At 45.8% G+C, this 132,806-nt stretch overlaps 1 protein-coding gene across 4 annotated transcripts; it reads right to left on the minus strand.

Annotated features, from left to right (window-relative positions):
• Nucleotides 1-44,736: 44,736 nt before the first annotated feature.
• On the minus strand, nt 44,737-105,386 carry APLP2 (amyloid beta precursor like protein 2). 4 transcript variants are annotated; one of them, XM_014600878.3, is made up of 17 exons: nt 105,271-105,385; nt 71,456-71,629; nt 70,019-70,148; nt 66,190-66,302; nt 64,551-64,732; nt 63,776-63,993; nt 61,853-62,020; nt 59,393-59,523; nt 58,969-59,043; nt 57,689-57,847; nt 57,144-57,272; nt 53,603-53,702; nt 52,800-52,973; nt 49,102-49,184; nt 47,802-47,876; nt 47,181-47,345; nt 44,737-46,242 (listed from the first exon to the last, which is right to left on the minus strand). In XM_014600878.3, exons 1-17 carry the CDS (start codon nt 105,358-105,360, stop codon nt 46,141-46,143), a joined length of 2,268 nt encoding a protein of 755 aa, XP_014456364.1. In that variant the 5' UTR covers nt 105,361-105,385; the 3' UTR covers nt 44,737-46,140. The 4 variants fall into 4 exon arrangements, with proteins under 4 accessions (XP_014456364.1, XP_019345675.1, XP_014456365.1 ...); XM_019490131.2 differs by having other exon boundaries at nt 46,171-46,259; nt 105,271-105,386; XM_019490130.2 differs by lacking the exon at nt 47,802-47,876.
• Between the last annotated feature and the right edge of the window lie 27,420 nt (nt 105,387-132,806).

A 132,806-nucleotide genomic window follows, 5' to 3' on the forward strand; every position in this document is an offset into this window, starting at 1 on the left:
GGCCTATTAAGGACCTCCTCATGGCTGAATTTCTAGGTTAATATTACCACACTCCTTCCTCTCTGTGGCTTTTAACATGCTAGCCCAGAGTACGGCTGATCTTTCTACAGGATATAACAGCTCAAACTCTTCGTTAGCAAGACTTACCCCTAGAGCTGAGAAAAGAGAGACTCTCTAATAGCAGGTGGGTGCATACTCTACCCCTTCCAAAGAAGGTTTCTTCCACCCACAGCAACTGGGTGGTGAAGTGTTGGTCCAGATGCTTGAAGTGATTGATGAATTAGGTGCAACCTACCTAAGAGCACAAATCTCAATCCACAACCCATGAGGTAGCTAAACCTCTCTGAGGCAATGCAGTTTGCAAAGCCCAAAATGAAGTGCAATGGATCAGACCAGATAGAGGGAAGAAGAGGAAAAGGAAAAAAAAATCAGATAGTTACTTGGGAAAGAATCATACCTACTGGGCCATGGTATGTTATCTTTCGATAAATCTTTTTTCCTAGAACAATACCTAAAACAACTATCCTTGCCCCACTGGCATTAAATGTGAGCCTTAATGATCTAAGGGCTTTGTTACACAATAATTTTAGGCAACTCCTGGACCTCTAAACCCCTGGACTGTCCACACATTAACACCTGATGCTAGTTTTAAGCACACTTTAGATCACTTAAATTTATGTCACTCCCGGGTAGGTTTATCTCTGATCCATGTTATCCAGCTCATGTTCCATTAATATGCAGCCACTCCCCACAGATGAATTTCCCAAGCTGCAGTCCTCTAGCATCCCAAAATGCAGTGTCTCCTCCCCCATCTTCCTGTTCAGTGTGGACAAACTTTCCACCCCCAGAACTCTACTGTCCTGGGAGCAGGCCTTGCACCAAGACAGCTCCCCCACCCCTGCCCCTGGGGGTGTGACTTTTCTACCCCAGGAGTATAACCCCATGCTAACACCCTGCAAGGCACATGCCAGCTAGCCAGGTCACAGAGCATGGATGGGTCCAGGATTGGGGTCTCGGGAGTTGGGGGAGGGAAGTGGGCTGGATTGGGTCCCCACGAGCTGGGGCTTCCTTCCTGGGGCAGAGGCAGTAAGTGCCCCAAAAGTGCCTTCCCTCACTGCTCCCACCTCTCAGCCACCTCAGGAAGCACAACCAGCACCCCCCACACCCCAATCCCAATTTATTAAAATATGAGACCTTCTTTAATTTACTTCCCCAAGTCTTTTTTTTTTTTTTACTTTTTATTTTATCCTTCAGTGGCTGACTTTCTTCATTTCACCACTCTTCCCCCACCACCGTTTCCTTTTCCCCTCCCATTTCATTACTCATTCCCATCCCACGCTCCACCTCCCAGCTTCATGTTCCTGCCCCCCAACCCATCTCTCGCAGCCACCCCTATAAAGGAGACAGAAGCCTGTCCTGGCTTGCCAGCCCTCTAGTGGCAACTCACAGCTGTACAGGTGGGAGACAGTCAAAGAAGGTTTTTAATTTTAAAGTGTGACTGCTCCAAACTCAAGCTTGCAATAGCATTGATCAACATCTGAGCAGCTCAACATGCAATAGGGAACAAGGCCTGAAGAGTGGGGTGCTAATCCCATTAACATCTAGTGGACAGCTGTTGACTTCAGTGCTCTCTGGAGTCAGGTCTGACTCTTAAGTACTTTGGTTCTTGACAGACCCACTTGAAGTGTCAGACCATTTCTGGTATGACATCCTCATTTTTTTGGCTTTTCACTGAAATTGCTTGTTTCTTAGTACGTTTCAATTTGTCTGTACACTCTTAGCACTTTGGACCCCTTCTCTTCTCCTTCATGCCCACGTACATGCTGTTCAGTTCTTTCTATTCAGTTTTAGGCCTTCAGTATGGCTCGGAGAGTTCATTTGCTTTCAGCCTACGGTGGTTCTGCCACTGGGGTCAGCGGGCAAAAGGTAGGCAGCTGTACCTTCATGAGGCAGGTGAAAAACATTATCTGCTTGTTCTATTAAGCAAGCCCACGTTCCTTGAAAGTATTTTGTATGCAGTATCCTATTAAGACTTAACAATCATCTATTGTGATTTGATTTTTTTTCCTGGCAGGTTGCCTATTCTGTTTCCATGACTACAGCAAAGCTCCTCTGAATCAGCATCTCCATTCCCTGCTGTTCATTGCTATATTTGGTAGAGCCTTCTGTACCTTGCTAGAAGTGTTCATATCATTCCAGAGGTCTTCAGGATCAGTTTTTCCATCCTCCAGTAGATCTTGGTTCTGGCGGATCAGCAGGTCTTTTTCAGCTGAACTATAGGTGCAGCAAGGTGCAAAGATTGAGAGTAGACTGCTGCTCTGGCATTGACTGGGATCCCCAGTCATGAGTTAGGAACCCCTAGTGCCAGCTGCTGCACAGGGTTTGCCTTACTCCCCGATACTTATACTTCAATGCAAAGTACTGTTTATGGGAAATATTATTGGGAGGTGGTTAGCTCTGTTTGTTTGAAGTCAGGCAAAAGGTAGGGCTAGTTAGACTAACTAGTTCAATGAGGCATGAGCTTATGGAGGCAGCAACCTACTTAGTCAAATGCTGTGAAAGTACTGGTAGAAAGAGAGGGTTTTTATATAGACGGGAACAGGACAGTGAGAATCCTGCTGGGAATCTTTCAACAAATGTAGCATAGCTTTGTAGTGATTTATTTGGCCTTTGCACATGTGGACTAAATTAATCTCAAGTGTGACACTTAACTTCTGTGGGTTTTCAAGAGAGATGAACTTAATCCATGAGGTCCTTAAATTACTTAGTTTCTCTTTAGTCAGACAGGGATTTCTGACTACTGCTGAACAGCTGTTATTGTGTAATGGCAGGTTCTCTCTCTGAGAAGGATGGGGGCAGCAAGGAAAGAAGAATGATATCATTTGACTTTCAAGACACTGCTAACACAAATTTAATTGGTGGATTCAGTTGACTGGACTGAATATTTCAAAACATAGGATGCATGTCACCCCCTGCTCCCATATGGAGACATGAGTACGTGCACAGCATTGACAACACCAAGTATGAAGAAGGCTTGAGTCAGACCCCCAACATCATGTGTTTTCTTTATTAACGTGTGGTTTCTTGAATCATGAGGAAGGATGTTTTTAATGTCCCCACAAATGCAATAACGAGAAGCCTGCTAGTTTTGAGGGGGTCTCAGATTTCTCTTAAAATCACTTGACTCCAGGATCTGGGGCTTTAAGGCAAACGCCAAATACTGTGAGAATCACGGTCTAATAATGAAAGCTGGCATTGCTGTATTTGTACTGCAGGCTGTGTAGAAAGCTCATGATTGGGTTGGGCAGGGGGAAATGTAATGAGGGCTGTCTTCATGTGAACATCCTTGCTGTTTCCTAGTTATATATGTTATATACCTTGGAGGGAGGCTCCAATCCACCCGCTCCACCCTCCAGCGCTGGCTGGGCAACCCTCAGAATAAGTTCCCTCCATTCCCGTCCCCCTCTCCCATTGTGAAAATAGCACCAGGAGTAGAGCCGAGCAGCATCAGCCAACCCTGCTCTTGGCCTGTGCAGACACGAATTAACAAACGCTGTTCACTTTGGAGAATCTTCATCTGAATTCTCATATAATAAGGGTTCAGATTGTCACAGGATCAGGCACTTTTGAAGCGCTGTACCCATGCACTTGTGTTGGATCATGGCTATAGAACACTTTCAGGGGCCAGATTGGGCAAATATTGTCACTTCTGTCTTTGCCTTGGGTATCTGTACTGCTATCTGTTCCTGAGACAGCTAGTTTAAGGCTAACTTTGGCATGTCTGCACTAGACACTTTACTGCGCAGTAGACTGATTGACTATGTGGTAAAGCATCACTGGCTACACAAGCAGATGCTTATTATGCAGTCAATTAGTCTACCGAGTGGTTAATTTGCTACTTGCAAATGAAGGTAGCAAATTAACCACGCTGTAGTTATTATGCAGTAGAGTGCATGTAGATGCCAACCCCACCACCAGGGAGTCACACTTGGCCTAGCCCCTGGGCCATGGGGCTTGGAGCTTCACCAGCCCTGGGGCTAGGGCAGCTCTTTGCCTGCCCCAACCTGCCCTTTAAAATCCTGCAATGACCCTGGGAGCCTGCTGCCAGCCTCCGGCCACTTGGTCCTATAGCAGTGGCCCTGGGCCAGCCCCAGCAGCCTGCTTGAACCCCAGTGCTGACTCCCAGTCCAGCCCCACCACCTGCCTGCCTGTCCCACACTGTGCCTCTCCACTGCAGGTACCTGCCCAGGCCTGGCAGACCTGGATGCTCACCTGCAGCCCCTGAGGGCCATCAAGGGAGCCACTCTGGAGTCATTCCCGAAGCTACACACCACCTCCTGGGGAAGGAAGTACTCCCAGGAGGAGACGGTGGAGGGGATGGTGGACCTCATGGTACTGTGGTGCAAGGCCAAGGTCCTGAGACAGTTCACTTGGAGCAGGTGCTTCAATGCTCACATCTATGAGGGCCTGTTGGGCCAAATGCAGGAGTGTGGGCATGACTGGTCGGCACATCAGTGCCACATAAAGGTCAAGGGCCTGAGGGCACAGAGAGTCAGCATCATGGACCACAACTGCTGGTCGGGGCAGCCCACAGGTCCATGCCCTTTATGCAGCAGATACACCACATCCTTGTGCCCTGAGACCCTGGTCAAAGCCACACTGTGTGTCCCAGCATGGGCGGCCTGCCAGAGCCTCTGCCATTGCCTGGCAGTGGTGATGACTTGTTAGTCGGGGAGGGACCTCAGGGTGCCAGGAGCCCATCCTGCTGTGGTCCCCACCCCCAGCAGCTCTGGCAGCCTGGGAGGCAGTGCAAAACTTAATTGAGCAGCCTGTGCCCCCTCAGCTAGGCAGGCATGGGCCTCTCATATGTGGAGAAATGCATCGATGCTGGCAGTGATGTTTTCCTCAGCTGCAAGGGGCAGGGACCCTTCCAGGCAGTGGTGACTGTTGTGGGGAAGCATGGGCTTGCCCGCCACATTGTCAAAGCTCAGGGTCCCCTGCCAGGTTCTCAGATCTGCCTGGGGCACCATGGCCAGAGCCTTCAGCTCCCCTGGCTGCTGCAGGAGGGCAGTGCAGGGCTGGAGGAGGCTGGGAGTGCCATGAGGACCAAATGGCTGCACGTGTAGATGCCTGCCCAGGACAGGTTTACGCCACAATAAATTACTGCGCAGTAAATCCATATAGTATTAATTGCACATATAGATGCGCCTCTTGTGTCTAGCCATGTGGATGCAATTACATCTCAACTGCAGTGTGGATGTTTTTAGACTCTGACACAAGCTAACATAATTTTTGATAGTACTTGAATGTATGAGTTCATTTTTGCTTTCCACGCACACTGCCTCTGCCATATAGGAAATCATCCTTTTTATTTAGCCATGTTGTATTCAGCTTCACTGAAGGGAAAAATCTGCTCCCATTTAGACCCAGCCACTGCTTTTTTTACAGTTTTTTTTCCTTCTCCCATTCTTTTTCACTTTCTCCCTTTCTCACAGTCTTTTTTGCTATTACTTTCAATTGCCATCATCCTTGAAACTTTCAATATCCCATTCCACGACTTAAAACAATCTGCAACCAAACAGTTAACACTTGCATGAAAGTGTCATCATTGGACTAAAGTTAAATTCCCAATTAAGTGATTTGAGTGTTGGAAAAGTTCCATTGCCTCAAGTGGTTATGAAATGGGGAATATCCAAGCTGCCTAGTTTAATGCTTGCCAAAGTATGTCTACGTGAGCTATAACCATGCCTTAACTTCAGTAAAAGTATTTTGGTCTGTCTGCTGTCTCAAGGCAACAATATTATATTAGTTACACACTTGTCACATGAGAAGCTTTGTTAGAGTTTATGTTCTGCAGAGTCTGTATACAAACTAGGGCTGTGCAAAGCCTCAGGTGCTGATTCAATTCAGAGGACATGTGGCCCAATTCGGTGGCCGAATCTCCAAATCTGAACTGAAACAGGAGACCAAGTAAAAGGGCCAAATCAATTCGAAGCTCTCTGAATCGATTTGAAAAAGATTAGGAGAGCTTCGGCAATTTGGGCAGTCCATGCTGGTAAGTAGCGGGCGGGAGAGCGGGGGCTGGAAGAGGGGAAGGGGACCATAAGGGACCCTGCCAGGCCCCATCTCCTGCCTGCTCCCACAGCCCCCCTGAGCACCCCCTGATCTTCGCCCACTCTCCCAGCCCCGCCGCCCAATGACTGTCCCACCTGCCCCAGCTCCCAGCTCTTTAAAGAAAAGGAAAAAATAAAGGCCCCAACTCACCGGCTGCTGTAGCAGACTCAGGGCTTCTGGGGGCTCATGGCAGAGCCCCCCACGCAGCATGGGGCAGTGGGGGTCAGCAGGGATCACCCCCTACCTGGCAGGAGCTGGTGAGTGCGGGCTTTTTTTTTTTAAAGGGCTGGGAGCTGGAGCGGGCAGGGCAGCCATGGTGGGGGAGAGTGGGGAGGGTCGGGGGGCTTGTGACAGAGCCCCCCATGTGGCATGGGGCACTGGGGGGCAGCAGGGATTGCCCCCCCCACCTGGCAGCAGCCAGTAAGTACGGGCTTTTTTTTAAGAAGCTGGGAGAGCGGGCAGGGAAGCCATTGAGAGCAGGTGGGGGATGGGGCCAATTCGGCTGCAGCTGAATCTCCAAATCAGATTTTGCTGAATTGATTCAGGACACTGATTCAAATCACTGAATTCAATCACTGTCCCCCGAATCGGCCGAATCCAAAGCGAATATTAGCCGCTTCGCACAGGCCTAAGTTTAGCAGATATGTGTTTGACTTCTCTAGATATCAGGGATGGCTTTCATAGGTAAAATAGGCAGCAGGCAGGGCAGGATGGCACCTTAGAAAATAACTGGCTCACAGAGGCATTAACTTTCATAGACAACGACCTACTTTGCCAGATGCTAAATAAAATAGAAACTGCCACCCTTCTCTCCTCTGCAAAAAAAGTGATGCTGATACAAGTGGCTTGCTTTTATTCTGTGTATGCAGGTGGATGGATTATAGCTATTTCCTCTTCATTTCATTTTTCCACAGCCTTTTCCACAGTGTATTTTCATTTTGTCTAGTGCCTTCCCCAAAAAGTAGTTTTGGCCATTGTATTTTATTTTCTCCTTCACACCATACCCTTTTTTTGCTCTAGAACTCCTCAAGATGGATCAAAATTGGCACAGAACTTTTTCAGATCCATAGCATTGAAATGGGGTTGGAACTAGGCTAAACACATTTCCCACAATTTTTTTACATCAAAATGCTACCTGACACTCTCAACTTCTCCCTATCAGGCTTCCTGCCATAGACATTTGGTTGGAGACACTGGTTTCTCTTGCCTTATGCATCAGTTTTTAAACACACGGTGAACATTTGCCTTGGGAACAATGTGGTTTTTCAGACTCAGCAGTTCTCACATAACTGCTAAAGAGCCAGTATGCTGAAGGATTTTTAATACAGCACTTCATAGCACAAGGTGAATTTTTTATGTGAGGCAACTATACTATGTCTGAGATGTGACTAAAACCCATCAACTCAGTAGAGCAGAAAGAGCTATAGAGGTGTTGTCAATGTTATAACAAGGTGCTCTCAGAGAAATGTCTCCATTAGCCTACAAATAAAATCCATGTCCTAGATGACAGTAACCAAAGGTCCTTCTCATAGTTGCAAAGGAGAGAGGAAATAAAACTAGTCAAACATCTAGGAAGTATTCAATGACCCCAATCCAAATGGATCTACCCTAATGCTCAGAGGAGGAGAAAGTTGAGGCATTGGGAGTTCGGATACATGAAGGTCGAAGGGAAAGGGACTTGGTGGTGGGGGTCTGCTACAGACCACAACACCAAGAGGAAAAGCTAGACTTGGAGTTCTTGAGGCAGATCTCAGAGGCTGTATGGTCTAGGGATGTGGTTGTCATGGGGGACCTAAACTACCCGGACATCTGCTGGGAGGAGCAGTCAGCCAAATCCAACTGTTCACATAGGTTCTTAACCTGCGTGCAGGACCTTTGCCTAATGCAGGAGGGATATGGTCCCACGAGGGGGAATGCCTTACTGGACCTGGTGTTGGCTACAGGGGAGGAGCTGGTAGGGGAGCTGCAGATTCGTGGTCACCTCGTGGACAGCAACCACCAATCAATCAAATTCACCATACGGCATAGGATGGGTAAGATAACTAGTAGGGTGGAAGTGCTTGATTTTAGGAAGGATAACTTCAATGTGCTTAGGAGTCTAGTTAATGATGCACTGCAGAAGAAGAGCATTGGAGAGATGGGAATCCAGGAAGGGTGGCCGTTCCTAAAGAAAGAGATCCTTTGGACACAGAGGGACAGTATCCCAGTATGAGGAAAAAGGGGGAAGGGAGCCAAAAAACTTCCTTGGCTAAACAGGGAAATCCAGGGGAGCCTAAAGGCAAAAAAGAAGGCATATAGGCGGTGAAAGCAGGGGGAAGCTACCAAGGAGGAGTATACCTACTAGGCCCGCACTTGCAAGGGGGCAGTTAGAAAGACCAAAGCAACTACAGAGCTGAGGGTGGCAACAAAAATTAAAGACAACAAAAAGTCTTTTTTTAGGTATGCAGGGAGTAAAAGGAAGGCGCAGGGCAGCATAGGACCCCTACTGAACAAGAAGGAGCAATTAGTGACAAAGAGAGGGGACAAGGCTAAACTAATCAATGAATTTTTTGCCTCGGTGTTCCTGAATGGGGGTCAAGGTAAGTCTCCTAATGGGTTCTTAGATGGGCATTGGAGGGACACCAGCCCACCAACTGTTGATGCTGACTTAGTGCAGAGTCACTTGGATGGACTGGATGTGTTCAAGTTGGCAGGCCTGGATAAGCTGCATCTGAGAGTACTGAAGGAATTGGCTGGTGTCATAGCAGAACCACTGGCACTCATGTTTAAGCGCTCGTGGTGCTCGAGTCAGGTCCCGGAGGACTGAAAAAGGGCCAGCATGGTCCCTATTTTCAAGAAGGGAGGAAGGAAGATCTGAGTAATTATAAGCCAGTCAGTCTCACCTGCATGGGCAACCAGCATGGATTTGTAGCAGATAGATCATGCCTGACCGATCTGGTTTTGTTTAATGACAGGGTCACTAAATGCTTAGACACAGGAGTAGAGGTGAACGTCACTTTCTTGGACTTTAGCAAGACCTCCGATACGGTATCTCATCTTATTATCATAAATAAATTAAGAGGCTGTGACATAGATGTTTACATGGTCCGGTGGGTGGCAAATTGGCTTAGCGGTGGCACCCAGAGAGTGGTAGCAGATGGGTCAGTATCGACCTGGAAGGATGTGGGTAGTGGGGTCCCACAGGGTTCAGTCCTTGGACCTGTACTCTTCAATATCTTCATCAGTGACTTGGATGTGGGTGTGAAGTGTACTCTGTCCAAGTTTGCAGATGATACTAAATTGTGGGGTGAAATGCACACTCCGGAGGGTAGGGAACGCTTGCAGGCAGACCGGGACAGGTCAGAGAAGTACACAATAGGATGCAGTTCAACAAGGACAAGTGCAGAGTGCTGCACCTACAGCGTAAAAATATCCAGCATGCCTACTGGCTGGGGAGCGACCCTCTCAGCAGCACAGAAGCAGAAAGGGAGTCATCGTGGACTCCAAGATGAACATAAGTCATCAGCGTGACAAAATCATGAGCAAAGCTAACCGCACTTTATCAGGCATCAGCAGATGCATGACAAATAGATCCAAGGAGGTGATACTTCCCCTCTATGCGGCATTGGTCAGACCACATTTGGGGTGCTGTGTCCAGTTTTGGGTGCCGTACTTCAAGAAGGATGTGGATAGACTCAAGAGGGTCCAGAGGAGGCCACTCGTATGGTTAGGGGCTTACAGGACAAGCCCTATGAGGAGAGACTGAGGGACCTGGACCTCTTCAGCCTCTGCAAGAGAAGGCCGAGAGGTGATCTTGTGGCTGTCTACAAATTCATTAGCGGGGTGCAGCAAGGGATCGGAGATGCTCTGTTCACCAGGGCACCTCTTGGGGTAACAAGGAACGATAGTCACAAACTGACAGAAAGCAGATTTAGGCTAGATATCAGGAAAAACTTCTTTACGGCAAGGGTGGGCAAAATTTGGAATGGGCTCCCAAGGGAGGTGGTGCTCTCCCCAAGAGAAGGCTGGATAGGCACCTGGCTGGGGTCATCTGACCCCAGCACTCTTTCCTGCCTAGGCAGGGGGTCGGACGTGATGATCTGTTGAGGTCCCTTCCAACCCTAGCATCTATGAATCTATGAATGACTGGGAGTATATTAATACCCAATCCTAAAAACAATCTTGTGTGTTACAGTGATTACCACTGTGATTAATTTTGAAACATGAGGTAGGAAGGACTGGGGGTGTTAATGACTAAATAGCTGGAACTGGTGAGCAAATATCATTTGAGGTCCCTCTTGCACAAGTTATTTGACAACTGCAACCTTTAATTTTATTTTGAATTATTCATTTGATGTTTATTTGCATTAGGGCCTTTCTGTACCTCTAATGCATTATAAAATTAACATGGGGATCATTCAAATGGCTACTTGATCATGTGTATGCATTGCTTATCAGCTGTAATAAAATAAACTGCCTGTTGTACAAATAACATTGTAGTCTAACACCTTCTAACCACATCTACACATGCCTTAACTGCTGAGTAGACTAATTAGCTGCAGAGTAAAGTGTCACTGTCATACACATGTGACACTATTAGGCTGCAGTAAACTAATTAATGCTGCAGTAAAATAGTACTGTTAGGAATAGTAGTATCTTATACCAGAGTAGTTTATTGACATTAAATGCATGTGTAGACACACTGCAGACATAAATTGTACCTAGTCAGTCCAGGCAGCAGAGGGCCAGACTCCTGCCTGCTGCCTAGTCATATGGCTCTGCACTTTCAGCAAGCTTGTCTCCCAGCCTGCACTGATGCCACCACCTGGAGCCCAGGACTGAGTGGCCCTGATGCAAACTGCTCTGTCCTAGCTCAAATTGCTGCCTCAGGTGCGCATGTAGATGCTACACCCAGCAGTAGTTTACTCCAGCTCAAACTGCTCCAAAGCTTATTGCTTCAAATTCATTGCAAGTATAGACGCACCCTGTGGGCATGTCAACACATGCATTTACATCACCCACCCTGGATTTACTGTGCAATAAGCTACTGCACAGAGGGTACATCTACACGTGCATTCATGTCACATTAAATTTACTGCACAGTAAATTACTGTGCAGTAACCAGGTTTAGGCCATCATCTACACTTGCAGACATTAAAACGCAGTAATGCTGTGTGTGGACCAACTTGGGACTCAAATTTATGCCCAAATTGACATAAGTCACCATATTTACTGCGAAGTATGGGTGTGCACATGTAGATACTGCCCATACTGAGCAGCAATTTTTGGTTACTGCCCAGTAATTTTGGTTAATGCGCAGTATATACGCATGTGTAGATGCACCCAGTAAGGGTTTTTGGGTAGGTGTCTACACACGCAGAGATTAGAGAGATTTGCTCCTAGGTCCCTGCAGTATGCCCTTCCTGCCACCAGAGGGACCTCAAGGTTCCCCCGGTTGCTAGCCCAGAGACTGGCAGGGAGCACCAGGCCAGGAGCCAGCTGTCCCTTGGCCCCAGGGGGGCTGCCTGCTGCTAGGGCAGGGACAATGTCCCCCTTCTCCAGCAGCAGGGCGTTCCTGGCCCTGGCTCCCCAGTCAGAGGCACAGGTCTTGGAAAGAGCTGCAGGGGAAGGGCAGGTCCCAGCTCTTGCTAAGCCCTGTACCTCAGTCACCCAATTGGAGCATGGGACTGGGACCTGTCCTGACTGTCACAGTTCCTGGCCAGCCCAGGGCTGCATGGGGAAGTTTGCACGGGCAGCCTGGAGCTGGCTGGGGACTGCCGAAAACAGGACAGTCCCCAGCCACCTCCAGGCTGCACGTACTTCCCCGTGCAGCCTGGGGACGGCTGGGAACTGTCCTGGTCAGGGACAATTGTGGAGCTGCTGTGTGGGGCTCAAGCTGGAAGATGAGACTCTCCCAGCCCCCACTGTGCAATCAGGATCTGGGAGCAGGGGGCTTGGAGCTCTCTGCTGCCAGGGCAGGGGGATATAGTCCCTACCCGGACTCCTGTGGGAGAGCCCGTCCTGGCAGCAGGCAGCTATCTCCCACTCCCTGATGATGGCTGACCAGGAGCAGATTTGGGTCTCAGCCAGGTGTCTACACAAGTGCTGCGGTGCTGTTACTAAGGCTGAGTAAATTTGCTGCTTGCCTTTGCACGTAGCAAATTTACTCAAGGTTAGAGAGATTTATTGTGAAGTAAGTATGTGCACATGTAGACCCGTGTGCTTGCTTCACAGTAAACTATGCCAATTTGCTGTTAAGCATTTCGTAGATGTCCCCTCTGTCTCTAGAATTAGTTTGATGAGAAGGAGGAGGAGGCCGTTTCTTTTGGGTATGGATTATTAGGTGTGCCCCTAGGGGCTTACCTGATCTGGTCACTCGTGGCCGGCTGTGTGAATTGTATTAGTTCACAACAAAACTTTCAGGCTGGCACACAGCTGCTTGCAGATATTAAAAACCAAAACAAAACCGCACTTTACAGGAAGAAGCAGCACATTACTTCAACCCAGCTCTGCAGCTTCTATATAGATCAGGTACTTCAATGGAGCTTTTTGGCACTTTTAGCTAAAGCTGATTCAATCAGCTATTAGATAAAGGCATAACCCCCCCCCCCCAACTAAAGTGCCCGATCTTTGCAGACATCTGGCAAGCTGGGTCCAACTAATGCACTACTTCTTCTGGGCATGCATTGGGCTTAGTGCAGGAATGTGTGGAGTTTAAAGCTAAACACCACTTTTCTTTTCTTTTTTTAATGTCTGCAAGCAGTCAGCTTGCTTTGTCTCTGAGCATTGGAGAGTCTCCAGCCTAAAAACCCACAGACGACGTGTGCTTTCAAGATACCCCAGGATGATGAGGCTGGCGGTCAGTAGTGACACCTGGCCACATCAAGTCAACTCTTCTCTGACTCTGTCTCCATTGCTCAGGGCACTTTCTCCTTATGCTGATTAATACCCCACAATGTCATCTGAGAGATCATTTGATTCATCATGAGCCTCTTAATGTTTTGTTTTTTCACTCCAGGCATCCAGTGAGTTGATGTCATGTTGGGCTCTTCACCAGGCCAGAACTGACACAGTGTTCCCTATAACGCCTATCCAGCTCAGGAGAGAGTGGCACTACACCTCCCATGTCTTGCATGCAAAGCTCTTTGTTAATTCAGCAAATTGGATTTGCTTTTCTTGTGTCACCATCACGGTGCTTACTCTTGTTGAGTTTGTGATTCATTGGGACCCCCAGATCCATCTCAGCAGTGCTTCTACCAAGTGAGTGCCCTCCTGCTCTTTAGTTGTATGTTCAGTGTTGATTCCCTAGAGGCAGCACCTTACGTGGGTCCCTGCTCAATTCCACTTTACTGTCTGTTTCCCAGTTCTTGAATCCCCTTGAATTTTAATCCTGCCTTGAAAAGTATATGCAGCCCCTGCCACTTGTGTGACATCTGGATCCAAGTCATTAATAAAAATGCCCAGCACTGGACACACAAGAAGCCCCTGTGGACCCCCTCCTGCCTGTCTAGTAGACCCATGCGAAGCGGCCAGTATTCTCTTCGGATTTGGATTCGGACTATTCGAGGGACAGTGATTCACTTAGGTGATTCGAATCTCTGTCCCGAATCTGATTCAGAGATTTGGTTGCTACCGAATCAGCCATGCCCATTCCCCCCAGCCCGGCAATGGCTGCCCTGCCTGCCCTAGCTCCCGGCTCTTTAGAAAAAAAAAGCCCCAGCTCCTGGGTGCTGCTGGGGGGGGGTGATCCCTGATGCCTCCCACTGCCCCATGCTGCATGGGACTTTTCTCTGTTTTTTTTTTCCTTAAAGGGCCGGAGCTGGCCCAGGCGGGGCATCCATGGGGGGGAGGGGGTTGTGGGGGTTTTGCAGAGCCCCCCCATGCAGCGTGGGGCAGTGGGGAGCAGTGGGGATTGCCCCCCCTGCCTGACAGCACCTGGTGAGCACCAGGGCTTTTCTTTAAAGCACTGGGAGCTGGGGTGGGCAGGGCACCCATGGGGGGGCTGGGGCAGGGTGGGGGTCGGGGGGGCTGGTAGGGGTCCCCCCATGGTCCCCTCCTCCGCCCCTAGTACTTACCAGCTCAGAGTAGCTGTAGCTCCCTGCTGCACTGCCCGAATCATCAAAGCTCTCCGAATCTTTTCCAATGATTTGGAGAGCTTCAAATTGATTCGGACCTTTGAATTGGTCCCCTGATTTGATTCAGATTCGGAGATTCGGCCACCGAATCGGGCCAAATCTCCTCCAAATCAAATCACCACCCAGAGCTTCGAACAGCCCTACTGTCTAGCATTGATCCATTTATAGTTACTCTCTACTTGTTTACTACAACCAATTCTGTATCTACCTAGGATAATTGTAGCTAGACCACATTTCTTCACCTTCTAAAATAGGCCACACAGCACTGCCTCAAATGTTTTTGTGAAGTTAAGGTGTATTAGATCAACTACATTCCCTTTATCAACCAAGCTATTTACCCCATCAAAAAAGGAAATGAAGTTGGTTTGACACTATTTATTCTTGATCAATCCATGTCGGCAGCTGGTGATCACCCTCTCATCCTCCAGATTTTTACAAATTGACTGATTTATAATTTGCTCTAGTAATTTCTCGGGTAAGCGAGTCAGACTGATCCATCCATAATTCCAGGAATCCTGGTTTCCCCCCATTTTAAAGAGGAGCATTGTGTTAAGCCTTCTCCAGTCCTTTGGGAACTTATGTGCAATCCAAGAATGTTTGAATATTATTGCTGGTGGCTCCTAGATTTGTTGAGAAGCCAGCAAATATCATTGTGCCTGCTATACATATTGGAGGAAAAATGAACTCCAGGAGGTAAAAGGACTTGTTTTGAAGCCATGTAGCAAGTTCAGGCCAGAACCGGGATAAAAGCCCACAGCTGTTATCCTGTACAATTTCAGACATTGGATCTCAACCATTTTATCATCAAGACCCACATTTATCAAAGTAAATGAACTCTTGGCTCCACTTGTTCTTTATGCTGGAGGCCATGAGTAAAATCTTGGCTCCACTAACATTAATGGCAAACCTCCTAGTTCTTTCTGGAAGTGGAAAGGAGTTCTACAGCAGTGTGGTGCTGCTAGGTAGGAGAGCAGCCATAACTGAGCACGAGTTTTCCTTATCTTTTAGGTCACATAATGTGTTATTACAGGTTTGGTAACTCTAAATGGAACTAGCTTCTATGATGCCTTGCCAACTGAGCAAAGGATCTCTTTTTGTAACATTATATATTCTCTCTGTCTGAGGCACTTCAGGGATATTATTGCAATATGTTTTAATAATATTACATTATAATATTATTGCAATTATAATATATAAGGCAGACCATGCCAGGAATATAATTGTTCCTACTGAAAGGTGTGGATTTCATTGCCTATAGGTGAATAGTATGCATATGTAGTTAACCATGTCGTCATACCATGGATGAGCACTTGGTGATATGTCAAAAATCCTACCACTGAGTGATACGTGGAGCTTTCTGCCTCTCAGGCTTCTCTGAGCTTGGAGATGGCATAATTTCTTAAATTTATCCCGAGCTGTTTTCCCATCTTAGTGTGGATGTACCTGTTTCTTGTCTCAAAGGCAGATGGCACTGGCATGCCATGGCCACTGTTTTTTTTAGTCTTACATCACTGTGACTTTACCTTTTCTCTTGAACATCAGGATTGCATATGATTCATCACAGAAGGGCTTATTGTTCAGAAATCCAGCTAATGAAACAATTCAGATTCCCAGCTCCTTAATGCTCTCAGATCAGAACTGCATTATCTTTACCCTAAAGGGGTATGTCTGACATGTCATTCTTGATGGAAATACTTTGATACCCATATGCAGTAGGTCAGTCAGGATCTACAGGACAAGTTCACCATAGCCAGCAAAATGTTCCTAAGAAGCAACAAAAAGCTATGAGTTCTGTGCTGCCATGGCTGGACTGTAAGCAGTGGCCAAACTAGCTTGCTTAAAGCTAGCTCAAGCTCAGAGGTATGTCCAAACTTCACCGCTGTTATGGATGTGCTGGTACAAAGTAGACATGCCTTCACTTTCATTTAGGGTGCAAGACTGAACCTTTTCACCATGTTATCTTCTCCAAGACTACAGACATTTGGGGCTTATCATTCACTGGTGGCATTAGTGGGATGGTTCCAATTGCTAATCAACTTTGGCCACTCTGGTAGCGGGTTTCTTAATGTATGCAATTATTTTTGGTTTTCTTCTGTTCATTTCATGTCCCTAACTGTCCTGATCCAGATCAGCACATCCACTTTCTGCTGCTGATTCCAGCCTACCCTGCAGCTCTTCTAAACCAACATTTGTCTTGGTGCGCAGGGGCCAACCTCCAGCTTGCACGCCACAAGTGGCACTGACAGTCTCTCTATGCGGCACAGTGGATCAGGGTGGGAGCACGCAGCACACTGGCAGATCAGGCAGGGGGCAGAAAGCAGAGCAGCAGAACAGGTAGGGAACACAGGGCAGAGCACAGAAAGCAGAGCAGCAGATGGGGCATGCAGGAGCAGTGCAAGGATTCTTGCTACCCTAGGCAAACACAATTTTGCCACACTCCCACCTGGAACCTGGCAAAGGCAGGCACCAGACAGAGCCCTGGAGCAGCAGCTCAGCAGTGCCAGAGCTGCCCTACTCACTTCTACACGTTGCCAAACTCCCAAGAAGCTCCCAAAGACCGTATGAGAGATGTGTGCACAACTTTATGGTCCCCCCACACCTTCAATTTGCTGCCCTAGGCAGTTGCCTGCATTGCCTGGCTGGTTATGCTGGCACTGGGGACAGAGAGCAGGAAGCAGAGCAGCAGATGGGGCAGGGAGCACAGGGCAAGAAGCCGACAGAGGTTCGAAGTTGAAAGGAAGGACAGGGAAGGGAGCAGAAAGCAGGGATGCAGATCGGGCAGGGGAAGGGGATCACAGTGGCACTCTCAGGGGTCAGGGCTTAGCTTGTGGCATGACTGCCAAAACATTTGGTCCCCAGTGTCTTAGCATATCTCAGTTTATCCACAATGACAGTGGTTGAGTATAAATGTGCTGAGGCCCAGTGGAAACACTCAAGCCTTTTTGCTTGGAATATTTTGGGAACGGTGTTTAATACTTGGGACTCTTACATAGAACTTAACAAATAATAACAATAATGGAATTGTTAATTAAGGACGTGTTGAAATTTGCACTTAAAGCACCATTACAATCTCCTTCGTTTCAGTTCAGTAAACCTGGTTTCCAAATTTGGACCAGTCGCTGTGCAGAGGACAATTAGATTTTCTAGGTCACTTTCTTCCTTTTCCAGAATAAGCATTTTAATCTCTCTCTTTCAAAGTACTTTAGGTCATTTATCACATTTATTTGGCTCAAATGATCTAGGTAATGGAATAACAGAGGCTCTTACACCTTTTCACAGTTAGCTCTCATTGAAAATTCAGGCGTAGGACACATTAAGGGAAGCTAGATAGTAATTAATTTAAGTGATTAATGACTATTATCTAATTCTTACGGTTACAGTCAGGACCAGGTCAATTGTTCGAGTCCTCTTCACTGGTGGCATTGTGACAGAACTACACCAACCAATAGCCATTTCTTGCCAGCATTTCTACATGTTGCAATTCTATTGGTTGAACTGAGTTAGCAAAGTGAAATGTGTATATGTAGGTGTCTGGACGTCTCATCGTACCGTGTTGTGTTATAGCTGAAATGGTAATAGGTGTATCCTCTGCATTGGGCATGGATTGAATAGGGACCTGTAACAGACCCATACCTATGGGTTAAACAGGGACAGATTGAGGAGAATCGTTTAAAAGCTAAGGGTACTTGTACACGTGACGGGGTTTAGTTCCCCTGAATTGAAACGGTGAGTTTTTAATTGTGACCCACTGTTTCAATTTAGGGGCTTCCATCACTGTGACAGAATGGTGATGGCTTACCATCAGCTCACCCCCATGGGCAGGCTCCACCCGGGGGGAAAAAAAAGCGACAAGGGGCCTGATCCTTTTCCCACCCCCCAGAGTCTGCCTTCTTCTTGCTTGGCTGGGGAGCCAGCTGCCAGTGGCCTCTGAGCTGTGGGAAGCCCCAGTCTTTCCCTCCATGGCAGTGGCAATGGTGCTTCCCACTGTAGCGGCGGCACCCCCCAGGACTGCCCAGGTGGGGTGCTAGCTGGGAAGATGCGGCCCCAGCTTGCAGGCAGCACCTGGCCCAGTCCAACAGTGCACAGGGCGCTGGAAGCCCAGATGTGTTCGGGGAAGCTCAGGCTTGGCAGGCTGCCAGTGCCCTGTACACTGTCCCAGGTGCCTTCCCACCTCCTGGAACCACCCAGGAACAGGCTGGCCGGCCCCTGGGGCAGTGCAGGAAGGTGGCAGAAGGGCAGCTGGGTGTGCTGGTGGCCAGAGCTGGTGGGGACGGTGCATGGGGTGCTGCAAGCCCGCCAAGCCTGAGCATCTGTGAGCCCGCTCGGGCTTCTAGCACCCCATGCACTGTCCCCACCACCTTCTCTGGCCGCAAGACATGTACGTGTGCATGACTTTTTTATCCACAATGGGACAATTTGACCCAATCAAACTAAAATACATCCAAGGAGGACTAAGTTGCCATGCTCAAATAAATTTTTAACACAGATGTCAGGTGTTGGGTTGGGAGGGTGGGAGAAAACTGAGCCCCAGTTTGGAGGCAATCCAGTGAGAGAAGTTAGGTGTCTGCATCCTCTTCCTCTAGCCCCTCTCCCGTTCTCCCAGCTCTGGTGCTGTCCCGGGATAGTGGGGCGGGAAGAGAAAAGGGAAGGGAAGGAGTTTGGACTGGTGTTTGCCCAGTCTATGCTGGAGTGGGGACAGGTAGATTGGAGCACTCTGCAGCCATGCTCTTTTGTTAGGGCATGGCTGTAGAGCGTTTTTGAGGAGAAAATTGTGCAACAAATATAAATTTCTGTCTGTGCCTATAATGTTAGCTTTGGTCCCTGTTGAGATGAATCCCCAAGCACCAGCGTTTGGATGTTTATATTTTGATCTGTATTTCGACAAACGTGCTTTGGGCACTTGCTTCTTTGCAATTGCTCAAGCCAACCAAACTGTTGAAGCAGTAATGTAGTTTGTGCAAGCACCATTGAAGAGAATTCATTTGAAAAAAAAAAATGTCCAAGTGATTATGGCAACTTTGCAGTGCAATACTTGAGCAGTTAAAATTGCAAGAAAAAGAGATTTAGGAGAAGGGGTATTTGCTGGCAGTGCAATTAAGGCATCTTGCTACAAAGCTAGAGGTATGCGTTCAAACCATACTTCGGGCTAAAAAAAAAAATCTACTCTCCGCTTATCTATGTGTACATCGGTATCTTGTCATTTTAGGCTGGGTAGTCAGAGGCAGATGGGGATGGACCGTGGTGCTATAAGAACCACTTCCCTGAATGCGTTTCTTGATGTTACTGACCCGCAGTAAATAGAAAGCTCTTTAAATCCCATGCTCCCGGCACACCGGAGTCTTGTAACTTTGATATATTGATAAAACTTGTATTCGTGCCAACGGATTGAATATGCCTAGAACAAAAGACCCCTGAAATAGCATATTTTTTATTCTCTTCCTGTAAGGAAATAAAATCTGTAGTCTTAGACAAAATTTGATTTTTTGATTATGACTGAAAATCAGAGGCCAATCTAACAAAGAGGCCAGAGATAGAAGTCTGGTAACAAGAACACAGAATAGCACTGGCATACTTAGCCATTTTAGTGCTGCCAAAAGCTAACTGCATCATAGCTGTTGTCTCTGCTAAAAGAGCCAATCAAATCAATGAAACGTTGATAAGAACCAGGTTGGCCACAGCTGCAGACAATGAGCACAGCTGTTTGGCAAACTAGTCTACACGGAGATAGTCGAGTGAAAAGTCTCAGCTTTAGTAGTGTGATTATTTGGGGACAAGGAGGAGAAATGGAGGCAAAGGTTGTTGTATTTCTAAACAAATGCCAATTATGCTGGACTTCCAAAAACTACTTAACCATGTAGGAAGTAGAACCTACCAGTACTACCTGTGTGTTAGTGAGGGGAAGGGGAGAAGAGGGAGAAATGTTGACTGGTTTTTTAATCCCACTAGTGCCCACATTTGTTTTGTTACATCCGTCTTAAGAAATGGAATAGAAATGGGGAACGGGAGACTGAGATTTGAGAACGTGAGGGTCAGACACATGCAGCTCCTCTGATGCTCATCTCTATCAAAGTTGTGGAACTTTGGGGATTGGTGAACATTTTCCATAAATACTCAGCAAATTCCTGAATACCTGTGAATAATTAATATGATGATCCCCATGAATTACAGTCTTTTGATTCACCGTGGCAGACTGCTATGTACAGTCATCCTCCTTTAGACACAAGTTATATTGCCCTCATACCTGTCCTGGACGATGGACAGGTACAAAAACTTCTGAGACAATTCTCCTCCCTACAGTTGGAGCTCCTTATAGGTCTCGCACGTCTCTTTGCTCAGCTATAAATTCCCCAGCTGGTTCAGGTGTTTAAAGCCTCTAACCCTACAATGAATCTGGGTTCTACCCTACTCCAATCAAGTAGCTGAGTAATTACCTTGGAGAACCTGGGCCTACATTCCTGGATAGAGTGTGAATAACTAAAGATGGATTAATGAATGAAAGAGATAACAATCCATTCTGGTTGATGACCTCAGTAGTCCAAGTAGTCCAGCTCAAAACCAAGCAGCCTCAGATGGGGAGACCTGGGATTATTTCAAAGCTGTGCCATTTCAGAAGAGTGCTCTTATAATAAATCTCATCTGGCTGACAGAGCAAACGAACAACAAAAAACTTCTATTTAAGCTAATGAGTTTGGGGTAAAATGTTCTTAGCTGAAAAACAGAATAGACTAACATGAAGAGAAGAAGAAGAATCTGGAAAATAAATCTAGATGTTGTACAAGGCACTGCTGAAGGGAAAATATTATTTGTGGGTTTTTTCCCAGAAGTTTGCCACTGGCATGCTTAAAAATGAGCCATCAGCCTCCCACGCTTGATTATATAGAATGATCTGACAGATTATCAGGCTGAAAAAGGCGGGGAAATTCTAAATTGCTAACACTGACTGATCAGATAATGAATGTTGCCAGGAAAGAAGAGGAAATGTGACACAAGAGCCTATCCATTTTTCTGTGTGATGTGACGGGGGTTTTGCCCCCCTCTCCCTTTAATGAAACAAAGCAGAATTTGAAGCAGATTAACATAAGAGAGGACATCAAATATTTCCTGAGAGTCTGGCAGAGTTTTCAAGACATGATCTGGGGTGTGGCAGTTTGAGACAAGATCCGATGACAATAATAATATGGTTGTTGGCTCTAACAGCTCCGCAACACTGACATTCAATTCTCAGCAACCACACTGTTTCTGGAGCTGAACCCAAGGTTTTTGAAATTCAGTATTAAAGTATCCACAAACTGTTACCACTACATATCTGTTATTATAAAATGAGTAATAGTTGGGTATCAAGGCAGTATTAAGTTCAATATTTTATCAATCATACAGCTATTTTACTCATTTATTTTTGTTAATAATGGATATAAAAAAAAAGTCTGTTTAATGATCAAGATGAAACAATTATTCTGCGGGTGTATTTAAGCAAAATTTGGTCGTCTCATAATTAATGTTATTAGGCATTGAAATTAGAAGCTTCAGTTATGCCATTATGTATCACAAGACAGGTTTTTTCATTATTATTATTACTGCAAAACATTGAAGAAAAGTCCGTCATCGTTATGGGTTGGGTGTGGCTGTTGCCCTTCATTTTGGAGAGCTACAAGACATAGTTTAGTTGCTTTATGTAACAGATAGCTGAAGCTATACTGGTCTCCACCTCAAGCACATGCATATGTCCCAGCCCAAAGTTAAGGCACATGTTGGTAAAAGTTCCCCTTGCTCCTATTCCTATGAAGGTGAGGGCACCTGTCCAGGATGGACAGAGAAGCAGCACATGCACTGATCAAGCTCTGCAAGCTTGGCTCCAAAATAAACCGAGATTGAGAGCTTTGTAGACTTAGCATTGGCTGGAAAAGGAACTTGGAAGTGTGAGGAAAGACATTATCGCTTGTTATTTAAATCATTCTCTGCCCAGGAAATGCCCAGTTCTCCTTGTGTTTACCATCAGTACTTTCCATTTCACGTGCATGTGCGCCCAGGACGCTCACAAGGAGTCTTTTGATCAGCGGTACCTCTCATGGCAAGTGACTGTAATTGAGGTGGGGAGGGACAACCAGGGCAGCAAACCCAGGAGCTGCTTTTGGGGGCTGAAAAAAATTAAAATAAATAATAATAGAAAAAGACAGCTGCTGCAGCTGGCTGCACCACTGCTGCCAGTAGCATGGTAATCAGTGCTGCCCCATGTGCCACTGCTGCCCAAGGCACAGACCTACCACATGAGGCCTCTGCCTGCGACCACAGCATCCTCCTGCCTCATTGAGGGTGCAGAGCATGAGGCCACCTCAATCTCCTCGCACTCCCTCTTCCTGCAGTTGCTGATGCCTTGCAGCTGTTCCCTGGTGTTATCAGCACTACTTATTTATAGCTACCACAGTCTATGTGATAATTAGTCAGTAGCTAGTATTCAGGTAGCAATGGGCTTTTCTGACCTTTTCCTGCTTCAACAATAAGCCTTTGCTTTCCCTGGGGCCATACTTCAGTTCTACATTGTCTTTTATAGATGACATTTTAAAGGAGAGCACTCCTCAGGATTTACACCCTCCATCCAGCCATTCCTCTAAATAACGGGCACACAAGGTGTCTGAGAGAAGGACACAGTCAGGGGGGAACACCACGTGCAGGTCCTTGTCAATGTGGGCAAATTAACATAGAGAAAGCAGCTTGAGTACATACCTCACGGAGTAATGTGTGCACCAAGCCTTGGGTCCAGGTCCTCCGTTACTGAATACCCCGATGACACCTCCTCAAGGAGCGCGACTCCAGCAGACTCGTCGTCTTGCCTTCATCTCCTCCTTTCCCAAAGGCCTCACCTAAGAAACAGAAATCCCAAGCAGTCAGTTAATGAGGTGAGGCATTGGTCACTCTCTCCAAGACTGTTCTCTAAAGCTTGTAGGACTGATGACTGCTCTGCGACAGGGGCAAGGCTCACTGGCCCGATCTTGCTACTGGGCCGCCCCCTGTCCATGGGCACCTCACCTGCCATGCCTTGTTGTGATTCAATTATGACCTTAACTAGGCGGGAGACTGCCCATTTAAGACTCCGATGCCTAGGGGTGATATCTGCTACAACTGTGTTAAGCTCCGAGTGCTGATTTGATTTGGAGGAAATTCAGCCCGATTTGGTGGCCGAATCTCTGAAGCCAAATCGAATCAGGGGACCAATGAAAAGGTCCAAATCGATTCGGAAAAGATTCGGAGAGCTTCAGCAATTCGGGTAGTCCCCGCAGGGAGCTAGACCCGGACTCCATGCTGGTAAGTAGGGGGCAGGGGAGGGGGAGTGGGAAGAGGGGGGAGGGGGACCCCTGCCAGGTCCTATCCCCTAGCCCCCCCACCCCCGAGCACTCCCAACCCCCACATCACCGAATCGAAGCACTGTCCCTCAAATCGGCCGAATCTGAATCCAAAGCGAATACTAGCTGCTTTGCACAGGCCTAATACCTGCAGCTCCAAACCTTCCCCTACACCGCAGCCCATGCCTCGCAGATGCCATCCTAAGTTGTAACTGGCTCGGGATCAAGGCCCGACCAAACTTGGCCACAGTTAGGCCTCTTCCATACTGCCCAATTATGGGCCACATGCAGATAGCCCCCTTCTCACAGAGGCCTCATTCCCTCCCCCTGTTCTCACCAGGGTCCCATTCATAGTGCCCCTCTTGGGCCACACACCCCACCCTCAGTCCCCGAGCGACCCCTTTAGGCCATCAGGCTTAATTTCCTTCACTCTTTGGCCAGCAGGCACACAGCCTTTTGGGCCTCTCTCATGTCCTTATCTGAGTGACTGTCAGGCAATTTGCCAAATTGAGGCTGACTTTGTCCCATGCCCATCTCCGGACCCCCACTCTGTCCCCTTACTGGGGCCAGGGATCTCTAGGATCCTCCATCCCCACCACCCCCATAGGCTCAGGCGCCTGCCTAGACGTGTCTGGCCCACCAGTTCTAACTAAAAATCTCACCAGATGGTGGAGGCCAGGATTTAGATGCCCCTACCTGCCTTTCACTAGGTGATTCCTCAGCCCTGGCATTTCAGTAGTACTGCCCCACCACCAGCAGTCCCACCAGGCCATCCTTCCCCAGCAGGGGAATTCTTGATAACAGTAACCCCAGTACCAGTGACTTTGGTATCAACAAGATAAACCCCAGTAACTCAGCACCACCAGCCCTGATGGGTCCAGCACCAACAATTCCATCTCTCATTCAGTGCTGTCAGTCTTGGCGCTGACTGTCCTGGTACCACTTACACCACACTGCTTATATTAGAGCTAGAAACCTCTCTCCATGTTTTTCCTCTCGCTTAAAGACATCAGTTGAATATATTGGTATCCACCCAAGTACCAAAGTCTGTTCTTGGTGCCAAGGAAGGCTGTCTTGGTTTGGGCTACCAGAGACAGCTACTGGTGCAAAGGATCTGAGGAAAGGCACTTTGTGCCCAGGAGCTTGTATACCGTTTCTCCTAACTATACAGTCAGTCTGATAGAAGACATCACCCAAAAGAACCGTGCCCCTAGCTGTATCAATGTACCATCTACTAAAATTTCCTAAATGTTTTTCTGTGCCTCCATCACCCAGGAGCTATACTTTGGTGTGAAATCATTTCATAAGTGTTCTGGGTATTTAGTCTGTTTTGGACCATGATGGAAAAGAAGTGGGAGACCTACCATTTTCAACCTGAGATGAAGCAAGTATGTTTGATAACTGAGGGTTGAAAAATAGCAAAATCAGTAGAAAGTGTGCCAGGTTCTGTACGAGGTAGTTAATATGGGTAGAGCTGGGTGCGGACGTGAGTGCTGGGTCCCTTATACAAGCATCTTTCTTTCTGACTTCTGCCCACATTCGTTGAGGTAAACCTTTTACCAGCACATCTCTCTGCTTCTGCTGTGCACATCTGGATTGGGGCCAACCTAAAGGAACCTGTGAGACACCTTGAACTCTGCATCAGGTAGGCGAGGAAGTAAAAAAGTGGAACAGAAATCATAGGAAAAATGCTTTTCCTTTCCCCCAATTATTTTTTTAAGTATAAAGGAAGATATATGCCTATTGAAAGAGCTAAGGCACTCATAAGAATAAGAATACCTCTATTTACAAGGGAAATGGTGACATTTCAGGAGAACCAGGCCTGCGTGTATGTATGCATACATGTCCAGGGTATGTTTTTTCATGAAGACATAACTTTTTTCACATTCTGTGACTTTTTAAAATAAAGTTAGGGTTGTGTTTTATGTGTGTTTTCTTGTCTGATGCTTTTTTCTTGTTTTCTTTGATGCTTTTGTGCAATGTTTAATGCTCAGTAGACTAAAACTACCGCACATTAACATATTATCAGAGTTTTGCTGTGCATGCTAATACACAGTAGCATTAATCTATTGCATATTAAGCAGCTAGTGTTGACACGGCCAGGGTCTAGCAGAGCTATTCTTCATGGTCAGAAACATCACCCAACTGATAAAGCATGAACTGAGTGATGACATGATGACACTAGACAGGTTTCCCATGAGTTTTGAAGTCAGACTAACACATAAAACACTCACCACCGTGGCCATGCTTGGAGGAAGACAGAACTCGTATCTCTACAGTGAGGAATTCCACAAGTGGGCGATACTAACACAACCATGTATTTGCTCTTCAGCATCCCTGGCCTTGTGGCTGTGCTCACTTACTTCCAGATCCAGGCTTCGGGGCAGCTTGAACATCTCATGATGTCCCTGGCTTTGTATTAAAGGTTAGTAGTAATACTAAGAAAAGACTGAGCAGTTTGCATGATAGCTAAGCTATCATATACTGATCCTGTGGTAAGGAAACGATACTTGGTGACTGTCTGAGTCCTACTATTATCTCCGACTTCGAAGATAGCTGATTTGCAGTCAGTGTAATAGTATATCCATCCTGACACGCTGTGATTGCTCATGCATTGTCAAGTCTCTTGGGTTCCTCCCCTAAGAACATCTTTTAACTAATTATTAAGTAAATAGTAATTGTGCTATAATGACGTGGGACAATATCACGTGTCCTTAGGTGTTCTCCTGTATTTTGTCTGTGGAAAACTGGGAATAAAGCAGTTGCCCAAGTATCGTTTAGTGCCAGCCCTCTGCACAGCCAGGTCATGTAACTATGCAGTATCTGCTTCATGGTTGGTAAAGTGGGACTGATACTAATACTCATCTGCCTGCCTGCCTGCCAGAAACTGGATACCTGAAATCCTGTGTTTATATAATGTGTAATAAGATTCAGGATATTTTTAGATTAAGTCTATTATTGTTGGGGGGGGGGTTGTTTTTTTTGTTTTGTTTTGTTTTTTACAGATAAGGAAAGAAGGATGGAGAGGGTTAAAAAATTCTTGCCTAGGGAACATGACCTCAGCCTGGTGGAGATTAATAATTATGGCACATGATGGTCAGTAAATCTTTGTATAATCAGATTATTCTTTCAGTTCTCTGCCATGAGCAAATTAGAGAAGCTGTAAAATGGAGCGTTAGGGAAAAATTTTTGCTTCTGTAAGCTGGGTTGAAATTTTAAGCAATCATGGTATCACACTGCGTGCCGCTATGAGACAGTCAGGGCTTTCAGGTTTAGTAATAGTACGTGAAACCACAATTTTCCAACAGTACTGTAAAGGTTCTCCTTCCATAATATTGGACAGCGTTTCTCAACCTGTGGGTTGTGACCTGAAAATGGGTTGCAAGAATATGCGAATGGGAACAATCACAGAAAAATGTGAAAAAAAAAATCACAGATTTTCTTCTTTAAAGGAGAAAAATGTGGGAAACCGTAGGTTTTTCCTTGCAGGCTGTCAGAGCTCCAGTCCCCTCTGGGCTACAGCCATGGCCTGAGGGGAACGGTGGTGGCAGGAGGTGGCGAGGGCAGCGCAGTCCCTCCTCCCCATTATTCCTCATGCTGCTGGTGGCATGGCTGGCACAGCTGGTACAGGGGCTCCTATGGCAGCAGCGGCAGCAGCAACAAGTCTCAACACTGTGCTCCGGGTCCTGTCCGTTGGGCCACAGGGGTGGCTCCTGCCCGTGCTGATCTGGCCAGGCTGCGGCCCTATGCCTGTTGTGGGTGCACAAATCTGGGGGGTGCACATGCCCCCCAATATATCACCTAGGCCCCCCCAAAACAGGTCTATGCCTTCCCCACCCATAGATTTGCATGTGGGGAGCCGCAGGAGCTGCTCTCAATGCTGCCTGGATGCCACATGCATGTGGCAGACCCTGCCTGAGCACCCGTCTCCCGCTTCCCTCAGCCCCAAGCAGCCCTTCGGAGGCTGGACCTCTGCCCACCTGCAAAGGGAAACCAGCCATTTCCCATATTTTTCTCTTTTAAAGGAGAACAATCTGTGATTTTTACACAGTTTTGCATGATTGTTCATGACCCTTTCATATAGTCTTGCAACCCACTTTTGGGTCACAACCCACCGGTTGAGAAACACCCTGTGCATCTCTCCGCCTCTCGGTGAAGTTCAATGCCAATTCAGATCTAACTGGCAGAGATGGGTCTTGAACAGTCACAACGTTGTCCTTGACTGCAGGTGCCTGTCATAGTTCACAGACTTCAGAGCTAAGAAGTTTGGTACGGGTTAATGGATTTAGCCAGAGCATTTTAATTACTTCCCCACTCTGTGAGGGAGGGATGGGCGAAGCGTCAGGAATATCACTTGTTGCCTTCCTGGCATCATAAAATGATAGAGCTCCTTGGTGTTTCTTGGGCTCCTTGGTGCTCCAGGTTTAAACTATTGAATCTAATCCAACCTAATCTCCCCATGCCAGTCCGACTTCCTGCATGTCTCTCTTTGTGTCACAGGTTGGGGATGCTGGTAACATGGTTATCACGTCTGCTTCCTTCTTTATGAGGAAGAGAGTCCCAGGGCATGCCACCATTTACCCCAAAGATTTATTTCCCCTATCAGAGGAGTTGACTCCTTCCCCTCAAACAAATCACTGTTGGATGCTGCTCTCTGCTGCGCTGCTTACAGCCTTTTCACTCCCGCTCCGAAGGGTTTGGCTGCAGGCTAGAGGTTTCTCGGGTAGCCTCTAGCCTCAGGGCCCGCCCCATTGCAAGGGGCAGCTCTCTGAATACTGGGCTGCAGAGGGACAAAGCAACCAAAGAAAGCCACCCAGTCCAGGCTGAAGCTTATATGGCTAGAAGGGCCTCTCAGGGCACTGAACCAGTCTCCTATATTTGCAGGCCCCTATTATCCAAAGGGTCTGAAAAAAAAAAAATCATCTGCTCCAATCGCTCTCATACACGACAGCCACAAAGCACATTACAAAAATAACCTAAAATGCCCTACAGCATGTCACAGGAAAGCAGCGGGGAAGACGAGAGCACTGCCAAGGCTTGCAGCGATGAGCTAATCCTACTAAGGAAGTACATGAAATAATGGGATGAATAAATAACAAATTGGAAAAGATTACATTTATAAAACTACCAGAGGGTGGGGGGAGGAAGCATCCCGTCTTGAGTTAGTGTCAAGCTTTTGGTCTCATCAAGAGTGTTCAGGGGAACAAACCAACTGAGGAAGAGTTTGAAGATGGTTTTCCAGGAATAAGGAAGCTCTCAATACAGTAGAGAATTGAGGGGAAAGAGCCCAACTGTCTCACAATCCATGCCCCTAGGACACTTCCTCCCACATTTAGGGAGAGGGTAGAATAGGGACTGGAGAGTTATTGTTCCAGGAATCAAAGAAAGAATGGAAGAACTAGCCAAGTGGGTACAAGTGCTGCCCAAGGCAGGGGGGAAATGATGGAAACCTTGGCTGCTGTCTAGACCCAAAGGAACTAAATAAATGTCTTTTCAAGAGAGTAGAACATGCCCGGAGGCTCCAAGCAGCTTGGGGAGGAGACAGAGCTGCTGGATTAAAGTTAAACAAATGTAAACGCTGTGCAAGTAAAAGACCATACCTGCGAGACCAAGGTGTACGAGCAAGTAGCAGTAGGTAGAGGCCTGTACCAAGCTGTCTGCCCTAACAAGCAAGGGAGGTGCACAACGATTCTTTGGAATGGTGAAAGGATTAAACTGAAGGAGGCCGAGGCCCCGGTCCCAAGGCATTATGACAGTAAACACAAAATAAGTTGTTCAGAGACCTACAAACCCAACGTGGGCTGGCAGTAGGAAGTCATTGAGCTCTGATGACATCAACAGTGGTGCTGGTGTCATGGGGGGATGGGAATCCATGCAATGTTGTAGTGCACCTTTAATTAGCAATGTTCAAGTGGTTTCTAATTCAGCTAATAATAATATTAGTAACCATAGTGGTCATTACATTTGACTGGGAAAGGATGATGCAGGTAATAATTGTTCCTTTAAGAGACTTTGACCTGAACCAGTGAGGAGAGAGAGAGAGAGTGTGTGTGTGTGTTGGAGCATTTCAAGTGAAGCAATGCAGATCTCTTAGCTCTCTCTATAGCACTGATTTCTGTCATGCTCCGAGACACCAATGAATAACACACATATAGAGTAGCCCTGCTGTGAGCAGTTGCATGTGCACAGATTAAGAATCGTGTCAATTATGTTTCAATAAATTGCCAGGAGCTAGCAGAAGATGTTCCTAGGTGGGAAGCTACTTATTTAATGCCCTGATGCCAAGGGCACAATACACGGCTCTGAACCTCTCCTTATCCATGTCCCATGCCTCGCAGATGGCATCCAAAGTACTCCTAACTCCCCCAGCCCCATTGCTGAGCTGCACTAGGCCACTGGCCCAAACTTTCTATTGTTACTCCCTCCCTGGCTCCATTGCCAAGCTGCACTCGGCCTCATGCCTCCCCACTGGGGCCTCAACTCCCACTCTGGGCTCTAGCCCCTCATACTTTCCCCCTCCTGCGGTCACTACTCTGCCCCCTCACTGGGGCTATGGGCTGTACACCCCTTAGGCTTCAGGTGCCTGCTGATGTGCTTGGACCTCACTCTCAGCCTACGGCCCACTCGGGTCTCAGATGTCTGTCAACGTGCTTGGACCTCACTCTGCTTCAGGCCTCGGGCCTCAGGTCCTCCTAGCCTTCATGATCTTGCCCAAGCCTGGTGCTTTTCTGTTGGGGTGTGCTCCCTTAGCCTTTCCCCTCCGCAGGGTACCTGCAAGGCAGCAGGGGCTAAGGCTGTCTGGCACCCCATACTCACCCTTCACTAGGGAGGCACAGGTGTGGCATTTCCTGGAAGCTGCCCTGCCACAAGCAGGTCCACCACACCATCCTCCCCAGCAGGGTGTAGTTTTAGGTCACTCCCCAGGAGCAATGCAAGCCGACCTGCCCTGGTCTTTCTTCTCCCCTCCGGGCCCCTCATTCCAGCACCCTAGTGCAGCCTCCGTCTCAGACTGCGCTCCTCCTATGGCCCATCTCTCTCAGACTCATGGAGAACTGGTGCCTCCCGAGTCTGGGAGGTGTGCCAGATCACAGATGCGAGGGAGGGAGTCCCCCACAGGGCGATTGCCGAATCAGAGGCAAAACCGGAAGTGCACTTCTGGTTTTGCGGCGGACACTTCCAGGGGGTGCATGGCACATCTCAGGGGGTGCATGTGCACCCGCATGCACCCTCTACCAATGCTCAGACCCCTCATCAGATGCCTCCCATCCAGAGGCTGTGCTTCAGCCTTCTTCATCACAGCCCGCTGCCCAGCTGAACTGGTCCTCCCTTTGGCAGCGATGTCCCCCCACTGAAGGGACCTTCATCCTCTCTAGGCTCTGGCCCCACCTCCAGGCCAGTCAGGGAGCCAGTAGCTCTCCACAGCCCTGGCCTGCCCCTCGTGGTAGGCATGCTTGCCCTTTGGCCACTCAGGCTCTGGTCCCAGCCTGGACCAGTCAGGATACCCCGGCCTCGGTGCAGCAACAGCTGACCCTTGCATTCCCCAGGGGTCTCTCTCTGGGCCCCACCATGGACAGCCATCTCCTACTGGGCTTGCCTCCAGCCCCAGACATTTTGTACAAGCCAGCCCTTCACTCAGCTGGGCTCCCCCTGGCCTCACCCCTGCCAGCTCCACTCAGGGGCTTGTCTAGCCTTGTGCAGGCCCACAAGCTATAAGGCCCTTCCTAGGCTGACCCTGCTCTCCCTAGGCCCAAAGCCTTCTCCTGGGGCTCAGGACCCCACTGGGCCTCTAGGAACCTGCACCTACCCCAACCTCCAGGGGATCCTGGGAGCAACAGCGCTCAGGCAGGCAATGTAACCTCAGCAGCATCCCTCCAGCAACTGCTGACTCTGCTCTGCTGGACCTGTTCTTATACTGAGGCTTTGCAGCCCACCTCCAATCAGGTGGCTTGCTGGCTGTCATGTGACCGCCTGATTGGCTCTGCAGTCACCTGCAGGATGCCTCACAGCCTGCTCAGCCCCTTAAAGTGGCAGGCACCACAGGTGCGCTGCCACACTGTCAAGCCAAAGATTTAGTTTGCATTCAAGGTGTATTTTTCATAGGCCAGAGATACTAAAGCACAGTGTGGATTTGGGTCTGAATGTCGAGATGTAGTGGCTGAGGTCTAGTGACTTGATTTCTGGCTAATGCCCTCAGAATAAATACTAGCACCAATCTGAAATTGTTTCTTTTGTTAAACACTTGAGCCCATGGTGCGGGTCGCTCATGTCTGCAAACCCTGGGTTGTTAGAAAGACAAAGAGCACAAGAGAAGGAAAAGAATATAAAACCTTGACTGCATGTCTGTGGAAATGCCTCCTTCAGTATTCAGAACACTCTTGTTTTAATGAGGTGGCAAATGGAGGAAGAATGATGGGGGAACAGGAGTGTTTCTGACTATAAAAGAAAACTTATCATTTTATTTTCTTCAGATTGGATTTGTGCTGTATCCCTACTGGGGAGGGACGTGCTGGGACCAAACCGACCAGGGCAACATTATGTTCATCACAACGTGCTTCTTCTGGCGTTATTATCTAGCTGCTCCCTCAATTACAGGTACATCGTACCTGTTAGGCCAATGTTAGGCAGGGGTGGGTGGGAGGATGGTTTATATGCCTTAGACAGAGGGTAGTCGGCTTGTGTTGTTGACAATACTTTTTGGTGGCAGTAAAATAGATACAGAGCTGTCTACATGACCCCAGCTAGATGCATCTCTAACCTCCTCTTGAAGACCCCCAGGGTAGGGGAGAGCACCACCTCCCTTGGGAGCCCGTTCCAGACCTTGAGCACTCTAACTGTGAAGAAGTTCTTCCTAATGTCCAATCTACTTCTTAATCTTAATTTTGGGAATCTTAATTTTTTGTGTTTGTTTTGTTTTGTGTTTGCTCTATTGGTTGATTTTTTTTCTATCGATTCCAAAATTGTGGAACTTCATGCCATATGAGAAGTCTGGTTCCCACCCAGCTCTACTTATAATTAGAAAAAGAGAATACAATCGAATTATTGAACTGGTTCACTGCTACCAGATGCTAAATGTATCCCAGCTGCCTTTTATATGGGTCAGTCAGTCAAACCAATACAGCATTAGGAAGATTAGGCCCGTGTGCATTGAAAAAACATTTTCTCTGTGCATTGCACATTGATTATCAGTTTAGTCACATCATCGCTTTGGAGCTATGGCCATTTTGGGATACAATGAAAACTACCAGCAAGGAACCTCATGCTTAGTATTATTGTTTCATTTCCCTAGGCAAATGTGGTGAGATTCCAGAAATGTCTTAGCATACAGGAGGGAATATTTTCCCACTGGGTAAATTATAGGCAAATCTCACCTACGTTGAATGAAATTCATTCCTTTGCAGGGAATTGATGAAAAATGCATGCCTCACTCCAATAGGGTGACAGTGGGATTTACGGGCAAATGTATGCTTTGTGCCAGCACCATGCAGAGGTGTGTCTCACTCATCCTGCGGTGCTTCAGCGTTTTGTGTTTAACTGCACTTTTGTCAACATCTATTAGTTGGCAGCTGCCTTTAGAGGAGGAAGACAAACTTTGAGGAGACAGAGCCTGAGCCCGAGAAAGTCAAGTTAGACACGTGCTCCTATTTTATCCTAATGGATCAGATGAACAGTAAGGACTGCAAGGAATTTTAAGTGGAGGATTCTTTCTTAGAGTGAAAAGACCTCCCACACGTGCTCGGCAAATATCCTGTTTGTAAGAACAAGTGAGCAGCCTTCCTCCTTCCAAATCTTTTATGCATGGATCCAGATTTTGATACATGTACTTGGTTTGTGGGGCTGCATCTACACAAGACGCTGACTGCCAGGTAGCCTGATACTGCTGTGCATAGCATTACATGGCAACAACTGTGACATGACTACTGCATGGTAGTATTAGGCTACTGCACAGTAGTGTCATGAGAAGGACAATCATTGATGCTGCTGCGCAGTAACTCCAGTTACTGCACAGTCAGTGTCTAGTGTAGACACGGCCTAGAAGTCATTTTCTGCTACTGTGCAATAGGCCTGTGCGAAGTGGCTAGCATTCGCTTCGGATTCAGCTGATTTGGGGGACAGTGATTCGAATCACTGTCCTGAATCAATTCGGCCGAATCTGATTCGGAGATTTGGCTGCTGCCGAATCTCCGAATCAGCCAGGCCCATCCCCCGCAGTCCGGCAATAGCTGCCCCACCCACCCCAGCTCCCGGCACTTGTTAACAAAAGAGCCCCGGTGCTCAGCGGGGGCTGCTGGGTGGGAGGCAATCCACGCTGGCCCCCACTGCCCCATGCTTCGTGGCGGGCTCTGCACAAGCCCCCCAATCCCTCCCACCCTGCCTACCTCGATTGCTGCAGCTCCGGCCCTCCTTGAAGAAACAAAAAAAGAGAAAAACCCCACACTCCCCGTTCCTGCCAGTTGAGGGCGATCCCCACTGCCCCCCGCTGCTCCATGCAATGGGGGAGCTCTTCCATGAGCCTGCCAAAGCCCCAAGACTGCTGCAGGAGCGGTGAGTCCCGGGACTTATCTCTGTTTATTTTTTCTTAAAGGGCCAGAGCCGCTGTGGGCAGGGCAGCCATGGGTGGACTCGGGTGGGGGGGCGTCAGGGGGCTTGTATAGAGCCCCCCATGCAGGGTGGGGCAGTGGGGATCAGCCCCTGCCTGGCAGCACCCAGTGAGCACCGGGGCTTTTCTTTAAAGGGCCAGGAGCTGGGGCGGGTGAGGCAGCCATGGGGGGGCTGGGGGAGCGGACAGGGGTCAGGAGGACTGGGGGAGCAGGGAGGGGATGGGGGCTGGCAAGGGTCTCCCCATGGTTTCATCCCCCCTTCCCCAGCCCTGCTTCCCCTACCCTCTTACTTACCAGCTCACAGTCCAGCTGCAGCTCCCTGCTGCAGCCACCGGGGACTGCCCGAATCATCAAAGCTCTCCAAATCTTTTCCAATGATTTGGAGAGCTTCGTATTGTTTCGGACCTTTTAGTTGGTCCCCTGATTCAATTCGGATTCAGAGATTCGGGCACCTAATCAGGCCAAATCTCCTCCAAATCGAATCATCACTCAAAGCTTCGCACAGCCCTACTGTGCAATGTGGTATCTAAAGTTGCAGGTTATTGTTCCTGCTCCCTGAGTTTGTGACTGTGACTTTCAGTAAGGAGAACAAGGGAATGGCAAGCAAGACACTCTCTGGAGAGAATTTTGCATTCAGGCAAAACAATGCCGCTTCAAATACCTTTGAACAAAAACAGAATATCTTCTTGCCAATACAAGCAAACAGGCACACCATCAGGAAAAGCTAACATTCCCAAAGTAGCTCCACAAAGGACTTGAAATAAAAACACAGTGGGTAAGGAAGCCTGCATCTGAGCTAACTTCCAATATCCTACTGGATATAAGCCTCTGGCAGAAGACAAGCACAGTGTAATTAGGATGCTCTGGAATACCAGATGGGATCAAGGCAAACTGATTAAAGGTACAATTCTGTCTCTTCAACAAGGTAGATGCGGCATAAAATAAGAGTGCAAAACATAAAACCTTCAACCTGAGGCAAGTAATAAAACGCTATGCAAGGCATCAGCTTCATAAACCCAACATCCGTTGGTCAGAAGTCAATAGCAGAAATTCAATTCGCCGCCACTCAGAGTTTTCTTGAAAGAGAACTGAAACTGAGTACAGCCGTCTTGTCCATGACCTATTGAAACCCTACAGCGTAGAGGCAGCGATGCTCCAGATGCGGAAGTTGAAAAGAATAGTGAGAACATTAAGTCGAAAGGCTAAACCAGATGACAAGTCAAGAGCAAACGTGGCGATTTCTAAGAGAATACAACAAAAAAGATATGGGAAGGCAACATGAGCTTCTCCAATTTATTATCTGATCCTGAGCATAAACAGAATGATGAAAAGATGTCAAAGAAATGATCTGGACAAACAGAGATTGATTAGAGGAGGTGTCTTGAAATGGCTGACTGCACAAGGGAATGGTAAATGCGTGGGCACCAGTGAAACTGAGCTCTACCTAGACACCTACTTCAATATCTAGAGAGTCTAGATCCTGTCTGTAGAGACTGACTCAAGTGTCAGCTAGCTCACCATGAACACTGGGCCCATGGAAGAGGGCTGACCAACGAGCATTGTTAATTTTCATGTTATAGTAACTATCAAGCTTGGAGGTTTGGATAATTCCTTATTTGATGAGTGGAAAAACTTCCTAGTTGAAAACTTAGAGTAGTGGCTGCCAGTCTTGTCGGAAGACATGTCATAAATGAAGTCCTTCACCCTCCTCAAGTGCTGCTCCGATTCCCTTCCCCCATCTGCTGTGCTTTCTGCTCCCTGCCCTATCTCCCCCTCCTCAGTGTGTTGCATGCCACACACACAGGCTGACCCTGCTACAGGTTGGCCACCCTGACTTAGAGACTGGTGAAAATCTGGCTACATGGTGTAGACAGGTGATGTCTCACTGAGCCTAAGGCCAAGGGGCCATTCCAGATTGTCTAGTCTGACCTCTGGCTCGTGTTACATGGAAGCATTTCACCCATTTCATTTCACATCAAGCCCAGTCAATCCTGCTGCTTCCCAATAGCTCCCAACAGGGGGAGTTGGAGGACAAATTCTGACTGCTTTTAAAATGGACCTTGATCACGCTACGAGGGGAAACCCATGATGTAATTGCTTGCAAAAGGATTCAGTTATAACTGGATTCAGTTTTGCAGGAGCTCACTTCTAGCTTACTTGGATAGCACGAGCTGTGCAGAAGCAGACACAGGCACAGGACCCAGCCAGGAGTGCACAACCTGTCTGGGAAGCTGAATAGATGCTCATGCAGTTATCCTGCTCTGGGCCCCAGGCTAGTGTGACCACACTGCTGGCAGTCTTCAACCCTCCATAACCAGCCTAGCTCATTGAATTCACATTTGTCTTGAAGTCACAGCAGTGTAACATGCTTTACCCTGTCAGCATTAAGTGTTCAAAAAGTTTTGATCCAGAAAAATAGCTTTAATGCAGCTCTTTCCAATTCTGTCGTGATCATTTATCCATAGAAACAGCTAGAAAGCATGCAAACAATTCACACCATCCTCTTGAATGTTCTTCCAGTTACTGGGGAAACCCAAATTTTCTCCGTTTGTTTAAAGAGACTTCTAAATCTGTGGTGTGGTGTAGCGTGATGTGTTTGGAAGGTTGTTCTGTTTTTCCCCTCTAAAATAGATGAGATCGATAAAATTAGTTTACACAGATCCTTCCTTTATAGGTGTTTTGTGAGAAGGCTGGATGAAAATCCCATTTTCCTTCTGCAGCCTCACTTAAGAAACATCCTTCACTGTGTCTACTGTCAGGGTCCACATCTGGTAGAGAAAACAGACAAGTAAATCTTGGTCTCTGCAGCAGAAAGGAAGCAAGCAAAATGCTGCAGCCAGCACAGGCAAATCTTTTATACTGTAAAAGGGAATCAAAGTCTTGGGTTGGCACTGGGAGAGGACCAGGGAGGGTCAGGGTATGGTCAGCCATCTTCAGCAAGGGAACACGGTGCAGAGATCTTGGAAGCAGCAACTTTGACAAGACTGTTCTTCTTTTGCGTGGAGATGGAGTGGACACCCTGGGAGAAGGAAAATCTCTGGGGGAAGATCATTTCAGTGCAACCAGTGCTGCTTATTCAATCTGCTGGTTTCACTTGCTTGCACTCAGGCCTCAGCCAAGCCTGTGGGGTTTGAGGTTGAGAGCTTCATAAGGCCAGCTGCCTGACTGGACAGAACAGGAGTCCATCCAGGTAACTAGCTGCTGCCCCGCAGTGATGAGCACTTGGTGCGTCAGGGGCCAGAGCAAGAAGCCACTGTAGGCAGGGATGAGGTTGCTGCCAGGTTCCATAATTGTTAGAGCTTGGCTTAAACCCTGGAAATGAGGTTTTATTTCCCCACCAATATTCTTCTTATTCCTAGGAACTACTGAAACTCTGGATGCTCTTGTTTATCCATATAAACATCCAAGAGGTTTCTTAGCACCTGGGGTGAAGTACTGATCCTGAGTGAGCTTGAGGGACCCTGTCCCTCCCCCAGCTGCCTCTACCCTCATCCCTTAACACAGGGGTGGGCAAAATACAGCCCAGGGGCCAAATCTGGCCCACCAGGCCATTCTATCTGGCCTGTGGGGCCCCTAAAAATTTTAGAAAATTAGTATTTATTTGCTCCTGGCTACCTGTCAAAGATGACAGGAGTCAGGGGCAGTAGGACCCAGGGGAAGCCAGTGGCAGGACACAGCAGCAAGACCTGCCCAGCCCCACCCCACCCCCAACCAGAAGCCCCTGCCTAGCACCAGAGAGGAAAATGCAGCCCTCAACAGCTTGCCAAAACTTAGTAAGCGGCCCTTCGCCCGAAATAATTCCCCGCCCCTGCCTTAACATCTAATTAGCGTGGCTGTAGAAGACAGCTCCTTCTATCCCATGTACTGGGCACAGGTTTAACCCTGACCAGCCTGGATGGTTTTGATCTGGGCCTTACTTGAGTTTTAACACCTCACCTGGGCCTAGGGAATAGAGTTGTTTCTCTCCAGAGTTTGTAACCTTGCTGCATCTCATAAGACCTCTAGGGAGCTCCCAGGACATGGACTCTCCTCCTCCCTCCTTCCAGCTCCCAGGGGTCCTAAAGGAGATAGGCCTGCTGGGTATATTTTCAGACTCTTTCTGGTAACACATCCTTTCTCATCATTGGGGCATGAAGAGTAGGGGAAGGGAGCCTCCCCCTCCCTCTCCTCCACAAGGACATGACCTATTGAAATGTATTGCTTACAGTCTGCTATGCAATTAGAGCACCCAGAATCTCTAGACCTATTAATCAGATTATTCAATTGCTTTTAAGACTTCCATAGCAGGCTTCGCTCATGAAAAAGAGCCATCTTGAAAGCTGGAACTTTGAATGAGAAGCCAGGCTTCCCAGAATTACACAGGAGTAGGGAGATAATGTCTAACATCATGGGTGCTCGTGTTTTTAGAAATGGCACAAGCATAGACAAAGGTGCAAAGTGGAAGAAGAGCGGTGTACCTTGCCCTGATCTGCCTCACAAGACTAGGAGGAAGGTACGATGGGAATTACCTGCTGAGATTTCCTGCCCTGGCATCCTCCTTGTACCCAGAGACTCTAAAGGCGTTCATTTATCTTCCCGAGGATGAGCCTTAGAAACAGGGCCTATCACCAGGTGAGGGATTCCTCCTGCCAAGCCACACTGTGGAGAAGACAATTATTATTCATCTACAGATGCTCAGCTCTGGGAATACTGGCTGCAGCCTCTTCTCCCTGCTTTCCTGGGAGACCACTGTGAGTGCTGAAAAGCAAAAGCCACAACAAAAAGCACCATCATCAAAACAGAAGAGGGAGGGTAGAGGGGGAACTGCCTGATATACAGCCTACTTTTGGCTATATTTCCTCCAGTGGCTTCTTTCAGGACGAATGTTTCGCTTGACTAAGATTTGCTATACATGTCCCGAGGGCTAACTACAGCTCCAAATGAAGACAAGGGAACTGCAGGCTGATGTTTGATATCCTTTCACACATTGAGTTCCGTAAAGAGCTGATGAACTGAGAAGCAAAGCAGACACTGAGGCTGCAGACAAGGGAACCAACCCATCCCTCTGTCTCATCAACATCCTTCAAACGATCTTCTCTCGGCAGGTATTCTCTTTGAAGCTGCTTCCTTCAGGCCTTTGCAGCATTTCTTGAGAGTTGTAAGACCCAAGTAGGGGGTTCTCTGATAATAACATCCAACTACAAACACTTTTTTTTTCTTTTTGGGGGGGAAGCTTCTCAAGTCTGTGTAGACAACTCCCCCATGCACAACATCCTAGCCCTAACTCTCTATGAGGGGTCATCAGGGTGGTTCATCTTCTGAAGGAGCTGGCTCAAAATGGGAGGTAACAAGGGAACTTATTCTGAATGTTATGTAGCAAGTTCTGGATGCTGGGTTTAGAGAAGCTTGCCATCAATGCTGGAGATGATATAAGTCTCCCTGCAAGGAGAATAATACATCCAAATTCCTCCAAATGACTCAAGGAGAGGTGCCCAGAGAGGAGATCAGGAGTATAATCTGATTTATGCCGTGGGCCATCAAGGTCGTCTCCATTTCCAGTAGATGGTTCTTCAGATACACTGGGTGTCTCTATATAACTGGTCAGAAGGCAGAAAACATTCTGCCCTGCTCAGAGAAGTAGCCTTGTTTGTATCCTGGACAGAAGCTTTTTTTTCTTGCCATTTCCACTCAAAAGGAAAGTTGGGGGGGCACCTTGCTCAACAAACTATAGTCCAGATGAGCTTGTCTGTTGGTGTATCAGAGGCTTTATTCACAGGCTCCTGAAGGGTGTGTTTTACTGGGACTTGTGGCCCACAGAGCAGGATTGTGGCAGGAATTTACACACGACTTCAGCACTGGTAAGAGCAGCGGTTCGGGGGAAGCTATGATGCAGCGCTCACGAGTGCAGTTTGCATTTGTAGATTTGCACTTCCAAAGTGGCCTCCACAGCCAGGCCTTCTCATAACATGCAGTTAATCAGTTTCTCCTTTTTCTCACCAAAACTATGTGGCCTACTCCCCACCTTGGGACACTTGGAGCTTGATAGTCTCTTTATGAAACATTGGTCCCATGTGTTATCAAATATACTGCTTTGAACAAACCAGGGCTACATCATCCCGCTCACCACAGTCTGATACAATAGGAAGTGACAGCAATGTCCTTCTGGTTCAGGACAGATATCCAAGGAAGGCAGACATACCCAAACTAGGTGTGAACTGAGCCTGCAGAGGAACACCACTGTGGATGATGGAGCCATGCAAAGCCTTAGGCATGTCACTTATTGCCACCTGCTGTGATCCTTATCTTCTTAAGAAATGTCAAGCACATTCATGAAAGATCCTGTTTTCCCTCATTTCTAGGGTTCAGCAGTTTCATCTTGCTGTGTCTGCAGTTAAGCTGTTGCTGGCCACTCTGGAGTCATTATTGAAGGAGCGACTCGATATGAGAAATGGCTCTGGTATCATATAACAAGAGCAGGTGTTATTGAGGCTCATCTTGGTCTTCTATGCACTGGCATTTCCTACTGCCAACATATAGCTTGGAGCCCCAGACAATTTTCACTCTGCTGTTCGCATCGATTGCAGCCAAGTGAAGAGGACGCCAAAGTCAGCGCAATCCAAGCACAGTGATAGCTCTTCAGATTAGCCTGTCCCACAAGATGGCCTAGAGCTGGATGGAGAGGCAGTGCAGGATGTGTCATGCTTTTACTGGTTGATGGGGTCTACCAGGTGGGCCATTGTGTGCTTGAGCAGGCATGGTTACCATATGGCCTTTGCTTTCAGCCCAGGCACTGCGCTCTGCTTACTGCTGACTTCCAGCCCGTTATTGCTTTCTGAAGGTTTGAGATATTTTTATGCTTCCCAAAAAACTCTGACTCCAGCATTTAACTCCACTTATCCTTCACATTCTATTTGTTACACTTTATTACTAATTTGCCCTGTTGCTGTGTGTCACGAGGAAGGACTCTCTCCCAAGCCATCTGCTTCCAATATTTGAGCCTGACAATGAAATCCTAAATACTGAATTTGTGCCATTGCAGCCACTGCCATGGGCAAGATGCTGATGCCAAGTGCTGGGTTATGCCTGCTTTGCAGATTGAGAGGTTAGATGGGAAGCTCAGGGGCTCTTGTAGGCCAGGGCACCAGCAGCAACCAGCTTGCTGCCAAAGGATTGAAAGCAAAGCATGCGACTTTGCTGCCTGTAGTCAGTACATACAAGTGCTACAAGGCTGGTGGGTAGGGGAAAGCATGTCAACAGAGTCAAGGGACTGTTGTGCTCCTGCCTGCAGAAAATATCATATCACTTGATTTTAACACTGGGTTGTATGGTACCAATATGAGGAGAAAGCAAGGCCTGGACCAGCCCAACCACAGAAATGTGTTCCTTACAATATGATGCTACACAGCTGCTCTCTTCATCGCTGCCTTTAAATTCATCAGTGCTCACTGGAAAGGACTGAGTAATGGGAGAATCACTTGTCTGAGGGGACAGTAACACACTCTGGTCTGCACTAGTGACCCAGTGTACCCAGGGGCTGAAACAATGGTCCAACAAGAGGGGTCTGTCTCTGCTTTAACAGTCACTGTAGCCCATTCCATGCACACACACTCACATCCAAAGGAAAATCTAACCCCTGAAGTATGAGTGCTAGCTGTTTAATGCAAACAACCGAAATGGGACAGGACGCAAATTAACAAAATGCTTCCTGCGGGATGATGCCCTGTAGGACTGTGCATGCAGAGAACACTTTGTCTGTAACCCGATGGCTTAACTGCATCAGCACCAGCAAAATGGAAATGCAACCCAGCTGCAGTTGTCAGTCAAATAAATCAAGTGACAGGGTAGAGGATGTCAGCTTGACTCCAACAACAGGGCAGAGCTACAATGACCCAGGTGCATCAGGCAGGAGTCTAGGATGGCCTGTTCCCATGCAGACATGGAGGGATCCTAAAACCACCGGGAGGTTTTACAGAGAAAATGTACGTTTCTCAGTAGGTCAGCGTCTCAGTAGTCAAATAGCTGTGCTAGAATTGAATACAGAGGACATACAAGTAAGCACAGGTGAATGGTACCTATAGCTATTAATTTCTGGCAGCTGGACTAACCAAAATAGATGCACCAGAGAACAGATATGGTGAAATCAGTGACAGTCCTCTGCTTCCCTCCCTGATAAAGCCACTGAGGAATCAGGAAGGTGAATCTCATCTGGTTTCTCAAGCCTCCCCACCCAGTGTTTAAACAAAGGATTTGGTTGGGTTAGTTACATTCTTACTCTCAATTTAAGTTTTAAGAGGCAGTCCAGCCTAGCCAAGATAGGATCAGCAACTGCAGCGATTACGAACCTAATCCAAAGCAGTTGATCATAGTCAGGGCCCCATTGCATCAAGCCTTGTGTACACCTGCAATAAGAAGCACTGCCTGCCCCAAAGAACAAAAAGATGGGAAAAAAAGATGCAGGCAGAAGGATGAGAGCCATACACCTTGCTGATGGCTTTCCTACCCCCAACTGTCAAGCAGCATATAGAGGGTAGAGGAGTTAGATACCTGGGTGGTTTGTCTATGAAGTGCAAGCACTCCAGGTTCAGTCAGTTCTTCCGGTCTATCAACACGAGCAGCAATGATTCTGCAGGTCCAGTTCTGGCTGCGACAGCCTTTGGTGGCAGAGTGGAAGTTAACCATGCTGTTGGAGAGGCACAAGGAGACTGCAGTCCAGCTTGCTCTTCCCATCTTTCATAGTGACAGTAAGCAAAATCGCAGCACAAAGCATTTGCTCCTGAAGGCAGCAGGCAGGCCTCATAAGAAGTGCTCCAGCAACTCCTTCATAGGTACTTAGTAATGTAAAGCCATATTTGTAGCATGTGGGCATTGTGATGCTGAGTGTGATATAAATGCCTAAGCAGAAGTAAAAATATTAGAGGAAGGGGAAGCGCATGCAATCATCATATCTGTCCAACTTCTGAAAGCTACTTATCTGGGAATGGAAACTCTCTTGGCCATGCAAGCAGGTAGAGGGCTTTCCGAATGTGTACGTCTATCTGTCAGGCCAGCTGTCATGTCCCCTAGTGCTGGTCAGGAATGGGTGTCGAACCCCTCAGGCTGGAACTGGATTGGACCAAATTCTTCTGCTCCCCCCCACCCCCCAAAGCGACTGGTACAAAACTGCTTTCTTGTGTTTTGTGCAGTTTGAAGTATTGAACAGCCTATTCTCCTTAAGCCACAGACTAGTTTCCCCAAGGGAACCGTCTTAATACTCCATTACCACCAAGGTCAGAATCTGTGGCTGGCTGATGCCTGGATCAATAGTAGATTTTTAATATAGATCTTTAAAACAAACAAAAATATACACAAGTGTTTTTGGGTCCTGAAGTTTAAATCCATTTTAGCCAAATGGTTTTTGAGCACTTGAGCATTAAGACAGTCACTCAGATTTAGGTCCAATGTATTTGCTTTACGATTCTAATCAGATTAAGCCTAAACTCCCAAATTAGGACCCAGAATTCCTCTCTGATCTGAAATTAATAGTGGAAGTCCAGATCCTCTCCCCAGAAAACCAAGGCAAGGTTTTAGGTTTGCTGTAATGTCATTTAAATGAACTTCTGTTAATCAAACTCCTTCCCAAGTAGTTGTGACAAGCCAAGAGAAGGCTTTCTAGGACACCATCTGTTCTTTCCTGCAGGCACTGAATAATTTACCCAGAATGTGGCAGTTCCAGTAGACCGAAGAGCGCACGTCCGAGGCTGGGCAAGTTGTACACAATCACATTTCTCGTGTGGCTTTACTTTGCCTCTTGCCCACCTTTGCCCCATAGTACCTGTTGGATGCTGGCGTGCTGCAATAACTCTTGGCAATCCTGTATCTTAGCCTTGGAAACAAAATGCAAAAGGCAACAACCCCAGTTATTTCAGCATGATAGAAGAGAGGGAGAAATCAGGCTTGAAGTCACCATTCAGAGGGAAGGACAAGGACAGCTGTTAGCTCTGTAGGTCATTAGTTTAACTATTTTGGAAAGACAAATTTAGAATGCCTATCAATTTGTTTCTTTCCCTAAAATATTGCAGATTGAAGGGTACCCATGACCGAAGGCTCCCTTGATTTCACCACACTAGTGCATGCAACACAAAGCCAAATCACTGCATTTTTAAATTCTGCTAGCTAGAAATGGTGGGTGGGTGCCCAGGCAGCCAGAACGATTTGCTTTAGCCATGCAGCTCTGGCATGGTTCCTTTTGAGGGACCATGCCAGTCTGCCTCCATCTGCAGTGATTTTGGCATTTCAAAACTGATTGCAATGCCTCTCTGGAAGTCACCAGCCTACGAATAGCTGTGGCTCAGGGACTGAGCACCTGGTCATGTTGAACAGCTGGCTATACAAAGCCCCAGTTGCTGGTTTTATCTCATCTCCTCCTCTCTGCAAGTGTTGACAGGGCCTGGATATACTGCAGAAAGCCTTGGCTAGAGAGGAACAATCCTCTATAACAAGCAACTAGGAAGAGCTCTGAACTCTAGTCCTTGGAAGAGGATGGGGATGAGGATTCAAGGCTGAAGATGCATTAGGGAAAGGAGGAAACAGGCCCAGCAGTAAAGACAGGAACCATTCTGGAAGTTAACGTGTTTATTGATGTGTTTAACTTTGTACATTCCCCACAGACCACATTAAGGAGTTTGCAGGTAAATCTGTGCATAGTGGGAAGAGACATGGAAGGGGAAAAGAAAAGGAAGTCACAGGAAAAAAAAAAAGAAGAAAAAAAAAAATACACCACAGGTTACCAGAACCTCCAGATTGAAAAAAAAAAAAAAAGCTGTGAGCATTAACACCAATTATACAAGCGCTACAAAGGCATGATGGTGACTGGAAAACACCCCATTTCTCTCTACAGTTTTCGGTCAAATAGGCAGTATCCCTTTCCAATTCTCCCCCCTATTTAGAGTGAACTCCATGTACTTTCATTCCTCAATGCTGAGTATTGCACCAGTCATTCTTCTAGGCCTGGGAATAAAAGTAGAGAGATGGCCCAACACTGGAGAGAGACTACAAGGCTCCAAAACCAGCATCTCTAGCCTACTTACCATGTTGGTGGGGGGGAGGAGGGAGCTGGGGAAAGTTACAGATAGTGGTAAGAGGGGCCTGGTGAGCACTGAACGAGGCTGGTTAGATCCTCTGGTGGAGGGATTTAAAATTCATTACCAAGGACCAGATTCAGAAGGGGAATGTGCAGACCCCAGAACGCACAAGCCACGGCCTAACATTCCACTCGGGTGCTTATTAATGGAGATGGCAATAGCTTTGTAACTCAGCCGCTAGGGAGTCTAGGATCCTAGGAACTGTGATGCAGGGGTGGGCACAGAGCACTGGCATCTGGGGATTCTTCGTAAAGCTTTTTCCCCCTTAAATTAAAACCACGTTGATCTGCTTCCTGGGTTACACTTTTACTGCTCTGAACCCTATTTAATCTCTTTGCAACTTCCAGCAAAATTCAGTTAAAAAAAAAAAAAAAAAAAAGAAAAAAAAAAGGAATACTGCTTTATATATAAAAGCCAGAATGACTGAAGAGCCACAAGTGCCTCCTTTATACAATGTGGGTTGGTACAAAGGCCTTCAATATACAAGGGATCTATCAGAAATAAAAATCAACATCTCCCGTTATATATATAGAGCTCGTATCAGATGACGGTACAACAAAACTGGGATTTTCAGAGTATTTTTTTAAAAAAAGAAAAACTACATCTCAGTCAAATATCTGCAATAGATCCATTTTTCCCCCATTTAAAGATTTATATATCATCATATCGTTATATTATCATTTCTTCACCCATTTAAAAGAATGGAAATTGCAACTCTACAGCAGTAATTATAGTCTTAATGATCCAGGAGTTTTGAATGTAAGATGAAGTCCTCTTGAAGCAACTGTTGGTCAGTAGTTGATCCAAAACACTGGACCATTTTGGCCCTTTCTGCCCTGCCCCTCTTCTAGTCAGGGCTGCTGCATCTTCACATCCTTTAAATCTGCATCTGCTCCAAGTATTTGTAAGTCGGGTTCTCATAGCCATGGTTCTGCATCTTGCTCAGATGCCGCTCCTCTGGAGTAAGCATGGGGTCAACCTTCAAAAGACAAGACACTGACCAGACAATGGAATCCAACTACCATGGTCTCGCATACAACATGCAACTTTCCCCCCTGCAAACAAGCTGCTAGAAGTGGCAGCGTGCATTATACGTGAGAAATACATTTTAGACCAATTTCTGCCACTTACCAGGCAAAAATGAAAGGAAAATCTGCAGATGACCCACAGAAGCACAACAATAAGCAGACTACTCAGTTACTTTCTACAAGGAACAATCTTTTTCTCTTCATTCTGTCTTTTAAAATGAAGGGGCATATTTTATTCTGGGGTGTGTTATATGTGGGAAGATGCAGCAACTTCCAGGTTCCCCTAATCTGAGTAGTTGTAATAGTCCAGAGACAGACATTGGTTCCATAGGCAGCAAGATACAAACAGAAATACCAGTAGCCACTGGAAACAGCCTGCTTATCATTCCTGAAAAAAGCAACATGATACTGAAAAACCCCTCGTTGTTCAGCATAAAGGCTGCCTGCTGGCTCCTGCAGGCACAACACTGCCATGGGCTATTCCTACCTCCACATCCTACACATTAGATCACCATGCCTCAACAGTTGCTAAGTTACCCAAAGGGTGAGTTGCTATAGATTCACTCTTGCTTATTACCTTGCTCAAGACTTAAGACGTGAAAGCTCATTTAATGCTAAATCCCTTCTTCAGACAGAAAAGGAAGCTTAGCCAAAATCCTTGTGATAAGTGCAGTCGACAAGTCTCAGCACAACACACAAATGATAAACAGCTATGTGCAAATATAGCAAAAAGTATCTCAGCATCCAAAGGGTTCAGTCTCCTCTAGATGAAAGGAATGCAACTGATGGCTCGGCAGCAGCCACCAGTGCAGCGTGCATGTGTTTTTAAAGGTGGCAAGCAAATGCAAATTGATACCATCACGCTAGGTTACGTTCCAGGAGCTCTCACCTCCACAATCCCATGGCTGATCGTCCCATACTGCCTCTTCCTCAGCATCACCAAGCTAATGACAATGACAGTGGCTATGGCAACTGCAATCACCAACAGACCAATGAGGGCGCTGCTGCTGAAACTGAAGTCATCGCGAAAGGAACCAAGGGAACCTTCATCATCCTGCAGGGAGAGAGGAGGGGTGAGCAGGAGGGAGAGACTTGGAAATTAAAGCAGGAAATATAACCCCAGGAGGCGGCCACCACTAAGGTCTTCAGCCATCTGTGATGTGGATGCATGACTGATTGATTCCACATGGCAGCCTGAATATTTAACATCTCCCTGTCTTGGAAAAAAAAAACCACACACAGATTGTTTCCTCATTTACAACTGCTAGAAGATGCTCTCCCACAAGAGCCTTCTAAAATAAAGTCTGTATCCCTACATAATACTGGTAACAACTTGGAACTGTGGTTCTGTGGAGGAATTCAGTATGGTACCATGCTCTGCAAGACTTCAGCACAGGTTTGCAATTTGCCACACTCTGAAGAAGACTCAGAATTAAATGGATACACAGGAGCACTAATGCTGAAATTAATTTTAGAATTCATCAGCCAGTCTGAGCGGCCCAATACGTACCGGCTCCTCCACCAGTCCTCCAACTCGCTCTGCATTGAAAATCATTTCCTTCACATCAAGGGTTTCATCAATTACCTGAAAATAGGCAAAAGCCTTTTACACAAGGAGCCAGAGAAATCGGGATGTTCTGAGGGAGCAAAGCACTAACCATTGCAAAAAGAGTCACATTTGCCACAGCATTTCCATCACACTGACATTGGTCAGTTAACACTAAGTTATTCTAGAAGTATGTGGCCCATCAAAACTGTGTACCCTGTAATTTGTGGGATTCTAAAATGGGCAAAACTTAGGCACAAGTAAAAAAAAAAAAAAAAGTTATGGTGTAGAGGGTACATGAAGGACATCCTGGTGAACTCCGACTACAGAAGAACAGAGAATCAAAATGACACCTATTTATTGCTGTCGACTCCATTCTCCCAAAGCACTACACTTTGATATAGCACGGTTTTATCTACATCTACCTCACGTGAATATCTCAGGAGTCCTCAATCCATGATACCTATTGAAACGATTAACTGGAACTACCACAGGTTAAATAACTGATAGTCTTATTAATAACTCAGATTATCCAAAAGACTACAGAACAGTACCAGGACCTTCAGGAATACTGAAGGAAGTCAAGACTGTTTGCTTCCCTGACCTGAAGGCTCTAATTCAGCTGCAGGCATTTGCTTTGAGTGCAACAATTTTGTGAAGCAAATTTAAATGCTGACTTTAAAATGAGCTTTAAAAAGGTTAACCTCCAGAGCTGATTTCACCCAGGAAGGAGCACAAGGGACCTGCAACTAGAAGTCAGCTCAATGTCGACACTACAGTTAAAGCGACGAGCTATTTACTGTTAGCTCTACTGTACGCCAAATCCTATCTGCCATTCAAAATGTGTGTTGGGGGGGAGGTAGAACCACCAGCTTCATAACAGACAGACTGAAACCAAAGGTGGAACAGCATGGCACTCGGTGTATTTGGTGCTGTATTGAGAGGCCACCTAATAAGGGTAGGTCTCCAGTGCAGGTGTTACCATCTTTCAGAGGGATCGGTTTTCTACCTAGGAAAGCTACTGCAGAACAAAACACTTCAACAAGTCAGTCAACTGCTGACTATTGGGCTCTCTCCCTCCCTCAGCCTCCCACCTTTCTGATGCTAGTCAGTATTAGGAGCTTGCAATAATCAGAACGCTGCAACTCCTCTGCACCATACGGATAATGAACACGCTGACATTTAGAAAGTAGGAAAGAAGCTGCTCACGTTAATTAGTCTGAGAGTTAGGTTTTTCTTCAGAAAACAAAGGCAGAGGACTCACCACATTTTCATCCACTTTGTTCTTGCTATTAATCACTTTCTCCTCAGCCCCAATCAGCCCATCCAGGTCAGCTATGCCAGAACCTGCACCAAAAGAGTTAAGCATTTTGTCAGATGTAGAAGAGACCATTAGAGGCTTTAGTGGCATCTAGGAAGAATAACCTACTCTCTTGACAGTGCTGTCACTCCTAGCGCGATTCATAACATTTTGCTGTTTACTAATCCCTCTTTGTGCTAGATTCAGTAGGGGAGTTCATGTGCAAAGCCAGAATGACAAATGATCTGGGGGTTTCCTGGTCAATGAAGGCAAATGAGGTGGCTCTGATGACAGCAGAGAAGGCTCACCAGGATGCACTGAATGTATATCCAGAGCAACTGGAGTGCTGTTATGAGAAGGGAGTTGGGAATATTTACATCTCATCTCTGCTTGCCGCTCATGGTTATCACCATAGCTCCACATAACATGACCCCGTGAGGGCCAAACATTCCTTCTCTCCACTGAACCAGCACAGAGGGAGCACTTATAGTAGGCACGGTCAGCAAGAGCCCTTTCGAACGAACAAAAAAAACAACCCTAAAACCCGAACAAAACACACACACCCCCCCACACACCCATGTGTCAGCAAGTGCCTCAGGAACCAGAGAGTCTCAAGGTTACCCAGCACAGCCCTGTGATGAGCCATGAGTCATGTCTCCATGTCTGGCACAGGCCCCAAACCCAACAGATCCCAGGGCAAAGGAAGAAAGTGATAAACTAGCCCTTGTGCACTAGCATGCTTCTTAGCCATCTCAAGGCTGAAAACTAGCACAGGCTGAAGAGGAGACTATCAATTAGCAAAAGGCTCCTCTGCATAAACTGTTTTGATCTGGAGCTTTTATAAATAGATCAGATCAATAACCGAAAAGGCTGATGCAACACACACACCGACCTACAGAGCACAAAACAAGCTGAGAGATGAAGCTTCCCGATACCAGCATATGCAAAACACTGTCCTTCACAATGCCTGTGCCCTCCCAAAGCAAGAGCAGGGGAACAAGGAGTCAGTTGTCTGCTGAGCCTCTTCTTCAAAGGGGCACGTGTAGGGAAACTACGTGTGGCACTTAACATTTCATAATTGACTGCACACAACCTCTCTGCAGTCGCTGATCTTGTAGCTCGGTTAAGACAGTACGTTAACTGCTGTTGAAATCGTTGCAGGTTCTTTGATTCAGTGAGAGGAAAGAGTAGTTGGCGGCTCCAGGGCGACTTCTCACTGCGACAGGCTTTTTACTGCTCAAAAATGCCAAAAGAAACGAATGTCTCGCTCCAGCTCCTCCAGAAAGGAGCAGCTTGGTTTTTATTACAGCCCGATCCCCGTCAGCTTCTTTGGAGACTGGCATTCAGATTCCAGACACAGCTGAGGTGGGGAGTCAGACTCCCCCAAGCTGCCTAGGCAGGTTATGTTATTACCGTGAAAGTCAATGATTTAGAGCTTCTGGAGATTATGCAGAAACAACTTCTAGAGACCAGCCTAGTCAGCTTCTGGCCTGTGGCTGCTTTACCCCATTCTCAGGAGACAGCCTGCTAGCAGTCCCCAGAGCAGGGTGTTCAGCTGTTGTGGCGAGTCTTGCTGTTTGTTAGAGTGCTGTGCACTGTCACAGCCCCAGTTTCTGGGAGTGCACCAGTCCAGCTGTTCAGATTATACACCTCCCCAGAATACAGCTGCTGTTATGTCATATGCTGAAACAGGAGCAATGCTGAGCCCAATTCTCTGCCACTGGAGGCAATGGGAGTTTTGCCATTTACTTAAATGGGCACAGAACCAGGCTTGTATTTAAGCTTTTTAAAAATGAGCATGGCCGTTGCCAGAATCAAACTTCATCCCAATCTGTCTAGAGATCTACTGGGATCAGCTGCACATTGTTCCACAGCAGGGATAAAGCTCGCATCCAGCAGAAGGCAGAGAAAATGTTCATAAAAAATTATCAGGCCATCCAACCTCCAGTGGGATACAAGACTGATGTGTGGGCTGAATAAGCCAGATCCCAAGGAGAAGCAGCCTCTGCTTGTCAACATGAAGCAAATTTGGAACCAGAGGTAGGCTGAAGCAATGGGGACGAGTCCTAGTATGTGGCATTAGTACCAATAAACTGCCAAGGTGCCCGTGCACTTAGCAGGAATCCTACCAGCCTCCCACTGCTACTGCAAACAGGTCTAGGCTAGCAATCAACTTACATTCGATTCTACATCTGAAAGTGCCTGCCAAACCCACTTGTTTAATGTCAAGAGTTTTCCGACTCCCCGCCCCACCAATCCCAGACTAGTCAGTTCCTCTTCAGCCAGAGACGCCTTTGCTACACGTATCACAAGTGAGCTACAAATAGCAATGGATGAACAGTGAGAACTATCTAAAGAAATCCTGTATGTAAGAAGGGGGAAGTGCAGAGGATACTAGAAAGCAAAGATATGAATTGCTCACGTGGGTGTTACTAGTAGGTCTCTCTAAGCACCGTGATGGGTATTAGTTTGGAAATACAGCAAGTTTGTTCTGGTGCTCCCTCACTTCTTGGTTAGGGCTGACATTACGTAGGAGGCACAACAGATGCTATCGTACACAAGGGAGCGTGTAGGTTATTTACCGCCAATGCTGTCAAACTTGTTTCTAGCATTGGTACAAACAAAGCAGTAAACACTGCTACCCATTTCCCAGAAAGAGCACGAAGCCCAAGTTTATTCTGGGGGCAAAGGAACTGATCTTTGCACCCTGGGACACCTTGTCAGCCTATGGAGACTGCGAGGAATGCTAAGAAATCACTGAGGCAGCCAAATGAGCTGGTTTCATTAGCAGAACAAGGCACGTGGCTACATCAGCCCTGCTGATCTACATGGAGAAGGGAGGTGAAAATAAAGGTGAGAGTATGAAACTAAAAATGAAGCTACCAAACACAGAGAAGGTGGAAGAGTGACAGAAAGCACTTAGAGGGAGCAGCTTAGAACCAACCTTTTTTCATTGGATGGTACAAATCCGGCTGAGGATCTAGCAGGAGGGAAAACAAAAACAAAAATAGCAGAAAAAGGAGATTAAGAGAGAAAGGAAAAAAGGCTTGTGCATGATTTTCGCCTCAGACCCTTGACAAAGCTTGCATTCACAGCTTTGAGTGGAGAAGGCTGTTCAACTGCTTGTTTGTTTTTAAATAAATCAAAAACCACACACCACAGCAAGCTGTCAGTGCCCCTTGTTAAAAAAAATACTTGTTGCAGTTTACAGCAACAAGGTTCATAGTTGCATTGGAGCATTCGAGTTAGGAAGACTAGGAATTATAGATTCCAGCGTCCAGACAAAAATCAAGAGTTTAGTGCTCACTGCACAGGGAAATTAAAATCAGATTCCAGAAAGGGCTAAAGGTATTATGAAGTCAAGAACAGTAGTGATTAGACATGGCAAATTACTAGCTGCACTGCCTGTTCCAGACTGACAGAGCATCTCCTAATAATATGGGCAGCTAAGGATCCAGGAGCTTGCTTACTCCCTTTTCACATGACATAGGCAGCTTTGAAAATAGACCTCATGGCTAATTCTACATTGTTGGCACAACTGCTTCAATCCCGAATGGCCGCCAAGGGTTACACCCCTTGGGTGTCGTGTGGGCTGGGACACTGGTTCTGACTAGAGGCACGCACATTTCCTGAAGTGAAATCACGCTCTCTGCTCTACGTACCTTCGCTTTCAGGCAAGGCTGGGAAGGTTTTCACCTGGAATGGGCGGAAAGGTTTGCCCTCCTGGAGGGGAAATTCTTCGCTTTCCTCAGAGCTCACTCGGACATCTACCGGGGACTCCGAGATGGAGGATGTGAACTGGTCCATGTCCGCACGTTGCTCCTGCAGCAGCTCATCTAAAAGGAAGAACAAGGGGCCAGGCAGGAGAGAGAAAATGAGGAGAAAATCGTTTCAGTGGGTTCATGGGAGGGGCGGAAAGAGGCAGATCCTTCAAAGCAAGTTGGTCTGGGATAGGGGCACAAGCAAAGCTGACCTGGGGCAGTCAGATTTGTGAAAGCTGGGTGGTGTGTTTATGCCAAAGCAGGGTCCCATCCTAGGCTGTCAAAGGTCCTGGCTGGATAAGCAGGTGAAATTACAACTGGCTGACTGCTTCCATAAGGCAGACAAATATACTTGTATTCACAAGTCTCCTTTTTACCCACATGAAGTAACAAAAAAGGAGACTGGAGTGAGACGCATGCCTTTGTTACTGTGGACTTTTTGTATTCTCTGTGTGTGTGTAGTTTTTCCAAGGCTAGCAAGCCAGCAGGCCTAAATTATGACCACAATCTAGCTGGAAATCATGTACATATAGCAAAAGCCAGAGAACTTTCACCTTAAAAAAACAAGCCCAACCACCTCTGGCTGGACTGGAGTATTTCTTAGACTACAATATTTCTGGGCATGCTGCACTGAAAACAGTGGGCTTTCCATCGTTTAGACTTTCCTAATACATCAGCATCTACACCAGCACAGAGATACTAACCAATCTCATCCTGGATTTCTTCAGCCACATAGGGTACCTTGTAGAGCAGAGATAGGCTTTGATTCATCCTCTCTTCAATCACATGGAGATGTGTCATCACCTGCCAACACAGAGGAAGGGCTGAGGTAAGGGCTGTCAACAGTCAGTTTCTGTGCTAATATTTTAATTATTTTAATAAAACAGGATCACAGTTCACCTTAAGAGATCCAGAGCCATCAAATCTAACACCATGACTATGGCACTTTCTTATCCATCTCATGCTTCATAGGAAGGCAACCTCGACATAAAGCTTTTGTACTTTGATCTGTAGGTGCGATCAGTCTTCTTCTGGCAGCACAGGAGATGATGCTTCATATTTAACAGTGACTAGAGTTCACAGGTCATTTTGTGTAACTGCTGTCTGCATTAACATGAAATGAAACCCTGCCTCCCCCCACTACTAACAAGTGCATAGAGATTCAACACATGGGCTGAACTTATGCGCAAGTCCAAAGGGTGGAGAGAAGTTTTACAAGCCAAGTCAAAGCAGGGTTCTGGTTATACCAATGCTTTACACACAATAATTTACCACACTGAAGTTTTGAGCTGCTCCACCCCCACAGTGGACCTGACTATTAATAAGCATGTGTCAAGAAAGCAGGTGGTGTTAATTAACCAGCCCAATTTTCAAACACCACCTAAATTAGGACATACCTAACATTACAACTAGCCTGTACACAAGGTGCCTGGCCATTCACTGTGACCCAATGCACAACCCCACACAGCGGTTTGCTGCCCTTATTTAAAAGTTAGGATTGTGCATTTAACATAGCTTCAACCCACCCCATCGCTGCCAGGCATTACATAGTCAGTAACCCCGAGCTCTAGCTGCAGAGGGTGCTGCACGAGCATGGATTGTGCAGATGAGGGAATCCATTAACATGGATGACCAAACGCTGGAGAAAACTAATGAGTTGAATGGACCTGCTTTTATAGTCTGAAGCGATTCTGACCTTTAAAAGCAAGGATGAAAGCAATTTAATTTTACAAGTGGCAGCTTGTCAATCAAGCTAATCGATTGAGGAGCTTAAAGTGCATCTGAAAAGTAAAGTGAATGGAAATTGAACTGTACCACCCACGTTCCTCGCATGTCAATTTGTTGACATTGCAGCTTTCAGGATGAATTAAAGGCTGTTCAGGATTTAACTTAAGCACACAGTTTGCACACCCACTCTGTTCCAGTGCGGCCAAAGCCCCAACAGGGTCAGGATGGACCGTGTTTGATACACTGAGCTGTCTTTGTGAAGACTGTACTGGGTGCTCTGTGTTAGGAGCCAACCACAAGTCAAAGGAGCACTGCCATCGCTATCCAGTCCTGCCTCAGATGTGTAGATGGACAGAAGAAGGACTGAAGGCAGGAAGAAGGGAGGACAAGAGCTAGCCAGCACCTAGAATCCACATCTCATGCTTGAAACCAGGTAAAGAAACTCCAGCAAATAGAAACATAAATACCAAAAAGCAGTCTACCTGACAACTGCTGTTTTGCTTTATCCCTCCGAGTACAAGATGGAGCTGCGGTCCCCAGTTCTAGGCTCACTCTGATTTTTGTCCTGCCTCCTTGAAGCAGAGGCTCCTCTGATTTTTTCCCCTGCCTCCTTGTTGCTTACTGATTACCAGGGATCCCAGCTTTCTCGGTTTGAAAATAGCAAATTTTCTGATTAAAGGCTGCCAAATCTGTGATTAAAATGAGTGGGCAGGACCTGGCACAGCAGGGCAGAGTGGGGCCAGGCAGAAAAGCTCATTGCTGCCACCCTGGCAAGGTACCTCCCTGCCCACCTGGCAGCAGCAAGGGGCACAACCATCGGACCCCCTGGTGCTGGCAGGCAGGGGACAACTTGCCAGGGCAGTACAGGGCTTGCAGTGGCAAGGAGCTTCCCCGCCAGGCCTCGCTGCACCGGGTCCTGCCCGCTCAGCCGAGATCCCTGCTGATAACGGTATTGGGAAAAAACAAATACATTTTTTTCTTTAGTGTCTGGTCCTTTTCTCCGTCTACTTGGCAGCACCACATACATCCCATTTTATTATCTTCCCATTACAGCCGGTCCCCTTTTGTTTGTACGAGTCTTTCATATATTAGGGAAAAGAAAAAGGCATTTTAGAAAGCAAAAAACCAGCACAGTCCAGTGGATAACACACCTGACTGGGACCTGAGACTGGGGCTCTAGTTCCTGATCTCACAGGCTGCTGGCAGACGTTAAAAAGTGGTGCTTTACTTTAAGCTTAGTGTGTTCCTGCACTGAGCCCAGCACATGCTCAGAAGCCATACAGCATTAGTTGGACCCGGCTCACCCAACATCTGTATTGATTGGGTGCTTCAGTGGGTTTTTTTGGCACTTTTATTCAACAGCTGATTGTATCAGCTTTAGCTAAAAGCACTAAATAAGCCTCACTGATGCACCCAATGTGTACAGATGCTGTGGGGCCCGGTCCAAGTAACACACTGCTGCTTCCTATAAAGCACATTTTTTTTTTTTTTGTTTTTTTTAAATATGTCTGCAAGCAGCCATAATGAGCACTGGAAAGCTGCAGAGACTAACAAGGTAGTTATTTCCCTTGCCACCTTTTGCCTGGTCTTAGCCAGTGCAAGTTTTAAAATGGCCTCTGCTCTGATATGCACATAAAGTGTTTAGCAGATGTCATCTCTGATCTTGTTTGGGTCTTTAAGTATTATTGTAGCAATTTTAGAGCATAAAAATGGAAATGTGCAACCACAGAAAGGAGGAGAGGGCCGAAGGGTAAATGTAGCATCTGAAACACCTTTCAGAAGAACTGAACCGGCCAGATACTGTGTTCCCTTGAGCCAGCGTGTTTAGATGTTCTTCCAAGCTGAGGGGAAAAAAGAAATCAGCCACTGGGTCTCCAGGGATGAAATGTGATGCAAACATGCAATACGCCCTTATTCAAAGTGGAGGGTTTAAACACAGCCAAGAACAGTGGCCAATTTCTTGGCAAGAGTTAAATCTCCTACTCGTTGGAAGCTAGGGAGAAAACTGGCAAATGCAAGCCTACTTAACAAAATCCACAACATAGTGTAGTGCATCCAAAGCATAAGTGCCCAGGAGACTCAGGGAAAATATAAACAGTGTGCTGGGGGGAAAAAAAAAAAAGGAAACTTGTCCCTTGCATCTGCTCAAGAAGTGACCAAATCCCAAGCAAGTCACATAGGTGCAGCACAAAAAGACGCACTGCTGACGAGCCAGGTCTAAAATCCTATTCAGATTGAGAATAACAGTATAGCTGTGATAGACATCATCACTACTGCAGGCAGCTCCAGGTCAGTAACTGAATATCAAGTACTTAACATTCAGGAAGTGGTAAGGAAAAGTTGTAAGGAGAGCATCTTTGGCAACAAGCAACATGCATAAAGAACAGCTAATGAAAATCCCTCGTTAGAGCTGCTACAGTATTCAGCTTTTGCAGAACCAGAGTGAACAGGATTGTGAGGCTCTTCCAGAGCCGCTCCTAAAGTGAAAAGGCTCCCAGGATAGCAACACTTACGTACCTGAGATTTCATCTGAGCAGCCTTTTCTGGGTCAACTGCCAGGACATGTTGGTAATGGCGGATGGTGTGCAGACGGTCCTTGTTCTCAGCCCGGATGTAACGCTTCAGAGCTTGCAGGATGCGGTGAGGCTGCAGGATTTAGGAGTAGTTGAAATCCAACTGCTTACTCCAGGAACTAAACCCTGTTCAGCGACTGCACTGGAATACAGCACTTGCAAAGTCTACTCTGCTTGACAGATCCTGGAAGGAGCACACCTATGTAGATCTCTCTGGTAATCCTCTTTTACAGCAAGTGCACTAGACAGCCTACTACACTTCACAAACTAATGTGGCATTAACCAAGTGCAGCTTCCTGCATAACAAGCAGAGTCTGCAGATCTTCAGTCCAAGTTACCAAGACCTGTGCCAGGAGTCTGCCTTTCCAGTACCCTCAGCCCTGCCTTACAACATCACAAGGCTCACTCCACAACGAGGCCTTCTCACCCTCCCCACCTCATCTGCGTGGTCCCCGTCTCTACAATGCAGACTGCTCCAAGAAAACTCACCCGAGGGGGGTCTGCTTGCAGGGCTGCTAAATAGTTCTCCAGGGCAATGCGACGGCGGTCATTCAACATGGCTTCTACTCGCGCCAGGTGAGTCTCCACGAGCTGCTGCTTCTCGCTGGCTGCCTCTTTCTCTAGAGATTTAACCATCGCCTGGAAGTGCTGGAAAGGGGAAGCAAGGAGCTTTCGTAAGGTTGCTTCAGTGCTCTAGCAAAAAGGATGAATTCTACAAGAACGCCTACTTCTGCAGATCCAATTCCTTTGGACAAGCAAGACGGGCAGGGTATGTGGGAGGGGGCCAAAGGCATTTTATGGTAGGGGAGAAGGACATTAACAGAGGATCAATAAAGATTTAATATATGCTGTTTAAGTAATAATTACAATCAGACTTTCAAACTCAATTTACAGTCATTTTAAAGTGCTTGGAAAGCAGATAACCCTGTACTCTGCCTTCAGAACTAGGAGTCAGGAGGTGCAGACTGTCTTCTCAGCTCTCCTGAGGCCTTAAGATCACCACCAACTCATTTTTATGCAGCGAGGACACCACCGTTACCTCCATCACGATATGGCTATTAACTCGTGTTCTGAAAGACTAGGAGATCAGATGGAAGGCACTTTATCAGAGTACCTGGGGAGTTCACCTAAAGAAGCTGTAGGATGCACACGTAGATAACATCAATATAGAGCAGAGGACAAAAATGTATTTATTTTGGTCTTGCAATGAATCCTAAAAGCGAGTTTTGTCCCAACTGAGGACAGCCAAATGTCTGGAGATACTGCCCTCAACAGAAGTCTTATTCTAGGTGCTTATTCCTTAAGTCTGCAGCGAGAGCTCACACTTAACAGAGAAGTCCAGAACTTGAGCGAGTTTTATTTTCAGCCTCATAGGTTCTCTATAGCTTTGCACAATTGGCCCCCAACACACTAGAGAAATTTGGGACCAGATCAAACAGGACTGACTACAAGGCCATTTGTCAGTGCAGCTGAACAAAACAGATGCCTGAAGTCTAAAGTTCCCTTCTGGCCGAGCTGCTGATAAGCCTGGTGGGTAGTTTCATTTCCTGTTACCAGAGGGAGGATAAAAACTAGCACTAACTCCAGCTTCAAGAATAAGAGCCAGTGGATTCCAGTCTCACGTTCTTGGGCACAATCCAAGCAGGGGCAGGGCTGGCTTCCAACATTCAGGGCTTCCAGCTCAGGACACCAACCTCTTTGTCTGCCTCACTCAGGTGGACACTGAAGCTGCTGAGAACAGGAAACTTTTTGGATCCTTTGATTCTTACCTGGATGAGGGTTTGTCTCTCTGCCTTGGGGAGATTCTTGGCTTGACGCTCTGCTTCCTCCCATTCCTTTTTCACCTTAGTAAAGAAAAAGGGAGCTACATTAATAAGGTTCAAACTTACTTTGGGGCTAGCCTACAGGCACAGAAAACCAGCTGCATCAGAAGGCCTGTAATCACAATCAGATGTTTCAAATTCAGGGTCCATACTTGGCAATTAACCCTGAAGAACAGAATGTTTATTGCTCCTGATAACTGTCTTTCCCAGCACATGGGGGGGGGGGGGGGGGGAGAGAAGTGGGGGATAAATATAAACCACAAAACCATCGGGCCTTGATGCAAGACCACCAGGGAAGCCAGGTCTAACGGGAAGAGTAGCTGGTCAAACACACAAGCAGCCACTATGCACATCAGGGCAACAAGCTCACCCTGTCCATGCGGTTGTGATGTCGGACTTCTAGCTGCTCCTTTGCTTTCTGGAAGCGGGCATGCTCACTGTCATCTGCTGGGGTTTCGAAGTAGACATCCACGTCATCGGTGGGTACAGGAGTAGGGGGAACTGCAGAGAGAGCACAAGGGATTCAGACACTTTCTACCATCTGGGCTTCACTTGCATTAGGTGCCAGGAGTGGGGAGGGAAAGGAGTTTTCATGCCTGCAGAATGGACCCTCTGTTAAATAGACCTTGGTGATCTACTACCCATCAGAAGTCCATTTTGATATTAAGCTATTAATTTTGTTTCAGTTACATCATTCCAGCTACACAGGAACACACCAGGGCAACCAGAGCCCAGATAGTCTTCACAATAAGTTTGAGGAAAGTATTGTTCAGTTCCACAAAGAAAACTGCTGCCTAAACTGCAGAACAAAGAACTTACTCTCCCTTCCCTTCACACCTTTTTTTTCCTGCCTAAGCATGATGTTTTGTGCATTAGGTGCTGGCTGACAAACCAGCTCCAGGCAGCTGACACACAAACCAGGAAACCTGGTCAGAAAAGCCACACCACACAAAGCTGTTCAGGGATCCATGCAATCTCCCCTACCCTGGGGGTCTTCAAGAGGAGGTTAGATGAGTATCTAGCTGGGGTCATCTGGACCCAGCACTCTTTCCTGCCTATGCAGGGGGTCGGACTCTATGATCTATTGAGGTCCCTTCCGACCCTAACATCTATGAATCTATGAGGGATGACAGCAAGCCTATAACCTGTACCAAGTATGACAACAGGACTAACAAGCAGTGAGGTTAGACAAGAAAGCACTTTGAGGATGCCCACCAAGATGAGTTCACTCATCCAATTGATTGGAAGGCTCTGACTTTCCTAAAGCATTCAAACATGGCAAAAAAGTTACAATCCACCAAGGTTTACCTGTACAAAAGTTCACTATATCTGTGACAGTGGCCTTTGTGCTGGTGTATTATGACTCAGTGGAGTATGGAGACAAATTTGTTTCTGCACTGGCCAGATTATAGAAGAGCCCTGGTATCACGTCACGCATTCAAAGCCCTTTTGAAAAAACAAAGGCACTACGACTAGCATTGTGGTCCTTGTACGAATTCATTACACAGCCTTAGGTGCATATAGGGGGCAAGAGGTAATGGAGAAGACTCGTGCCTGAGAGAAGACCAGCTAACCCCTATTTAAAGTGGGCCAAAACATTCAAAACCTGCCTGTCTTATGATATAGGCAAGAGGGACTTTCATTAGGCATCTTATCTCAATTAAGGTGAGTCTCAAAATCAACGCAGGCTACATTTCATTCCGTACTGTAGCATCAATATTGGACTGGCGATCTGTCCCAGCATCTACCTGAACCCACAGCTTTTGAGTACTTCTCTTCCTCAAACTAAGTGTAACAAAGGCTAGGCTAGGTACAGTCATGTGAAAAAGGCACCAAATGCTGATCCAGGTTACATTTTGGGCCTGCTCACAGCATCTTTGACCCAGGCGTTGACAGAGACCTCCATATCCCTCCCCAAATCCCTCTGGGACAGGACAAACTTTTGTACAAAAACCTCCTGACATCCGCATCTTTATTTCACCACTTTGGTCAGATCAGCCCAATCTAAAGCACTTGCCTGAAGCCTATTTTGTAAACAGGATTATGGCTGTATAGACCAACTGCCAAGCCCCAGATAACACAAAAAGCCTTTCAAAAGGCTTTAACAGCAGCTGAAGTGGAAGTGCTGGAAATCAACAATAAGATTAATAAGGAGGTTAAAATGTTTTTGGGTAGCTTTATCATCAGCATAAAAGCCAGCTGAAGCTAGTGCCAAAAACCTCAAGCTATCAAATGCAGGATTGAGTCATGGTTCATATTTCTAATGGAGCAGAAGATAGGAATTGGAATTCTGCATCAGCTTCACCAGGGATTTTTCCAAAAGGCACCAATAAGAAACAGCCTCCTCCCAGCAGAATTGACTAACAGCATGCATTTCAGGATTGATCAGTCAAACCCATGCATAATACTCTGACTGGAGAAGACAAAGGTTCCCTCCCAGGGCAGCTGGGAAAGCAGCCAGCTGGGTGAATGAACCAAGGAAGCAGTCTCATACCAAGCGAGTTTAAAGAAGTTTCCCAATTCTCTACTGCAGACCTGGAGAAGGATAATTGAGTCCTGTGTTAATCAAAGTCGCAAGCCAAGAGGTGAGCAGAGACCACGTATGTTGACCAGCCAGTTTTGCCTAGAAAGGAAGCTAAGTCTATAAAGCTAGAGGAACAGAGACAAGAGGACTGCTGCAAAAAGGACAGAGGGAAGTGCTTCAAACACCAGAACCAACAGGATGGGCTACACACGCATCCTCACTTGGCCTACGCAAGGAGATGATGACACCAAACGCCAGACAGGACAGTGGCTTGCTGCAAAAGGGCCAGTGGGAGGCAGGACTTACTTATCTTTTTACACACAGCCATACAATATTCCTCTGACTCAAAATTGTTCCTGTTGCCTCCGCAGCCTCCATATATAAAGCGAATGCATTTTCTCTTGTTAGGGTCGAAGTACCAACGAGGCATCACAGCCCGGCAGGGACCTGTCATCGCCTCCTGGGAGCAGACAACTGTGTGGAGATGGGTTAGAACATCAGCTCATGAGGAGTACAGGCTTGATCGAGGTGATTTAATAAGTCAGTGGTGGCTCTAGGTCAGACTTTTCACTGGGTACTTGTGTTGGCTTAGGGAGCCACTACTGTACTCTGGAGTATGCTTTTTAAAGGGCTATATTGGAAGTGCTCTTCAGTGTTCATGAAGCAGCTACCACAGCAGCCCAGCGAAGTGCTGCTGTTAGGAGACATTGGAGCAGTTGTCTCAGCACAGAGCCATCCCTTGTGGAGCAGAGAACTGGGGTAAAACAAGTTCCTCTGGCTATGCTTTGGGTGTTGCAGTAGTGGAGAGTATCCACTACTGAAAACACACTTCAGGCAACATGATAAAACAAGGTCTGTGGAGGCAGCTTGAGATACCCCCAGAAGGGAGGCCTTTACAAACCTGACACCTTAGGAGAGGAAGAGATAGATATAAAAGCAACTGAAAATACAAACTAAACACCTGGGACTGTGTTGCTGTGGGGATCACAGCAGCTGGATTTGAGAGTTCTGGGAAACCCAAGCACTCTAAACAGTAAACTGCACAACAGTGGTATTTTCAATGGCCCTGGACATCACTGCAGCAAGCATTCAGCACATTATATAGCTGCAGGATTGCAGAATTCTAGCTTGTATAGCAAATAACAGTTTAAATGCTTAGGGAGAGAACCAGTCATTTATGCTAGACATCCTCTTTACTGAAGCACTGTAGAAGGAAACAAAATGGGCATCCCTGGAACAGACGCTCTCGAAAGCCAGCAAGATACATTGATCTCCTTGTTTCAAGTCTATTTTAACATCTGCAGATCTTCGACAGCCCTGCACGCACAATCTAGGCCCTGTTTCAGCGAGTGAAATTATCTGCAGCATGCTGGCATTTTACCAGCAAGAAGAATTTTACCCGCAAGATGCAAGAACTACTGGCAATGATTCAGTGATTTGTAGTTAATTGAATTTCACTTTCACCCCCCTCCTTCTGCGGACACTTATACACTTCAAAATATAGGACGATCTACAGCATGGAAGCACAACAGCCAGTCAGCAGATGCTCCTCGGCAATAGCACCTGCTGTCTGACAAGAGCAATAGCAAATATTTAGACAGATATAGAAGTGACGTTGGCTGTAATGGGTTCAGTTTCCTTTAGCAAAGAGACAAGACTTTTATGCTAAGGCTGGGGTATGTAAAAAGAAAGGGGGAAAAGCAGATTCAAGTGAATTTTTTATCTTGCATAAGGTAAGGAAGCCAGATGCTCAGCTTAAAGTCCACCCCAATTTTAACTCCCTGGCACCCATGTAGTAAAAAGGAAGACAAACCAAACCAACACTGGTCACTCAAAGCTAAAGAGAGATCCCAACTGGAAGAGTGCCACAGGCTGGTTTACAGGCTTTTCTAAAATTAGGCTATGCAAATATTCTCTTCTGGCTCAATACTACACCTTGATGGAGGTACTCATCCTATGCGCCAGTCACCATCGGTTTTGCTGGCAGTGAGCCCAGCTGTCTGGCAGCATAAGGCCCATACTCTAGTGAGTTAACTTCACCTTCAGTACTTGTAAGGTAGGCATCATCAGCTGTTCTTTGTTTGCTGACCTATCTGGCAAATAAGGCCAAAGTGGCATCTACTGGATGGATCAAAAGCACCATTAACAATACAGATGGCAAGGTCCATTAACATCCGATGAGCATAGCTTCAGTGCATCAGGGATGTGACACGCTGAAAAGCAACTTACCTTTCACATCACTGATAATTTCCTTTTCAGAAAGAGACTTGTCACTGCTGGGTTCTGTGGGGGTCTCTTCATTGTAATCATCCACTTTATAAGTGTCATAATAGTAATCACGATCTTCCACCACTTCCTCCTCCTCCTCCCCTTCCTCATCTTCCTCCTCATCTTCCTCCACAGCTGTTTCTGTGAAGTCTTCTACAGCTGCCTCAGTAGGGAACTCACTAAAGGGAGACAATTAGAAGGGAGCGTTAAAGCTAATCACTTTGCAGCCAACCTTTGATGTACAAGAATAATGATTCTCTTTTCATCTCTTTTAGAGCCACTAGAGATGGGAGAATAAATGTACCGACTGTTGATCATCCAGTCAACTGCAGCTACAGGAGTTCTCTCATTACAGCTACACCTGCTATTATAGTCATAGCCTCTTTAAGCCTCTAGCTCAATAGGGTTCCCCATCGGCTTCATTTCACTAAGCTGAGGACTGCAGCTTCTGAAGCCAGGCATCTCTGGTCACAGCCAGACAGTAATTTTTTTTACTGGCTATGGATTGAGATCGTAGCAGCAAATCACTTGGCTCTGTACTAATTTTGAAAGAGGGCAGCGAAGCCATTTGTCCTTCTCAAGAATGAGCGATTTCTCCACGTCCATGATGCTCCTCCTGCGAAACCAAAAGCAAAGAAATTCCCTCCTTCATCCTCCTGGCAAGGGGAATTGGTAGTATTAAGCCAATAGCCTCATTACATCCATGTTAGTCTTGCAAGGCAATCAGAAACCCTACCTTTTATAAAGGTCATAGTCTTCATCTTCATCCTCATCTTCTTCCTCTTCCTCTTTGGAAAGGGCTTCATCAACAATTTTGGTCTGAGGGCAACATACGTACTCTGTACCATGGAACTGGTCTACTCCACAAGGAAGCAGCATGCCATAACTGTGCAGGATCATCCCCTCTGTCAGACATGCCTGAAAGGGAAGCCATAGTCAAGTTAGTCTTCTCCATTTTGCTTAAGGCTTCATCAACCATGCAATTCCAGTAACACTACCAATAGTATAGGTTTTACCATACACAAGATATTTTAATCCTGGTGTCGCAGAGCCTTACACAAACAGTGCAGAAGAGTGGGTAAAATTCTGTAGCATAGGTACAATCTTAGAGAGATCTTACAGTCACACAACACAATATTCCTTGCTGTTGATGATCTGAACTGCCCAACAACTGCTAATGTGTTTTAAGCTAGTGTTCAGTTCTGGGAAAATAACCAGACTCTTGAGTGCCAAATTATTCAAAGTTGTTTCATGCCAAAGAGGCAGCACTTCAAAGTAACAGGTTTTGGGTATTTTTTGGTCAGTCATTTCATTAACTTTCTCTCTGTAAATAGGAGTATGTGCATAATTGCTTAAATAGGCTTTGCGTTAAGTTTATTTTTACATGCTGTGGCTGGAAAAAAAAAAATCTAATTGGACAATTCGGGACAAAGTTAAAATGTGAACAGCAAGTAGAAACATTAACAGCACATTGATTTTAAACTGGGGAAGTATATGGTTTTATGGCTACACAAATGAATGAAATAATAAAACTTTTATTATATACACTGGAGCTCTTTTGTATCCTTTTTGTTTTGCTGCATTATGGATGTAAGAAAGATCCAAGTTTGTTATCTGGATGAATTTTGCAACTCCACGTCCAAGACAAACAACTTTTAACTTTCCATGTACTTAAGGTTGGCTACGAAGGAGGCCTTCAAATTTAAAAGGTGCTCTGCTGGCACCACTATTTCTACAATAGCTGGGCAGCAATGGGATGTATTAACATTCAAAAAACAGACTTTTCAACCTTGTCAGCCTCAATGCTAAGTGGCTTATTTAAAGCCTGTATTAACAATACTGCATGCACTCTAGTCATTGACATCATTCCATCATCATCAGTTGAAGTGAGTGTGCATTGCTTTTAAATAATTATTTTTCCCCAGTTAACCAAAAAAGATGGGATACATTTTTTCTTGCGACTGAAGAGGGGGTTTTATTCAAGACAGGCTTGCAATTCCAACCTCTCCAGCAGTAGCTGCCACACAAAATAACATCTCCCTACAACTCCAATTCTTATCCCTGGGAATGGTAGCCTGGGAAACCAGAGTCTAGTCCCCAAATTGTGCTTCAGCTGGGACCATGACCACGGATAAGTCCCCTGGGGTGACACTTTCACGAGATAAACGATGCACGTAGATTTAAGTCCCCAACACGTTTCTGAAATTTTAGCTTTAGCCTTGTTCAGAATTTGTAAAACGAGGATAAGAGTGCTTTAACATATTTAACCTCTATACCACTGTAAAAAGTTGTTCAGAAACTCTGTAACAAAGACAAAATAGCCAAGATTGATATTCCCATATACAGATGTTGTTCTGGTCACATTAGCCAATTACCTCTTTGGCCACAGTGTGCCAGTGCTGGTGACTTTCACACACTTCCATTCGTTCCTTGTGGAAGAATCTGCACTTCTCTGGAACTAGAAGGACATCGCTTACAAACTCACCCACTGCAAAACAAGAAGTTTCCATCAATAACATTTCACACCCCTATAGATACATTCTTGACCCTCAAACTCAAGAAAAGACTAGCATTAAAATCTTCAAACAGGACATTTGGTTATTTACTCCACTAGGTATCTGCATGGTGCTGCACAAAACTTTAAAGTTCAGGTGTACATCAATAGCCACCTTTGGAGAGGTGCTCTAATATAATGCCTACAACGCTCAGAATTTAGGTATAAAAAGTAAAAACCTAGTGGACTGACCAAAGTAGTACTACTAAAAGCCTGAACAGAAGCTGAATGCAAACTTAGAAAGAAATTACAACGTACAGTAACAAAGTTTCATGCAGATCTTTGGTCTGAAAGCACTGTTTGTATGGTATTCTGTAAAAAAACTTCATCATCTAATTCCTACGTGAGCTTGCATTACGTGCAAGAAGGTAGCTTTGGGCCACCAGTATTTCCAAAGCCAGCCTATTTGCTGTATGAGCATTTTCCATGGTTGTAGGGCATTACTAGCCATTTTCTGCTTATGCCAGGAAACACATAAGCTCCTAGCTCACTTCATTGCATCAGTTTTGAGACAGTTTGGGGTTAAGATTAAAAACAATTTTTGCTTCAGTTGTTCAAATACATGCTACCCATACACTAGATCCAGGGATGAATGCAAGTCACCCATGGCTAAAGCATTTCTTCAGCTGGATACTCCAAGAGAAATGTTGAAAGTTGGAAAATAAAAGCCCTGTAAGCCCACACAACTATGTAAAGCAGATGTCAGACTCTGACATACAAACCCCACCTACAAACTGCACAGTATGTTTCTGATAGCCCTGGCTACCAACTTCTGCACTGTAACAAAATCACTCTGCTTGATCAACTTAAACCCTACTAATGCAAATGGTTGAACACAGGTCCTAAATATCTACTACAGCTAAGTGTAGCAACATTAAAATGACACAAAAAAACAAGACTCTATCCAATGCAACCACCACCTTCTGTGTCAAAGCCAGGGCATTCATATTCTAACTGCAAAGTAAACCCCCACCAAACTCCAGAATTATTCTAGGTAGCCTTGGAGATCCAGACAACACTTTCAGTAACTTTAATCAGAAAGGTGACCAAATCACCTAACCAAACCAGAACATCTTAAAAACCCAGATGTTGAGGCAGCAAACCCATGCTAAGTTAAAAACACACCCTCATTTCTACAGACCGATCAGTGTGTCTATGCATCAACTCATGACTCAAGGGCGTACTTGGTAGCCGTGTTGGTCTCAGACCAACAAGACATCCAAAACACTAGAACTCTTGGTTCCAAAATGATACCTTTTATCATTCTGGAACCATGAGTTTTTGTATGTCGACTCATGACTGACACCGACAAGATCAAATTTAGGCAAAAATTTTTTTTTGATTGACTGGCTAACAAAAAAATATGGAGGACAAGCACTTCAAAGTACGAGGTGGTCTTTTACTTGGAACTCTAGGGAGTAGTTGTCCCAGCCACCTTGAATGTGTCCTCTGCAGACACAATCTCAGTAGTTCAACACACAAACTTTTGCCAAGCCCATACAATTGATGCCAAAGATACAGATGTCCCAAGCATACTTCTTCTTTGCATGAAGTCAAAATAGAGTTTGTGGATTAAGTTACCTGCAAACTAATGAGGGCAACAGTCAAGCAACTAGACAACTGTTCATCCCCACCTCTCATCTCTTATCACACCAGTTCGGAAGTTCTCTCCTGAAAGATGGACCCCATTTAGAGGGCCAGACCAGCACATGCTGCAAGTATATGGCACATTCCCTCCCCAACCCCCCATCCCTGATCAATGCTTACAAAGCTCTCTCCTTTCAGAGATCAGCCAGCCACATCAGGCATTTCCATGCTGTCTAACAACTTAGCCAGAACTGTCAGCAGTTTGCCTTTTCACACTTCACCAGACTCAGTCCTGCTCCCAGCATCCTATTGTTAAATTTATTTTACAGTTCATTGAAGGTGCTAATGGGTTCTCCTCACTCCCCCCCCCCCCACACTTTTAAAAACAAAAAGCTTCATTGACAGTGGGGAAAAAAAAAGGTTGAATATCATCTGGTGGAGAGATCCTGTCTGAAGATGAACTGGGGATTAATGCAGCATGGAAGAGACAAGCAGCAAAGGGAACACAAAAGTACTTTGTGCAATGAGCACAATAAATGCTTTGATAGGAGGAAAAATCATACCTTCCCTCCATTGCTACAGTTCACCTGTTTACAACAAGTAATTCAGCAACTGATCACCAGTGCTGACAGGTAAAGTTAATAGGGAGAGGTTTTATTCACATGCAGACACCCCATCATCTGCAACCAGGAATATTTGAGAACTGAAGCTGCCTTATGAGCCGAGTCCCCTTTTCCAAAGCAACTTAAAGATACTGCATACGGTTAAAGAGTTTTTGATGTTTCCTCTCAGGTAAGCACCACTGCAGAGCGCTGCCTTTGCTGCTTCCGCAGAGTCCAACGTGAGCAAAATGGCACCTGGCACGTTTGTGCGAGTCAGCAGAAACAGGGCAGCACAGCTTAAGGACCACAGCTTGTAGTTACAGGCAGTTTTTAGGAAGGAGAGTCCTGACTTTCCTTATCTTTGACAGATGTACCCAGTGTACCAAGCATTTACTCCGCCGTACCTCAGCTTCCCAAGCTGTAAAGAGCTGATAGCAATGGAGCCCTCCTTGATAGGAAGGCATTAATGTTGGTAACATCTGTGAAGTGCTTTAAGATACTCCAGTGGAAGGGCTGTACAGAATGAGACCTCTGTAAAAGCCCATCAATCCACTTTTCCTTTCCGACTCGAGCTGCATTCAGTCCTCAGAAAGGTCCACAAATGGAGGCGCTGCAGAGAGAACTGTTCTCGCAGCACTTCCTATGAAGCGCTCCCCCCCACTCCACCCCCAGGCATTTTGGAGAACGCTCTGCACGACGGCACAGGATTTGTTTTAAAAAGCTAAGCAAATCTGCTCAAGCAAAGAACTAACAAGGGATCTGACTAAGCTCAGTCTCCCTTTGCCACTGCCAGAGCTGTCTGTGATGGGCCTGAGCTGATGTTCACAATGCACAGGTCAGAAGTCCCTGCTGTAAACAAGGAGACCGTTTATCTGGGTGCACTCATTCAATAAATGCAGTGTAATCTTATCACATCTAATGATCGCTGGCAGTTAACACTAGACACATTTTGGGATCCCACTTGGGGGAAGAGGAGCCATTTGAAATCACTAGGTATCAATACAGTCAGTCTAGGAAAAAGAGAGATGTCAAATCTAAAACAGGGAACATGATCATATTGAGAATCTGAGTCTCTGAAGTAACAAAATATTAAACCTTTGCAGAGAGAGGATCAATGTACTAAATCCCAAGGTCTATGATATTCTAGCACAATAGCCTTTAAGTTATTTGACAGTTGCAGAGAGAATATGGATTTCTTTTTCATGTCAGTCACTGTTATTCCTATGTAGCTGTAATCAAGCTGTTGATCTGCTGAAGCGAGGTTGTGTAGGGTGCCACCTTATAGAAATAGGTATTTTACAGGAATTTAGAAAAGTGGTCTCTCAGGTGAAAGAAACCTTTAAAGAGGTTGGCTCCTTTCCAAGCAACCAAGCTGGGTATCAGGATCTAGAAGACAACCCCCTCCCACCCCCTGGAAAAAGTTCTTGCTCCTTTGAGACCCACTTCATGGTACATACTTACCCAGACACTTGTAGGGCACAACAATGTGAGTGTGATCCTTGCACTGCTTTTTGCCTTTCTTGCACCAGTTGTCAATGCTGACCGGTTGGTTGGCTTCTACCACATTTGTAATCTGAAGCTCTGAATAGATCTGTTTATTAACGGCAACAAAAACCAGAACAAAAAAACCTTTATTAGAAAGGAGCCAAAGCTATTCCTACCAAGACCATGACACAGGACACGTAAGGGGGTCTCTGAATAGGGAAGATACAAGCAGGTTCTCTAACTCAAAACAACCTAATGAAGTGTTAGATTATCTTTAACCCACCTATTTTGTATAATGTATTAATACGATAGCTATGTTGTGCTCAAGTTCTCCTGAAGTCTAGACGCTGGCTTATATTTAGGTTAGTGCTATGTGAACCAGATGCAGTACTGGTTATATCAGCCTTGTAAAATAGTCATGCCAGTATGCAAGCCTAGACATGGTCTGCTGTTCCACCCTTATGCTTAAAACCGAATAGCCAAATGATATTTTTACTTGCTTGTCAACAATCCCTCATTCCAGATGAACAGGAAAATAGATCTCACAAGGCTAATACGCTGAAGTACAAGAGCATATTGCAACGAGATCAGGAGTTTGCAACAGGGAAAAAAAAAAAAAGCTTTCAAATACTGCCAAGGTTTACAAGACAACATTTTTGTAATATTCTAGCAGCTTTGTGCCGGCCTGAACATAATGCCAATGATAACACAACTACACTTTAAATATTTAGATTAGATATGGAATGCTGTCAGAACTCCACTTTGCACGTACACATAACTCAGCATAACGTGTGCTAGTTTTGGTTAGGAAGCTTAGAGGCTAGGATGGTCAAAGGCGCTCAAGTCCCTCTGAACTGTAATGGGTCATAGGCATGCAACTCCCTTGAGGACTCCTAGCCTAAAGTCAATTACCTTATACACCTCAATCTTCTTTGGGGAAAGGGATCTAACTCCTTCCCCCTCTTCCCCCACAGATTTTATCTTAGTCTTTTGGGGCTCTAGCTACACACTCAACAGCAAAACAACAGGAACAGGATGTCATGCATTGGCAAAAGAGCCAGTTTGCTGGAGCACTCATCCTCAAACGCATGAAGAGGCATGTGAAAACAAGACCTGATCAGATAGAAGTATAAAATTCCTGTTTTCTGGCATTGTACTAGCCGGCATACTCTATTAACCGGCACCGTGCCGCCACCGCTGGACCACTACCATCCACCACTCTGCACCGCTGTGTGCAACCCCCATCCTCGTGCCGCCACCGCTATCTACCACCCCGTGCCATTGCATGCAAGCCCCACATCCAGCTATTTTTAGATAACCGGCACCAGGCATTCCCCACTCATGCTGGATAACAGGGATTTTACCGTGCAAGCTAAAACTTTGCAATTTCTTTCCAGAGAAGAGCCGCCTCACCTCCTGACAGTACTGCAGAACCTCTTCCTTTCGTCCAAAGCAGCTCTTGGTCCCAGAAGTATCGGGCTCCCATTTCCCAGTCTGGATATTCACGTGCATATTTAGCTTACCACAGAACATGGCAATCTGAGGCTCAGCCACGGCAAACCCTGTTCCAGCATTGGCTGCAAGTGCCTATAAAGAAAAAGCCAAGGTTACATTTTATTCCGTTAACCAGAGTCCATTCAGAATGGGTCACAGCAGAAGGACTGTTTCAGCCCTTCAAGACAGTAGATCAAGTTATTAGCCCAGGCTTTAAAAGGAATCTATTACCAAGTGAACACATCTAGAAAGGTGATTTTAACCTTCTCCCTTGAAGATGAGAGCATATCATGTTTTTCAACCAAATTGTTTATTTTCAAGTCTTACTACCTTCCTCCTCCTACTCTGCCATAACAGTTTACAACACTCATTTACATTTGCAGATACTGGCACACACTGCAGGGCACAGACAGACCTCTAGAAAGATTAGAGCTCACCGCCAAACCATAACATCGGGAGGGAGTGTCACATTTTTTCCCCATGTTAACAGCTATGAACCAGAGGACTGAACAACGACCTTGAAACCCATCCAACAACCACACTGGTTAGTGTAGAACCCAATAAAGCCACCCACTGAATAAGGCCTGCTCAGGTTTTAAAGAGGCTGTTTCTCAAGACTACTCTGGGAGAGAGATAGTGGGACAAGGAAGAATTGGGATCTAATTTCTGAAGTAAACCGCCCCCCCCCCCAAAAGCCATTCCTAATGAAAATGCACAGGAGACGAGTAGCTGTTGAAATGTACTCTGCAAACCCTGCCATCCTCCCTCTTCTACCACAGCCCAATGGGTATTTGTATTGGCAGCGCCTTCTGATGCAAATGCCATAAACTACGCCACCCACCACCAACTGACCCTAGAGTTGTACAACTGGCATCCTGCAGTACAGACATCTTCTAGTCACGTAACAGATTTATGAATGAAAGGAAAGATTAGACCCCTTCTGTTCTCAACTCCTGCTGCTGCCTAGTAAGGGAGATAAATGGATTCAGACAACAGGGTTTTTGTTAAATCAGACCAGGGGCATACCAGGAGTTTAACAGCCTGCTTATTTTTACTAGCTTCTAGAAAACAGGCGTACCTTTTCAGCAGATGGAATACAAAATCCACTTTTCACTCTAAAGCAATTCCAAATTTTGCAAGGCAGTGGAGACTTGTTGCAAGATTTCCAGCCAAGGGTCCAAACAGCAGCTAGACATGGAGATTTTGAAGCATCTCTGCCCAAGTGCTTCCTTCCTAGCAGACACTGATCTTTTTAGCAAGACCGGTGGCCTTGCAGACCCAACCCTCCAAACACTTGCACACTACTGCATGTCCAGTTTGTCCCCATTGCCTGAAGATGTTTATTGGGTACGTAAACAGGAGTGTGCTTACAGCTAGTAATCATGGATTTGACTAGGCCACAATGCACTGGTTGCCCTGTTAACATCCATATTCCAGTAACTGAACAATGCCAGGTATAAATGTTTCTGATCTTGCTACGCCTTTGACCAAGTCCCAAGACTGTTTTAGCCTTTAATTTACATGCAGATGACAAGTGTCTGCTCTGTCCAAAGTTGGCTGGCACAAACCAATGAACTGCTATTTATAGCAAATCCTATTTGCCATTACACACGAGATAGGCCATAAGCCCAAAAATTAAATCTGTAGCAAAAACAAACTGGAACTCCAGGTCCCAGCTTGGCTCTGGACCCTGAGGCATGGAGACAGTTTAAAGCAGGGGTGGGCAATTACTTCCATTCCACCCCAGTTTAAAGCAGGGGTGGGCAGAGGGCCGCTTACTGAGTTTTGGCAAGCCATCGAGGGCCACATGACAGGCAGCCAGGGGCAGATAAATATTAATTTTTTTAATTTTTGAGGGGCCCCGCGAGCCGGACAGAATGGCCTGGCAGGCTGCATCTGGCCCACAGGCTGCATTTTGCCCACCCCTGGCTTAAAGTAATTTCCAGTGTTGTTTCTTCTCAGGCTAAGAAGGAGACAGGCTTGAAGATATCCCCTCCTTCCCGTTTCCCCCTCACTTGACTACTCTGTCCTCTTGGAGGGGGGCACAAGAGATGGCAAGCCTTAAGGAGGAAGAAAAACACCATATGCTTTGCTTCTCGCTATTCCAGAGTAGTGACGAGCCAGGTCAAAGGAACAGCATCTTGCTTAGGAAAAAGGGTTGGACAAAGTCAGCAAGGTCCCTTACAGGGACAGTCAGACAGGACCAGAAGCATCAGTGCAATAGGTCCGGGGAGAAAATTTCTTCCATACCCCAGCCCAGTGCTGGGAAGGAGCATACATTTCATGTCTAGGAGTTCAGCCCACATGCCTTAGCTGAACAGAATCAGCTCTCTCATGGAACAAAGCTCTTTTATAGCAATCACATGAGGCATCAGATAAATCATGTATGACAGCAAGATCCAGGTTTATGCATTTCACCCACCACTGTAGCACCCAAGGTCCTTTCCAGGAGACCAAACAGAGGTCCATATCCTATAGTCCCTCAATGAATGCATACAAGATCAAGTCCTCCTACAGGGAGGGCCCAGTGCGGACACCAGAGAATACATTCAATCTGGCTATATGGAAAATTTGGAAACAGAGAGATGAATCTAAAATGAACATCAGACTGAGGAATCTCCAATGATTAAAAAGGGATTTTTTTTTTGCAGCAAACCCAACTCTGGAAGGTCCTGAGCCTCCTTACGTACAACATCCTCTTTTCCCTTACACAGCAAGTGGGGAAACATCCTGGTTTAAGTGGGAGGAGAGGACTTGCTCCAAGTATTACAAATCAAAAAACCCCACAGAACTCTCCCCCCAGCTTCCTGGTGAGGAAGAGAAGTTCCTTCTAAGACTGAAACTTTTTCAAAAGAAGAAGAAAGAGAGAAGTTCCCAAACCCCATTGAACTACCAAAGTCACAATAACACTGTGATTATACACGACTGCAAAATGCCAAATCCCTGGAGTACTAGACCAATAAGTCCAAGAGGCTGCAAACAGAGACCTGCTTACCCCTCCTACAGAAAGATACCGTGAAGGTTCCCAGCTGCCGAGATCATGGTGGCCCAGTGAATTAGGAACTGCATAATGGCATACTATGCTCTGGAAAATCTCCCTCGTCCAGATAAGAAAAGGGGAATTTTACATAGGCAAAACACAGCAAACCAATGGGCTGGACTGGCTTGGAAAGGGACAAACAGCAGAAGCCCAAGATGACTATAAAAAGTCCCCACAATTCCCTCCCCCTTCTCTGTACACTTCCCCAACTATTGCTGATATGCCATCGTAAGAACTGATGCAGCTTTGGAGACATCCCTTACCTGCCTGGCTAGGGGTCGGTTTGCTCACAGGGCTAGCCTGTCAGTTCCTGTTATTCCGCAGTGGCGCGATAAGCCCACGTGCACGTAAACACATTATTTATCTAACTCCTTTTTCTAACTTCGGGTGAAAGAACTTGTATCCGAGTACAACCAAGACACAATCCTAAACTCAAATGTAAAGATTCCACCTCTTGCTGCAGTAGAGTTCGCTATGAACAACCAACAGACTTACAGGAGCACGCTTATAGCCGAGACTTACACAGTTTAAGTCTCAGATGCCATAATAGGCAGTCAAATGCACTGCCTTATGGTTTATAAGCTTAAGTAGCTCTATCTGTTCTCATCCTGGCACCACTGGTTTCCTTCAGGACACAAGACTTAACAAGTGCTGTAGGAATTTAGATTGACTAGACGTTAAGGAAAACCAAAACCAGAACCCCTTTCAGTTGGTGATCAGGCTACCAAGCAGACCCAAGGATCCAGAATCAGGTGATGGAAGAGCAAGTAGAGCCAAAAGAAATGAGAGAGGGGATGCAAAATGAATGCTGGCATGAACAGATGCTACAGTGCATCAAAACAGGATGTTGTACTTGGGCTGTGCTTGGCTTGGAGGACTTGGCAGTCATTAGAACAGGCCAGGCTCAGAGCACTCCTTTGAGGAAGACTCTTTCAAATACAAGTTCAATAGGTGCACACTGGAGGAACTGGGTGCCTGCAGATGCAGGGTACCACCTGGATAGGCAGAAATATCTAGTAAGAAAAACATCCGTTCAAAATAGCTTCTGCATGAGCATGAACCTTTTCCAGCCCACAGTCACACGACTCCTGCAACCCAAGGCCATGCTGCGTTTAAATACTTCTTGCCATCGGTGATTATTTTTGCTGTCTTTTCGGCTTACAGCCTCAGCGCTGGGGAAAGGTATCTTTCGTCTCTGGATTGTTCAAATAGTTCACATATCAGTGGAGTGCTGTTGCCATAGCTACCTGAAGGTTCAAAACCTTAATTCACAGCTGAACAAACACCCTAAGCACTTGCTCAAAAAAAGTTAATTTCATCACTTTTAATCACATCACAGATCACACAGGTGGTCCAATAAGTTAATGAACTTGGGTGATATGTAAAGGTTGGCTTAAACGCAGTCTTCAACTCCTAGCAACAGTCTTCCCAGACATGACTTGAGTGATGGGCTCCTGTTTATCACCAGCTACATTGCACCCCCAGATTCAGAGAAGCTAACTAGCTATGTAAGCATTGGTAACTCATCTAAATTGAGACTGGATTTACTAATTAGCTCCGCAGTAAAGCATCACTAAAGCTACATGTGCACCAATATTAGGGTACTGTAAATTAATTGACTCTACAGTAAGATGTGCTGTCCCTGACAGTATTACCTTACGGTGAAGTAATTTACTCCACCGAAACACATACGTAGGTGGTGACAGGGGCTGGCTGGGGCTCAAGGGTACTGAAGTGCAGGGGCTGCCTGCCACCTAGGCCTGCAATGTAGCATCTTCGTGCCCTAGCCAGCCCCTCTGCTGCCACCACCCAGAGCCCAGGGCTCACCCTCTGGGCATCCCGCTAGCCCAAGGCTGATCCACCCTGGCTCAAACCACTGTGGTCCCAGGTGAATGTGTACACTGCACCTGGGAGCAGTCTTCTCTGACATGAAGTATGCAACAGTTAATCATGTCACCTTAATGGCATATGTAGATGCACTCAATGAGAACAAGAATGCCTTCAACAGAAATACCAACAAACATGATTTAAGAAAAATTCACCAGTTCTGCTTTCTGTACTGGACAGCAAGTTGAAAACACATTTTCCTCAAGGCTTCCTTATGTTAAAAGGCAGCAGCCATTTTTATTAGTACTGGTAACTCGCTTACTAGATCTTCCAAAGAGTAGGCAGCTTTCACAAAGAAAGGCAAGCCATGCAGCAAAGTTGGTCCAGTCTTACACAGCCTGGGAGAAAATTTAATTACTGCTCTACCACTAGGAAGATAGAACAAAGAATCTGTAACACACAACTTAACCCCACCTTATCAGAAAGATTTGCATAACAGCTGTTCTCACCCATACAGCTTGTGGTCTAGTTTCTGATACATTTTGGAAAAGATTTCTCTTCCCCTTTCCATATAGTTGCATAACCCACTTTTAGAAGCATTTCCAGTTAGCTTTCTACGTGTTCAGTCCATAATGACTACCAACAACATCTCTGACTGGTCAATTTTGCTCAAATCCATGGACTTAGTTTCTTGATACTCCTATGAATTGAGTCAAACAGCATTACATCCATTTTACAGTCCAGGACATGGAAGCTCAGAGGCAAACAGCTGGCAGTCAGGAAGGCGGGGCAGAGCCAGAAATAAATACTTCCCTAAACCCGATGCATTAGAGCAGCCATCTCTTCCAGTTCAACTTCAGTATCCATAAACTGACAAATTATTCCATCAGGCTGACACACAAGTTAGTTTGCAATAAGTGCTTCATACGTTATAAGATCAAACAGCTGAGAAAGGCACGAGCTCTTCAAGTGTACGTTATGAAGAATAACCTGCCCCCACAGGGGCAAAGTCTCTTCCCAGCCTGTCACTTAATGGTTGATTTATAACCCTGAAGCAGAAAGGGTTTAGAGCTCTAATGGACAAGTGGATGTTGACATAGATACCCATTCCTTTGACTCCATCTAAACTCTTCCTCATTCAAGGCACTGGTGCCAGCTAGTTAGTTAGGTAATGTGTAAAACTAGTATGTCTACATTAAATTTTAAAATGTTTTGTTTTGGAATTTCAGCAAGGCCCTTTGTGAGAACCAGCAGATGGGGTGCCTAGTAGGGGTGTGTGAAATGGGCCATAATCTATTCTGATTTGGCCTTAAATCAGGGACCGTGATTAGATTCATTGATTTGGATCAGTGTCCCAATCTGATTCAGCTGAATCCACCTCTGAAGATTCGATGCCAATTTAGAGAATCAGCGATTCGGCCATAGATACAGCTTTAAATGTTGTTTCTACATACTTTGAGATACCAGGCATGGCTCATGAATGCTGCGATGGCCGGGTGGATGGGACATCCTACGGGGGGGGGGCCCGCATGCTCGGCAGTGGACCCACTTCCAGGTCCACTGCCGAGTGCGCTGGGGACCCCCCCGGTATGGCAATCAGTCATGGGGGAACCCCAGGTGCCCCCCCAGACCTAGGAGGAACCAGTCACCAAGCGGCGGGGGGGAAGAGAGGAGAGGGAATCCCTAGAAGTGGATCGAAGTGCTTCTGGTCCACTTCCAGGCCTGCCGCTGAGCACGCTGGGGACTACCCCCCGCTCCACGCTCTCGTGGGACACTCCATCCGCCCCACCAGCTCAGTGTTCACAAGCCACCTGGTACCTTGCCTTGAGGTATGTAGAAAAAACACTTAAAGCTGTGTCTATGTCCAAATTGTCAAATCTTTCCAAATCTCTACAAATCAATTTGGAGAGATTAAATAAAGGGTCTCCCAATTTGATTCGGAAATTTAGTCACTGAATTGGGCCAAATCTCTGCCAAATCGAATCAGTGACCAAAGCTTTGCACAGCCCTACCGCCTAGTCAACACCCGCTGCAGAGTAACTCTATCGTATTCCTTTGCTACGCAAAAAAAGCCCTGAGCTGCTCACACCTCCAAATCATCTGTTTCCATTCTCAGGTCCTTTCTAGTTCTGGCAAATCCCCAGGCAGGTAAACAGAAATAAAAACAGTGTTCACAATCACACACATGCTTCAGATCCCTCTATTACTTTCCAGTGACTAAGGATATCACATTTCAGTAGCCTACATTTCAGGAACCTTCAGGTCTGCTTTCCAACAGCCTCCATTTTAGGCCTAAAAGACACTTAGATGTTACTAGCTTCTTTCTGGTGGAGGAAAGTATCAGGGATTGAATCTTTTAAGACACACAGAAGTGGGTAAGATGGAACAGAAAAAGAATCCCGATAAAAGTGATTTATTCCTAAAGACTGGAAGTTAACATGCTTCATGCCACTTCCAACACTTTGGTAAAAGCAACTTCCTCTTCAACCCAACGCATTGGCGTTACACAACTGAAGGGAGACAGTCGGTGCTGCTCACACAGGGACTGCAAAGGGCAGCTTTTGGGTGTGCTGCTACAAAACAAGCCTTTCAAACCCTTCCTCTAATCATCTTGTTCTTTAAAGAGACAGTTTAATCAATCTTCCAAAGGCATCATTAATTTAAAATGAAATGAAATGGGAGCCTCACTAAGTGCCATAGAGACCCAGGTGGAGACTGAAAAGCTGCAGTGGCCTGATTTCACTCTTTTATTCACATGCTACACCCTGGCAGAAAAGGGAAAGGTTTTACAAACAGGAATTGGCCTTTTGCATGTTTTGCAGTTGCCAGCAGGGCTCAGCTGCAGGAAATTATTCCAATTCCCAGGGCCAGGAAAGGGTAGAAGAATCAGCAGCTTGGGAGATCTCCACATAGAGCTGACACCTACTTCAGCCAGTGGAAATTTGCAGATGTGCTTTTGCTCCCTCACTACTAGATGCCTCTGGCAGCAAATACGTCAAGCTGCAATGAGTGCCACTGCTACCCATGCTCCCTTTCCAGGGAAAGGGTCAAGAGAGGGTAGGAAGTTCTGATCCCCAGGACAAACAGAGGTAAGATATCCAACAGCATGAGTTCTACTTAGGGGAACAGGCATGGTATCACTCCTCATTAAAAAGCTTTCTTTTTCCATCTTTCGGCCTCTATGGCAGAGGTCTCCAACCTTTTTAGGTCAGAGATCACTTTTGGAATTTAAATGAACCGAAGATCTATCTGCCCCCCCCTTGCAGATTAAGGCCCCAGCCCTAGCCTCCCTCCCTCCCTCAACACTGGGGCCTCAATCTTACCCCCCACAATAGCAAGGAGGTAGGGAATGGGGCAGGGGCAGGCCCTGCACAGCCACTGTGGGACGGGACAGAGCTGCAAGCAGCTCATCCAGGGAGTGCAAGGAGTTGGGGGGCACACAGCCTGGGAGGGCACAGGGAAGCATGCGCCCCTGGATCTGCCAGTGGGGTGGGACAGGGCAGTGCTAGTTCTTCCCAGCTGGGCTGCGGCAGCAGCACTGGGAGCAAGGCCATGGGGTGGGGGGGGGTGTAAGCATAGCCACCCCAACCACTGCTCAGTGCCAATGCCACCCACCCTGAGCACAAGCATGAGCCAGGCCCAGTGAGAACAGCCCCGGTGCAGCCTTCCAGCTGCAGCCTGCCCTCCCCTCACACCTGCCGGGGGCACGGGGGAGGAGGGGTGGGGGGGAAGAACGAGACAGGCTGCACCGAGCTCTTCTCGCAGGGCCTGGCCCATGCTTCCGCTTCATACAGGCAGCGCTGGAAGCGGTGGTTAGGCCCCCCCAGGGCGGCTTTGCTCTCAGTGCCACCACAGCCTGGCCGAGAGCCGGTGGCACGCAGGCTCCAGCCTGCCCTGCCCCACGTGCAGATTTGGGGTCATGCGCCTCTCTGTGACCTCCCAGGCTGCATGCCCCCCTCCCCACACCCCGCTGACAAGCTGCTCGCAGCTCTGTCCCTTGCCCCGCGCCAGCTGTGCAGGGCCTGCACCTGGCCTCTGCCCCATTCCCTACCTTGGAGCTGCTGTAGCTGCCAGCGCTGCCCCGTGTTGCCGGGGACACATGCCCCCCCCGGTCTGTGCACAGCAGGAGGCAGCTGCCACTGCAGGTTGGGCTTTATGCCCTGGGCCCCGTTGCACATGCCATCTGGGCCTCCACCCCATCCCTCCCCCACTGAGTGACCTGCCAGGCTGGGGGGAGGGGAAGGGGCATGCATGCACTCAGCCCCCTGAGCCCAGGATCAACTTCAAGAGGCTTGACCACTTGGTGACCACTGCTCTATGGTAATTCCCAAACTAAGCCCACCTTCTGAATGTCTTCCAACAAGTGAAGTTCCATTAGTCTAAAGTCAAATTTCATTACTGTGTAGGCAGGTGATGTCAAACTTCAGATTCACACGAATTATTTAAGTTAACGAGAAAATGTTGCTTGCACTACTTTGTGTAGATTATATTCCTTTAAGTACAGACAGTGCAAACAGGAAGTACGAGAATGAACACTAATGTAAAGGGCTTTTATATAGCTATATTATTAGCACTTTATATCAGTAAGGCATGTAGTTAGACTGACGTGAAATCCTTCAGTCTCCCGAGGCCTGTTGGAGATGAGGCGTGGACGTAGTCACAGCATGACTAGGTCTACCACCAGCCTGTGTTTGACAAAATGCAGATAAAATTTCAAACAAGGGGACTTTCAATTTAGGTTAGTCTATGAAAGTGCCTATCTACTCTAGCCATTGCTCTGGCCATGTATCAAAAGCCCCCACCATTTCAGAAAATGATTTCGATAACTGCACCAGTGGAAAGTAAAACCTTCTCAGGCCCTTGTCTTTTCGACAGGCTTCAACGTATAGAGAGTTCAGGGAGTGTAGGAAAAAGCAAAGAGTTCCTCTTTTACATTTAAAATGTCAGACTTGGCAGGCAGGTCTGAGGATTTCTTCATCTCGATAGTAAAGTCACTGGAGTTTCCCCTTTGTGAAAATGACTGTGCTTAGTTTAAGAGGAGGAGACTCTAGCAAAAGCAATATACCTGTAAGAAGTCAAATTAATCATGTTCTGAATTTTGAGAGGCTATGTTACAGAGTCTCCACAACTATCTTCTCATCTGACTGGATTTGTCAGTAGGTCGCAGGTCAAAGACTTTATTCCAGCAAAACAGAGCTACAGGAAGGTAACAGGAGAACCTGGATTCATTTTTCACATTACCCAAAGATTTGTTCATGTAGCATACTGCTTTCTAAGATATAATCTGTGGCATATAGTAAAGAAAATCATTGTCTCTACAATATATACAGCTCAAACAGCACTTGGATTTGAATTTGGTGTAGAGATGCCTGAGTGCATTAATCAAAGCTATGCTGTCATAGTCTGTATTTGCAGCATGGCTCAATTGGGAGATGGATTTCCTACAATGTCTAATATTTAGTAGATTTTGTCTCTATGCACATGCTTTTAGTACAACAGTACTTTATTATAAAATGACTTGATCTGGTAAGTAAGGAAATGGTTCAAATTAATTAACAATTAACAGGCAACTGCTGTGCTTTTGAACTGTTTAGCATTAGAGCAAGTGACCTGGCAAATTCAAATTTAAGAAAGCAATTATGGAATACAAATAAAAAGTGCTTTGACAACGGAAACCTGGAATCTGGCATCATTAAGCAGCCTACTGGTCCAACCAGCCCAGTACCATTCCTCTGGAAGTGGCCTATAACCTATATTTCAGGGAATTAAGTCTCCTACCCCAGTCTACTTTGTACTTCCATACTTGGAAAAAGGAATCCCAATACAGATGTGATGAGCCAAAGCACAAGATACAATTACACTACCTGCTGGCCCTCAATTATCCTTTATTCTCCAGTGTTATCCTGCTCTTCTAAGTATATGCAACAAATAGACTATGTAAAGTTGAACTTCCTCCCTTTGTTTCAAGCTTACCTACTACCAACCAAGTGACACTCCTTGCTCCAAGGGACAGCTGACGACTGGAGATTTTTCTAGTAAATCTAAGTTACAAACCCCAGCCTCTAGCATCTGTTTGCTGCTGAGCAAAGCGGATCATAAATTACAGGGGCTTGAATGGTCACAAATCACAGACTAATGGGCACTGAGGACGCTCAGCTTCTCAGAAGGAGCTGTGTGATGCTTTGCTGGAATGGCGCTGTGCGAGCAGACCGTTTCCTTTTTGGAATGGCAGCATGCGCCAGAACTGTCTGTCGGCACAGGGATAAGGAAGATGCCACCTCTTCCAGAGTTTTTTTTTAGGTTTTAGCTTTTGTGAAGCAGTGTCAATACCCCAGAATCTATCACAGCTGGATTCCTTTAATTATGAAGCAAACAGAATTCCCAGGCAGCAATACTGCTGATAAACCAGAGTGCACATTTCACCGCTACAGATCATGCTGCCCGGTGCAGCGCTTGCCCTTCCAACTGAAGCACAGATGCTGCAAAGCAAGCCACAGACCAGTCAGTTAAAACAGCAGATTTTTCTATTCCAGACTAGAATCCGGCATAAAGGAGTGGCCACAACTGCAGCTCTTCCTGCGCTGATGTAATATCTTCCTCATGCCTGGATATTAAATGAACTCATTTAGATGCACTAGGGAATTCTAGCAGCTCCTTGGAAGCAAAGATGAAATCAGATGCCTTATCAGCAAAACCAAAAAGATCTATTCACAGAAAAGTGATCCTTACAGGCTCATGTATTCACTTTTAATTAAAATAAAACAATGCATGTATAATTTTTTCATCTCACACACACTCTATACCCTGCCATTTCACCTCCTCTTTAGTCGCACTGACTTGTCAGCTGCTGGTATGCCGATTCTCAGTAAACAACTCGCAAATTATGGTGTTTCTGCCTTCCACATGTCGCGAGTGCACAGGGTCCTCTGTTCCCAAGGAGACTGGTCCTTGATGAGATTAGAGCAGAACTGGAAAATAGAAGCCTGTTTGGTGAAAGTCTCAGCATGATTTGAGATTTTAATCTGAGGCATTTAGAAACAGAAGACCTGGGCTGACAGTAGGCCCAAACCCTTTCAGGTCACTCCAGAACAGCCTTTAAGCACTCACACCGCTGTAAAATACAAATCACAGTCATCACCTTAGGATAGGCTAGTATTCAGGAAGCCCAAAAGGTTTTAAAATCAGAAAGCAGGGAAAAACCCAAGGAGTTCATGCTTGAGAATTCCTGAATACAAGGTTTGAAAGTCCCTAATTTTAGAAGGATTTTGGATTTATAACTTCTAGTAAACACAGGCTGAACTTTCAGTTTGTGCTTCAAATTGTATTTCATGCTTTTATTCGTCCTTAACAGCTCTTCCTGCCTTTATTTAGCTGCTAGGTGGCTTGAACCCAGGAAGGCTAATTAATGCCTGACGCAGCAGGCAGTAAATCTACAGACTAGCAGCTCATCCTAGCTTTATTACCCCCCCTCCTTTTTTTTTTAAATTGCTGATAATTACAATAATGCACATGGGCAGGGGTCCAAGACAGGAAGAATTATTGTCTGCAGGCAGATCTGGTGTGAGCTGATAATGCTGGCTTGTATTTGCTTTTGAATTGAAATGGCACAGATCACAGCAAAATGATCTTTGGCTTGCTTTAACTTGCTGGAAGAGGTGGAGTTTTCCTTTATCTGCTCCTCCCCGAGATCTGTGATGAGGAATATAGCACAAACTACAAATTGGAATCAAGTGCAGGAGCTGCAACCATAGCTTGGGTACAATTTAAACACAGACTCCACTCCACCGCTGACCTCACCCTAGTTTAGTTTTATGTATCCCCGGTACCTGCAGCAATATTAAACAGGAGCTGTTTCTGCTCCCTGCTCTGCCTTTCAATGGCAAAAGAGATGCAAAGGTTTGGAAAAGTCTTTGGTTCTTGGGCAATCTTTTGACTCTCTGGAGTTTGTGTAAATTGGAAGCTGTGGAGCAGCTTATTTCTCCACCCGCTCTAGTGTATTATGCTCCATAAACTGAGCACGTATGAGTCACTGGGCAGATAATCTGCCATCAGGCATTTGCACTCTGGAACAGCAAAGTGGCAAAGCGATACTGTAAGCAGGGCTGACGCTAGTCTCAGCCAGTGGCAGATCTCAATACATCTGTGGTTCAGCCTAAGGTTGGCTGCGTGACAGGCTGTATAATAAAGTTCCTTCTGCATCGTTTTTTCCTTCCCCTAGAGAGGGTCAAAGTTCAGAACAACTCAACTGGAACCTTCCTCGAACAAAATGTTACTGCATTTGGAATGGCTTCTGGCTGAATTATGCGGCAGGTCTTGCAGGCTTTCAGAACTGATGTTTAGGTAGAGGGCAACTAGAAGGACTGGTGAGATTTTTTAATCAGATCTACCCTAAAGAATACAGTGTGAAGAGAGCATTATGGAAAGGAGACCAGCATAACCACCATGCCAAGAGATTTTATGCAGCGAGCAACACAGGCTGGTTTTGTTGATATGCCCAGCTGCTTCCAAAAGGCACTCAACTGTTGCAAGTTTTCTTCCTGTTGTCCTGTTGACTTCTTGTGGCAGCCTCCCTTTTTAAATGATCTTGATGGTTTGTTTGGCTGAAGGTTTGTTTTTTTTTTGTTTTGCTTCGTTTTTAACCTATAGGGAAGTTAAGTCACATGTTGCATGTAGGTAAAGAGATGTATTTTATTTATTGCCAGGCTGAAAGAAAGTATACAAATCAAGTGACTTGCCCAAGGTCACAATCAGAGGTTCACCTGGGGTTCGTCCCCCACCCCCTCCTCATTTCACCAAGCTGTGTAGTTACAGCATCCTGCACAGCAGGACTAATTCTTGCTTTCCTACAACTAATCTGGGCATCTGCTCTACCGGGGCCAGGCACCCAATTCTCTCTGCACATATCTCAGAAGATATTAACTCTCCCATATATCAAGGCCCTGCTAAGGCAAAAAATGGTTGGCATGCAGGCTCACACTTTCTTAAAAAAAAAAAAAAAAAAAGATTCCCTTTAGAAAAAGTAAAGGGTCTTACCAGAAAGGGGATCTGGAGGTTATTCTGTAAAATGCTGCACCACATGGCTTAAACAACAATTCACCCCTCCATTTTAACACAACAGTAATTTGAGATGTCACGTATTTAGTTATGCACGCTTATTAAGCGGACTATCTGCTCCATGGTAGGAAAACATGCTTTAACCCTCTACCACCTCAGGAGCAGATTACACATGGCATGTGGTTTATGGTTGTTTCAAGCTAAAGCTGAAGTTTCAAAAACCAAAGCATCGCTCAAAACCCAAGCATATTGATAGAAACCTTGTTATTCAAGGTGAACATTTTGACCTCTTGTGCAATAGGATAGGGTGCAATGGAAGACAAGATACTTTGGGGGATATACAGGCATGTGATTTGGGTCATGAGGCAAGATAATATTCCCTTTCAACACTAGTTGTACATTAATTAGTGTCTTTGTTTTTTTAAAGTGTGCAGGGGAGGGGGGTGGCGCTGGGGGAAGGAGTTAAAACATTCTGGGCACTTTACAGAAAAAAAAAAACAACCTGTTCATGCCCCAAAGGTCTTGGTTTAAAATGACAACCTTTACAGACCAAGAAGGATACAGTATATGCAAGAGAGCAGAGACAAGGGGGTGGAAGGGCACTGATTTACCAAAGCATGAACATGTGGTTACTCAGTTTAGCCACACATCCTACCAATTAAAGTCTTGTGGGTTAGGTAATGCTGCAGAAGTGGGTACTTCCTCTAACAAGAGTAGGTTTTTTTGTTTGCTTTTAGGGGTTTTTTTGGAAAGCAAGGGTGAAACCCTGAAGAAGCCAATGGGTACCTGAGCATTTGGGGTGCAAAAAGCAGTATATAGGTAGATTTGAAGGCAAATTAAAGGACTGCAGATTATATCCATACCAGAGCAGCTTTTATTAAAACATTTGCAAGCTCAAAGCAAACCTCCAATAAACTTACTTGGTGCCTAGGCCAGATAGCTTTGTGCCTAGATTGCAACTGTTTTGGAATGTGCTCCCAAATACTGGATCTGAGGCCAGAAGTTCTGTAATTAGGTTAAGCATCAATTCCCTCCAGCATGCAGAGATAGCTCCTGAAGCCTTTTTGCTTTCAGGTAGTGTAGATCCCTTCCCTTTGTACCCTCTTCCAGAATTGCAAATATTCTTGGACAGGTTTTTTTTTAATGAACTAGTCCTTGGCACAAGCATTCAAACAGTACTTTGGAAGTCAAAATGCCTTAAGGTATCTTAGTCCAAAGCATCAGGATCTATAGATTTAAAAGAGCAGCAGTGAGTGTATAAAGCATCAGCTTTACAAGCTAAGCTAATAACATTCTCCTGAAGGTTGAAAGCCTACTGCTTACATATAGGGGCACTTTTGATCTTGCTCACAGCTCTTAAACCCTGCCAAATATATTTTTGATCCAGACCAAAATTAACACATTACCAAAAAAGATCTGGGAACTGAAAACAGCAAAGCAATTTCCTAGACAGTGTTGTATTTATATTTCAATCTTTAAAGTTCTATTAAAAGCATAGGTTAATTGTATAAATTACAGGCCTATGAAAATAGCCAGCAGCTGGTAGATGTCACTGAGAATGATGGTCTTTTATAGCAACAGCTCTTATTCTATATTCAGTTTGGAGATGTTGCTAACCAGAATTAAGGCTTAAACTCAGAACCTCTCGCTACAATTATTTATTCTGGTCACTGTTTAAGTCTGATGCAAATTGTCATTTGGACACAACCTTGCATTGCTACTCATACTGAACCCTTTGACCTCAGGAACCTTCAGTGCCTAAGCACCATGGTGACAAGTACTTTAGAAATGCATCCATCAGCTGTTTCTAGGTTGTCATAATGATTCAGCATGACTTCGGTTCCAAAGCACAGATAGTAATGGAATCTTCATATTAAAAAAAGCAGTTACATAGCCTTATTATGTAAGGTTGAAACAACATTGTGAAGGTTAGCAATCAGCTGTTTACACAGAATCAGCTGTTCCAAGCACAGGGGAAACTGGTCATCTTCCCTCCAATGCTGCAGGGAGCTCAAATGAGCTTTAGTTAAAACACTCCCGCTGCTACTTTGAAGCACAGGGACACTGTACACGAGATGTGGAGGCTGGCTGGAGTACAATAATTGCTATGCTCCAGCAGACCCCATTAAGAGTCTGTTCCGATGCGCCTCACAGCTCACGTACAGGCACCCATATAGTCCAGTAAAATGGATTAAAGCCAAGGATTTATCCATTCCAGAAGTTGCAAGGGGAGAAGGGTATGTGAAACTTCAATCAGGTAGCACTCAGAGTTTAATTAAGAAGCCAGAGATCATTCAAAACTAGCACCTGTGCTGCAATCTCAAGCATTCTCTCCAGGCCATCAGAGAGAAGGGCTGAAATTGAACTTTTATCCAGGGCCTTTTCCTTGGAAAATGCAGCCAGATTTGTCCAGCCAAGCTCTGGCCAGACATTCAAACTACTTCTGGTGTGCTCCTGCACCCTATGGACTATCTAAAGGTGCCAACAAGAGTGGCTTTTTCTGCCACCATGGCAAAACACAGATACAATCTTCTAAGCGGTAGCTTGTCCCTTTGGGGATTGATACCACAGCAAAGGTGTGAGAGTGAACTTACTGCTTTCTCCACATTCAACCCAATGACCAGAGGAGCAAGACCAGGAAGTTCACACAAGTGTGAAGCACTGCCCTAGGCCTAGAGCCATTTAAGGCATGTTCAGAAATGTATGGCACATTGGACATTGTTGGCTTCCCCCCCCCCCCGACTGGTGCAAACAAGTTGCTCCAGTTTCAGTCTGCCTTGTACGCTGCAATGCAAACTTTTCTCCAAACTCAGGAGAGGTGCAAGATGAACACAGCACAAAGGGCTTCTTTCTAGTGAAAAGTGAACGGCCTTGTGTGGCTATGTTTTACATATTCAGTAAGAGCAGCAACCAGTGCTTTGCCTGGTCCTGAGTCAATATGAAAGATGGACTGATGTTCTGTGCAGCAGTTCACAGCCATGTATTACTTCCTTTTCCACTACTTGGGAGATATTTTAGTGATCATGGTCAACATTACCTTCCTCTAACAGAAAGTGGAATCCCAAAAGAAATGCAACTGCATTCGGTTTCTAAGGTACATTCAGCACAAAACGCCGATTTGATGGTAACTGGCATACAGAGAAGAACGATGGTAAGCATTAGTTTTTAGTTGAGTAACTAGATCTACTTTAGATTACTTTCTTCAATGTTTATGTATGCAAAAGTTACTTTTATGGTTTCTAGTTGGATGCAATCACATCACATTTTTCTACAAAACTGGCAATCGCAATTGACTGATTTTCGTTAGCTACAATTCCATCACACAAAGGACAAAGAGTAAGGGACAGGAGAGGAGGCTTCTCCCAAGACAGGTTACCAGCTAGAACTCCATTCAGAATTTAGGATCTTAACTGGAACTTGACAGAGGGGAGAAAAATCTGTGATCTAATCTGGAAATGTAAATTAAGCTACAGTTTTGAGGCTGTCAATTTTAGAAGCATGGATTTATTTTTCCACGCATTTCCACGGCATCTAATAACGGAGCTGCTGGCTTTATGGGCAATATAAATGTTAAAAGGAAAATGTGCTCACTGGTAGACTACAATCATCCAAGTTACCTCTTGGCTTTAGAGTAAGCAGCTAAAGACAAGTTTATATAGTTAGAAACCACCAGAGCTAAAGTATCCCCCATCCCCACTTTTTGTAAGTAAAGTTGTCACGGGAAAAGGGTGAACGAAAACTTGACAATAACTTCAAATTGTCACCGTAAACTACTCTAATTTAGCAGTGACTTTTCTCCCAAAGCATTCATTTGTCAGCCTGTGCTTGTTAGTCATTAAAACACCATGCTGTGCTAAACCAGGATTCTGAAATTCAAATGGATTCTTGAAATAGATCTCTACTTAGACTAACTGCTTAATGCTATTAGGAAATTAAGTAGTAATTTATAGTACACAGCAAAGCTGGTTCAGATCAGATCCCCTTTCTTAATTTTGCTCAGTCTCATTAGCTGAACACTTTTGCAAATGGTCTTGTGGTTATTGCAATACAAATGTGATCCAAGTAACATATTTACCGTTTGCCCTTTTTATTGTGCCCAGCTGCTTTAAAAGCATGCCGAGTTTTACAGCTCTCAAATCTGATGAGATTTGTGGATTGTGGCATTGCTGGGTGGATTTAAAACAAACCCACCAACCTTTAGTTTGTGGTAAAAGCGCTTTCAGCTAGTCAGCTTTTGTACACAAGCTCTTCCTGGTTCAAGAGGGGAGTGCACAGTACAAGCTCTGGATCTCCACTTCCCCATGGTTTCTTTGAGAGACCCTCCCCTCTCCTGCATTTGGACTCTGTTCTTGAACTGTAAGCATTTCATGCAAGTATACTGTGTCTTTTGCTGGCAGGCTGGTGGTGGAAGTGGTTAGCTGCTTCAGCTGATTACTGGTGGAAGCACAATTTCTGGTGAAAGCTTGCAAGAAACCTGAATCTTTGTAAAGCCTTTGAAGCACTAAAGCACTGGGTATCAACCTTCTTAGACTCAAGACCCCTTGGAAAGAGTGTCATAGTTTTCACTCAATTGTTGACTACAGAAAGACAATAGAGCAACCCTTCTGTTGCAAAGAAATGGGACAGACCACAACAGGTCAGAATGATTTTAACATTCTGGATACCCATTTGAAACCTCTGGGTTTATCTTGCGAATCATGGTTGCGCACCTAACTGTGCTAACATTGCAGGGCACCCTCTGGCACCTTTGAGAGGATCTCATGGCACCCTGGTTGAGAATTACAAGACTAAATTTTAAAGTCATTACAGCCAAACTCTAAAGTACAAAGGTGGAAGAGACTGTCAATTTTTCTGCAACAGTAAGTCAAGTAATACAAACGGCTATTTCCAAGGGGGAGATAATCCACTGTGATCTGGAACCACACTCTAAGCAGCCAAGAAGCCTTAGCCCTAGAAAACATCTTTCTGAAGCTACTTAAAAGCACTTTTTAAACTCTATGGTCACGTGGGAGTGCTTATCTAACCAGCACCTGGTCTTGTCATCCAGCTACAAAGATGCTAATTTCCAGGCTTCAAATCTTAGAGATCCTAAAGATACAGAGTAGAAGTCTCAAAAAGGGGAGACTGCGTTTCATCATGTCCCCTCCAAAATAAAATAAAAATACAATAAAATATAAACTAAACCCTATTTCTGAAGTAAACAGCAGGAGTGGTTTTCCAGGGATGAATTTTTTTGGTCATACAGTTGATTCTTGCCAAAAGTAAGGCTTCCACAGAAGGTACATGAAGCGGCTGGAAATAGTTTGGGCACTTAAGAAAATCCACAGCACTTGAAATGAGTTACTTCCATCAAGAAGGGTGAAAATTTAAAAAGCTGTTCAATGTGCAATACTCACACTTAAAAATTTTGTTGCATTTAAAAGCAGAGCCAGGCAGCACCAGAAGTGCTGACTTAGCATACAAATCCCATCAACAGCATGTTGATTGCAAGGCAGATTGATCTGAGTATTGATGCAATAGGTCACTTCAGCCTATGGCTAGGAAAATGGTGAATGGTTGCAATAGAAATTTTTCAAAGTCAAGGGATAGAAACACCACATAAAATTGACTTATTTCCAGTTACGGCCCCCAGGGAGGCTTTTTTTGATTAGTTGACTGTAGACATGGCTCACTGCTGTTTGTTATATTTCAGACACATTCATGAATATGTCTGTGTCTCACAATCATAGGGATTAATCTGTGCTGAAATCAAGGGAATCATTGCAATGGATTAGCCCCCTGGAACGCATTCAAATTGCAGCCTGACTACACAGTAACCCACAAGACAGCTCAGAGCATTACACTAGTATCTTGTAGACTTCCAGTAACCCTTAACAGGTCAAAATCAAAGTCGGGACCCAAACCTCCCTCTCCCCCAAACTAGTACTGCTAGATGCCAGGTTTGGCATCAGCTACTGCTTGGCATCCTAAGAAAGGGAACCATCATTCTGGTCAGGACCCAACAGTCGCACAACTGCTGTTCGGACCCTACAAAGCTCCATATTTACATTCACTGATCATCCCAACCTGATGGCCAAAAGGTCTCTATAAGCAGTCAGATTAACATCTCCAAGAGCAGTTATTTCTCAGTTTGACCCAAAGGGCATGGCCAAGGAGTTTAAAATGATCAGATATGCAATACCTGGAACCACAGGCTCAACTCAGACCTTCCTCTTTCCCTCCACTTGACTGTGTGCAAATGACCTCAGCATCTGTCCAGGCAAAGCAAGCATATCACTCCATTTTAAATAGCTACTTAAGAGTGGTAAGCTTACACTCATGGACCCCAAGTGTTTCCTCCTGCAGTTGTGTAGTATATTCTGCGCTCATATTTTGGTGGCAGTACTTTTACAGTTTGCAAATTATGTAGGAATCTATGATATGAAAGATGTGTATATGCTAAAAGCTTTCCAACCAGTGAAATGTAGCAGGACAATCTCTTTATTTATTTCCTTATTTCATGCTTCTAATGACACGTTGTATTTTCCCCTCAGTGTTAATAAAAGCTATTCTAATCCTCTTTGCATCACATTTAATACATTCTGTAATGACAGAGGTAAATTGCTAAACGAATGCTGCTCTAACCTCATTAGAGACAGAACAGTATTTGAAAAATGGATCCCAGAGCACAGGGAGATCTTCATTTCATTCCAGAGCAAGTGTCTCATAAGGTATTTACCCCAAAAGTGTTTTTGCTTCATCTGAGAGTTTTAACTGAAAAAGGTAAACACAGACTGCTGATAAGGTGTAAATACCCTGCAAGAACTGGGGGGAGGGAGGAAGAAGTTATATTACAGGCGAATAAATACATATTCATATATATACTGCACCTACAGAAGGCATTGTTTTCCTAAGTGTGGCAGCGAAGCGCCCCCACAGGCTAGTGAGGGAGAGAAGAGGGGACCTACAGACCCCAGACCCCGAGAGCAAGCCCCCAGAAGGGCATACGTACCGGCTGAGGAGCAGCGGGAGGAAGAGCCGCATCCGCGGCTGCAGCCGCGCGAGCCGCCATTACGCCGGCTCTGGCAACAGCTGTTCTCCGCGCGGCGAACAGCTGAGCCAATCCCAGAGGCCGGAGCGGCCGCTGCGGGAAGGTTTAAAAATGCTGGCAGGACAGGGAGGGGAAGAGAGCCAGGGAGAGAGAGTACGGGTGTGCTGCCCGTGCTACAGGCTCTCGCACGGAGCAGAGAGGACCCCGCCTGCGGGACTCAAGCAGGCAGCTTAGGCAAGAGCTGGAAGCCTTTCGCAAACAGCAAAGCGAAAGGCAGTCAGAGAGTGCACGCCGAGGCACTCTCTCTGCATCCTGAAGCGGCAGATGCCCAGGAGGTAGGGGAGCGCTGTGCGGACGGGGGGAAAGGGGAGACAGCGGAGGCCGCAGGAGGGGGCTGGAACCAGGGGGAGCACCCATCAGCTTCCTCTGATTCGGAGGAGTATTATCTGTAAGAGGAGAAAGGAGGAACCCCTCCCAGCAGGAGGGAGGGCGACCGGGAACCGGGGAACCGGTCAGAGGCCATCATACTGGGCCTGGCAACATCTGGAACGCATCGCCCAGCGGTTGGCGTGTGGACGGGGTGTAGGGGAGGCGGAGCCCCGTGGATCACCGCGTCCGATAACCGTGAGTAACACCGTCTATCAGGAGGCCCCACCCAGGATAAAGATCTCCACTGTAGACCCCTCTGAAGGTAATTGAGTACATCCAAGTCGTGGCAGGCGAATTGAGGGGAGGGGCAACACCCCGATAGCCCAGGTGGAGCGAGGCGCAGGCTCCACACTAAGTAAGAACTATGTATAGGTCTGCGTGAAAGGTTAGAGGCAAACAGCTGTATGTATTATGCTTTTCTCAGATAGTTAACCTACCTGCCAGCTGTAACTAAGGGCATCAGCGTTTAGCTATGTGACCAAATAAGATTCACTCACAAGTCTGCTGTAAAGCAGAACAGCAAAAGATGATGACTAAAATCAAAAGCCACCTACACAGTGGAGAATTATGGTTTAACTTTGTGCAAGTGTCTTCAGGAGTAGAGAAAAAAAAACAAAAACCTGAGCTGCACTGAGGACACCAGGGCTACCCCCTTAAGTCATTACAATTTCTTACTGCCGGCAACTAGTGAGATGGATGGGGTCCCCTGACCACAAGTGTTAGGGATGTCTGCAGAACAATCCTCTCTGAAGTGAGCAGGTTAGCTCATGTTCATCTTTCTTTGACAACCAGGACTATGTTCTCCAATATGCAATACCAGTGTCCTTGAAATGTGTCAGACTCCTCTTATGGAAGCACTGCAAACAATGTACACAGTAGCATGCGTGTGTGGCATCAGAAATGCTGCGTGCCCTGTCCTCTTGTCCTGAAACTAACAAGTGAATTAACATGCCAAAACTGCCACACAGGAAGCGTCCCATAGGACTGCACTTCCAAATATAGCAGCCTCCCATCAACTCAATTCCCAGGCATGGAGCAAGTTGCAGAGGTTTGCTTGGCACCAAAGAACTAATCAAGCCAAGAATTTCAGCTGTACCTTTGAATCTCCTTTTGTCCATGTGGAAGGTTTAATGTTCAAACAATCATTAAGAGGAGGGGAAAGAAATTGTTCTAGAGTCTTAACAGCCCAGCTGCACAAGACCGGATGAACTGCACCAGTGAGCATTGAAAGAATTGGTCACTGTCATCGCACAACCCACAGCAAAACTATCTGAGAACTCACGGTGCTCAGGAGAGGTTCCAGAAGACTGGAAGAGGGTCAATGTGGTGCCTATCTACAAGAAAGGAAGGAAGGAGGATCTAGGAAAGTACAGGCCAATCAGTTTGACCTCAATCCCTAAAGGGGGGGGGGGGGAGGGGGGGGTTTGGAGATCAAAGGATCCATTAGCAATAGGCTAACAGAAGACAACATTCTTGTAGACTTCCATGGCTTTGTTGCAGGCAGGTCATGCCTGACCAACCTCATTTTCTTCTATGATCAGGTAACACGCCGCCTGGATAAAGGAGATGAGGTTGAAGTCATATACTTGGATTTCAAAAAAGCCTTTGACTTGGTTTCCCATGACGTGCCCATGGGAAAAGTAGAGAACTGTGGCCTCGATAAAGGCTCGGCAGTGCTACGCTTACTAGTACCACAACCAAGAGAGACCTGGGGGTCATGATAGACCAGGGGTGGGCAAAACACGGCCTGCGGGCCGGATGCAGCCTGCCAGGCCATTCAATTCAGCCCGCGGGGCCCCTAAAAAATTTAGAAAATTAATATTAAACTGCCCCTGGCTGCCTGCCATGCAGCCCTCAATGGCTTGCCAAAACTCAGTAAGCGGCCCTCCACCTGAAATAATTGCCTGCCCCTGTGATAGACCATAGAATGAACACGAGCCACCAAAGCAATGCCAGAGCCAGGAAAAGCAAACAAAGCACTAGCATGCATCTACCGATACATCTAAAACAAAACTAAGGATGTCATCCTCCCGCTTTACTCAGCCTTGGTGAGGCTGTCGCTGGAGTACTGTGTCCAGTTCTGGGCACCGCACTTCAGGAAGGACATGGAGAGGCTTGAGAGGGTCCAAAGGAGGGCTATGCATATGGTTAGCAGTATGGGGAGCAGGCCATACGATGAGAAGCTACGAAATGGGTCCATTCAGCCTGGAGAAGAGAAGACTCAGAAGGGAACTTGGTGGCAGCCTATAAGTATGTAAGGGGCGCACATCAGGGACTGAGAGAAAGTCTGTTCGCCAGGGGTCCCCAGGGGAAGACTAGGGCTAATGGCCATAAATCTCTAGAAGATTGCTTTAGATTAGACATAAGGAAAAACTTCTTTAGAACTCAAGTGTGCAGGGTCTGGAATAGACTCCCCCCCAGAGGTGGTCAATCACCTACTCTGGATATCTTCAAAAAACGTCTGGACCCTTGCCTTGCTGGGATCGTCGGACCCCAACAGTCTTTCCTGTCTGATGATCTCGAGAAGTCACTTCCAGCACCGAAAAATAACAACATCTATGAAAATCCAGCTCTTTCTGGCTGGTTTCCATGATGCTGCATTGAAGCTGAATGAAGTGCCCGGCAGAGCAAGGTAAGGACAGAAAAGTACTTAAAGGACATCAGGTGACTGAGGCCTATTCTTGGTTTCTTAACCTGAGGGGGAAAAAAATGTTCTAAAGCAACCCAGGCATTTAAGGGAACATTTCAAAGATGGAACTAATCTAAAGTCATTGCTATTTTCTCATGTACAGTAATGAAGCCAAGCAGATATTAGTTGCTCACAAGAACCCAAGTGTAAAGTTATTACTTACTGACTCAAGTATATTTTGAGCCATTGAGCACAATGAGCTTCTGTACAACGAAGGAGACTGATAAAAGCGAGAGCATGTAGTTAAAGGCTGAGGGGCTTAAGCAAATTGCAAGCTGTGATTTAGAAGGCTAGAGCTCTAGAAAGCCTGCTGTGGGCAGTGCTGGGCTGGAGCAATGCAGAACGCTGTACCGCATCAGGGCTATGCTCTGACAGGCGATCCATCTTGTGCTTTTGTTACTTGTAATTGCTTCCGAGAACGTGGCTGTTGCCCTAAACAAAATAGCCACATGCTGACTCCAGTTGTTGCTGAGCAAGGATTGATGCAATTTGAACAAGACAGCAGGGATCACAAGGAGGAGGGAGGGGTGATACTAGCAACAGCTAAAAAGGTTATAATATTTTAACTCTAGGTACTACTCAGTAACATGACAAGTTCGTTCATCCACACAATGGCTAAGTATGAGCAGCAACTCTGTAATACTCACTCCTTGAAAAACTGACCACCTACTAAGGCAAGGCTGATGAAGTAGAGGCTCTCACTGTCCATGGGCAGAGGCCCAGCAACTAGCAGGCTGCCATTCCTAGACCCTGCTTGGGAGCCTTCACTTTTCATATCAGCAGAGACAAGGAAGTGCAGGAAAGCCTCTTCCAACCTCTTCAGACGCTGAAACAACAGAAGATTCCTCTCCTCACTCACTCAATCTTACCACTCCCTACTTCCTTTCCAGCTGCTGAATTGACTTCCCTATACCAGTTCCCCAGATTCCATTTCAAGCCTTTTTTTGCAGTGTCTGCCTCTGGCTCTCTCTAAGTAGCAGCTAAGTAAAAAGCATGCAATTTTGGTCAGCTATGCTGCTGCCCACATGGCTTGGATAGGACATTCATGCTGACCAGAGTCCGTGCACTTTCTTTGACTCCGCCCTATTTAAAAAGTATACCAACCCCCAAGGTTTATACACTTGATTTTGGGGGCAGTAAGGATTTCGGTCACACTGATGTGTTTCAGGAGCTGGCTCCGGTCCCTGGCCATCTACTGATACAACCACCGTCAGTGATGGATGCTAGTATGCCAGCTGCAGACTGGGAGGCGGCACTGCCTTGGGTAGCACATGGAAGGCCGGCCGCACAACAAAGCAGAAAGCCCAGTACTTTAGATTTAATGTTTAAGTGACGAGTTCCTACAGAACTGACTTCCTACTAATCTTTAGGGAATGTTTCCTCCTTGTCATGAGGAGGGGTTAATTCAAACCCAGATGCTTGTTAGGCCATTTGCCATCTTTATTTAGATACATGTCAATCGTTACTCAGGTTAGGGAGCCAACACCAGCCTGATCCGTTCCTGAGCGCTAATGGTTTGTTTTAGCTCATCTAATATTAGCGTATGAACTTTCCATTTCCTTTCTGCTAGAAGAAAGCAGCAGACACACAATTGTGTGTGGGTGAGATTCTTCATAACTCCCCCCCCGCCAAGAGCTTGGTTCTGTCCAAGTTTGTCACTTGGGTTAACATGCATAATCTGGATCCTGACATCTTTCCCTTCTCTTCAATTCTTTACCATGCATGCAATCTTGCTGTCAGAAATGGACCAGACGTCATACTCAATTTCAGCAGCAGGAGCTTCCATAAATTATGCAAAGAAAGCCTCACGTCCAACAGCCGATATAACTCACTGGGAGCTCAAACTGCAGGCCCGAATCAACGTTTTGCATTTAATCTCTTTGACAGGAATACTTAACAGGTTTCCTTTAGTCTGCCCCTCTCTACTGCCACAATTTATCCAGTTTTTGTAAATTATATTAAATCATAAAGATTTAGTTGCCAGCAAGTGGTTTTAAGGCAACCTTTTCCTGATTCATGTTTTGGGGTAACGAGTCCAGATGAAAAGTCAACTATTTAAAATCAGACCTGGCAACCCAGTACATAGAACCCTAAAGCAAAAAGATTTTACTAGATGCTGCCATACATCCAAGCAAAGACCAGCTTCTATTGTGAAATATGTAATTCCAAATCCGCTTGAAATCTTACATGAATGCATAATGTTTATTGTAACAGATGGTATCAGCAAGCCTTTTCCTTTTTGTTGCTGTCACTTCACACTATGCAGTGACATCATAATTAGTGGGATTCATCAACTCAAAGTCTGAAACACAAAAGGGATGAAGCTACTGGCAAGCAATGGGGATCTAAAAATAATACAAGAAAAATCTAAGGAAGTGCCTAAAGACTGTATTTTAAAATGCACAAACATGGCTTTTGATTTAGGCATCTATGCACTGATCTGAATGTAGGACAGATAGATATCTTTAAAATTATCAAAACATCTAACTGACCTCAAATAATTTAGTTTTTTGCTAGAGTCTTCTGAAAGCCTCTACCCATTATGGAACATGATTCTTCAAGGCTCTCACCCTAGTTCTACCAGTGTTTTATGGAGTGACAGGTTTAATACCAGCAACAGAAAAACCGTATAGACAAATGCAATATTCATTAACATACTCAAAAGCAACCTTTGTATCAGACCTTTCTCCACTGTGATGGCAGAAAGGCTCTCACTGGCACTTTTTGAACAAATGAAAAATATAAAGAATAAAGGAATAGAAATGGCCTAAGTCATGACGTTAGTGATGGCAAAGCAAGACTAAGGAGGAGGGAGAAAGGTTTTGATTTAGCCACAGTTTTTGCATTTAGCTTTCCTTACATTGCAGGCTGACATCTTGACCAAGCTCTTGGCTGGTGGATCTCGACAGTGGCTCAACATGACAGCCAAGTGCCTACAAACAAAAACTATGGCTCTACCATAATTCCAGAAAGAAAAGGAGTTGCTTATTCACCTGCCTCAGTAATAGCCTCGCCTGGGCCACAGAAGTTATCCTCTGAACACTGTTACACGTTTATAGCAGGGATGGAACTTAAATTGGTCACTGTGATTGAGCCAGTCTGGGCTACTAATGCAGAAGCCTGGATGGATCCCATCCACACTATACATTTTTAATGTACTGCATCTGTGCCAGTGCTGTGGCTGGGCCCAGCTGAACCTGGAAAACACTGGGAAGAATTATTAGGGTTCTTTCTGCTCTTTCCATCCCAATGTCTTATAAGAATAAAGTTAAAACTTGCATCCGACTGTACAATGAAAAGCCAGGAAATTAAGTCGTCTCAAATGCCTGCTTATTCACAAGAAATAAGCTCCTGGGAGACATCAGCAACTCAAAACATCCTAGGGTTGATTATGAAAACACAGTCCTCCCCTATACGTGTATTTTTTAAGTTACTATTGAATCGTTACGTCATATTTAACTTGAATTGTTTTTGTTGATGCACACACTCAAGGAATGTTGTCAAGATGCCTTTAACACATGTGATTAAACTGTTAAGCAATTTTTGTATATAATAGGGAAATAATACATTTTTAGTTCATGCACTGCAAAAAATTATCTATTCCAAACCAGCCCCACATGAACTAACATATTTTACCAAAGGCAATCTTATCAAATCACATGTTTGCTTATTTAATGCTGACTCAACTAACATGCAGCACTTGCAGTTAGGACAAGTAGTAAAACTTTACCGGTTCAAAATTGCATAGGAAGTTATCCACAAACACTATCAGTTCTCATTTATTTGTGTAGTAATTTGTTGCTCAGCAATCTCCAAAACTGAGGCAGAAAATGGGAATGAATGTTTCTTCTTTCACAGTCCATACCAAAATAAATAAATAAATAAATAAAAATATACAAATCTACTTTTAATTTATTTTCATTTATAATTTGTTAAATAAACTACTTCAATCTGTAAGGCAGTTATCCTTGCAGTTGGCTCACCCAGTTCCTGGTAGATGAACAAAAAAAATCTCAGTGGCTTGTTTTTGTCATTTTGCCAGAAAGAGATCACTATCTGATCTCTTTGCTAGTTGGACGGAAGAAATTCATCTTAAGACATCATGCCTGGCTTCTGCTTTATCTTACAGGCAGCATATCTGGAGTCTGCTCACCTACAAGAGGACTTTCAAGATCATTTCCCTCCCTCAAGGCACACAGGTTAGATGAACTTAATGCTATTAGGCTTCCAATTTCATGACAAGAAGTGAAAGAGCAAATAAAATTTGGTTCCAGCCTCTAGATGGTGCATTTCAAAGTAAGTAATATTTGACTTCTGCACCAAGCAAAAATAAGCAGCACAAAGCTAGAGGGGCAACACCTGTTTGACTTCCTTTAATTTAAAAAGCAGAAATATTATCACTGATAACACCAAAAAACTGATTGCTAGGCAAGCATACTCTTGGCAGGAGACTGCCTTTTAAAACAGAAAACATATTCCTCCATTTAACAGGTGGGTATATTCCTTCCTCCTACTAAACAGATATAAAATGTCCACTGCAATGCTTCGAAAGGAAGCACTGGTAATCAGCTTAGCTGCACGAGTTGCTCATCAGGTGGTCACCCGATTATGCAATACTCTTTAGGCTACATTTTCCTGCTAGATGAGTTTAACCCCATTTGCAGAACACGAGTATTTCAGACACACACCAAGGAAAAAAAAAGTTAACCAATTCAAACATTAACTTACTGAGGCTGTGGAGCAGGTATTATAAAATGGAAGGTACAAGAAGTTTGGCAAGAAAAAGTTGTAATGACTTCATCTAGTTTCCTCCAATTTTTAGACTTCATCTAGTTTCCTCTGATTTTACTTATGTAAGGTTGAACTATAGCCAGAAGACTTCAGAGTAGAAAGAATATAGACCCTAATCACTCAATAAAGAAACAGTCTGCTATATTGTCCTGCACCCCACACTCCATAAATCTCAGTGGCAATCATTTAGGGACAGGACTTAATTTTTATTTTTTTGGGAGATGGAAAGGGACACTTGCATGTATTGTTACTCATGTGCATGATTTGCCTACAGAATTAGCTTAAGGTTTCATATTATCCTGAAATACATGCAAGAAACAGTAAATTAAGTTACACTTTGATGTTAGTAAGAGTATCAATTTGGGATAAAATGAAACTAAGAAAGGAAAAAAAGAGTGAAAGAAGTGCTTGGAAAAAAAAATCCTAATTTTTTGGGGAGACTAAATCAAGGAAATCAGCATAAACCCCTTCACTTCATTTGAGGATTGCAGTGGAAGTCCCACTAGAAGACAGGCCATGAAGAGCTAGAGATGGAGAAGATTGCAGGTATACCCTGAGCAGCTGTCTAGATTAGGAGTAAAGGTGTAGTTTTAACATGTGCAAAGGTTAAAACCAGTTAAGACACTTTACTGCATTTGCCCATACATGTACTCCAGCCAAAGTTTTAAGAAACATTTTAGCTAGCACGCTGCATAAAAGGTACACTTCAACAGTTTAAGGGCTAATTCAGTGCAGAACATTCAAATCCACTGCACTGTGGGAAAGAAGAGCGTAGTACAGCATTTGGTAATAAACCTCCCTCATTCCATTACTAGAGGGACTCAGAAACAAGACTTGTGTGAGTTGGCAATCTTGCAACCACTGCAACTAATATTAAAGTGAAAGATTATACCTTTCTCTCTTATTTTCAGTTTATCTCGCGAACTGGACAGCTGGGTGAATAATCTGTTTTCTTCTTTATCTGAGGCTTTCCCAGCAGTGGGAAAATTTTATTTACATTCGAAAAACAAAGGCCGAGCCTAAAAACTAAGGAGACAGACAGGGAAACACTCAGGGAAGAGAGACTGTTAAAATTTTTTTTAAAACTGACTTAGCTTTTCAGTTGATAGCAAAGCAAACCCAGGGGAGGGGATCCATGCTTTGCCTATGAAAAACTGGTCACTATTAGCTAATGAGAAGTTGCGGATGTGCTAGTAGTAGACATCTGCCTGTCTCACAAGACAACAGAATTAAACTGAGTGAGACATCAGCTCACTGAATGTAATCCTTGCTTGAAAATAAAGCAAAGCTGTAGTGACCTCTCCGGGGTGCAAAAGCCTGGGGAGTGCATATGGAAACACTGAGCTGCCCACGCACCAGCGACCTCCTCCCAGCCTTGCTGGTTTAATCTGAAGGAAAGTATGCTTGGAACCAGCTTGGCTGCAGGAGCTGCCAAAGCAAAGGAGATCATCCATCTGTCTGTCTGTCAGAGCTTTGCTCTTAGATTGGCTGCTGACCAGGGTTAAAGAGCCTGGTCTACCCTTTCATGGAGTGGACTTAAGTAAAAATATAGAATGATTCACAAATTTGCATCTCACTACAAGGTACAATTAGAACCAATTGCTTTGTTGTTGTGATGATGAAAAGCTGGGGAATGTACAGTCCTCTTGAGCTTAAGTTACACTGATCTAGAATCAAAATCTAAGGATTGCCCAAATTGTAGCATGTGTTTTTACAAATAACCAGAAGTTCTACCTGCAAAAGATTTAGCCTGTAAGCTTTAGACAGGACTTTGCCTGGAGACCACACCAGGAGCCAGGTCTCCAACTGTAAGTGATTCTTAGACCTTAAGCTTTTCTTGGACTATTGGGTACAGAAGGAGGGAAAAGGGGAAATGCAAGTGCTCAAGCCCTACCATGGCTCTGTTCAGGTTTAAGGAATTCTACATAATTAGGACAGCATGTATATGAAGAGTGGATATACAGCATATGGCCTTGCATACCCACATGTCAGGTGGACCCCATCTTTAAGGCTTTGGAAAGGCTTTAGATGACACTGTCTATAAATAAATGATAAGCATAAGGGTGCATTATAAACCCTCCTGGGAAACTAATTCTCCCCCCCCCAAAAAAATTAATATCTATATTGTCAAAACTGTTATTTCACTAGACTTATTTCCTGTGCCTTCAATGTAGGACTGGAAATTTCCCTCAAGCATAGTAATTGTTCTTTTGTTTGATGCAACAGAAGAGTCACTGAGATCTGCAGGAATGGTAGAATACATTTAGATTGGAAAATGCCCCTGTAAGTGTACTGCAAAAATTAATGACATAAACTACAGTTATGCCTCGAAGCAATCTGTTTTATACCTCACCCAAAGTCCTAGTTATTCAGAATGGATCTGGGTAAGCATTCAAGACAGCTATATAAAAAGGCCATTAAAAGCCAATCTAATTTTAAAAATCGTATTAAGCTTGCATTACCTCAGACTTGATTATATAAAAGGTCAAATGATGAAACAGAAGCCTCACATCTTAGAGAAGTTTATAGTCAGAGTAAAGATTAAATTTTTTGTTCCAAGCTTGACATCCATCATCCATTTGAAAATCTGGTAGCAGGCGTCACAAGCAAAAGCCATGAGCTAAGACAAACCTAAAACATAAGTCACTGTGGAAAGTAAGCCACCACTCACTGCCAGAAGTCAATAAACTGACTCAAAGTCTTAATATTCCAATTCATTTGGAAGAGACACCGTCAAAACGCTATCTGCCATCCGCGTGTGGTGGGGGTGGAGGGGAGCTTGACAGAACAGTTTTTTTGGACAAACACTTCCTAACTAACAGACACGCCACACATTGGAAAGAAAAGCAAATTGTAGCTGCTAAGCAGATTAGCGGGTGTTCTAGGGACATGGACTGGTAGCTAAGATAATGAAGTGAAAGAAAATCCACCTAATGGGACCATGCCAAGCCAACTCAACTAATGAGCACAGCCATTGACATGCATTTTCCTTTTTCCAAGGAACAGTTTGAACGTCATTATCTCCTAATAAAATTGATATGTTCTGAATCTTTTTCAGAAACCACCTGGGCCTTCAGGCTTACAATGACAAACACTATAAAGATATACAGCGGTGTAACAAGCAGCAAACATTCCACTCGGTGAGTTCTTCATTAAGGTTTCAAAACCTACCAACCTTTTTGAACCTTATCTACACTAAAACTTCATAACCAAAATTTTCTACCGGTGATAGCAAGAGTGAATGCAGTCGTATAAATTGGGACAAAGACTAACCCTACTTAGAACAGGTTTAAGTGGCACAAAAACGCACAAGCCCCCTCTACGTTTACAGCATCCACTGCTGCTACTAGTGGCAGACTGCAGGTCTCAGCAGAGACCAGCAGCTTTCGACAACTTAGGGCTCAAGTCACTCCTGGTTTGGCAGGAGGCACTTCTCACCCCCGCAAAAAAACACCAGCTCTTAGTTTTCACTCGAGTGCAGAAAAATAACAGAGCAATTCTTCCGTTGCAAAGAACTCAGTCCACAACAGATCCAAATATTTTTAACAATACCAATTACTGTTCAAAACTTCTGGTTTTATCTTGTGAATCACACTGGCACACTAAACAGTGCTAAGGAGGTGGCACCCTGGAAAGGATCTCAAGGCACTCTGGCTGAGAACCACTGGCCCAGACCTCAGAATAAGATTAAAAGTCAGTGTTTTCTGTGAGAGGAGGGAGCTGGCTCTTTTTACAACTCGTGCTGGTTCTCAGGCAGAGCCCAGCTTCCAGAAAGATATGTAGAAGCAGCTGAGCTTGTTTCGGATATGAGAGAGGAAGTGGCCCACAGTTCAACTAATCCCTTGCACCTGTCCAAACCTCTGCTAACAACCAGAGAGAAATAGCGAAGGCTCTCCATCAGCAAGCCGAGGCCAAGTAATCTGATCTGGGCTTTCGCTGGAATCCCTCCGGCCAGCCTCGGTTACCTTCTGGCTAAAAAAGAGCTTCAGGGCGAGTTTTTCAGAATCATTCGCTGCCGTCGTCACCACACCACAGCACAGCACAGCACCGCTCCCCGCAGGGGCAGGCAACCCCCGCACGGGTGCCACAGTGCGGCACTCGAAGGCATTTTGCTTGGCGCACACGCCTCTGGGTGGATGGCAGGGAAGGGGCTGGGGCTACGTGACAACAACAAGGACCGGGCCCCTCGGGGCTTCCCCGCCATGCCAACATCTTACAAGTTGAAGTCGTGGGTGAGTTGGGCGCTCTGCCCCGAAATGCTGTCACCCCCCGTTTTACAGGATAAATAATGCCGTGCCAAATGGGTGAACTGCCATCAACTCGCAGGGCGGAGGGGGCAGGGAAAGTCAGTGGAGTAAACCTACAGGACCTCTACGCAGCACTTCCCCTCCAAGGAGCAGGCTGGCTCGCAATGGCACGGCAGCCGCAGCCTCAGCGCCGCTTCCCCAAGCTCCGCGCCTCCACCCTCAATGGGAAGCCAGGCGACTCCCAGCCAGACTGGCGCTGCGTCGACACGCGCCGCGAGCCCCGCGCGCCACCGCAGCCGTGCCGGGCTGGAGCGGCGCTTCTCCCCGCGGAAGCGCTGGAGGATCCACAGCACTTCTGCCAGGGAGCGTGTCCCCCACCGCCCAGACCGGGGCTCCCCCGCGCTGAGAAGCCGCCCCTTTGTCTCTACCTGGCAGGAGGGGGGAAGGGGGGGTGTTGCGCCCGCACGGGGTCGAGCGGGGCCGCCCCGCCTGTGGTGCTCGAGGAAGCGGCGGAGCGGCCCGGGGGGCAGGAGTTATCCGCCCCCGGATCCCGCGGGAAGATGGCGCGGGGGCTCCTCAGCGCGGGCGACGGGCAGCGCCCGCCGGGGGAGCGCTGCTCCGGCCTACCTCGATGTAGCCGGCCGCGGTGGCCGCGGGCCCCGTAAGGCCGAGCAGCAGCAACAGCCGCAAGCGCAGCCCGGTACCCAACGCCGCCATCCTCCGCTGCCCAGGAGCTACTGCGGCCGCCGCGTCCTCCGCGCGGCTACACGGAGCCGCCTCGCCGGGCCCCGCCCCCCGGCCGGCCCCGCAGCCAATGGCAGGGAGGAGGGCAGGCGTCGCCCCGCCCCTAGCGCCCGCCGCCACCAATGGCAAGCGCGGGGGATGATGTGGCTCCGCCCCCTTCGCTCAGGGAAAACTCCCTCCGAGGGGCGGAGCGTGCACCCACCGCCGCCAATCGGAGCCCGCCCTCTCGCAGCCAATCGCGGGCGAGGACGGGCTGCGCTCGTGCCTGGGCGCCGGACACCTGCCCCGGGCGGAGCGCGGGTGTCGCCTCCGGGGAAGGGCAGTGTGTGACGTCATGAGAGCGTGACGACAGAGGTGGCTGGGGACAGACGATGTCACGGCACCTCTTACTGGTGCTGCTACGGACCCTGTAGCGCACTAGCAGGGACGCTGCGCACACACGTGCATCTGTAGCCATTTGTGTTCAGCCCTGCTGAGGGGTCTGCAGTGGTGCTGGGCAGATAGGCACGTGCTGCACGTGAGTGCTGGTGGCAGGTGTGGGTCTAGGGGCAGGGGCTGGCAAGGGTAAAGCTGGTATCTTTTATTAGGCGAAATACACGAGATCAGATGTACCCAAAGAGCCCTGTCGTGCCATACGTAGGTATGCACGTGTGTATGAAGGGGTGTAGGTTGGCGCCGTGTTGGTCGGACTCAGGCTTCTTTGCCATCCGTGCCATCCAGGAGGAGCGCGCGCCAACTGCAGACGCTTCTTCAGCCTGACCAAGCTGGCAAAGAAGAATTTTTCCAGCTATTTGAGTGGGTCTAATAAAAGGTATGGGATTTACCCAAGAAACCTCGACTGTATGGAGGCATTTATGCTTTTCACAGTTGATTGATGTCTCCGACCTTGGGGGGTTCTTCCCATTTTCTCACTTACTGAAACCAGTTCTAGGGCAGCGTCTCCTCAATTTCACCGTCGGCGCCTCAGCGTTGCCGTGTCTCAGTTGTGGGTATTTCCGAGGCTCTGCTTTAAAACCAGCCTCATTTACCTTCACGGTGTCCCTCTAAGTGATTTTACTATGTAGTCATTTGTAAAGCACTTGAGCCCTTCCTGAACAAGCACATTATGTGCATGCAAACCATCTATGGGTTACTGTTGTTGTTGTAGTTGTTTAGAGGAGAGAGTAAAGTCTTGTAAGTTAAATCCTGACTGCTGAATTCAATGGCAAAGCTCCCATTGATTTTGCTGGTGCCAGGCTATCACCCCAAATGCTTAGAGGATACCATGACCTAACACAGATATGTCTAAAACGGATCAGAGTCATTGCAGATGCAGTAAAGACTATTTAAAACGCGTACATATTATTCCATGGAATAAATAAAAGAAATATCTTGTATAATCTGCACATTTTATTCTCCATTATATTTATAGTCAGATACACAAAAGTGCATTGACATCACATAAAAAATATCTGCATCCTTTAATGTTGACATTCTTTACACATTCTTACAAGTGATATTTTTTCTGAAATGGATGAACAGAAGATAGCTGAAGTGTTGCAAATGGGGGTAAATCTATACTATAGATCAATAAGCAGCCCGGTTTTAATTAAAATGGCCAACTGGTCCGCTAGTCACTTATTATAGTCTCATTTTTTACAGTACTTGAAAACCTTTAAATCTCTTTTACTGCACTCCTCTGTCATCTGTAATTTTCTTTTAAACTCAGCCAAACTGAACTGGAAACTTGATTAAATAAGTTCTTTAAAAACACACTTTAACATATATATATTTTAACATGCAATGGGAGTATATTTGAGGTAACTGAACACATTTGCACTTCCGTGTTTCCCTTTTAAAAAGCTACTATATTTTCCATATTTCCCCTAGCTCCAGGGGCACGTACTGTTTATGTAAGCCTTTGATACTGAAAGGTATTGTAAAATGCTATATAAATTAATGAGCTAGTAATACTTAGCATTTATATACCCTGTTATGGCCATTAATTAGCTAATCTTCATAAACCCACGTTGAGTAAATTTTGCAGATGATGAAAAGAAGGCATTTTCAAGCGTCCTTTAATTTAGGTACCGTATTTTGGCCATTTTAAGGCTCAGTTTTCAGGGTGCTGCAGATATTGAAGTTAACAGAAGGGGCCAGTTCTTAGCACCATGGAAAGTCAAGCTGCAGATGTCCAACATGGGCGCCCAAATTTTGGAATGCCTTAGCTAGTGGTCTCTCTGATATTTTAGGTCTGATTTGTTCAAGGGTCAATGGTGTCAATATCGGAGATCAGAATTTGGGCACTTGTAGTGTACAGCACCATATTCTGTCTGCTGGACCATCCATACGGCGTCTCCAGAATGACAGCAGTGTCGTGGCTGAAGATATAAATGCAGCAGCATTTGTGCATGCAGCTGTAACTGGCCCATACTTGGGCTTCTTTGGAATATTTGTATTGGATGACAAAGTCTTGGGTAGGACACCCAAGGTGATCCTAACATTTTTGTAGGGTACTTTCTATAATTTCCACCTTGAAGATAACCAGAGATAAGTAGCCCTTAGTTTAATTTCTCACCTCGGCTTTCTCCTCAGTGCCAGCAAGGAGTAAGAGCTAATGTCCTAAAGTAGAGCTTGTACCTAGTTATCTAGTCCAGAAACAAACAGTAGCAGTTCTGCTGGTATACTATCACCTATACACAATAACCCCCCCATCCCCCAAAACAACCAGAAGACAGGTCAAATTTAGGACAAAATCCTTTTAAAATAGAGATAAAACAAAACCAGAATGAAACAGAAGAGAATAAAATTGAGTATGAAAAGGAAATTCTGCTCTTCCATGAGTAGTTGCAGAGTTCCAGGTACTGCTGTTTGAGCTGGGGCCAGATTTTAGGGATCTGTTCCCTTTGAAGGTCAAGGTATATAGGAATTTCTCAAGCGTTCAGGACAGGAGTAAGCCATGGAAGAAGTAGGGAGGTAATGGAGCAGCTACTAGAGTAATCCATCAGTCATTACTCCCTCTGGAACGGGGTTCAGAAGTAGTGGGTCTCATGGATCCTACAATGGCTGTAGATTGACTTCTAAGGCCAAGCACAGAGGATTTTTTTCTTTAACCTCTGCAGAATCTCTGCACCATGCCTACATGCCTAGCTCTTTGGCCTTGGTGAAGGGGAAGGATTTTAGCTCAAGGAACAATAAAAAGAGATTTTGACAGGAGGTACAATAAATTGATACTTTGGTATCACAAGACCAGGTATCCATCTGGCAACCTAATTAAAAAGGAATGAAGTGTAACATTTTGTGTATGACATGTGGTGTAAAAACAAAAAAAAAAAAACCAACCCTGGCTCTGGAGCTCCTAGGAGAGAGAAAATCTTTAAAATAAGCTCTTGCTTGAAAAACACTGCTGTGTTTGGGCACATACTTTCCAAAGTTACTTGTTCTATAATTATTAATAGTCTTTCTTTACAAGCAGTTTTGACAACCCAATCACCCTTTGAGCCTGCTTTGCTAAGCCCCTGTTCGGTGAAGATTTTGATGAATGTTTTTGAATTTACCAGGAAGGCAAGTGTGAAGGAACCTTAGATCTTCAAAAGCTCTGAATCGGTATTCTCAGCAAGCCCAGATTTGAAGGAGGGGTAGCAGGTATTATCAGGATCAACCCATGCAGAACACTGTTGGGAAAACTGTTCGCTCTTCAGTACGCCCTCATAATAGCAGTGAAAATATCAGCATGCGTTTTAGCATTTGCCACCAACCAAAAGATGTATGCAGGGACCGTGGGGGATTTGTACAGAACATGCTACTGTAAAACTACTGCCTCTACATTGCTAATGTTTCCCATTCTAGCTAGACGAAGCCAGTGCAGCTATATTGGCATTGCATCTGCTACTATCGCACCTTTGTTTTGCTGTGTGGACATAAACTAAAATATAGTCACCTGTTCGCAGCTGCCTACACACAGCAGCGCCACTGAGACCTCTGCGGTGCTAACTGCTGCAGCCCCTATTGCAACACATCCTCCTATCTCCAAGCCCTGTCTTTACGGCAGATCTCGTGGGCGGCTCCTTAGAAGACAGCTTGCAGCTGTCTTCTGTGCTAGGGGAATTTCTTCCAGCCGGATCCAAGGTTTCTAGGCCCCCTTTTTCCTGCTCTGTCCCTTTTACCTGGATGACTTTTTTTTAAATGAAAAACCTTAGTGTGTTTTGTTTCCTATGTGTATAATGTTTCAAATGAATCTTTTCTGTAAAGTACAAATGGTGAATGTGTGCAGCTGTTTACGAGGAAGGGAAGAGGTTACTTGTGTCTGGAAAGATCTGGCCTGGAGGCATGTTAATGCAATTCATTTGATAAAGAAGGGGAACAGGAGTGAGTGAGCAGCCTGTCATTGGCTCCAATAAAGTAATGGCAGCAGCAAGCTGTGCAAAAAAGCATTTGTCAAGCTCAAACGTGGAAAATGAGTTCACAGAAATCAGAAAGACCTTGAATATTCTCTCTACCGCCTTAAACACTGAAACTGAAAGGACATAATTGAACCAGCCTTCACACAGTAATATTATATGGGTATTTTAATTAAAATCTTGATTGAAGATTTAAATGGTAGATTATGTCATTTGTAATAGTGCTGAATGATAGATCCATACAAGCTAAACATTTCAGAAATAGGGCCAAGCCAAGTCCAATTTCAGAAGCTAAAACACAAGCTGAACAAGGAGCATTTATGGATCTAAAGATTCTTGCAGCTTAGTCCTTTAAGCAGCTTTGCAAAGATGCTAGGTAAAAGAGAATTTTACTGGAATTTTCTCTGTACTTTGTCACATTCTTCTGAGAAAGGCAACTAGAGTAGAAGTAAAGATAAATGAGGAAAGCCTTTTGTCTTTCACCTTCAGTCCTGTGTCCAGGCTCCAAATACATTCACAACATTCTTAGCTGATCCAGTTATAGGAAATACGGCTGAGTTGTATCCAGCGTGGTCTCTGTTTTCAAAACCCAACAGTCAAATGAGTGTCCAAGCCTCTTTGGCCTTCTCTGCACTGCAGATTCTGCTAGCAAAATTTGGAGTGTGTCCATATTCAAAGCTCCTTTGCAGTGACAAAACCTTCATTTCTCCCAGCGAAGTATCACCACTTCGGCTAAGCGGAGTAAAGAATCTGTCGCCATCAGGCAGCTGGCAGTTGTGTTTAGATACTCCCACCCCTTCTACTACCTGTAATCATCCCTCTGGCAATCTGGTGCCTTCCCAGTGTGCACTTCACACTGGTGCAGCTGCTGCAGTTCAGCGACTTGAAGTGTGCGGATCTGCACATGCTCTGAGCTTCTGTCCACAGAGGCTGGTGAATATAGGCATTCTTAGGAAAGGTGGGGAGTGGGATAGTGCCACAGCAGGAGGTAGAGTGCCCGGAGGACATGAAAACAGCATATGCGAGAAAGCATTCTAGGAGAAAGGAAGACTAGCTAAACGGGTTACTCCAGCTTGTAGCAGTGTTATGCATTGCTCCTAGAGGAGGCCATGCATCATCCTAACAATGAGTCAAATATGCTTATCCGCCACAACTCACTATTCATCATGTTGTGTGTGGGTACAAGACAACAGATAACCATGCAATGATTTGGTTTCAAGGCTGGTTAAGAGGTTTGCTTCAGACAGAATATGTTAATCAACTGTTCTTTAGCTTTACTCCAATGTTCTGTTCTCTCAGCCTTCCTTTGCCATATTAAGCAAATCGATCTCTTTTAGTCTTCTCTTGTAAAATAAGTGGAGTCCTCTGTGGTTCGGTGGTAGATTCCTTGTCTACCACACAGGAGACCTGGGCTCAATTCCCAGATGCTTATACAACTACATCCGTAGAGGCACCGAACATCTGGACTCAGTCTGGTCTTTGGATTCTGTCTCGGTGACCTAAAGGGAGGCTGGAAGCTCTGGGCAGCCTCCAGTCCTCCAAAGATTCCTGCCCAGGCATATGCATTGAAGATCTGGGTGGCCCTCATGCATACACCACGGTCCAGGAGGACTGATGGTTGCTATCTGTAAAATACGTTCTCCTTACTCTCTTAGCAGCCCTTCTCTGTACCTGTTCCAGGCCACAACTGTATGCAGTATTCCACATACAGTCTCAGCAGGACTTTGTACAATGGCACAATTGTTTTCCCACCTCTACTGGAGAGGCTCTGATGCATTCTGCGATTTAATTTTCCTTTTTAGTCATCCTGTGATCAACTGCATCAGCCATTACTGAATGAGGAGCTCTTAGCTTACAGCAGAAATGCTGCCAAAGAAGCAGGTTGTAAAGTATGATTTCAAGGACACAACTCTCAGCTTATGGGGAATGCCAAGCTGCCCCAAGGTCAGAGGGGCAAAACAAAAGATGAAGAGATCTTGAAAATCATGAAAGATGGTGCAAAGCTGACAGCTAAATAAATTAAGGAAAGAAAAGCAGCTGTTAGGAGGATATGGAGAAGTGAAGGGAGTGAGAGGTGACAGACAGGAAATTAAAATACATGTGTAATGTAAGCGGGATGGAGTTGTGCCTTGAAGGCAAAAATGAGTAACTTGAATATGATGGGGCAGACAAGAGGGAAGCCAATGCTGGCATCTGAGGAGAGGAACTGATATGGCAAAGTAGCAAACAGCTGTATTAGATAGTAAAAAATAGCCTGTCCAGTAGTAGATGTGGTAGACAGGAAAGAATGACTCTTCCTGTCCCTACTCACAGGCATGTTTAATGGAGCCTGGAGAAAATATATCTTGTATTATCTTAAGGTTTCCTAGCACCTAAAGGCAGCTTCTCTATTTCTTCATTCTACAGATAAAAATGTGCCATTAATCTGGGTTTCATGATATAAGGCAGGTATATTAATTAAAATCTTTTTCTTTTTTTTAAGATTTAAATTATGGTTTATGGTATCTGGTATATTGATGGATTATGATATCTTGTCTTACATCGTACGGTAAGACTTTTATAAAAGTAACCGTGGTGTTATTCCTATGCTTCCCCGAGTACCCTCCCAAAATACATTTTAAAAGAAAGACAAATAGAGGGATTTTGTTTTTGGATCTGGCTGAGGAAAGTCAGGAATGAAGGGGTGACACCCTTGTCTTGCAAAGTGTTTTGTGTTAGGTGTTAGCATCTCTTGATTAGCAGAAGCAAAGCTAATATTTTAATATGGAGAACAGCGCAGCCCATCTGAGTACTCTTGGCATCCTTATTTAACATTCTGAAAATGATGAAAATCTAAAATTTCCCCAACATCCAGTTTCAAGGCAAGAACAGTCATTACTGAGACCTTCATGTGACAATTTACTTGTTTAGGAAGCAAGGCATCCCAGGACAAAGAAGTGACTAAAATTATATGAGGATTCCCTAATTGAAACAAGATAAATGGCACTTTTATATAGTTTATTATCCAGGAAAGGAAATGCTCTTCTGCATGTGTGTGTGGAGTGAAGGTGATACCATGCTTACAGGACTAGGGCTCCCAATTGCAAACTTAGCAAAGAATGCCCTTTGATTGCCTTGGAGTGTCTGGTTTCAGAATTTCTGGGGATGCCTTTACACTGCCGTGATGCCTTCAGTCTTTGAAATGGACTGTGCACCTTTGGCATTGGCAGGATCGTAATGCAGAACAGGTCTTGATACGCTTTCAAAAAGCTATCACAAGTACTCTATCCAATACAGACACCTCAGCAGGCAAGGGAGTAGATCAAGAAATGGACTCTCTGGCCATGTCCAGACAAGCGTAGTCGTGCAGTATGTGGCACTATAGACACGTCTGCAGTGCCACATACTGCACGTTCATCTGTTCTCCGTGCTGCAAGGGGGGATATCCAGAGGTCAAAAAAACCCACACAAAAAAAAGTGGAGCAGTGCATGCAGAGGCAGCATGTGCAGTTCAAAACAGGAGCCTGGCCAGCTGGAGTCACACTCCAGCTGGTGGCCAGGCTCCAAACAGCAGCATTGCTGCTGCAGCCTCGGGAGACCCCCAGGACCCAGGGTAAGGCTGGCCTTACCTAGTGCTGGCTCCAGCTTTCCCTACCCCACCCAGGGTAACCTGACATGTTCCAGAGAATGCATGGCACAGGTGTTCCCTGGGGAAAACTGATGTGCCGCTGCTAGTTGTCCCCAGGGAACCAAACATCAATGCTAGCGTGGATGTGGCCTCTGAGATCAGTCTGCACTGCAAGCAGTACCAACCAGCCTCCTTCCTTTATGGATCACAGTGTTGAGAGACAGATTAGGCCTGCCCTGTATGCAAGTCTACCACGTAGAAAAATACATCCCTGTAACTTTCCTGCTATTAGTTGAATCCTAAAGAGGCAGGCATCATTTAGTTCCTAAATCATGTAGAAACAATAACTTAAAAAATCAGCAGGATCAACTGAATTGCTCAGTTTTCCAAATTAGATAAATTGAATGGTATACAACTTATTGAAGCATGTTTCATATCAGACCTTAAACCCAAACCCAAACCTATTTTCTATGGACATTGAAATGGCAATGGCCCTTCCTGAAGGCAGAATATTCCTTTCTGTCCTTGGACAACATTTCCCATCCCCTTCTCACTTCTGCCTGTCAAGTTCACTCAAGAGAAGGTTTCATTTCAGTGGTGTTGAATACCATTACTTTGTCAGGTTCCTTGGAACGAAAGGGCCAAATTCAAATTTGATGTAAGCAAGTGTAACTCCACAAAGTTAGTGCAGTTGCATCTATTTACATTAGATCTGAATTTGCCGCAAATATGTCACATACCCATAAGATATTACAGTGGGGTTGTTAATAACAATTATAGATAAACTGTGAAGGATAAACATTGATGCAAGCTAGTGATTTTAGAAGGGAAGTTTGAACTTTATTCACCTACATTTATTATTTTGCCCTCTGTGGTAAAGGAAACCTGAAACTGAATATCAAAAATGACTTGTATCACTCGCAAGCTGAGGAAGTGATCTAATTCATAATTGAATTCTTCATTTAGTATTCATTGTTGGATTAAAAGTGAAATCACCTTAACAAATGACACGGCAAATGAGCAATGAGAAATATGAAAAACCTTAGGACTTTTCCTCTTTGCCAGCAGGACAAATCATTTACAAGAGTTCTAGGTAATTGCAATAAAAAAGAAAAATACACAAATGATTCCTTTCCCACTGTCTCCTTTGAAAAAAGCCTAGGTCTGATTCAGAGCACATTCAGTCAGACATTATGGAATAACCTGTACTAACAAGCTCTTTTACAGCCCATTGAAATTGCCCTTTTGCTCTTTATCATTTGTTTGTGCAGTTAGTCAGTTCACAAGAAGCAGGGTGTGTTAAGTGGTACTGTATGACACACAGGAGCATAGAAAAAGTCATGTAAAGAAGTCCAGCAGCCACTACATACATGACACTGAAAAGTATTATGAGTTACTAGGTATTGTTCTTTGCATCCATACTTGTTACTTAGGGCCTAATTTTTCTCTGTCTCATACAAAGCCAGTGTAGCTCCACTACTGAAATTACTCCTGATTCAGTCTCTACTGAGAGCAGAATCAGTGCCTGCAGCTCAGACCGTCCTGTCTAGACAGTCATCATCAAGCTGTAGTTCCTGTTACAATTATCATTTATTTAGTAGCCTTGATAGACTTATGGAGCTCTCCCACTTAAATTCATCCATACTGAATACACAGTAATACTTGTACTGATGGGGAACCCAAGGATACAGAGATGTTAAGTAACTTAAACACAAAGTAATACCATGAAGAGCAGAACCCAGAAGTCCTTTAAAGCAGGTATCATGGGGTTTATATAGATGTTTGCCATGGTCTTGCACTGGGATAGTTAGTAGGCCTGTGTGAATAGGGAAGTACTCGATTCAGATTCGGCCGATTCAGAGGACAGTGATTCGATTCGGAGATTCGGATCACTGTCCTGAATCAATTCAGCTGAATCGGCTTCGGAAGACTCGGCACTGATTCGGAAAGATTGGGTGATACGGATCGGCCAGGGAGAGGCAGGTACAGCTGGGTGGCTCCTCTGGCTGTGCCTGCCTCTCCCCGGGCAGGAGGGAGCCACGAGAGAAGCCCCCATGGCTACCCTGCCCGGCCCCAGCCTAGTCCCGGCACTTAAAAAAAACACACACACACACAAAAAATCCCGCACTCAACAGGGGCTGTGGGGGCTCTGGGGCCTTCTCACAGAGACCCCCGCACAGCCCCCACACCCTAATTGTCCCCCCTGCCCAGCCCCTCCTCTGATGGCGCCCCCCCCCCCCGCCCAGCCCTAGCATCCCAGCAATTAAAAAACACAAAAACGAAAACAAAAAACCACACTCACCAGCAGTAGCTGCAGCTGTGGGGGCCTTGGGGCCTCCTGGGAGAGCCCCCCCATAGAGCCCCCACTTCCCAATCTCCCTCCCCCAGCCCCACCCTGATGTCTGCCTCATCCAGCCCCAGCACCCTGGCAATTAAAAAAAAAAAAGAAAGAAAGAAAGGCTCCACACTCACCGGATCTGGCAGCATGGAGTGGGGGCTTGTGGCAGAGCCCCGCCATGCACTGCAGGGCAGCGGGGAGTCAGTGGGGATTGTCCCCACCCCCACCTGGCACCCACGTGGCAGCTGCCTCACGGCATGGGTGCAGCGCGGCTCAGCAGGGTGCTGTGCATTGTCCGAGAGCTGGGGCTCTGGGATCACACGGCTCTGGCTAATATGCGGTGCAGCCTCAGCACCGGAACAGCACGCAGCGCCCCGCTGAGTCACGCTGCACCTGCGCCATGGGGCAGCTGCCGTGAGGGTGCCAGGCAGTGGGGGGGGGGCAATCCCCGCTGCCTGCCACTGCCTCGCACTGTGCGGGGGATTCTGCCATGAGCCCTCAGAGGCCGCGGCAACTGGTGATTGCAGGGCTTTTTTTTTTTTTTTTTTTTTTTTTTTAAAGTGCTGGAGGCTGGACCAGGCGGGGGATGGGGCTGGGCAGAGCAGCCATTGGGGCTTCTCCTACGTCTTCCCCAGCTGTGCCTGCCTCTGCCCCGGTGTGGGGAGCAGCAGAGGCTATGCCCTGCTGCTGCTTGCCCAGCTGGCGCAGCGTGGGATGCGATGCGGGCGCAGCTTGCTCCGGGCGACAGCAAGGCAGAGCCCCCGCTCCGAGCACAGCCGTATTTGCATCCATGTTCTCCCACCCCCTCCCTGAGTAATGCGCACCCTGCCCCCTGCCGCCCTGGCTGGGCAGGAGGGCTGTGTGAAGCTTCGGGTGGTGATTCGATTCAGAGGAGATTTGGCCCGATTTGGTGGCCGAATCACCAAATCTGAATCTAATCACGGGACCAAATTAAAGGTCCGAATTGATTCAAAGCTCTCCAAATATTCAGAAAAGATTCAGAGAGCTTTGCTGATTTGAGCAGTCCCCGCTGGCTGCAGCAGGGACCTGCAGCTGACTCCGAGTTGGGAATTAGGGGGCAGGGGAGGGGAGCCTGGGGGAGGGGAACATAGGGGGACCCCTGCCAGCCCCCCCTGCTCCTCCAGCCCCCTGACCCCTGCCCGCTCCCCCAGCCCCGCCACGGGTGCCCTGCCCGCCCCAACTCAGTACTTTAAAGAAAAGCCCCAGTGCTCATCTGATGCTGCTGGACGGGGGGCAATCTCTGCTGCCCCATGCTGCATGGGGGGCTCTGCCACGAGCCCCCCGGCCCCACCCTCATTCCCCCAGGCCCCCCACAGGTGTCCCACCTGGGCCAGCTCCAGCCCTTTTAAGAAAAAAAACAAGAAAAGCCCTGGGACTCTCCACTCCTGCAGTGGCCTCGGGGCTTCAAGGGCCTTGTGCAGAGCCCCCACATGGCAGGGGGCAATGGGGGCAGCAGGGATCACCTCCCTGCTGGCAGGAGTGGTAAGCCTGAAGGTTTTTGGGGTTTTTTTTTCTTAAAGGGCCGGAGCTTGCCCAGACAGGGCAGCCATGCCCCGGACCGATTGGTCCGAATCGGACCAAATCTCCTCTGAATCAAATCAGCTACCAAAGCTTTGCACAGCCCTAATTAGCATAGAGTTCCTTTGCAGTCAGTAAAGTATTCCACAGGCAATTTGTTTTAGTGAATCTTTTTGCAGGATTGGGACCTATATTTTTTACGTATTGTGCTCTGGATTTAGACTGCGGTCTGGCAGTATTATTTATATAGTCACTCACTGGAAAGAAGCTCCTGTTTTGGGGTTCTTCCCAGTGTGGTAAAAAATAGCAGCTATCCAAAGGACAAAAAAAAAAAAGCAGCATTTAACATTCTCCAAATCCAAAAAAATGCAGAAAAAGAAATCAGAATGCATGTTCTCTCTCTTACATGCTGTTCAGGTATTTATAAGTTTGCTTCAGTTGAGTATTAGGCATATGTTGAAAAAAGTGTTTCCGCAGAAGAAAGTGAGGCAGGCAATGAAGAACTGGGACACCTGAGTGGGAGATGGGTTTTGATGTTTCTAAGGGAAGGAGCAGGTTGCCTACAGCTTCCATTCACAAACCTGAACGGGGGGAATGGCCCACTTAGCTTCCTGCTTGAACGATGGTGTCCCAGAAGATGAGTCATCCTCACCGAGAGCTCAGCTCCACCAAAGCCCTCTCCTGCAGTTTACTTCTTGCTGCTGTGCCTGTCTTGAAATGAGCTGACTGTAAATGGACTCTACTTTTGCTGTCTGGGTTGTTTGTTAAAATATTATTTTACAGTGTTCCTCACTATAAAAAGGGATACAAAAGCCTCATGTCTCCAACAGTATCAGCTCACTAGAGGTTGCAGGTCCTATTTTCCCAGCAGGCATGGAACACCATTGCACCAAGACAAGCAATACTGGGAACTGGCATTTTAACAGATATCAATAAATACTACATTTAAAAAAACTGAATTACAAGGATTATTGTGATCCTAAGTTTTTCTGACTTGTCTCAGCTATTTGTTTGACTGTCCGAGGTCGCGCTGAGATATAGCTGGCTGGTTATGTTATTTAAAGAGTGCTCCATTGGGGTTTGAGTTTTTCCTTTAAAATGGAAATAGCTGGTACTTAATTCCCCATTTGGGTTTTAACAGCTGAATCTAAAATATGCAACTCTGATAGAAAAAATATACTTCAGAAAGCCTTGTAGTGCAGATAATGGAACATTTGCTACATGGGAACAGATTCTTTCGGTCAGTCAGACATCTTCATTTACCTGCAATGTAAGAATTCTTGTGAAAATACACTTACTCAAATCTCTGTCCAAACATATATCCTGGTACAATCTCAGTGGAGCGCAAGTGAGGGCAGAATTGGATAGCTATTCCCTAAAATCTTGAAAATAAGAGACACAACGTTTAAATACAGAAAGATATTCTATTGGCTATTGTAACTATCTCCCTTTACGCTTGTTAAAAGAAGTCAGTCTAACCACTAAGAACATAAGAACTGCCATTTACTGGGTCAGATTATAGGTCCATCTGGCATCACACAGTGTCGCACAGTGGTAGTGAGTGTGTCGCACAGTGGCAACGAATGAATGCTGATAGGAGGAGTGAACTGGGCATGACCAGGACTTTTTTCCAGTGTTTCTCTCTCACTTGCAGCCTCCAGCATTTAAGATCCAGGAAATTCAGATTCAGAAGCTGTACCCCTAACTCCCATGCTTAATAGCTACTGATGCATCTTTCCTCCAAGAATCTGTCCAATCTTTTCTTTTAATCTGGCTAAACTGTCAGCTTCCACAACATCCGGTGGCAACGAGTTCCACAGTTTAATGACATGCTGTATTAAAAAAAAAACTTCCTTTTGTTAAACTTACCACCTACTATTTTCATTTTGTGACCCCTAGCAAATAGACAGTAAATAATACATCCCTATTTACTTTCTCTTCACCATTTAGTATTTGTTACCTGTGGTAGTGGATCTGTAGGTGCTTGCCACTTTAAGGGCCTGAACAGGCTGCAGGTGAGGGCAGAGCCAATCAGCTGGTCACATGACAACCAGCGGGCTGCCTGATTGGAGCAGGGCTGTGCAGCCCCAGCATAAGAGCAGGCCCTGAGGAGCACAGCCAGTAGTTGCTGCTGGAGCAACAGTTCCTGGCTGGAGTACTACTACTCCCAGGAATATCCTGGACATCTAGGGTAGGAGCTATAGGGATGGAGGAGGTTCCTAGGGACCCGGGGGCATCCCAAGCCCTGGGGAGAAGGCTTTGGGCATAGGGAAGAATGAAGCCAGCCTTGCAAAAAGGGGCTTCGAGTTGTGGGCCTTCACAAGGGCTAGGCAAACCCCTGATTAGAACTGGCAGGGGTGAGGCCAGGGGCTCAGGTGAGCCCCATGGAGGGAAGGGCTGCCTCCTCTAAGATCTCTGGGGCTTGAGGCAAGCCCAGGAGAGTTGATGGATTTATGGTGTGGATCCCTGTGGAGCAGAGAGGTCACCTGCTGGCAGACTGACTCTCTGAACAAGGTTGCAAGGGGGATAGGGCCAAAAGGGCAATTGAGTCTACTGTGAGGGCCAGACCAGGGCTGTGGAGATCTATCTGGTACCCTGACTGGCCTGGAGGTGGGGTCAGAGCCTAGAAGAGGCTTTTTGGGGGGCGACATCACAGCTGAAAGAGGGTAGGGGTCAGCCAATATGCTGGCTGCTATGAAGGAGGTTGAAGTTCCTCCTCTGGATGGGAGGCATCCTATAAGGGGTTGGAGCGAGTTGGGCCAGGGAATGACTACATGTGTTGAGCAAGAGGCTGCAATAGAGTGGCCAGGGGTGAGAGAGCCCGGACATGAGATTCAGGGGCCTGGAGGGGAGAAGAAAAACCAGGGCAGGTAGTCCTGCAGTGGTCCTGGGGAATGACCTAAAACTACACCCTGCTGGGGAGGATGGTGTGGTGTGGCAGTCAACAGGAAATGCTATACCAGTGCCTCCCTAGTGAAAGGCAAGTCTGTAGGATACCAAGTATCCTCATTTCCATTGCCATCACTAGGAATTCAGGATGCTCACTTCCTCACATGATCAAGACCTAAGTACAGTTAGTTAATTTACGTAGATTCCTTGTACCTACTACTTTCTATCTTCTGGAAACTATGCTTTGGTCCTATGTTTGTATATAACTCTTCAAACACAATACATTCTTACACACATACAGGATAATTTCAATCATACGTATGCTTCTAAAGGGTGATTTATTCTGTCAGGATAGGATGGAATATATAGAACATTAACTTATGAAAATAAATAGCAAAGTTGATATTAGCTTATAGTGGACGTTTAACATAATATGTTACTCGGTTACAAAAATATAAATACTTTGATTTCTTACCTGGATAGCATCACTGAATGCTTTATAGACAGGGTAGAGATCCTAAGCTGGGGCCAGTGAACACTTGGCACAGCTGGTAAAGAGAGAGCCAAAAAACAGAGGGCCTGACAAGATAGGTAATGGGTGGCTTCAATCATGGTGGCTATTTCCAATGGACAAGAGGTCATTTTGGCAACTAGACATTGTTTCTTTCCATGACTATACTTCCTACACCATGATCCGTCAGTTGATGAGGTATGGTTGAAATACCACTGTGGTGAAACTACTCCATCTCAATACTGTCCTTCATGCCAACCAACCTCACAGGTCAAGGTAAGCCCTTTTTAACTGCAGGTTCAAAGCTTCCATAATGCAGAGCTGGATCCGGGGCAAGTTCTCTGTCTCAGTCTAAGTCCTTGATCTTGCCATAACTTCTGCTAGCATGCAGAGTACAAAGTGCTGTTGACTTCAAAGGGACCTAAGATTAGATCCCATGGGCAAGGTCAGAACCTAAATGCATGAAGCATCCCTTTATCTAAAAAACAACTAATAATGTGACTATTCCTTAAAGAGTTACTCTCCTTATGGGGAAAAAATGAATATTGCAAACAGTCAAAGCTCTTTTGCCTCTCATCTGTTTTTGATGTTTTTTGGGTTTTTTTAGTTATCATCAAGGCTCAGTTTTTTCATGACTCAGAGCAGGGGTTCTCAATCCCTGGGCCGTGGCCTGGAGTCGAGCTGTGGTGGATAGGCTGCTGGTCCACAGCACAGCTGGCTGCTGGACTGGAAGTGGCTGTGGGCCAGCAAACTGTGGCCTCCCAGAGCTGGGTGGAGAGGCTGAGGCTCTTTCCACAGGGCCCGTGGCAGTGTAGGGTTTGGCCCCCGCCCCCGCCTGGGGGTATCCTTATCTGTCTTCCAGCCGTAAATTCTGGCCGCGGTCAGCTGTGACTGCTGGGCTGTAGTTTGCCAGGCTGTGGCCACTGCTGGGCCACGGCATAAAAACTTTGGGAACCCCTGATTTAGAGAATATCTGGCATCAACATGCTAGATCTAAAAAAAATCCAGCTGATCAACCTCATGGTATTTGAAATCCAAATGTGCAGTACTTGCATCTGCTAACCCTTCTTCAGGACACGGCTCATTGTATGTATACATACAGTGGATCCAGGACAAAAATGTAACTCATAATGCTGAATTTGACAAGTCACAGGAAGTATTGTGATGGTGTACTGTAATGTTGCTAACATGGGATTATTACTTTTCTGCAGAATCAAACAGAAAGAGATCTAGGATGGGCAGGAGAGAGAGGGGATTTAAAAACCACCTACATCTTTGATATTGGCAAAGGAAACATTCACAAATAATAACCAGAATAGTTTATTTTTCTATCAGCAGTTTCTTTTTCCCCTCAATATGGACTTTCTTCCCTCAATTACAAAGAAAAAGAAAACAGACATGCATACTAAATTGTGCTGCTTACTGTTTCTCAAATATTTGCCCCGAGGTTTTCAACAATTATACTGAAAGCCCATACATCTACTGAATTATATGGGTCACTAGATGGTAATGTACAGTCACAGCCTACTATCTTCTGTGTAGAAGTGGGGTCTTTTATTTCAGATCAATCAAATTGTCAAACGTTGGAAATAAAACCTGATGAAGGAATATGAAGTTACAGTGATTTTATGACCATTAGAACCATTTGGTGTATGCTAAATGAATGATGTAAGGTAGCTTAGGTCTAAATAAAGCAGGTGATATACTTTTACTGTGTTGGGCATCTTGTATTGAAATGAAAACAGCATTTTGTACAATGCTGAATTTCCCCTACAGTTTCTGCAAGCTAGACATCGCACTAGAAAGTAGGAGTGTGTGATAATAAGGAGGACTGGAAACAAAGTAAAACTGACAAATTGCTTTTTATTTTCAAAGGCAAGTAAAATGTTAACAAAAAAACCCAAGACAGACAGAAGGGCTGAGAAGTAAATCAGATTTTAAGCATTCTTCAATTTGAATAAGCTCAGGCATTATTATTAATAAAAGGAAAGTTATTCTGAAAAACATACATGGGGGCTGATCCTGTTGGTCCTATTGACCTAGAACACTGGGAATCCTGTGTATAGATGGCTTCCAGTATTTCTAAACTTTTAAATCTAATTAGGTGGTACACAAAGGGCATGTCAGCTTGAGGCGTTACTGCATAGTGGTTACTGTGTATTTATTTGGTACTTGCATAGGCAATAACCAGAGTTACTGCGCAGGAGCGCTGGTGAATGCCTTTTAAGTGATGCTGCTGCTCAGTAGCCTAATAGTACTGTGTAGTAGTGTCTTTGCATGGCTTTTGTCACACCATGCTACTGCACAGTAGTATTCAGCTACTGCACAGTCAGCGTCTTGTGTAGACACACCCAAAAGCAACAAAATACCCCAAGAAGAATGTAAACCTGGACCAAGTTAAGGGTTCTTACCTCTATCAAATGCAGTTAAATTAATTTCTTCATAGAGCACCAGCACAGCAGCTCCATTCCTTACATAAGGTCTCTATTCAGGTTGATTTAATCAGAGTGTTTTGCCACAAGACTGTAAAATCAAGCCTGTGCCTTATATAAACATCACACTAACATTTTCTCTACAATAACCTATAGAGTATATCCACTTAACATTCATCCTCTGAGAAAAGCTGAACTCTCTGGCCAGTCAAGTACAGCTTGCAGTAATAAAGAGATTAGGCTATAATCTGACAGATACAGCTCCAGTGAACTCACTGACAATGAACTTGCTTACACAAAGTATAGATTTGGCCTTAGATGTGTCAGTTCCTCCCTTTTAGTTCAAATCTATGGAAGATTAATCAGAGTGAGAGAAAGTATATTCTTGGTCCAATGTGAACAACTCGCAGGAAAATGCTACACAATATATCTGTGCTACACGGACTAAGAAAAACATTTTACTTAGTATCCTAACACATAAATGTGAATTGGTATAACATATAGGGAGGGGTTCAGTTCACCCCTCCTTAGGGAAAAATTGCTGGTTTTAACTCAGTGCGTTCTTACAGAAGTGTCCTTAGGTCTTGGGCTATCTGATGAAACTATCTGTAAAAGGCCTACTGTTCTTTGCTCCCTCTGAGACTCTGATGGCTGCCTCAAACTCCTTGGCTAAGGGGTAGGATTTCCGAGTGCAGGGGGAAATCTAGGTAATCACAGTACCAAAGACAGCAGTTATTCCCTCAGCTGCACTGTCTCCTCCTGCAATGAGCCCTAAATAAATGGGAAGTTGGTGTGAAGAGCTGGAAAATAGGAGCAGTTTGCACATACCCGAAGATGCTTCCTGGGAATTCCAGTGGGGGTGACCAGCGGGCTGTGGGCCGCACGTCTACCAGCTAGAGGGAGGAGTAAAGGGGAGTCCCAGACTTCAGCTTCTATGGGCATCTATACACGTCCATCGAGGCTACTCCAACGTGCTGTAATGACGGCACATTTCAGCAGACTCAATTAATCCTTGAGTCTGCTGGAGAATAGTATTAATTAATAGAATTAATGGAGTCTGCTGCTAGAATAGTAAATACTGTGCTCCAGCAGACACCAGTGTCATGTGTATTGGTGTCCCTGTGCTGAAAAATGGCAGCAGGGGTGCTTTAAAGCTTGTTCAACAAGATTTAGTTAAAGCACTGCTGCTGCCATTTTTCAGCATGGGGGTGCTGATACTCATGACACTCCAGGTACTTTAATTAAAGTGGCTCTTGGAGCTGCTCTAATTAAACAGCTCCTCCCCTGCCTCCAGAAGCACGTATATAAACACCCTATGTCAGGGACTAATGCCACAGGAGGTGGTCTTGTTTCCTCAAGAGGTTGTTGAGAAAGAGAGTATAACCAGGGTCAAAAAGGAATTAGATTCTTGGAGGACAGGGATGTATCTTCTGACAGCCTTAAATCAATGATGGTTGACATAAGGTAGGGTGGGACAGGGGACAGGTCCCTCCTCGTCTCACTCATATAATCTTCTTTTAGAGCATGTACTACCTGCCACTGTTGAAGACAGGCCTATTTATCACACAATGACAGTGGGCCTAGGTTTAGCACAAAATACAAGCCCCTCTCAGCAGCTAGAGGAAGGCTATTAGTGTATACGTTCATTCACTTGCTCCTCTACCAATGTCATATGTGCCATCATCTGCTTACACTGCCCCTTTGCTGTCTACATTGGACAGACCGGGCAATCCCTATATGAAAGAATGAATGAATGCTGATTTGACATCAGTTCCAGAAAGACACACAAGTCTGTAGCAGAACATTTTAACCTCCCTGGACAATCCATCACTAACCTTAACGGTAGCTGTTCCTAGCCAGTGACACTGAAAAAAGAACTTGAATGGGAAAATGAGGAACAAAAAATAATCCAATGACTGGATTGTATCAAGTATGTCTAAACTAAGACTATGGATTCTTATCCCATTATCTAAATTAGCTTTTATAACCTCTGTGAGCCTTATTGAGTTAACTGCTTTGCTTTTCTCTCTTTTCCCCACCTTGTCTCTCCTAGGGGTGCCCCTGGCTTATCCACCTTCTTCCCTATCCTTTGTATTCAAATCACTGTTTTTCTTTAGCTCTGCTTCCCTTAATAGCATCTGACGAAGTAAGCTATTGCTTAGAAAAGCTTATACATCTCTGATTTTGTTTGCCTATAAGGTGCCAATCTACCCTGCCTGCTGCCTGACTTCAGACTAACATGGCTAACCACCTCTCTCCCCTAAATGTACAAGTAATTCCATGGGACAGATCATTAACTAGAAAACAGGAACAGGAGTGCAAATTATTGGTTAATAGCTGAGGTGCCAAGGGACGATGCTGACCAGAAGAATCTGGCTAGCACCCACTGCCCTTTAAACGCATCTAAGGAGACAGTGGACGCCACCCAGTTAAACTCTGCTCAAGTCAGTCAGTCAGCGTGTAATCATCACAGAGCCAAGCGATAGTACCCTCAGTGGCCACGTGCAGTTCCCATAGTCCACCGCTGAACTTAGCCAGCAGGCAATCATCGACAATATGCAACATGGTGTGTGTTTTGCCACAGCTAGTTTGGGCTGTCATGAAGACCCAATGGGTCCGTTCAAGTGACGTGCATGGAAAGGCAGCCCTGGGGTCATTTGGGTTCCTTCTGATCCACTTCCCTTTTCTGGCCCTGGTAGATGCAGGAGGAGATTAACCAAAAGGTTGTGGGACTTTGGGGGACTAGAGAGGGTGTTAGGGACAGAGTAGTGGAATAGGTGTACCAGTTGTCTGACCCACTATGGCACTTACGTGCTAATGCAGGACAGAAGGTTATATATACTTCAGGAGGATTGCAGAGGTGTGAGGTAGCTCATTCCTTTCAATATGCTCAGATGAAACAGAACCACCGCCCCCCCCTCCCGCCCCCCCCCGGAGATGAACACAGCATAACACAATAGCTCTGATAGGTGCAAATGGCCCCATTTATCTCAAAGTGTGTTCTCCTCCCTCCTTTACTTTACCCCCGGTTGTGAAATACCAATTCTGAAAACAATTTTGACATAACTGGCAAATTGAATATTAAAATCAGCTCCTACAAAGCAGGGACATCTGTAACTGAGGAAGGTGTGGGCTCCAAAGCTGCAAAAAAAATATACCCTGCCACTGTTGTGGTATGCCAAGATTCAAAATAAATTCACTGGCTGTATCCATACTGCACATTCAGGCATTTACTGAGCTGCTACCTTGCAGCACAGGTTGTTTTTTTCACCCCTAGATTGGAGATGCAGGGGTCAAAAAAACCTGCACAGAAAAAAGTGGAGTGGCACACATGGAGGCAGCACATGCCACCCAAACCTAGAGCCTGGGTGGCCAGAGTCACACTTCAGCTGCTGGCCAGGCTCCCAGCTCCAGGAGTGACATGGCTGCAGCTTCCCCGGCCCCCAGGATCCCAGGTAAGGCTGCTGGGGCCCGCACAATTGCTGGCCCCAGCCTCCCCTACCCCACCCCGGGTAACCTGCTGTGTGGCTGAGCGCATGTGGCATGGGCACTCCCTGGGGACAACTAGCAATGGCACAAGGTGTCCTGCTGCTAGATGTCCCTGGAGAACCAAACATCTGTGCTTGTCTGGACGTGGCCACTATGTGCAAGTATTTAAGAAAGGCTCATAATATTGAGGGCCAAATACTGGGAAGGCTTGGATCAAATAACCTCACTGCAGCAACCCAAATTTGAACCCCAAACTTAACCTCAGTTCCTGCAGTAACACGTTTCCAATTTCACTATGCATCTCAATGTTAGAGCACTTTGAAATGTCAGCTATTAAAGCAGAAATATTGGTTTCATAGCAAGATTTTCAGAAGGAACCTTGCAAAATACAGGCAGAGAGCTTTTAATGTGCTGCAGGAGACACAAGCACTATGAGCTGGAACTGCAGTAGGTAGTTTATTAAAGCCTGAACAGCCATAAACTGCAGTCTCAGGTTCATATTAACAAATCCTAAATTCCTTCACTGTTTGCAGGCCAGGGTTACAAAAGTTCAAGGCAACAATTGAACAATTCCATAATTCTGGAAAAATGCGTAACTGGATCAGAACTGAGGGTGAAAGAATGTATAATGAACTACGTTGCATATCTGTTTCTTTGGGGAAAAAACTCCCTTTTGGGTCCTCAGCCTTCAATGCAAACCTGGCCAAATCTCTGTACATGCTTATATTATGCAGCCTTTGGATGCATTTGAGTGACAGGAAATGAGCTCTGATGATATTAAATCAGTACACATTTCCTAAAAATCAGAGCATTGAGAGACTCACTCAAGGGGTGGAAACAAACACTGAACGAAGACATCAAAGAACAAGACTGGGTTAAAATAATGGCCCAGATTCCTTCTGGTTTAATCCGTTACTAGTATCCCAGGAACAGAGATTAAGGGCATGTCTACACAGTGAAATCACTATGCCAGGCTGTTGTCTCTCAGACACGCTGTGCTGCTCTGTGTGAACTGTTGCCTAAAATGGAAGCAGTGTACCTATGTCCGGAGAGATTCAGTTGACAGTGATAGCCCAATTAGCCTGACCAGTGCTAATTAATCCACGAAAGGCACTGTATGAATGGATCTACACAGTTTATGAGGCAGCCCATGTGGTGAATCTCAGTCTGTTTGGGGGAGTCACTGCCTGGCATAGGAAGTTCACCTGTAGGCATGGCTTAAAATGTGTTATCGGTCTTCTCTGCTTCTTTGGTGGCGCACTCCTGAGCCTGCCTCCCCTGCCTGCTCCTACCCAACTCAGAAAGGCAGCCGTGGAGCTGCTCTGCAGGTGTACCTCTGTGGCTGCTCTTGGTCCTTGATCTCCCGCATACATGAAAGCAGCCCCTGGCAAGGCACCTAGAGTCACATTTTTGGGCTTGCTGCAGGTGAGTAAGAGCAGTGTGCCTCCCAGGATGCATGGAAGATGTGGTGTTTGCGAGCCCTTAGAGGCTAAGCTCTGAACCTGTATCCTCTGTACACTTGCCTGGGTTGGTTATGGCCATCTATCTTGGCTGATCTACCCTGGGCTGTTCTTGGCATGTCCACTGCAACCCCAGAGATTTTCCTTTTTTGGGCACTGTTTGGTGGGAGTTTCCCTCCACCTGCCCAGTGGCATACCCACCATGGCTGCTGCTTTGGATTCATTCTTCACACATCCCAAATACATCCACCTTTTTTCAGAAGTCAAAAGCTGCTGAACTCAGTAGTCAACCTGCACAATTAGAATATCAGAAAAATAGGGCTCAAAGAGATCTCAGAAGCTCATCCATTGCAACTCCCTGATAAAGGCAAAAACACTCCTGTCTGAACTGTCCCACCCAAATGATTGCCTGACTTGCATTTCAAAACTTCCAAGAATTGAGTTTCCAAAACCTCCTGTAATCTAGTCCTCTGTTGTTATAAATTAACTTAATGTGATACCTTCTATTTTTTCTATGGCACTTGTTTTCAAAGGCATTTAGACATCTGTCTGTACCTGGGACAAAATATAACTCTCACCCTCTTTGTTGTTTCACAATATCCCTTTCCTTAAACTAATCGCTAAGATAAACACTTCTCTTCTACCAAGACCAGTATCCTTTTGAAGGACATATCCAAAGAATAATTCTATATATGTCTTTTGAATATAATCCATAATGATGCCTAAATCAATAGGGCTCCACGCTGATGCAGGTATCAGCCTACATGGAATGAATTGCAGGGTAAGCGTAATTCAAACTTGAAGCTGCGGTCTGAATAGCCTGTAGTATATATGCCACTGGCTACATTGCTAAATCTTGCAATATTTGGTGCTTTTCTTAAAGTCCCAGCTCCTGGAATTATATGACTAGATGGCCAATGTGTCTGCAGAGTTGCTGGTTATTATCCTTGAAAAATTGTGGTGACTGGAAGAGGGCCTGGATGATTGGAAAAGAGCAAATATAGTGCCCATCTTTAAGTAAGCAAAGAAGGAGGATCCAGGGAACTACAGAACAGTCAGCCTCACTTCAGTTCCCAGAAAAATCATGGAGCAGGTCCTCAAGGAATCCATTTTTAAGGACTCACTGGCTAAAGGACACACTGGACTGGAAGAGGGCTCAAGCTGGAGCTATTTAAGCCCAGGGCCTGCATGGGTCAAGTAGTCTTTCTCCAGCAACCATGAAGCAAGGAGCTCCTGGCAGCAGGGCTCTTGAAAGGACCTCGACCTAGCTAAACACTGCAGGCCAGGAACAGAGGCAAGTTCCCTGGGCAGAGAAAGACCCAAGTGGTCTTTGTTTTATGCTAACCCCTAGAGGGTTTGAGGTGCTTACCAGGGGGTCCATGTGTCCAGGGAAAGGCCGAGCCAGGACCAGTGGGTTTGAGAGCCCAGAGGAGGGGATGCATACGTGACTAGAGAGTCCAAGAGCCTGGGGAGAGGCCATGCATGGGACACGAGGGTCTGAGAGCCCAAGGGGGCCAAGGGTATAGGCTAGGGTATAGGCCTGGGCTAGAAGATATACCCACTGGGAGATAGGGAAAGTCTGCTCTTTTAAAGGTGCGGAGGGCTGCTTCTGCTGGGGGTTTTTTTGTTATAGTCCAGGGACTTATGGTTAACTAGGCAATTGCCCATCAAGAATGACATGGCTGGGGGGAGGGGGAAGGGGACGGACAGATGGACAACAGAGGCCCGTGTCCAGCCTCCCTTTCCCCCCACCTTTGGGGCCGGGCCTGCTCCCCCTTTCCTGCCCTCTGCCGCGGGGCCTACCCCACACAGACCACCCTCCCTGCCACCATTTCAGGGCTGGGCCAGGCTGGGCCCAGTGCACCCCACCCCGCCCACCCCCACCTTCAGTCCGAACACTCTTGGAGCACTCTGATTGGTTGCCGAGACAGTCAATCAGAGTGCGAATAAAGCATTACAGACAGACAGACAGACTAAGGTTTTTATAATATTAGCATGTTACTGTTTATACTGGTGGTTTGCGTTGCAACTATAAAGGGAAGTTATGGAGGTCCCATTAGTGCCTGTGAGGCACACAACTGCCTTGATCTGTGCCTGGAGCAGGCTCAAGGCCTGAGTTTTTGTTGAGCCCAGAGAGGGGCAGGGTGCAGGAGCACAATGAGATAGAGGCCCAGCACCAGAGGGGCAGGGCCACATGGTGGAGAGAGGGGAGGCAGGGGCCTGGTGATTGAACGTGATAGACTGAAGCTAGTGCCTGAAAGCCAGGTCCGACGCAATAGGCCTAGGCTAGAAGGACTAGTGAGTGAGATTAAAAAGGTGAAGGCCGAGGCCCCAACAGAAGGACTAACGCTACCATAACACCTGCAAGGCTTGGGTTGTGGTGTAGGGGTGGAATGGAGCCACACAATTTGCCCTTCAGGCTATAAGTGCCCTGCAGGGGCACTGCCAGGCCAAGAGAGCCTATTTAGCACAAAGGCTGCTTGAGACTAGCAGGGTCTGGGAGGGACCCATTGATGACTTGCGTGGATTCAGGCTCTCTCTAAGGCCCGTGGGCAACCTCCCTTACTTAACCTCAATAACAACAAGGTGTGGCAGGATAGCAGTTAAGGGAGGGCCACATTAGAGACAGAGCCCGGCTGGAGTCACACGGCCACCAGGGGGGCTTCATGGCCGCCCCTGGGGCTTGACTCCACCACACACAACAAGGAGCAATGGTCTCAAGTTGCAGCAAAGGAAGGTAGGTATTAGGAGAAACTTTCTCACGAGGAGGGTGGTAAAACACCGGAACAGGATACCCAGAGAGATTGTGGACTCTCCATCCTTGGATGTTTTTTATGACCTGGCTAGACAAAGCCTTGGCTGGGATGATCTAGTTGGAGATTTTCCTGCTTTGAGCAGGGGGTTGGACTAGACGTGACCTCCTGAGGTCCCCTCCAGCTCTCATTTTCTATGAATCATTGTCATCTTAAAGTAAGCTTCTAGCCAATGTGATTGTGGAAAAATCCTTAAAACATAATCTCTCAAGGCTCTAAGCCAGAAGGCAACTAAAATTACCTCATTTTTAATCTCTGTTTATGGAGCTCAATTCATGATTTTTATTAGTGGAGTGGTGTTAGCAACACTGCACATGATCCAATTCTGAAGTCCTTTACTTAGACAATCATTACCTCATGGGGTTTTTGCATTAATAAAGCTTTATCTATAATTGTTAGCTATTGATTAAACGCCGGTTAAACTCTGAATGTAGCCATGACACTGCAGTGTGAAGCTGGGATAGGTAGCACTAGCTGCACTGATACCTCTAGTCAGGAGAATAAATGGCCTTTCACAGGAGAGGAGACTGGAAGAGCTTGGCTTATTTAGTCCAGAAAAATGAAGGCAGGGACAGGATATGATTAGTGTCTATAAATACATCAGCAGAGGAGGAGGGGGAATGCCAGGGAAGGAAAAGCTAAAGGACAATGTTGGCACAAGAACAAATGGGTATAAACTGGTTATGAATAAATTTAGAAAAGGATTTGTAACCATCAGAGTAATGAGTTTCTAAAACAGCCTTCCAAAAGAATAAGCAGGGGGCCAAAAAACCTAAGTAATCAGATACTTTTTAGGAAGGAGGTTGAACAGTTTATGAAAATGATGATATGAAAGCCTTGCCTGTGATAGCAAGTGAATGCATCTGATGATCCCAGTTCTAAGTACTAAAATATCTAGCTGTAATAAATATTACGCTAACTAAAACGATCTTTTTAATTCAGCTTGCTTATTTGTAACGTTCAGAAACTTGATCATCATGTTTCATTTCTGACCTTTTGCTTCTCTAGGGTCCCGAGTTATTAATGGAGCTGAAATGAACATGGCTCATTTGTTTACTTTACTGTCTGTAGACAAACTTCATCAACTGATGTCACCGAGAACCGTTTCAGCAGAACGAAAACACCCCTCAAAACAGAGTTGTGGCTATTAGAAAATAGCTGTCATCAGCACTGAAGTAAGAAAACCTACAGTTTGCCGATACAAAAATCAGCCAACAAGGTCCCATATATTTGTAAAGAAAAAACAGTTTCTTGGGTAAGGCCCTAACTTAAATATTTTAACTAAAATGTTCTAATTTAAAAACAGTCCCAGGAAGAATTGAGTTGGCCTGGAATTAAGATTGAATTCAATCTGTCTCTTGAAGCTTTTGGTAAAAAGCTCTTTTTACTAAAAAAAAAAAAATGTCCTTATTACTCTCTTTTTTATTATTTGCACAGTGATGACACCTAGAAGCCTTGTTCCTGGTCCAGGATTACACTATTCTAAGGGCTTTACAAACACATTACAAAAATATAATCCTTCCTCCAAAAGCTTTAGTTTGAGTAGTCTATGACTATGGACACACATACATCAGGAGTTGTTTCAAAAAGGAAGATGCAGATTAGGAGTGGGCAGCAGCTGTTATATTTTAACAGTTGTATATGGAGCGGTGAGTGATACAAATGCAGTAAAACCGCTCTAACTTTAACCTTTGATGAAGCAGTGTAAAAGCTAGAGCTATTGCGCTGTGTTGGAATCATTCCCAGATTGTTCATATGTAAGAGTGGACATGATAGTAGTCTTCAATATCTGAAAGGCTGCCATAAAGAAGAGGGAGAACACTTTTTCTCTTGTGCTGCAGAGAGCAGGACATGAACCGATGGCTTGAAAATAAAGCAAAGTAGGCCGAGATTGGATATTGGGGGAGTGTCTACACATGCATTTGATGCCGGACCAGATTACTTGTGAGTACACTACTCATG

The sequence above is a fragment of the Alligator mississippiensis genome, chromosome 16 (genome assembly GCF_030867095.1).
Source record: "Alligator mississippiensis isolate rAllMis1 chromosome 16, rAllMis1, whole genome shotgun sequence".
Classification (NCBI taxonomy): domain Eukaryota; kingdom Metazoa; phylum Chordata; order Crocodylia; family Alligatoridae; genus Alligator; species Alligator mississippiensis.

What these genes read in the sequence shown, in the direction of transcription:
- APLP2 (XM_014600878.3), bottom strand. Translation starts at nt 105,360, where the DNA reads ATGGCGGCGTTGGGTACCGGGCTGCGCTTGCGGCTGTTGCTGCTGCTC. An exon ending in GACTATGACCTTTATAAAAG is followed by an intron (nt 63,994 to 64,550) that starts GTAGGGTTTCTG and finishes GTCTCCCTTTAG; the next exon opens with TGAGTTCCCTACTGAGGCAG. An exon ending in ACAAAGTGGATGAAAATGTG is followed by an intron (nt 47,877 to 49,101) that starts GTGAGTCCTCTG and finishes GCCTATTTTCAG; the next exon opens with GTAATTGATGAAACCCTTGA.